This window comes from Sardina pilchardus, chromosome 1 (genome assembly GCF_963854185.1).
Source record: "Sardina pilchardus chromosome 1, fSarPil1.1, whole genome shotgun sequence".
In the NCBI taxonomy this organism is placed as follows: Eukaryota; Metazoa; Chordata; class Actinopteri; order Clupeiformes; family Clupeidae; genus Sardina; species Sardina pilchardus.
In genome coordinates, this window is record NC_084994.1 from 51,042,743 (window position 1) to 51,184,464 (window position 141,722).

The following is a 141,722-nucleotide window of genomic DNA, read 5'->3' on the forward strand; positions in this document are numbered from 1 at the left end:
TGTGTGTGTGTGTGTGTGTGTGTGTGTGTGTGTGTGTGTGTGTGTGTGTGTGTGTGTGTGTGTGTGTGTGTGTGTGTGTGTGTGTGTGTGTGTGTGTGTGTGTATAAACACAAAATAAACACAGGACTAAATAGAAGATGTTAATAGAAGAGTTATAAATAATGCCTATGTAAAGTGAGTAAGTAGATCAAATGTATTGCATTGTAAATGTCTGGTGTTGTTTTAGTGTGTTTTATGGCACCACCACTGAGGAGACTGTGCAGCGGCAAATTCAGCTGCTGTGGGAGTCACTTGGGGAGATGGAGAATGTCCATCGCCACAACTACATGGTAGCAACCTACGAGAATCCAGGGGTTCCTGGACGCAGAAATGAGATCTGGTTTATCCGTACAGATCAATAAGAGACCCCTCCAGTTGTACTGCAATCATTTTGTGGACCCCACGCATTTGTAAGATGTCCTACAACGAGTACCCTTCCCTACTCTCTGCCCATGCCAGTTCCTCAGAGACAGCATGAATGCATCAGGTGTGTTGTGGTTGGTCAGGCGTGTTAGTTGCTTTGAAGTGTACATAGTTATTGTGTGCTAAATATTTATTTTAATGAATGGCCCACACAACCTTCAAAGCACGACTTAATTGTAAGATAAGACCATAAGCCCAATCCTTCTGTGAGAGCATGATTCTCTTTTAACTGTGTTTGCTACATGATGCCTGCACTTTGGTAATGTTTTTATCTTTGTCCCAATTCCTGGGATGACTCAGTGGCTACGAGTAATACTTCTGACAAACGAGACTGCAGATATTATTATTGTTATTATTATTAATAATTAGTATTGTTATTATTTTCAAACCTGATAATTATCATTTCCTCTCTTTATTCTTCTGTCCAAGAACATTTCTTACCGGTGTCCCCAGCAGTAAGACAGTTGTTCTCCTTGTGGAATCTCACTTCTTTTTATACCTATATTGTTTAAAGTAATCCTGGCACCGTCTCTACAGTTTGTCCTGACCAGTTAAAGGCCCTTCAGACCAAACCACTTTTCAACTGCAGACAGTAAGAGTGACTGCCCATTCTCAATTCACACTACACAGATGGAGTCATTTACAGGATTGAATACCTAGCTAATGATTGTTTTTACTATACAAGAGATGCACTTGTGGTGCTCTCCCCAGTACTTCAACTAGTACTGTCTGCGACTGAAAAGTTATGTACTAAATTACAATGCTGGCCACTAGGTGGCAGAATGGCCATAATAGTAAACCTCTGCCTTAATGGTAAATGTTACATTTTTTCAAAGAGCAAAGACTAATTTTTGAGCTGTCGAGCTGCGAGTTATCTGCGGGGGATGTCAATTTCTTATACAGGGGGAGCTGGGGGCTCTCATATCTGCTTCTTTGTGTCATGTTGTGTTTGCATTTGCATTTTGTCATAGTACCTTTTCCATGTTGTAATAGTGTTTTTACAATGATATGGTTCTGTGTCACACCCTTTTGCTAGGTTGCTTGCTTTTTTAATGTTGCATCTGCTGTTCAGTGATTGTATGGTCTAACTGACTTTGCAGGGCAATTACTGTAATTATTACAGCTGGTAATGTAAACTGTGGCATTATGCATTGTACTATTTGAGATATGAAATTGAAACAGGGAGCTGTTCATATTTTGTATTTTTCTTTTGAAAAACAATTATGATAATTAAAAAAAAAACCTCTTATGAAACTGAATATGCTCTGTCATTTATTTCTAGATTAGGGATCCAGTGACCATTGTAGTGTAAGGGCTGCTATGGCTACCTTTGAATGTGAGTTTTAATTTTAACTTTAACCATATATGATATTGCCAACTTCATATATCACCCAAAGACACCATTCAGCATGCTATTGATCAGTGCTGAGTTTGGTGTTGATACATTGAGGATGTTGGTGTCAGTGAGGTTTTGGATGCTGTGAGGGTAATTAGCTTACCAGTCGAACCTTGCTGCTTCTGTAAATGAACCTCAAAAACAAACAGTAGGATTTTAGTATTTTATATCTTATTGATTGGCCTTATTACATTGTTATATACCATAAGAGTGACTGTTTGGTATATCTTGAACATTTTATTCCACTGCTCCTTGCAAAAATATCTAGATCCATCAAATTATAACAGTCCTCTTCAGATCACCAAAGATTTGGGGTCTAGCTCTGTCAGGGTCATCCCCACACTCATCTCTTGTGAAGCCTCTCCTTTGAAGATTGTGGGTGTCTGATCTTGGAAACTGATAAACCACTTTCCCTCATGGTGGGGATAGTGTTCTTTTGAGGATGCCCTGTGTTGTTGATATATCCACACCTTAGTTATAGATAAAACATATCACACTTTCTCCTGTCAATCCACAGATTCGTACACATGTTGGAAGCTTAGATGGATCCGTTTACTTCCATCCACTGATTTAGCTTGGAGTGTTTCCCCCCCCCCCTCAGGCATGTTTTCCGTCTTGCCACATAGCCCCGTGGTCCAAACAAACAAGAGGTTATTGTCACATGTAGGGAGCTACGGATACTCACCATAAATTCCTGTAGCTCTGTTAATGTGGCAGTAGCCGTTTCACAGCCTCCATGCCCGGTCTTGTCTTGCTCTTGTCATCTGCACCAATGGAATGTCCTATTTGTGGTGAAGCCACCATTGTGCCATGTTTCTCCTTGTATTGAACATTGTCTTCTTTTTTTCTGCTGTAAATGTAATACTAGAAAAATGGTTTTGGACCTCTCCATTACGTGTCACCCATGAGCACTCGTGAGCAATGGTCCTGCTAGAACGTAGCTTTAGACCTGGGTTTTACTGTACAATAGACAACCCAGAATATAATATATAATAATGGGAAGATCTAGATAAGCTACTGCTGAACTTTATTTGGGTTTAATCAGTCATCTCAGATGATGCTTTAAATAGGAAATCTGTGCTTCCCCATGATTGTGAAACGAGGTGTGCACCTAGGCCTACTTGTATTATTTTTGTTAAATAAATAATAATAATACGAAGAAGAAAGACTAAAACATTTATTTTATGATATATGTATTTAGTATATATAAAAAATATAATATATATTTGTGTTTTACAGACTGCCCACATCAAGATAAAGTTCTGACATGATCTTTACATTTTTTTATGTGATTTTTTCTTCACAAAATGTATCCCCTCTGATGTGCACTAAAGAGACTTCTGATGATGACCTCAGTGTGTGTGTCATCACCTAGGCCTAGGCTAAGCTTTTAATGTGGATAGTGGAGTCATGCAACGAAATGGACACCTTAGAAGTGTTGCTACTATTTCTTTCCAGCATCAATGGCATCTTTTTTTAAGTATAATTGTTCACTCTTTTTTAAGGCCTATATTTCTTGCTTTGATTCATGTCTACAGCCTATCCCCACTTCGTTATTTGTTGTGCTGTTGCAGAGCAGTTATAGTCTACATTGCAAAAGTGAAGTCTCCTTTAACACGTTTTGCATCATTGGATAATTGCCCTATATCTTGGGCTCACTGTCGGGAGAATCCACCTACTGCCTGGTCTACCTATTGCCCCTCACCAAAACCGGAAACTGCTCATCAGAGGGGCGCGGAGTGAGGGAAACGCGATGCTGGAGAAGGGGACGAACTTTCCTGCTCTCACAACAGCCACCCGCAAAGAAGAAGAAAAAATCCTTGTTTCAGTTGGCAACTCTACCCAAGTTATGGTGAAACATCATAGACTTGTGGCCACATGCGCTTTCTGAGAGTTATACTGGACTGTTCGCTTATGAATGGTTGCAGGAACAAGTGGGAATATTCAAGGATTTAGCCAACTGCACACCAGTAGATTTCTTTTAACTCTTTCATATCCCATAGCCTATCTGAAACTATTTTGTCCGATCGACTATTTCTTTACGCGCAAACATGAGTTTATCGCATGGAGATAAGGGCCAGTCTCGCCGACGACAATTGGTGTTGAATAGACTACCTTATGTACGGGTGCCGCTGTCGACAAAGGGAGCCACTGTTTTCGCGATCCTGGCGTTGCTCAGTGAAGGTAAGATAACTAGAAGTGTTACTTTACATCATCTAACTATCGTAACCATTTTGAAGACAACAGAAACATGGTAACAATTTGAACTCTATGAACGAGTGCATGTCTGTTAACAATCACATTGTAGCGGATGTCCAGTGTTAGTTGGCAATTGCATTGTGCGCTGGCAAGTTTATAGGACTACATTGATTTGTGTAATTTACATTTTCTGTTTAATTGTTTTTCATTGGAAAACTGATTCCCAGGATTTAGTGTAGCGTACAATGAGTCTGTGTGCGCCAAGCGAAGCCTTCAGGGGCCGCGGAGTCTCAAAGACGTGGAGGGGGAGGAAACAATAGCGCATCAGTTACCAAATTCTAAACTGATTTTATTGTCTATTGACAGAATCGTAAACTGTCGAACTTGGCCAGACTACAGCGCAGTGAAGAGACGTGATTTGCTTCTTAATGACGCACAGACATAGAATTTATAGCATAATAGCTGTGTTTAAATGCTGTCTTATTTGTGTAGGAACTTTTCTACGAAAAAAAACGTGTTAGGCTAACCAAAACCTTAATCAGTGCGTTTCCGCATTTTGGATAATGTAACATAGATGGGCCTACAGGTAACAGTCGATGAAATATCTCGACATACCCATACTAGTTAGCCTAGTAGACTTACTGGCTAGGTCGCTGCTGTTTGATTCAGCGTGCTGTTTCTTGAATTGAAACCGGCTGGGATGCTGTTGCCTTTAGTGTGTGTGTGTGTGTGTGTGTGTGTGTGTGGTGAAGGAGGGTGGGGGTGAAGTTGCCGAATTTGATTCTCGGAGGTAGGCCTGGGTCGTGGATCGTATAGATCGCCTAGATCAAGCGGATCAAGACTGAAATTGCACTGTCTCGGTGTTTTGATTTCCGCCTTCTAGTCCTATCAGTCACAACCAACATTCTGCTGGTTATGTTTCTTGGTCGGATAGGCTAGTTTTGTCCAGGTTCTCTCATGTACAACCAGGTCGTGGAGACAGGTAAACTCGCTTCAAAAGGAATACTTGGGGGTTGGGAATAATTGTGTGTATTGTCTGTAGCTCTACCTACTCTCTGGGGGTTTTGGTTCCTTCAGGGTTTTTGCAGGAAATTGCGGGATATTTGCATAGTGGTTTGGAAGATAAAAGGCCAAGGCCAGGGCTGATTCACAGGTACTTGAGGGCTCTGCTTGATCTTTAGAACCTAGGGGAGCCATCTCCCCTTTTTGTCATGGTAATTAGAGCTGGCATGGGTGAGGGGCCCCTCAGCAATAGTCATGGAGAAATGCCATGCGCAGGGGGGAATTAAACTGGTATGATCTTAAACCATTTTCACCAAGTGGAGTATAGACTGGGGCTGAGACAGAATGTCCAACATAGTTGATGTGCTGTAGCATTAAACACACATGTTTTATTAAAACATGCATGTGCTCTACATGGATATCCATTTATGGATCCAACAAATCTGGCATAAACTAGTCACATGACTTGTGGTGGTGTATATCAGTTGAGGATAAACTTGCAGTGAGGGAAAAAGCTGACAGGGAGAACATGTTGGACAGTGCAGAAACACAGTTACACTTGACATATTTTGTATATCAAATTACTTAAATGACAAAAAAACAAACATTTTGGCCTCTTTAGGGGTATTTTTCCTCTTTAGTTCCACGATGTGATGAATCATAGATGAGTATCTATCACAGAGTCTCTGCATCATGATGTTATCATTATTGTGGCCCAAGTTTTATGACCGCATCAATTTGAGTCGCTCTGTGTCTGCCAGCCCTAGTAGTGCACCATAATGGAAAAGGTGAACATGATAGAGCAGTGGCCTGCTGCTGTAGCAGCCTAGATGAAAGTTGAAAGTCCTATGAAACATGCTTACTGTTGGCACATGCAAGGCCCTGAAAGCCTGAGAGAGCTGTTAAGGAGTAAAATGTACTCATTGTCTGTACTCGGTCAGTGTCCAGGAAGTGGATTTGAAATGTCCATATGCTGACTTGTGGAAGTTAAAGGAATTTGCATCCAACAAGAGCGTAGATTGTGTCAGTTAACATGCTTCCAAGTGAATTGATCTAATTATATAATGGGAAAGAGAGATCAAAGCCATGATGCTAATGATAGTAACACACAGCCTCAAGTGTTTTATTACTTCTCTACAACTATTGTAGTAAATGTAGCAAGATAAGGCAGACACCTTGAACAGTAGATCACTTCCACAACAGACATTTCAAAAGGACACTGGAGCCGCATAAAGTCCTTCTAAAATGACAGTGGTGAATGGAGATGGGAGTAGGTAGCAGTACACTTTTTGGGCTCATTTGTTTCCAATGGTGCCTAAAAGGAACTATATGGATTTTTGTGGAGAAACATGGTCAAATTGTGATGGGTGAGAATGTTATTTTGTGTCCTGAAGTGATTCTGAAGGCTACTTGCAGTGAATGAGATCACAGATATCCGGCAGAATAGTTTGTTGCCAATTTTTTTTACTTGCAGAATGCACTATGTCTACATTTTGTATGGATTGTATGGCTGGTGACCGGACTTGAAAATTGAGAGTGAGAGAGAGAGAGAGAGAGAGAGTGAGAGAGAGAGAGAGAATGAGAGAATGAGATAAAGACCCTTCTTAACATTTCCAGATTAAAGCCATTTGGCCACATCATGTCCCATTGGCAGTGTGAGTACAGACTTGCACAGTGCACACTGAAGAGGTTAGTGGGGAATGTCTTCAGCATGTGCATGTTTGCAGTCCCTGGTGGTCTTCCCTCTTGATGAGGACCTTAAAGCCCAGTGCATGCCCAGCCGATGCTTGGATGTCTGATAACATTGTGGGCCGGTCGGTTGGCGTCCATGGCCCAACACATGGCCATGTGCGTTCTATTGGCTCTGTGGGCTTGTTTGTTGCTGAATCAACATGTGGAATTGGGTGTCACAGCCAATGGGAAACAGGTTGCTCTGAATGGCTGTTTAGCTCGCCTATCTTTTCCCAAAAGATGCCGTAGCTATTCCCTTTTAAGGAGAGGCAATTCGGGTTGATATAGAGTTTTGGCTCTGGGATGAGTGGATCTAAAAGTATGCTTTCTCCTTATTTCACGTCTTCTCGTCCAGCTCACGCCTTTTGGAGTCGGCTTAGTGTGCGCTTAGCGTAAGATCCACACAATAGTGAATAAGAGCTTGATTTACACTGTGTGGGCACACCACTCCTGCCACAGCATGGCTGCATCCTGGCCAGGGCTCTATGATGGGAGCAGCATGAGGAACAGAGAGGTGGAGAGGGTGACCAGAGTCTTGTGGGAGATACACAAAAGTGCTGTGCTGTCATGTTTCAGTTTGACTGGATTTCACAAAAGTGCTGTGCTGTCATGTTTCAGTTTGACTGGATTTCAGAGCAAGTCTGAGTTTTGAGGCCTCCTCTGAGAACAAGTGGTTCTTGTTTAGTTATGACATCAGAATGAGGTTGTGATTAAATTGAGGTACATATGTTTGTCATTTGCCCTTTTCTCTTGCTGAATTTAGTAGCACTGCAGCATTCTCTTCCTAAACAGCCAAGACGTTCCTTCAGCACAACATGAAAATGGTTATCTACAAAGTGTTTTATTTAAGTGTTTCATAACAGGAAAGAACCCTCAGGATACCTATATGTGTACGCATATAATGTATCACACATGAGTGGTTTGTTTGCTAGATAAGTCTGTCTTGAGGACATGACCTCAGTATACTCTCTTCTTGTGGCTTATTCTGGTGGCATACGACACCTTCTATTACATCTGATATTGCATATTATATTACATTTATAATACATCTGATCTCTACATGGGTGAAATTAATATTATGTATTTGTGTTTTGTTATGCACTGTCTTTAGAAAGCAGCACAATTGTAAAAGGTTGCTGTTTTACAATTTTGCCTTGATATAAAAATCTGCAGAAGTGATAGCCTAAATAGTACAGAACATAGAAAGAAATCAAGCCCATCTGCCAGAGTATTCACCCCTTAATTTGGATGTCCATTGAGGTTCCCTCATTCTTGTTTCTAATGTGTTAATTCTAAGTAGATTTTTGGGGACCTTTTTGCTTTTATTATGATAGGACTGTGAAGAGATTGATAGGAAGTGAGTAGGAGAGAGAGATGGGGCGCGATGGGGAAATGACCATGGGTCAGACTCAAACCCGGGTCCCCGTGGGTACAAGTGTGGTGTGGACACTGCAGCCAGTTTCACCACGGTGTCCCCCTGATCTCTCATGTTTGCACATACAAAAGGCTTATCAGCGTCAGAAATGGTCATGGAACCTTATTGCAGAGTTGAGTTGTAGGTCCTCATGTCTTGGTTGAATAGGCTGAATTGGCAAAACACTGGCCCCAAGTTGTTGTAGATCCTATATTACATGACCCTAACAGAAACAAGCAGATTTGAGACAAAAGGGTTTGAAATTGGATGATGCCACAAGTGCCTAAAACTTTAGGTGTGGTCTACTCAGCAGGCGAGGGGTTAATCTCGACCAAGTCTACACTACACTAATACTACTATGTTTTACTATGTTTTACAGTATATATTTAGATATAAAGACTTTCTTTTGGATTATTTTCTTGTGTTCTCTCCCCATTTCCACCTCAACAGACACTCACAGGTCACAGAGGTCACTGCTCTCCTCTCCCCTGTGATGCCCTTTATGTGCCTTCCTATGTGAATACTCTGGCTTTGGTGTTGTGGGCCTCTATGGTCCATGCATTAATGTCTTCCCATGAATAGAGCCCATGTTGGTCTGTGCGGTCTTGTAAGGAGGGGAGTCACTCACAGGATCTGTAGAGGTTGGTGGTGGAATGGGGGTTTATGGAACTCTGTATTACTAATTTTCTTGTGTGAATTAATCTTCTTGAATTTGTCATAAGTCATGGCATATTGGTTGTAGTGGTAGACGAATTGATTAAGTTGGAGATAAGCCTGGTTCTTCTATAGTTTTTAAAAAAATCAAAAATCAAAGATAAAAATGGAATGAGCAAAGGAGCTTGGGGATTGTGCAGTATGAACACAACAAATGATTGGCCTGAGAGAACACGTGCCATCGTATGTGTGATGACACACTGAGAAGCACAGCTGCAACAGAGATTTTATTTGGGCTGCCAAACAGACATTGTGGCTGCTGGGTGATGTGTTGTAGTCCAACACACAGTATGTAGACTAGCCCACCTTCTTTTCACTGTTTCTGCACCATTCTGGGCAGAGAGCTCTATTCATAGCTCTCAAAACTCTCGTCACTCATATCCACCCTCTTCATCCAGCTAATGCATTTCAGCATGGAAACACTCTAAGGCCTGTGAGCATCCAGTGCGACAGAGATAATCCCAAAGTATGGCTATCAGGTCACTTGAGCCAGCTATGTCCATAGCGCACAAGCCTGGATAATTTCAGTTCATGGCCAGTTCTAATGTTCCCTCCATGTTGGTACCTAATATTGTGGCTGACCAACTGTTCTTTAATTGTCAGGGATTTGCACAAGTTTTCCAACTAACGGTCCCATTACCCATCCACCTCCTGCCCCTGCAACCTAGAACCTGTGTGGGATGGACCGTGATATGCCAACTCCCACACATCGTTTTGATTTACGCAGGAAAGACATATAGGGACACCTGTTGGGCCATGTCCTCTGGAAGGCTGTTTCGTGATGGTGGTGGGTGTAGCAGCTGCAAAAACAGCCAACCTCCCTCCTCCACACCCTAGACTAGGCCACGGTGTCTCCTTAACAATGTCTCCAATGGCTGCACTGCTATATTATCTAGTGGATTGGGTTACCACAAGCACAACAGCAGCTGAATGTGATAAGAGGACCAGTGTAGGGCCTAAGCCTGTGAGGGTGGCATGGGCTGAAAACCTCTCTCATTAACATGCCAGGTTATCCTATATCAGCGTGAAAAATCAATTTAAAAGAAGTTGTAGAGGTATCGGTGCTCCATAGGCAACCATTTCTCCATTGCCACAAATAAAAAAGATTGATGGAATGTTGTTTATCGAGTATTAAAACATTGCCATCTTTATTCTGACCGGAACATAATGCTGTAATGTTCAGCAGATACACCAAATGAGTAATGATGACTTTGATCTGAACTGCATGCCACTTCTCAACATCACCATGGTCCTTTGGGGATTGATTCTCCTAAGTAATATGACTAAGCTCCGATGTCTTGAGAAATCTTTTGTGCTGGCTTGTTTATGAATGGCCCACTGGTTCTCACATGCTCGGTGGCTCTAGTGAAGCTACTCATAACCTCAGTATGTGTGAATTAGGCCCCAATGCCTTGTTCACTGGGTAGGTGGACATGTTCTACACAAGACATCACATTTGGGAAACCAAAGAATAAAATACCAGCTAATTGTTGTTCAGTTATGAAATGACATTAATGGATATTAGAATATAGTAATAGATTTTGTATTTTATCACAAACATCATCATGTTCAAAGTGCAATTTAAGTTTTCAACTTCAGATTGCTAAGTAGTAACATTTAGAATTTGCGTGAGCCGACACTCATTACAAAGCATGCATCAAATTGTAGGCAGAGGACAAGATGGCTGAAGCTGTGCTCTTTTTTTTAACAGGGAGTGGGAGTGTTCATGAAGGCTGTCTTAATTCAATGAAGCCTAATGTCCTACAAATTAAATTAGGTCTTCTTGTTGAATAGAATAGTCAATTAGTTTGAGTCACAGATACTTGGGAAGCTGACAATGATATGGCACTAGGTGCTATTGTGGTTCATTACTCTTTCATTGTGTAGTAGAACTGTGTTCATATACAGTATGTATTCATATCGCTTTTGAGTATTAGCTAGCTTGTTGCAAAATGCTCATCAAATCTGCGGATAGGATAGTAAACAGCAATCGTTGAAGTTTAGAATTTGCAGAAGGAGCGCGACCTGTGTGACTTGTACACATGTTTGTCAAGGCAGCAGACACATGTGTAATCCCCTGCTGACACTGTGACCCTGCTCATCTCATGTGCTCTTCCATCCCAGCCGTGTGCCAGCAGAATATGTAGATATAGGTATCTTTTCATCTGCTATGATCCAGAACATTCCTTGCTTTCCCATGTAGAGCATAAGATGCAGCGCACCATGAATGCCACCTTTGTCCCGCGCTCTGTAAATTCCTCCTCAAGAATCCAGAGAGAGGTTTGGGATCCTGCCTAGAACAGGTATTTACGGAGAACTGGCTTTAAAATATTGCGTCCACGAACAGCTGTCTAACTTTTGACTGATTAAAGCTGAACTGAAACAGACAGCATTCTATGTCATATGGAGTGAATCAGTCTCGTCGTCTCAGACTCTGAATCCTCTCAGTATTGAAACCAGTTCTGTCGTTATTTCTTGCGTTGTCTCTATTGGATCCAGATCCACTCTGGTCAGTTCAAAAATCCAGTGGTCAGTGAAGTTGGAATTCTGGTCTCATGCATCACCGGTCAGTGGGCTCACTAAATATGAATGATGTTTTGTTATAGCAGTGCCTGGGGATTTCCATTGTTGTTTTACGCTGTCCTGTTATTCTTCACATCTTTGAAATTGTAGAGAGCAAACACAGTCTCTGTGGGCTAATATTACCTCGCACTGAACATCAGCAAAGAGCTCTGTGTTCCTGTAGTCGACAGGAGGAAAGATGTTGTGAAATTCTCCCCCGCACATCTCCCTATCTGGCTATAGAGCACACATGGAGGGATCATTTGCATACCCCGTGGTGTGTAGTTAGTTGTCTTTGAGACAGCGGCATATGTTTGAGGCTCTTGCATGCATTTATGTGGGAACCTAGAATTCCCTGTTCTGGTTGAAGTTTAAAAGTGTTTTAAAGCCTGCCGTTGTTGTGGCCCAGAGCTGAGAGCAGTTGCTCCTGGAGGGCGGTCATTTGGTGCTCATTTGGTGCTCATTAGGTCCGTTTCCCTGCTCGGAGAGAGACAGCCTTCAACGTCTGCTGCAGGAGCCTCATAGAAGGCCTCCCTTTGGGACACAGAGCGGCTTTCATCTTAATCAGGGTCACGCTGGTCAGCATCGGTGAGGATGGAGATCTGTCCAGTCGGGAGGAGGGCACTCCAGTAGCATTTCCTCTTCTCAGATGTTTAGTGTAAAGGCTCTTCGCTTTGTCAACATGGTGGAGGACAGAGGCGTGGGTTCTGTTGCAGTTCTACAGTAGGCATGACGCCATGTTCTAAGACAGACCGTGAGAGTGCTGTGAGAGTTCTCCAGCTGGTCCAGGAGTCTTGAAAGTGGACATTCTAATGATACCGAACGATGCATCATTTGTCCGGTAGTAAAAAAAAACAAAACAGATCAGCCATGATCTCTCAGACTGACCATGCCCAGCTTTTCGCCAGAGCTCTTGCTCTGAGAGTGCTAAAAGAAATCAGATGATTTCTGGTGTGCCCCTAGCCACCACCCTTTCTATTTTCTGTAGCGCGGCGTTGCCATTGTCTCTGCGGGAGAGACTGCATTCATTTCCCCTCCTCAGCATGGACAGTCCTCTCCCTGCGAGGGCTCAATTGAGGCCCAAGAGGACTTTGTGTGTGTGTGAGGGGGGAGGGGGAGCGCTCTGTCGCTGTCCTGTCTGGCTCTGGGGGAGTGCTGGAGCTGCTGCTGGAGAGCTGGCAACACAGGACATTTTTCTGATAGTGCAGGAAAACAAAGTCTGAACTAAAAAAACAGTTGAAGCTTGTGCATCTGTTCTCTCATTAGAAAGACTTCTTGTTAAGACGTACTCCTTAACGGTCAGTATAGAACGGTCCCATCAGGTCAGTAGTGGAGTGGAGAATACAGCGGAGCATCACTCAACAAGCAGGCGTTAAAGAATGCCAAGTGATGTGAAGGTGCAAGGCCCTGTCTGCAGCACACCTGCAAGAGGACGAGGGCTGCATGAGTAGTGCTCTGAGTGAGCTCATGTGTGTGTGTGTGTGTGTGTGTGTGTGTGTGTGTGTGTGTGTGAGGGGGGGGGGGGGGGGGGGTCATGGGGCAGCACGGCCCAGTACATCTGCTGATGAGCTGCTTACGACTGTATCACTCTATCTCTTCATCATTCTATACCTCCATCATCCTATACCTCCATCTCTCTATCACTGTATCATTCTATCTCTTCATCATTCTATACCTCCATCATCCTATACCTCCATCTCTCTATCACTGTATCATTCTATCTCTTCATCATTCTATACCTCCATCATCCTATACCTCCATCTCTCTATCACTGTATCATTCTATCTCTTCATCATTCTATACCTCCATCATCCTATACCTCCATCTCTCTATCACTGTATCATTCTATCTCTTCATCATTCTATACCTCCATCATCCTATACCTCCATCTCTCTATCACTGTATCATTCTATCTCTTCATCATTCTATACCTCCATCATCCTATACCTCCATCTCTCTATCACTGTATCATTCTATCTCTTCATCATTCTATACCTTGATCACTCTATAACTCTATACCTCCATCACTCTATCCATTCATCATTCTGTACCGCTATCATACTATCCCTCCATCATTCTCTACACCTCCATCACTCTATCATTATATCCCTCCATCATTCTATACCTCCATCACTCTATCCAGGAATGACTATGAAGGCAGTCGGTGCAAGCCTGCAAGTGGGCAGGGTGAATGTGAATTCTACTCTATTGTGTACAGCTATACTGGATACTTGATAATGGTCCCACTTCCCTCTTCTGTGTTTTGTTCCAGTACTCTGTGCACATGCTGCCCTCCAGTTTAGTGAGGAGCCAAAGTCCCAGGATGCATTGCACGGGCGCAGTGCCATGCTGCGTTGTGAGGTCAGCAGTCTGGAGGAGGTGGCGTACACCTGGGTGCAGAACGGAGCGCCCGTGACCAACACGGACAGGCGCTACCAGGAGGGCGGGAACCTGAAGTTCACCGCCGTGGATCGAACCCTGGACTCCGGAAACTTCCAGTGTGTGGCCCTCATCAATGCCACAGGAGAAGAATCCCGCTCCAACAACGCCTCCTTCAATATCAAATGTGAGTGGGCCGCTCTCTGTGGGGAAGTTCCCTGTTGAACTCGCCGCTCAGTTGACCAGCATGTCCCTCCCCACGCTCTGCCCCAGACCCTGGTGCTCATAAACACACACATGCAAGCCATCAGCTTTGATTGTGCCCCTCAGCACTCTACACACAACTACACAACATTAAACATCAGCCGCTTGAGAGAAAGTTATTTTGGGCCAGCTCGAGGCCCAGACAAAGGTCTCATTCATTGGCCTTGCCAAGATGAATTGCCTGAGATGCAGTGTCCAGCTGCCTATGGCAAATAAAAAGGTGAGTGAGTGGGCTTAAAGGAGGCCCCTGTTCCCGCGGCCTGTTCTAAAGACACGCTGCAGAAGGGTTCCCGCGGCCGGTTCTAAAGACACGCTGCAAAAGTGTTCCCGCAGCCTGTTCTAAAGACGCGCTGCAGAAGTGGAGGGATTTGTTTTTTGGTCATCAGAACACGGTTTTCCACACCAACAGACACATCTCAGGAATAGCCATTTTATTCGTTTGGTCTCTCATTCTTGTCTTTTTCTCTGTATCTGTTTCTCTCCTCTGATCTCCTCAGGGCTGGAGAGCGGTGCAGTCACACTTCAGGAACCGGCTTCAGAGGCAGACATCGAGAGCTCCTCCCTTGTGACGTTGCGCTGCAATATTGATGGGCATCCACGGTGAGCATCCCCCCCTTTTCCTCGCTCTCTGGCCTTTGGCTGTTTTATTAAAGTCAATACGGCACCCTCTGGGCCCTGTGCACATACACGGTTTAGCAAATAGAAGAGGAGGTATGACCGTTTATCTGTTATGATAACAACGTTAGTTGTAAACATAGCCATCTATGTTCAGACATTTCATTCTTCCATTCCAACATAACAATATACTGTACATTCAGGCAGTACGTAGCATAAAGGCACCACTAACATAGGTACAAACAAACCCAACTGACGAGGAATGTTAATGCATCACCTTATTTACAGTGTTAAACTATATCTCAATATGCTGAATAACATTCACTTGTTGTGCATACATCATCTATACATGACATAATTATTATCACATTTTCTCATTTTGAATGAGATTGGTCTTTGTTGGAATTCTTTATAATAATTAATAATCTGATTTAATGCTACTTCCATTAGCAAGTCTGCTATTGAAATTGTTAACATACAGACGTATCTCTAGCAAATAATGGACCCCATAATATTTACTATCCGGCCCTGTATTTTAAGGCTCAAACTGCAACAAATTTCAAAGCTCGTAGGCGTAGCTTGGTATTTACAGAGGATTATACTGTAAACTTGAAAGCATAATCATGTAGCTGTGGAAATGTGCCAACATATCAAGAAGAGAGTGGTAGACAACATGAACTTTTACACTCTCCCTTTGTCAATTACAGGCCGACATGCCGCTGGTTCAAAGATGGCGATCATCTCACAGAGCGGGATAAGATCCATCGCATCAACAACAAAGAGCGAACGCTCACGCTAGCTAGTGCCACACCAGACAACAACGGCGTCTACTACTGCTGCGGCAAGAACCCTGCTGGACACACCTGCAGCGGCCTCAACTTCACCCTCAACATCATTGGTGAGTGTGCAGGAGAGACTCGCTTTTGTTCATTTCACTGATTGAGTTTAGAAGTAGACTTAATACTGAGTTAGAAGTTAGACTGTATAATTACAGTCAGTGTAGAGTTTAGTGCCATCTAGTTTAGCAACCAATTGAATACCTTCCATTTTTCAAAAGTCTTGGAGAAATATGGAGGCCGTCAAGGGCCATGCAAATGTGATGGGGCCCAGTGGTTTGGTTGTCTATACCCGGTATAATGGATATAAATAGCGAGTGAGACTATTCATCAAACCCTTTTTAAATTTAAAGTTACCTCACTTTGAATTTTGATGTGTAGACTTTCCATGAATGATTTACTGCTTGACGTCATGGCCGCTTGTTGTTGCTGCAGATAAAAGTTATCCTCAGCCGGTGGTGAGGCCAGAGGACCTGGTGGTGCTCAAGAACGAGGAGGCCATGTTCCACTGCCAGTTCAGCGCTGAGCCTCCACCCACAGTGGTCTGGTATCACGAGGATGAACCCGTCGCCAACAAGTCTCGGTATGCCCCTGAATGCTTCATTTACGCCCTTTTGTTTTATCTGAATTTGACACACTATGTGTGCACAAAGGGGAAACCCTCTGGTGTGCGTGTATAGTCCTGTCTATGAGAACAACAATGGGAAACATACATAATGTATTAGAGTCCCAATCCAGCCAATCAGCATGCTGCTGCAGGAGCACAGAATGAAGGGCTGTCATTTGATTGGCTTTTGAGCTCAAGGATCTCGCACCAGAATCTCCCCTTACATTCATCTTAACACCTCTGCAGCTGATCATCCCTCTTGGACTTACTTATGGAGCACTTTGGGCCAACTCCTGAGGTGTCACTTGTGGTGAACATGTTTTCTATGAACAGTTCAATTTGAACGATTTGGTGTTAACATTCCATTCTAACAGTAATTGCATTGTTGCCTTCGTCCAGTTCTGTATAGTCAACGTCCACCTGTATGCGAATTTGAATGCAGGATGTTGTTTTTAATTGTGCTATATAACTAAAGTGACTTGACCTGACTGAACTGGACTCTTCCTCTCTCTCCATAGGGTGTTCCTGATGGGAAACGGCTCACTGTTCATCACCCAGGTGAAGCCACGGAACACGGGGACGTACAAGTGTGTGGGCAAAGGACCAAAGGGGCAATCAGTGGCTCTAGAGGCGTCCTTGCGACTGGCCGGTAAAACATCCCAAACCTCCATTTGCTTTTAGTTCTAATGACCATACACAGCCCTGTCTCCAAACAAGTTACAGTATGACACTCTGTAACAGGTATATAAAAACAGAATGGCATCATTTTTAAATCATCAATTGTTGGACTAGAAAAATATGTTACCTTAGAATTTGATGCCAGCAAGGCATGTTAAAATTGTTGGGACATGGGAATGTTCAGCACTGTGTTGCTTCACCTTCTCTTTTAACCACAGTCTGTACATGTTTGGGAACTAAGACCAGATACTGGAGTTTTTAAGAATGAAATGTTGTCCCATTCTTGCACAATACATAGTGTAGGATTTCAGTCTGGGATCTATTTGTGTTTTGCGTTCCATGATGCACCCAGTGTGACAGGTCTAAACTGCATGCGGACCAATGGAGCACCTTTAGCATGGAGCCGTACTCTACTGTGTGCAAAATGCAGTTTGGCACTGTTTTCCTGAAATATTCAAGGTCGTCTCTGAAAAAGACGGTGACTGGATGACCATATGTGTTGCTCAAAACATATATATATACAGTATTATACTGTAGATATATATATTGTATATATCATTCTGCTATCATTCTGAGGCTGGCTTTTGAACTGTGCAATAATAACAAGTGGGTTGGTCCCTCTCCGCTTTAGCCTGGAGGACGCAGCGTTTTTGATTCCCAAAAAGAGTTACACGTTTTGACTGGTCTCACCACAAGACAGTATTCCACATTGCCTCAGTCCATCTTAAATGGGTGCAGGCCTAGATTAGATGGCGGCATTTCTAGGTCATGTCTAAATATGGTTTCTTCTTTGCGTGGTGGAGTTTTAACCATCGTTTGTGGATGGAGCATCAAACTGTGTTCAGCACCAATGGGGATCTGAAGTTTTCCAGCCCTTGTGATGTTCTTCACAGAAACGGGTCCATTTTTTAATGCAGGTCCAGCTCCAGCTCCAATATCACAGCACTCCGATATTTTTTCAGCCGTCCCTTGTTTAGATTTCTCTGGACTCCCTGACTAGTTTAATGATTGTACTATAGATAATGTCATTCTGAAATCTTTCACAATTTTACATTGAGGAGCAATATTCTTCTATTTGGCCGCACGTTTTCACAGTCCCAATTTTTAAAGTGTTGGTGCTGGCATCAAATTTAAAATGGGCGTATATTTGTCATGAAATGGTCAAATGTGTCAGTTTCAAAATGTTATGTTCTCCATGTCCTTTTTGTGGCTATGTATGAGTTTTTGAGAATTACAGATGATCACATTCAGTTTTATATACATTTAAACAGTGTCCCAACTTTTTTTGGAAATAGAGTTGCAGTTGATCAGATCTTGTATGTATGAAATACCTGTAAATTCACGCAACTATTTTTGTGACTGTTTTTGTACGCACTACACATTGGGAGCTGTTTGATCAGGAGATGAGACTATCATCAGATCCCTCTCCCTAAAGTGCTGTCCTCCTCTCCCGTGTGTGCAGAGCTCGAGGACATGGTGAACAGCGTGTCGCGCGTCTTCGCCGCCGACTCCATGGAGCGGGTGTCGTGCCGCGCCCCTCGAGGGCACCCCGAGCCTGAGGTGTGGTGGGAGCGGGAGGGCACCAGGCTGCCTAAGGAGGGCCGTGTGCACCAGGAGGGCCTGGACCTGATCTTCAGCCCCACACAAGGAGACGACACCGGAGACTACGTCTGTGTGGCCCAGAACAAGGCTGGAGTGAAGATGCAGGTGTTGACCGTGACTGTGGCCAGTAAGTATGACTGACTATCTCACTTTTAAATGGCCATGTTAAGTGTGCGAACCAGTAACAGTTCTATAGCTTGGGACGCCATGCCAATGTCAAATATTGTACTGAAGGCTAATTGTTTTACTTAACAGCAATGCTCTTCTTGAGATATTTTTGTGGCGATATTTAAAATGTATTTCCGTCATATTTCCAGCACCACCAGTTTGGGTTCAGAAGCCACCAGAGAAGAGTGACCTGCGAGAGGGTCAGGCAGGGTACCTGCACTGCCATGCTAAAGCTAATCCTGAGCCAGAGGTCATTTGGTACAGAAACCACGCCCCTATTGAAAACGAGGTAGGCCAGAATCTTTTAGTGATTGTTTGCCTCAGATGTGTTTTGCATTGAGATATCACTGTTGATCTACATTGATATCACTGTTGATCTATATTGACATATCACTGTTGACTTACATTGAGATATTGATCTACATTGAGATATCACTGTTGATCTACATTGATATATCACTGTTGACTTACATTGAGATATCACTGTTGACTTACTTACATTGAGATATTGATCTACATTGAGATATCACTGTTGATCTACCATACATTGAGATATCACTGTTGATCTACATTGAGATAGCACTGTTGATCTACATTGAGATAGCACTGTTCTGACTGATGTGTTACTGTCACTGTTCCTCACCTCACCTGTGTCCTTGTCACCTGTAGGATGTGCGCTTCAAGCAGTTTCCTAATGGGACTCTGCGCATTAACACTGTGGAGGTCTATGACAAGCTCATACAGTACGGCTGTATGGTCAGGAATGAAGCTGGGAGGCTGACTGCATACGCCAGTGTGTTTGTACTAGGTAAGGCTGAACGTATACGCCAGTGTGTATGTACTGTATAGGCAAGGCCATTTGGCTTTATCCATCAGCATCCTGTGTGTGTATTCTGGTTCAGGAGATGCATCACTCCTGTTTGCGCTAGTGTTGTGCTCTTAAGTAAGCAATGCAGCTCTTGGTCTTCTAATGTGTGTGTGTGTGTGTGTGTGTGTGTGTGTGTGTGTGTGTGTCTCCGTGTCCCACAGAGCGTCTCAAGTTCACGCCCACCCCCCAGTCGTCCCAGTGCCTGGAGCTGGAGAAGGAGGGCAGTGTGCAGTGCTCTGCGCGGGGGCAAGAAGCCCCCCTCATCCAGTGGATCAAATCTGGTGATTATGAGAGCCTCATGTGTGGCCCTGCTTTACCTACAGAAGATACTGTGGACCTTAGACTTGCACAGTGTTTGAATAGAATGGTGCAGCTACTTGACCGTTCGGACTGCTAGCATAGTAGACAGCAGAAAGTAGTTATGATGAATATTTGAATCATATTTTCATGTGAATATACGGAAATATGTAATCAGACTAGATTGAGGCATTGATAGACTGATAGATTGATAGATTGATAGATTGATGTTAATGTGAGAAAATGTAATATGGAGTCGGTAACAGTGAAGGTGGGGATTGATGATGATGGTGTATTGCTGTCTGTTACCCATAGATGGCAGCGAGATCCCACCGTGGGTGACACAAACAGGGGGTACGCTTCAGTTCTCTAAGGTGATGCAGGCGGACGCTGGGAACTACACCTGTGTGGCCTCCAACAGCCTGCAGGGGGAGATCCGAGCAGAGGTGGAGCTCACTGTGGCAGGTAGGAAGAGGAGCACTGACACCAACCACAAAGCACACATGCACAACCACATTACCACACTAATATAGTAACACACTAATACTGAACCACATTACCACACTAATATAGTAATACATTAATACTAAAACCACATTACCACACTTATACTGTAACACACTAATACTAAAACCACATTACCACGCTAATACGGTAACACACTAATACTAAAACCACATCACCACACTAATACAGTAACAAGCTAATACTAATGTATGCATGTATGCTCTCTTGGCCTTTCCCATCCGTAGAGTATGTTTCCTTCAAGCTGGAGCCGGAGAACACCACGGTGTACCAGGGCCACACGGCCGTCCTGCACTGCCAGGCCAGTGGAGACCCGACGCCCTACATCCAGTGGAAGAAGAAGGACGCCAGGGCCATTAGGAGCAGGTCAGACTCCAGATCAAGTTGTGATTGGATCTGTAGCATGTAGAATTTCTATTTTAGTTCTACAGGGAATGCTCTTTTATTTGTTTTCACAGAGCATTTCTTTTGTGTTGAGGACTGAGGAAAATTAGATTTCTTTGGGTTTTTCACTGAGTTCAACATAATTGTTTATCACATTGTGTTCACTCGGCAGGCACCAAACCATGCCCAATGGGTCTCTGGTCATTCACGATGTGAGCATGGAGGACACAGGCAGCTACATCTGCATCGCTGGGAATAAGTGCAACATTGGCCACACCTCTGCAGAGCTCTATGTCGTGGGTAAGGAATAGCATTAACGACCAGTGGTGTGGAGAGCAAAACGATGGGATTGATGTGATGCCATACTGAAACAGAGAGAGTATTATTTAAGATGTACCATTAGCAAAGACAAGCTGCACACATGAAAGTGAATAGCTGACTGAAGCTGCCTGTTGTTTGTGAATGTGTGATACAGAGAAGCCTGTGCAACACGCACTGGAAGTGGAGAGAACCCCGTATAAGATGATTCAGACCATTGGCCTGTCGGTGGGAGCAGCTGTAGCTTACATCATTATTGTGCTGGGCCTCATGCTTTACTGCAAGAGGAGGCGCAATGCAAAGCGGCTGCAGAAGGGCCCTGCCGAGGGGGAGGAGCCAGAGATGGAGTGCCTTAACGGTGAGACTGAGCTCCTGAGCTCCTGGGTTCTTTTATTGGATCAGAAGACCTTTGGGACACACTTTCCGTTTGAAGTACAGATACTCTTCTGGATTCAAAAGTGGTAGAACATGCTCATTCCTTGGCCATAGTGTTGTGATTGTAAGAATGTTACTTGTTCCAACATCTGTAGGGGGTGCCACTGTTCAGCAGAATGGCCAGACCACAGCACAGATCCAGGAGGCGGTCGCCCTGACCAACATGGCTGCCACAGGAAATGCCAACAAACGCCACAGTACCCACGACAAGCTTCACTTCCCCCGAGCCAACCTAAACAATATCACAACACTAGGTACAGTGCCTGCTTTGAGCTGTACAGAGAACTGAATGCCTATTTTTAAGACTAGATATCTCAACACATTTTCTTAGAATTAAAAGGAAATTCTATGGAATTGGGTCAGATTTTTAACATACTTGATTTTACCAGTTCATTTCCTGCAAGTAACCACAAAGATATGCAAAATGATTGTTGATTTGATAGTATCAATATAAAAATCATAGGTAACAAGGCTGGCAGAGAGTAACAGGGTGGACAGAATGTGATAGTAATGGGATGAATGGGTGGGGATTAGAGAGATATTTACTCAGGTACTTTCCATCTGAAAATGTATCCTACTTCATAAGAGTCAGGTGACTAAAGGAACAATCAAAGGGTGTGTCCAAAAGGATTTTCATCAGAGTAAGTGGCAGTGTTGTAATATTCAATACATAAATACATAAACATTAAAACATTTTTATTACTTATATACAACTAAAGTTGAATCATTATAGTTGCAATTATTTTACAGTCAATAAGCCCTGAGGACATAAACCTTGTTTTATGTAGTAGATGTGCTTCATTTTGTAAACAGGCCTAAAAGTATAAGTTTCAACCCAAGTAGACCAATACAAGATAATCACTTATTATGTCTTGGGGACACAAATGACACCGTTTGTTAAGAGTGACTCATGTACAGTAGAGAGTATTTCCTTGTTTAGTAAAGAAAGATGTGATTTGATGGGCTGCACCAACAAGATCAAAGTTAACGCAAAGACTACGCCCGTTACACCCGTTCCTGAAACTCTTCAGGAAGTAAAAATATTGAGTCTGGAGACCAGGCTACATTTGTATACCTCCTTTTTACCTTTACTTCTATTACTCTTTTTAAACTTGACCAGTGTCAAGGTGGAGGGCTCAGTTTACATAGGATAACTCACAAATCTGTAGTGCAGTTTGAACAATAAAACGAAAAGAGGCACTATTTTTAAGATAATGAATTTTATTACAAAATATTCTGTTTATTATTAAGCCTAAATTGGCCTACTGAGGAGACAGGGGATATAGTGGACCCAGGTGATGAGGTTGTGATGTTTCTGAGGTTGTGATGCTACTCAGGTGAAGGCAGCAGTGAGCAAAGGAGCCAGCCAGCAAAATGGACAGACCATAGCTGGAGTGAAACATGGGTCATTCCCCGGAGTCGGTGCAGGCTAGGGCTGAGCTCTGTTGTCCTCACGGGGTCCTGCTGGTCTTCCATGAAGGGCTCTTCTAGAACTTCACATCAGGGGATCAGGCTCCTCAGGACACTTCAGGCGATGACTTGGGAGTTCAGCTCTGGAGTCTTCACTTGATGACCAGGAACTCCAGAGCTTTAACTAGTTCATCTAGTCCCCAGTCTGCCTCTACACAGGCCTGGGTCCCGCTAGCCTCCCACTCCATCGGCTCCTCCTCATCAATCTCCAATCCTGTGGGCACAGAATTTAGGTCCAACAGAGACTGAGCCATGCTGACCGCCAACTCCATCGGCTCCTCCTCGTCAAGTTGCAATCCTGCACGCGCAGAATTTAAGTCCAACAGAGGCCAAGCCATGCTGGCCTCCCATCCCACTGGTTCCATTGGTCCTCAGGTTTAAAAATGGCAAAAAACTAAATCGGTAAAAAACAAAATTGCTGTGCAGTAGTCTTCAAACAGAAGTAGAGTTTAGAGTGGTAGAATCTTGCCAGTTTTCTGACAAAAGGTGGCCATCATAGACATATACATGGTGGCCATTGTGAAGATGTCATAATCACTAGTTGATGATGTCATAAAGACATCCTTTTCTTCAAAATTCTCTGACCTAACCATACAATCTAATGAACCTAACAATAACAAAGATTATGGTTATGGTTATTTAGCAGACGCCTTTGTCCAAAGCGACATACAAATAAATAACAATACAAATTAAATTAACAGTGAACAATTACAAAATAGGGAGAATAGCAATATTATCAATAAAACAATCATTTTAACCGCTAACCTAATGAGAAATAAAACAATGAAATGAGAATTATTTATATGAGATTATACTGTAAATGGTGGAGCAAGGTAGTGATAATATGGTTATGGTTATTGCTCTTTGGCAGAAACCTTTGTCCGAAGCAACATACAAATAAAAATAATACAATAATGAATTTAACAATTTTTAAAAAATTGGTCAGACTACTATAGGGATAATAGCAATATGAACAATAAACAATGTCAATTCAAGCAATAACCTAATGAAAATAAACAATGAATATATAGGAGAATAGCAATAATAAAACAATAATGTCAATTCAGTCAATGGCCTAATGAAAACAAAAACAATACTATATTATACAAACCATAATAATAATAATGATGATAATAATAATAATAGTAGTAATAGTAATACATTTTATTTAAAGCACCTTTCATGATACCCACGGTCACTTCACCAACAAAAAAGATTGTTAAAATTATAGTCATTTCATAAAAAATAAAAATGAAAATAAAAGTCAGTCAGTCCATAAGCTATCTTGGCATTTGTAATCTTTCACAACAATCTTCTTTCAGCATCATCAGGTTTATGTCCCTTGGGGGTTTGTTGATGCAATGCAGGCTATACTTTGATTTTAATTGGCTGATTAGAATGAGATCCCTGATCTTAATTCAGGTGTGAATAGCGATGGCTGCAACTTGTGTGTAAACATACAAGCTTTGTAATGTATGAAACCTTTTCAGTGTGGCAGAATAGATTTTTATCTACACATGAATAACGCAAAATCCACTGACATTAAAATCAGAGGTGTGTTAATATTGTGATGTTTGTGTATAACGCTTGGGTTTCTGCTGTGCTGTAGGGAAGGGGGAGTTCGGTGAGGTGTTCCTGGCCAAGGCAAAGCTTTGTGAGGATGAAGACGAGGCCGTAGTTCTGGTGAAAAGTCTGCAGACGCGGGACGAGCAGCTTCAACAGGAGTTTCGTCGAGAGGCCGACATGTTTTCCAAGCTCTGCCATGCAAACATTACACGCATTCTGGGCATGTGCAGGGAAGTGGATCCACATTACATGATCCTGGAATATGCTGACATGGTGAGTATGGAGGCCAGAGTGGATTGAAAAAGACACAACATTTGTGCCGAACATGTTATTTCCATTTGTCAAGTATTGTTGTAAGTGTTAAGAATCAAATGTTTTTTTCCCATGATATTTTTCCTTCAGGGAGATCTGAAACAGTTCTTGAGAAACTCCAAAAGTAAAGATGAAAAAGTCAAAGTACTCAGCACGAAGCAAAAAGTGAGTATAGTTCAGCTATCACAACACAGAGGAACAAACATTCACAGACATCCTCCTGACCTTTTCTTGTTTACTCCACAGGTGTCAGTTTGCCTGCAGGTCGCTAAAGGGATGGAACACCTGTCTAACCAACGTTTTGTGCACAAAGACTTGGCTGCTAGGAACTGTCTCATCAGCTCCAAACGCCATGTCAAAATATCCGCACTATGTCTGAGTAAAGATGTGTACCACAGGTACAGCACCATTCTCTTACCTCTGAAATCACACAGGGGGCACTTGGATGATGCTTAATATGGCCGTTTTCTGAATGAATGGAACTGTCATGTCATTCAATACAAAATGCTGAGTGATTACTAGCATCTGAGTGATTGCCACTCGTGGAATATCTCTTGCCCAATCAGATATTAATAAATAGTTCAAACGGACCCAACTGTTCTATAATTAAACAACATATGGCACAAGTGAAAGTATAGTTTCTGGTACCATCGTCAAATTAGTTTTGATGGCATATGGTAACATGAAGAAGAGATGAACCCATGTGCCATTCTCACTAGCCTTCCAGGATATGCACTTGGCTGTATATTTAGTTTTGTGTTCCAGACTCGACCTGACAGCTTTGCCATCTATGATGCCAAAAGACACTAGTCAGTGTTGGCGAGTGTTTGTTTTTATCAGTGCCAAGTTAGCTTTTGAAACAAAACTCCTTACTGCTGCTTGAGCTGACTTCTTCTGGTCACAGATCACACAGACTTGAGAAGTGCTGCCACCAAGTGATCAGAGGGTGTAATACACATGCACACTGAAAAGACGTGAATAAAGACTATTCTCAGAAGTAAACTTATGTGGTGTTATGGAGAAACTTTAAGGAGTGGATGAATTGCCCAAAATCTACTTGATATAAAAGATATAAAGGAGAATATGAGGTTCCTTCGACTGTTGACATTTCTGTGTTCTGGGGTCTTTTCCACGCAGTGAGTACCATCACTACCGACAAGCTTGGATTCCCCTGCGCTGGCTCCCTGCTGAAGCTGTCTTTGAGGATGACTTCTCCACCAAGACAGATGTTTGGGCATTTGCCGTGCTTGTGTGGGAGATCTTCAGTTTCGGAGAGCTTCCGTATGCTCCTTTGGCTGATGACAAGGTCATAGAGGGTGAGACATGTACATCATCTCATTTTAGCAGTGCTCAGGGGCCACGGCTCATTTATTCTAAATCGACTGTGATTCAGTTTGATTTTAAGGAGACTTCTTGCCTTCATGTTTAATACGAAACTCATTTTTCCCCTGGTTTACTGTTTCATTTGTTGGGTTCAATGAGGCTATCTTGAGACAAAAATGTTCAAAGTTTGTGTTGAGATGATATATAAGTTAATTTTTCTGTTAAAACAATCTTGCAGTGTTGCACTCTTGAGTCTCAAATATGGTCACTTAATTGGTCTTTCAGGTCTTCAGGAAGGGAAGCTGAAGTTGCCTCCTCCACACGGTTGTCCGTCTCGGGTTTACAAGCTGATGATGCGTTGCTGGGCCCCAAGCCCCAAAGACCGTGTATCATTCAGTGACATTGTTACTGCCCTCAGTGAGCTGCCCTCAGAAAGCAAAGTCTAAAATGGCCATGGTGCCTCTCTCTCTCCCTCTCTCTGTTTGTGTGTGTCTGTGTGTGTTTTACTGTATGTGACAAGACACATAACTGAAATACTCTATTTTTCCACCATGGAAGACTCCCCAAAACCTATTTTATATTATGGGGTGATGCAAATGTACTGGCCAACAAGATGCCATTTACAAAGGTGTTTCACTTGTTGATGTTCAGTGAAATTATTCTCTTATAGCTTATCAGTGGTTCAAGGTTTCTCTTGCTTGAACATAGTGTGTGAAACACAATGTAAAGGCCATGCACTGATTTTTTGTTTATTTTAAATCACAGTTTTGTTTATTTTATATAGCTGGATTTTTTCATGCCTATGTCCTCAAGGTCTTTTTAAATGTCATTGTATTGTACATAAAGGTACTGTTTATGTTTATGTGTCTTTATATTGTTCAAATGTATTTTTGTATGCATTGAATAATTCCCCAGGAAAGATTTGTAAATAAAAAAGGTGTAGTTATGACCGAACTTCACTTAAATCCTAAGTGCCTGTTTCAATGAAGGATTTTTTCTATAGTAGCATATGTTATTAACTTTCAAAATGATTTGTACATTTATGCATTTTGTATTTTCATTCTGATGTTTTATACTGTAGTGTTTTTACATTTATTTTAACATGTATAAAAACGTATATCCTATGTTTGACTGAGTCCACTAATATAACCGTTAAGCTTATAGGCTACCTACCATCTCAAAGAACTCTGTCATGACATCCATTCTGCAAACACAATTAAACGACATAGTCCAATGAGCACTTTGTATTCTTTCTTTTTTACGTAACTGCATGATTGCAGGTGCATAGAGTGGCTCTAAAGTTTGAGTGCGTGGGCCACTTGGAAACTAAATCAATTTCGAGAAGGTGTGCAAAGGGATCCAATTTCTGGCTACAAAATCCTGTAGGCCTAATATTGTCAAAATACGTGATCTTGGGTAAGTTTAGAATGATGGTCAAAGGTTGGTCGCTCGTGATGCAGGCTACGTACATCCCATTCTATTTATGTGAATAGCGCGTAATGCGTAATAAAAACCCCAAACCAATAGATGGTGATGTCGCGCTACCAGAGATGCAGCATAGGCTTCACAAAATTCAGATTTAACAGATAAACACAGATTACCCTTGCTGTATTTTAGGTAACAAATATAATTTAAGGTGGATTTGGCATACTGACGACCCACAATTTTAATTAGGCTATTTCGAACAATTCAAAAGAAAGAAAACATCTTGATCATATAGCCGAAACTGGATTTTTTTTCTCACTTTGCACCGCTCAGCCCGACCAAAAACAACATCAACAAACCAAACAAACGTTGCATTCGATCAACAGAGCTGAGGTTGGGTGAATTTCACAGACGGCTTCAAATAAGAATGCCCCCCTCCTAGCCGTGTCTGCCGGGTGGATCAATGCTTAGCGCACTGTTCATTTCAAACTCATCTTACGCGGAGTCCGCTATTCGCTTCCTCTGAGTACCTGGGTCGCATCTATCAGGCAAGGCCCACAGTAGCCCACTGCGAGGGGTACCAGAAGATGGATATGTAGTTTGGACTATTGCCGATCAGTCGGTCTGGTTGGAATGTTGGTGGTCTAGCAACTGGAGTAGGAGAAATATCATCCTTCCTAGTAGCTTACTGCTGTTCTCTACGCTGCCTTGTTCGGTGTTTTTTGAAGAGGCCCGAAAGCACAAAATGTCGACCAGAACGCCATTGCCCACTGTGAATGAACGCGATACCGAAAATGTAAGTGCTGGAATGTTACTCTTTTTCTCGTTTGAATGACCAGGATATAATATGCACAAAGAAAAAACGTTTGGTTACATTTTAGCCAGTGGCAATTGAAGTGATGTCGCTGCACCGTAATGTTAATTGTAGCAATCTGGGGGTTTGCTTTCAATATCGCCTGGCCAACTAGCTAGCCTGCCAGCTGATGATTTAGCCGCCGATACCTGCGACCCTTTGGGTTTTGCCGATTTCGAATGAATCAACGTTATTTTAGATTGGTGCATAGATAGTCTAACCTGAACCTCACGCACAATTTGTAGAGTTTGGCAGTCGAAAAACTCCTAGACGTGTTTGTGCAAGTTCTTGATCATCATCTTCGAAGATATCAAATCTTGATCTGGGCTATTTTCTGATGATGATGGGGCTGGTTGGCCTCAACATGGAAACATTACGACTAATGAACAGTGTTCTGTTTGCGCAGTTGGTTTGAACTTTTAAATTCACTATGCACATGACTATGCTTTTTGACATAGGCCTAAGTTTTTAGTGAACCTCATTGTTTCTGCTCGGTACACAACGTTAGCCTACTCCCCCAATATTAATGCTGAGGTCTAATGTGCAACTGTTCCCTTTGTGGCACTTTTGTCAGAATGTGATCCATTAGGCCTGCAGTTCCACAAATGTATCAACCAGAATGAAAGTAGCAGCTCTGCCTCATCTAATTCGATGATATTGTAATCACGTCGCGTAATCGCACTGATCACTGTTTACTGATGCACGCGCCCATCACTGGGATCCAGTGCATGAATTGAAATAGAATTTAAATTCCGACTACTGGTTTTGTCCGGTGAAGTAGTCCATTCAATGTCTTGTGGTAATGCCTGAAATGTACACAGCATTTACTCTAGAAGGCTATCCCAGTGTTGAGAATTGATTGTAGTTTTTTCCTGTTCACTGGAACTATTCACTGAAGGCAGTGCGCTGACAGAACTGGGGCTTGTGTGATAGTGTGCTGATGTGGGCCTGTTTCAGAACTCGGGCTTGAGTGTAGTGTGCTGAAGTGGACCTGTTTCTGAGATAGACCCTTCCCCTATGTCCCATAATGTTGTACACTGTGCACAGAATGAGAATTCGGAACGATGTGGGCTGTAGGTCTGGGCTTCCTGACCTGGGATCGACATGATTTTTGAAGAAGGATTGAAGCACATTTTTATTTAATGTGGCTAGTCCTTCAAGTCAGTGTAGATGTAAATGTTTGCTTATACCTTGGTATTTGTGTTATTTCGGTTCCTTTTAACTCATACTACAGATTTGTCAATGTTTGTTTGATATCTGCTTTTAAAATTTGTTGACCTACGTCTTCGATTGGGGCATAGAGGGCTGGGCTGATATCAGTATACCTGCTTATTCCATTGGATCAATACTGTGGATAAACTGAAATGTTTTGTTTCAAATTTCCTACCTCAGCAGAGCAGTATGGCAATATCCTCTGTGTACACTAAACAGACTTATCCATTATAAATGGGATCATGTTTGTGAAGTATTGTATTGTTAACATTTAAATGCCAAGGGTATCTGTTTTGGCTGTTGTAAGTCCATGACTGTGCACTTTTCTGTCCTTTATGCAAAGACAGGTCCTACGTGAGGCTGCATGGATCAATGAAACGCTGTCTCGGAAATCTCTATCGGAAAGATTTAGCCACCCAGTCACCTTTTGCAGAAAGCCATCACCACTCGCTCTGAGGTCACACTGCAAACCTTAGACAGTTAGACAGAGTAAGACGTGACTCACTGGACAGTAGGGCATATGTGTACTTCTTTGGGTGTTCAAGAGTGTTTGTGAGAGCGAGTGAGTCACTGTGTGTGGTGAGGCAGGGAGACACTATAAGGAAAGTTCACTGAAGCTTGGCATATCATTGGCAAGGCTTTCTGACACAATTGCATAAGACTAGCTGGAGTTGAGGAGATTGTGGGGCTTTTAAAGACGGCACTGGTGGGGGCAGAGGTGGGGGTGGTTGGCTGGAAGGTTGGAGGATAGGGGGGTTGGCTAATGTGCCGTTCTGGAATGCTGTGTCCAGGCAATGCGCTCATTGTCATGCTAACACCGGAATGCTGCTGGTGTGTCAGCGCCCTTCAGAAAGGCTGGGAGAAGTGCCTCTGGTGCCCTTCCAGGAAAGGATGCTAAGTCCCTTCTGTAGTTATTATCCCACACACACTTTCACTAAGTAGCGCTCCGTCTCCAGCCACAGTCTCACACTCTCTGTGTCAGGCTGGGGACCAACGCACACTAGTGACGTCTGGTAAACAAGTGGTCCGAGTTGTTGGTCTTTCCTTCTTTTGAGCCCAGAAACAGACTATGGAAAATACAATACTTGTTGTATTTTCTTTGAAATTGAGTGGCACGGTAATCTGTGTATGAAAGGCTGTACGTCCATAGATTAAGTTAGGCATTTATCAGATTGTTCTCTTCAAAACACCATCAGGGGCCCAGATGCTTTCTAAAACAAGGTTCTGCTCTCTCTTGGCAATCAGAAATATAGTGTCCTTTGTTCGGAGGGGACAGTAAATAATTTAAAGGTGCATAATTGGCAGTTGCATCAATAAATAATATGGTGCACATTACATTAACATTATCATAAATTAAATTAAATTCTGCCAATGAGGTCTGACCCCAGTAGTTGTTCACAGCTATAACCTTATGGTACTTGTATGTCTTGCTCTTGATACAAGGCATAGTAGCCTCGTGGGCCAAGTGGACCAAACTACTTTTGAATGTATGGCTGCTTCAGCTGTTTATTGAGCGTGACTTGCAGAATTCTTCGTGTTCACATTGGAAGTGTAGTACGAGGCACAATTGCATTTGAAATGCAAAATTGCGTTCTATAAATGTCATTAACTTCTGAAAATGTTGGGTAGCACTTATCTGGCAAGCATCAATGCATTAATGCATGAATATTCCAGAAGAGTATTGATGCTTTTTTTCCGTCGAGTATGTTATGAAGAGGACAGTTTCACTCCAGGATATATCTCACTGTAGTCTGATGTTATACTAAGGCCTCTAAATTGGACTCATTATCTGGGTTACCATACCAATGTAAGAAGCATCCTATCTAATAGGATTCACACATACAGCCTTGAGCAAGGGGGACAGACATAAACATATAAAACATATTTTACAATGACTCATGGACAGTTTATTTTAAAGGCATCCTTAAGAGTTTTTTTACCTTAACGTAACATTTCCAAAATAATTTTGATGGTACTTAACGTCATAACATGACTAACGGTGCTTCTGCCATGGTCTTAGCGGCCCTCTATAGGCGATTACCCACATAGCAACTCTGTGTTTGGATAGGACGGTCACTTAGACTAAAAGAAAACTTGAAAACATTTCAGTCGGAGATTAATCTCTGGCCCCGAGTGGACATTCATCAGGGGGAGATCAGACCCAGGAAAAAGTAACTCTTTGCTTTGGTGAAGTAGTTCTCAGATTGAAACAACTATGACTACAGAGTACAGATTAAGGAATACTTTTTGACAGAATTAAAAGCTCATTTTTAAACATGCTATCCTCAGTAATTGCTTTAGCTCAGAGCAAACTTTTGCAAACGTGTGATGTCTTCTAGTAGAGACACTGGAATTGTGCTTGGCAGGGTGCGTCCCTCTGCCTGTGCTGACTCAACTTCATGATGACCGTTGACAGTTGTCCGTGACGATGGATGATGATCTTGTCCATAAGCCAAACGCTAGTTTTGATGAACTCGTTGTAAATCACAGCTGTAAATCATTAGTTCTCATCATGAATACTAGCTAACGTGTTTTAAGAGACTCATGATTTTGTCAGTCAGGACTAGGCCTGTGGGTTAGGACCAGGGGTGGGGCAGAAACATGGTCTGTGTGCATCAAATCCACCTCAAGGGATTGTCAGTTGCTCAGTGAAGTATTAGTTGTTATCAATCCTACATACCAATACTTGCGCTCCAATTTGATATTGATCTCATCCAATGATCTAGTAGGGAGCTGAGTCACGACTACACTGCGTGTGTGTGTGTGAGTGTGTGTACACGTGAAGCCCCACCCAGTGCTGCTCCTGTTGCTAGCACTGAAAGGACACACAGAAGATCATGCCACTCACTGTGGTGCTTGTCCTCAAAGGCCTAGATGCCTGTGTGTGTTATTGACTTGAGGAAATTCTGTTACCATGTCAGTAAGTGCCTACACATTCCAAGTGCTTTGCTTAAGCATGGATATCTTTGTCATGTGTATTTGACCTTATCATTCACAAAAACACTAAATAAAGCAATCTGTCTGTAAAAAGTGTCCATAAAGTGTGTGTATTCATGTCAGGAGGATGATGGCACAGAGCTGTACAGCGTGTAGGTATGTGTGATATACGCGGTCCGTCGTGCCCTTAGACTCACCTCCAGCTCTCTGCTGCAGAATGGCCCGTGTGGAGTCTGGATGAGGAGACTGATGAGGGAGGGAGGGAGGGGAGGGGAGGGGTTGATGGGGCGCTATTGGGTTCAAACTGTGACAGAGATGGGGCCATGTACAACTAATGGCACCGAAGCTCATTTGTAGGCTACTTCACCGACATCCTATTCTTCTTAGTGGCAACATAGACAAGCCAGTGTTGAGTCGTGTCTATAACAGAGAACTAAGGGTTATTGCTGTCTGATAAGCTCCCAATGGAGGAATTATTTGGCAGGATGTCATCATTATGTTTACCTCATGGGCTTCTAGTGAAAAAGGGTGTAAAGTAGCTTCAAAATACACATGGCACAGTGGTGTAAACAGTCATCAGTTTTGTGTAAATGATGGAAGCTCTTAAATCTTTATAGGATCTATTATCTATCTGTTAGAAGAAGAGAAATGGTGCAAAGAGGTTTTGTAAAATGTTCCCACCCTCTTGGATGGTCTGTGTGTAGATGCAGATCTGTTGGGGCGTGGCCCCAAAACCACACCCATCTGCCAGAAATGTGACTCCTCATCTGCAGTGTGGTTCCCTCATTTTTATTTTAAAATGTTTTGGTCTTCAATGAATAAGCTGCATATGCTGAATCCTGAGAGCACTACGATCACCATTAAATATCCAAAGCCAATTAGTGGAAGAGCACCCATTGACTATTGTTGACTCTTCTTATTTGACCACTAGGCCTTCTGTTCTTGTCTTGGAAACGTGACCTGCTATTGAGATGGTAGCCTTCCACCAGTGGGCTCCTAAAGATGAATTGGGTCTTTAAGAGTGACTCTCATATCTCTATTTAGCCAGCATTGTGCTGCTCCCATCTCAGCTTTCATAACATGAGTTGCTAGATGATTCAACAACTCTCACTCTAATCTGGATCAGTGCTCATTAGCGCCGCCCCAGTGCTTCTATGCTGCTGATCTAATGGTACAGTGGCGTGGCAGACTACAGTGCACGCCAACGCTCTGTTGCTTTGGCATAGCCAGGCTACGTAATACATTACCCCCCACCCCCCCCCACACACACACACACACACAATTAATATACTTTTTATTACTACTATTTAATTTATTTTCTAAAGTTGAGCTGGCTCTTGCGCACAAGAGATTTCATTACTGATAAATCCTTTTATGAGTACATGACCATGAACTTGAACTTGAGCAGAAGTGAGAAGGCCATTCACATAGATGTGGCCAGTAACAGTGCCCACTACTCTTTCTCTTTGAATCCTGTTACTTCCAGTGTCCTATGATTCAGACAATGACACATTAATGCTCCCTAAGGTGCTTTGTGCAGCCCAGCACCTGAATCATCTGCCAGTAAGAAGAGCAGTGTGTGTGAGCTGGGTGCTCATGGTCCTTGATGTTGCAGGCACCACTGGTGGTAGAGACCCTGAGTGGATGCGCTGTGCTGTGCAGTATCCACTGCTCTTGGTGGTGTTTTGTGGACAGAGCAGGTCCTGGATCAGACTGTGATACAGTGTGTCAACACTCTCTCGCCAGTGTACCTTTAGTGGTGAAGGTGCCAGCGTCCATGGCAAAATGGAGACAAAGTGACTAGAGAGGTCCTCATTTAGGTGCACACCAAGGAGCCTGAAGCCTCTGACTATTTCAACCTCTACATGGATCAACATGGAGGGGGAGGTGTCCACACCTTTGCTATCCATCTCATGAAGTGAATAACCGTGTCTTAAGTTTCACTCCTGTTGAGAGAGAGGTCACTGACCTGGGACCAGCTGATTGGTGGCGTCACCTCCTCTGTAGCCATCTCATTGGTGGAGGTGATGAGGGTCAGGAGGGCTGTGTCATCTGCACATTTGGTGATGATATTGGAACTATGCTTAGCAGCAGCACAGGAGGGGGCTTAGTGCTCAGCCTGTGTTAGAGTTGAATCATCGTTAGATTTAGAAATACCGGTACGTAGCACGCAAGTGTTTGCTTTCCCTACACACAACAACCATAGAAACAAGACAGTAGAGCTCGGGATCGTGGCGTGAAAACTTCGCTGGCAGCCATATTGGCAGCCTCACTCCTTAGTTTAGCCTACTATGGATTACTATGGATTTACTCCAGCCTTTTAGCATGTTCCTGTTACTTAGTTTTTGCCTTCTTGGTCGTATGTTGCTATGTAGTGGGGTGTAACAGCGCAACCCACGATCACAAGAGGAAAAGCTTCTTGTCTTCTGCATCTTTGACCAAGTTTCTGTTCTGTGTTTCAGTCCTTTCTTTTTAAAGTTCTTCCTAGAATTGTTGAAAAACGTGTAATGTACTGTAATGTTTAAACCCTGCCTCTCAATCCTGCTGAACTGCTCAGATTCCCTTGCTCTGGGGTGGAGGGTGTTTCTCCAATGTGTCTAAGAGATGGTCTCATTGATGTACCTCGTATCATATTGGCGTCTACCTCACATCAGTCTACACTGATACTGCACTATTCCCACCCTCTCTTCAATTGTATATTGCATCCTGCGTCTGGCCTGTGCGTGTTGGGGTGTCCACGACCATGGTATACCTTGACAAGGCCACCCATAGCATCTATTTAAAAGTAAATGTACATACTGTATTTATTCCTTTATTCTTATACATCGCTTACTGCCCTTCTTTTTTTTTTACTGTTTTTTTATGTTATTGTTGAGTGTTGTACTTGAGTGCAAAGATTAACCGGAGTCAAATTCCTTGTTTGTTAATGCAAAGCTGGCCAATAAAGCTGACTCTGATTGTGATTGTGATTGTGGTGTCCACAGCACACGTCTGTGGATGGAGGCCCGGAGCCGGCCGCCCCGCCCACCAAGTCTGGCAGCCGGCAGAGTCTACCGCGCTGCAGGAACTCGGTGACCTCCATCACAGATGAGCAGCCTCACATTGGCAACTATCGACTGATGAAGACTATTGGCAAGGGCAACTTTGCCAAAGTGAAACTGGCACGCCACGTGCTGACCGGGAGAGAGGTAAGTCCGGGAAGTGGTCCGATTTATGCTAGACATCCATATCCTGGGTCCATTAATGCCAACGGTGATTTAATATGGTGCCTCGTATTCAGTGGGCTGAATCATGTCAAGGAGTCGGCACGCTAGCACACCTGCCCTCTGCACTCGAGTAGCAGCATTAGCGCACGTGACGTGTAGGAGCTGAGAGGCCAGGCCGCCGCTCTCTACTGCAGAGATCTGACTGTATTATTGATGCTGTGGAGTGGACGTCACGTCAGTGTGGTCAGAGTGCTGGAGAGAGCGGCTCTTGCGTAAGCCACTCAGACGCTCCATCACGTGGCTGCGCTGCTCAGGATGCCGCCGTGTCCTTGCAGCTCTTCTGTGGGCTAGCGTAGCGTAGCGTAGACCCCCGGGGCCAATGAAAGGAAGCAGCATTCTTTTTTCACTGTTAAATGCAGTGGAAGTCAGAAGCTATGGACATGTATAGATATTTGAAATGAAAGCTCTCATATATGGACTGTGTTAAATGAGAAATTGCAATACTTTATATGAAGAGTGTTGTATTTAAGCTATTTTAAATGTTTGTGTGTCTGTATTGTTAGAGATTTGCTCCTTGAAATTCCCTCCTTGTGTCCACCCCACAGGTAGCCGTAAAGATAATTGACAAGACACAGTTAAACCCAACTAGTCTACAGAAGGTGAGTCAAAAGGTAGTGTCTTCTTTCCCCACATCTGGAACCTTAATGTGCAGCTACAACAAACCTGGTGTTTACAGCAGCGCCAACTCTGCAGTACAGTTCCCTGCACTGTACCATGTTTTACAAAGCACTGTTCAGGCCCGGACACCACGAGTGTTATCTGGTTTCTCCCTCGAGGCCATTTTTCCTGGGATAGAGCCATTAGAATGGGTGCTTACATCCAGGATAGCCTCTGGTTTTGTGACCTTGAATCTGTAAGTCATACGCCATCCGAGTTGGCAGTGGTTGCCATGTTGTACACACCTTACCACTCTGTGACTGTCATGGCTTCCTGCGCCTGTCCCGAGGGACATTTACTAGACTGGTGGGAGTGTAGTGTTGATAGTGGTTTGGTGTCTGTGCTTATGATTATAAGTAGCCAGGTTTGACACTGTATTCAAGCAGTTCATTTATTTTTGTTCATCTGGTTAATTTTCTCACAGCTGCATCTGCCTACAAAGCTCTCATAATCTACTGTAGGGTTTAGTGCAAGGTGTTATACAATGCTTGCCTTGTAATGCATTTTGCTGAATAGCCTCAAGACTTGCAGAGGTGAAGCATCTGTTAAGAAACGTCCTGAAAGGTGTGGCGAGGATACCTGAGAGTCTGTGTCATTTGAGCGTTTTGATCAGAATCATGAGGAACTGTGCCATGAGCCACCAGCATTTACTGAACAACAAGAATAACTGACACTGTGCACGTCATGAACCGGAGAATCTTGAGTATCACTGACTTGATGGTCAGGAGTGTTTAAATGGGCCAGAGATCCCCGGGAGCGCTCCTCTCCCATATGGCTCATCATATGTGGAATTTGCCGGCGTGGAGCTCCGCGCTGGGATGAGTCAGGAGGTCTCCGTGCCACCTCTCCCACTGCCTCCAGGTGAGGCCCGTCTGGGATGTTGACACAGTAATTGGAGTGAGTGCAGGACGGGGGGAGTCCGATGTCAGATGCCAGACCCAGTGGGGACATGTGGGGAGAGTTGAGCATGCTTTGGTAATTGCTTCTTCCAGCAACTGGGAAGTGAGGTTTTGGGTGTGTGTGTGACTTTCCACTTCTCAGTTAAGAATGTTCACATTTCAACACTTCTGGCTGCTGGCAGATAGGTTGTTAGGCAGCAACGTACTGTAGTGAAGAATAAAATGTACATGTTGATAAGTTAGCAAGATGATTGTTTACAGTCATTTCTCCTGAAATTCCTTTTAAGACTATGCCATGTTGTCAAGGGTTTCAGTATGGAATTTTGGCTTGGCCCATGGCAGTCCTTTCATGATATTACAGCTATATTAAGTGCTTGAATTTAGTGTTTGTTTCAGCCTCTAGATCTCCCCAGCAGTGTGTTTTGTGTACGTAGGGATCAAACAGACTTTTAAATGAGGGGGATTCTGAGCAATACACCTGTCATCCCTGGCTGTGCTGTTAATTACTTAGTCATATGTAGTTGTATGTTGATACCCTAGAAGAATGGTCAATGTTACTGTTACAGTTACACTTGGAAACAAAGGTTATGCCTAAACCCTTTGCATTAATCTTTATACATTTGCTTCAGTTCCTTGCGTCATTCAGTCACCTGGTGCACATGTTCTCTAAAGCTGCATTGTTCCGTAGTGATGAATAAGATGAGGAACTCCCTTGTGCTTATGTTTGTGCTGAGAAGAGCCAAAGAATGCTCACTGAGTGAGTCAAGGAATGCAAAAGCATGTGTGTATGTCTCCGAAAATGTTTGCTCACAGACACACAGACACACAGACACACAGACACACAGACACACAGACACACAGACACACAGACACACAGACACACAGACACACAGACACACAGACACACAGACACACAGACACACAGACACGCGTCATTGTTGGAGAAAGAGAAGAACTTGTGAATGTCGAATGCTATTTGATTTCCTAAATATCCTAACATCAGGCTGCTTTATTTCTCCCAAGCTGAGTGCACCACTCCAGATATCTAGGCAGAAAATGCCTTTATCACTCCATCACGTTTTGAGTCTGCACATCTCTCCTCACAAAGACCCTTCTGACAAGAGGGCAGACTCCGGCAGAGGGCAGTCTGATTACTGTAGAAGAGGGTATACAGGATATTGCTGGCTACGAGCCAAGTTGCTTAGATGAAAGTCTCATTTTGTTTTTCAAAAAGGTACAGATGCACAACAGAAATGAATGCAAGTGTAATACATTACAGTACATATGATTATGTTATATAAGGAAACATTCTATTATCATACAAATACTAAATTAAATTATATTTTGTCAGTGGTTTGTGAGTCTCCATGTACTGTAGCCTTGATGACTTTGTACTACCATGGTATATTTTAGTGCTAGTTTTGTTTAGTTATGTTCTTCATTGCTGTTCAATGACCAAACATACTGGTTGGATAATCTGCTGATTATACTGCCTGTGTCATTACCTCAGTGTATTCCTCACAGTTCACTTTATTCAGCTTTCTCACATATCACATAGCACAGCTTTCCCACATATCACATAGCATAGCTTTCTCACATATCACTTTATACAGCTTTCACATATCACATAACACAGATTGATGGCACTATATCGTCATTTTTTTGTGAGGAATTACGGATGAGTGAGTGAAAATGATTTTACTTTGTCTATGAAGGATCCCACTTTCAATTACACTGACCAGTTATTTGTTAGTTAAAACATGTCCCTGCCATTTGCTCTTTTTCTGCCTTTGTAAGATTTCTTATGCTACATAAACAAACTTCTCACCAACACCCCAGTACTGTTGCACGCTCACTGTCCTCTAACAACTGCATCAGTCATAGCATATTCATCATGGCTACATTTTCTGAAACCCCCACATCTGTGTAAGCATTAAGTGTACATTCTACAAAGCACTGCTTTTAGAGGTCTTCACGTGTGTTTTTGTCAAAGTTACTGTGTTTTTTTTTTCTATTTTGGAGTAGGCCTGCTACACCAGAGTGAGGGCTGTCCGTATCCATAGCCACAATGAGAGCAAAACAATCCGTTAGCCTAGCCATAGCCTCTATTCAAAGCTTCAGTAGAAAAGTCTGTGACGAGAGCTGTATCTTCTTCATAATAGCATTAGCGCCCAGCTCATCTCTGTAGGACCAAGCTCCCCCAGAACTCCTCCAGCTCTATGGTGGTGTGTTGCCTTAGGGGATGGCTTTGTTGTCATGTGATAAATGAACATGTCTCTACATTGTCCTCAGTCCTTGTTCCTGGTCCTTCTCCCTGCTGTTGCAAAGCACATTCACTTCCTTTAGTGTCCCCAGAATGTGTAGAACCTTTTATATAATGCTGAAATGGGAGCCTTAAATAATTGATGTTAATGGCAAACATGCTTTTCCTTCATTAGTATGATCACTCACTGCTGTTTTCTCTTGCAATTCTTAAACAGCTTTGCACATATCCAGTCAATTACAATATCAAAACGGCATCTGTTCTGGGTTCTTTCAGAGCTCTTCTCAAAGGGCATTTTTCAAACCAGAGTTGTGGCTGGGTTTGGTGTATTTGTATTGATGGGAAAGTGCCCTCCTTATGACCTGTGGAGGTCTGAACATCCATTGCTTAGGTCTCTTTGTGACTCAGCCAGTTAGGCCATTGGTGGATGTGAAAGGGGTGGGAATAGTTGTAGTGTTGGCAGTGAAATGGTACTACAGTCCATGGTTGCTGGTGGATTTTGCCTGTCGCTCTCATTGAATGGCAGGATACAATTTGGGATGATTGAGATGTTATTAACGATGGACAGTTGAGTGTGGCTGTGGTTTGGGTTGCCAATGACACCAGACTTTTTTTTTTTTACTGCAGCAGCTACTCTTGACAACTCTGTGTTCTTTGTTCCACAGCTCTTTCGTGAAGTAAGGATTATGAAGATCTTGAATCACCCTAATATTGGTAAGACCTTTCCCATTTTGTTGTTGTTTCTCTTCTCCCCTTGTTCATTAGCTGGACCTGATTATGATGGCCATTGCGTAGAGACTGTCCATCCATATGCATCTCCCTAAAACATTTGGGCAATGGGAGACTTGCCTCTCTGAAGCGACCAGTCATACCAAATGAAACAATGACGTGACCTATGATGCCAAATGAGATATTCATGTGAGAAAGTTAAACAAATTGAGGGATGATAAACTGATTCTAACAGGTGACTGCGATATCAATGATGTACTGCAGTTGCTTCTTCCCATTAGGAAATCCTACAGCTACAGCAAGATGTCCAAGACTGTAATCAAGCAGTTATTGTACTTTTGGTCTTGTACACAAGTAATTATATGTCTGAAATCCACACATCATTCATTGAATTGTACAGCACATAAAGTCATTTCAGATCATAAGTGACTGGACTGAGATGATTGCGTTTTTAATTTGTTTACTCAATACTGGTATACTGTATATTCAGGGGTCTGTAGGGCATCCCTGTGGTCCAAAGCGGTGTAGTGCTTTAGTTGATACAGTTTGTTGTCGGCATGTGAGTATCTTGGAGGAATGACCCGAGCATTAGATTGTCTCTCTGAGTGCTGGGATGGATAATTCAGGTTGAGAGCTGTGATTGTCCACTCCAGAGTGGATAGACAACGAGGCCTGTCTGTTGCTTTTCTCTCCAAAGGCTTACCCCTACATTGGAGGAGACACTAATTCAATTCCAGCAAGCTGAAAACAGTGCTGAGAGGCTTAGCCATTCCTACTGTCTGGTACACACACACACACACACACACACACACACACACACACACACACACACACACACACACACACACACACACACGCAGCCTTTCTCTCATCACTCACTCACTCACTCACTCACTCACACACACACTTACTCTTACTTACTTTAGCCCATGGTCTCGCTCTCTCGTTGTGTCCTCGAGGTAGTCCTTAAATAAAGTCTTGGTAATTGACTGCAGTTTCCCAGGCCTTTATCTCCGTAATGTCTCCTGTCTCTTTGTAATGAAGTGAATGTGATGGGAGACGTTCAGTAGTTTGCCACTACAGAACAGAGTTCTGTGTGTGAATGTGTGTGTGTGTGTGTGTACGTATGCACACCTTAGGAAGAAATAGAACTACTTAAAGCATCTTAACCCATTGTTATTTTGTGTCAACTTGCAAAAAAATAAAATGTTGTGTCAACATTTTATTTTCCTTTGTTTATTTCCTTGAAATGATTTTACAAAGGTGATTTATTTGAAACCTGCATGTATTATAATCTTTCTATTATTGTAAGCGTTGCAGTATGTCCTGTAAAAGGGAATATTCTCATAACTCAGCACTGCTGCATTGTACACCTCATTCTGAAAATGGCCTTCACCAGAACATGGACCATAATCAGATTATGTTGTATGAATGTATTTATAAATGTTACTTTAATGTCTCCTGTGATAGTCTACCTCAGTAATGTAATGCCTGTGTATCAGCATTAATCCATCCTCCATTGTGTCCTTCTGTGTCCCTAGTTAAATTATTTGAAGTGATTGAGACGGAGAAGACCCTTTATTTAATAATGGAGTATGCCAGTGGAGGTAAGGGCGCGGACTGTGTGTTTCATTGTGTATTGCATTGGGTGGTAATGTGTAGAAACGCCACAGCTGATTTCTGTGTCTGAACTCTGTCTCCACTCCAGGAGAAGTATTTGACTACTTGGTTGCACATGGGAGAATGAAGGAAAAAGAAGCCAGAGCAAAGTTCCGTCAGGTAAATGTGTACACACACACACACACACACACACACACACACACACACATACACACACACCACAACATTCAGCATCTTGGGCTTTAAGATATGGAACTATCCCACTTCCCAAACCCAACATTATAGTTTTGTAACAATATCACAAATACACAATAGACATTGGGATTTTCCATTACTCTGTGTAGCTCCATGGATCTTATCGTAATGTACATATTCAGTGTGAATGAGTGCTTGAAGAACTGCTGTCTTCCCCAGATTGTATCAGCTGTGGAATATTGTCATCAAAAGAGAATAGTTCATAGAGACCTCAAGGTGAGTGTGCTCCCCCCTGTCAGGTACTGCCACCTGTCTCCTCCTCACACAGGACATGGACAAACTCATTTGTTTTGCCATATATTTTCTATACGTGTGTGTGTGTGTGTGTTCTCACTCGGTCTCTCTCTCGGTCTCTCTCTCTCTCTCTCTCTCTCTCTCTCTCTCTCTCTCTCTCTCTCTCTCTCTCTCTCTCTCTCCTGTTCCAATTTCTCCCCCACTCTGCTCTCCCAGGCTGAGAACCTACTCCTGGACGCAGACATGAATATTAAAATAGCAGACTTTGGCTTTAGTAATGAGTTCACCATTGGCAGCAAGCTGGACACCTTCTGTGGCTCCCCGCCCTACGCTGCCCCTGAGCTCTTTCAAGGCAAAAAATATGACGGGCCCGAAGTGGACGTGTGGAGCCTGGGGGTCATCCTGTATACGCTGGTCAGCGGCTCGCTGCCTTTTGATGGACAAAACCTCAAGGTCAGTAGCACTTAAGAAATTGTGCTGCCCTGGCAACTGGACTGGGCACTTCTTACTACAGGGAACATCAGTGATCCTACCTACTGCATACTTGTTTAGTGTGCTGTGAACAGAAACAGTTACAACTTGTGACTCTAAACAATTAAACGTGTGTGTCTGTGTGTGTCTGTGTGTGTCTGTGTGTCTGTGTGTGTGTGTGTTTTACAGGAGCTGAGAGAGAGGGTGCTACGGGGAAAGTACCGTATTCCCTTCTACATGTCTACAGACTGTGAGAACCTGCTGAAGAAGCTCCTGGTCCTCAACCCTGGCAAGAGGGGCAGCCTGGAGGTATGTTCTATGTTTACTATTTGTATTGCTCAATTATTTGTATCACCGTGTTTAAGGTGGAACTGAAGTGGAGGCGTGTTTGTATTTTGTGTATTTCAGGCATATCATTCACATAGGCAAACATTAGGGTGCATATTCCTCATTGTTGATATGACCGACACTCGCTTGTAACCATCTTCTTTATGAATGTGTGAACATTAAGGGTGTCATTTTATGACTCTTTCAGCAAATCATGAAAGACCGCTGGATGAACGTGGGCCATGAGGAGGAGGAGCTCACGCCCTACACAGAACCAGAGCCGGACTTCAATGATCCCGACAGAATAGGTCTGCGCTAGTCTTGCTCTTCCTCTCTCTGTTCCCTGCCTTGGTCTCTCAACCCATCCGTTATCTTAACATTGTCTTGACGTTACATGACGCATATCTCATTTTCTGTCTCTGTCTCTGGCACTGTTGCCCTGTCACTCTGTTGACCACTCTGTTTATCTCCCTGGTTGCCGGTCCCGCTCACACAGAGCTGATGGTCACTATGGGCTTCCCAAAGGATGAGGTCACGGACTCCCTGGTGGGCCAGAAGTATGATGAGGTCATGGCCACATACCTGCTGCTGGGAAGGAAAAACGCTGAGGTCAGTGGAAAGTGCTGCTGCTGGGCGGTCGCTGGGCCGCGGCTGTAAACCACATTGATACTCTGTTGTACGCTGTGTGGTGGTTGACTGTCCATCTTTTGTATCCAGTTTGAGGGGAGTGAATCGCTGTCCAACCTCAATTTGTGCCAGAGGACTCGGCCCAGCAGTGACCTCAATAACAGCTCCGGCCAATCACCTGCCCACACCTCAAAAGTCCAGCGCAGCACATCGGCCAGTCAGAAGCAGCGGCGCTATAGTGATTATGGTGAGCATGACCATATTTGGCATAAAGCACAATGTCGCTACAGTGATTATGGTGAGCATTGACCATATTTGCTATAAAGCACAACAGCACTATAGTGATTATTGTGAGCATTGACCATATTTGGCATAATGCACAACAGCACTATAATGATTATTGTGAGCATTGACCGTATTTGGCATAAAACATAATGTCGCTATAGTGATTATGGTGAGCATGACCATATTTGGCATAAAGCACAACGTCGCTATAGTGATTATTGTGGGCATTGACCATATTTGCCATAAAGCACAATGGTAACTAGAGCACATAGAGATGTCTGGTGTCAGTCATGATTTCTGTCTGTTAACTGCGGTGGCTCTTGTCTTGCAGTGGCGCCCTCTATCCCCCCAGCCGTGTCCTACACCAAGCGCGCGCAGGCCAACAGTGTGGAGGGGGAGAAGAAGGAAGAGTGGGACAACACGCGCAAGCTGCCCACCTCCAGCTCCAAAGGAGAGATGGCCGCCTCTCCACTGGTCACCCAGGAGCACCGGAGGTCCACCACAGCCTCAGGGGTGGGTGCTCCGGCCACCTGGCCCACATCAGGGAGGGGTGGTGGTGTGTGGCTGGTGGTGTTGTGCCACATCAGGGGTGGTGTTGTGTGGCTGGATCTAAATTTGTTCCTTTGTGTGTGTGTGTGTGTGTGTGTGTGTGAACAGACCAGTACAGCCGGAGCGATGACACGGAGGAACACGTACGTGTGTGAACGCTCCAGCACCGAACGCTACTCGGCCATCCCCAACGGCAAGGACAGCAGGTGCGCTGATGTCCACTCACTCACTCACTCTACAGAATTAGAAGAAGAACAGTGTAGCCGTTTGTGTACGCGTGTGCATGTGATTGCACTTGTGGGAATTGTTAAACTGAGGGAGATCAGCAGTATGATGCATGGCTATCATATCCTGCTTGTTATTATCATTTGCAACAATACACCTGAATTTAGCCAAGTAAGCTGAGGGTTAAATAGTGTAAATATGAAGGTCCTATAAAGTAGGCCTACAGTAAGACTCTAGGGCCCCTGGACGAGGCTGTCCATTAGCTCTTGTGTGGCAGGGTGGCATAGGAGCAGTCAACTGTGCCAGGAGGGAGGGTGGCACCAGCTGTAGTGATCATGACAGCTAGTGTTACCAGGGGGATTGGACCTCACTACAGGGCACAGGGAGGACATGTATTGGCTGCCTTCCTAACAGAGTTTCTTTCTTTCTCTCTCTCTCTCTCTCTCTCTCTCTTTCTTTCTTTCTCTCTCTCTCTCTCTCTCTCTCTCTCTCTCAGTTTAAGTGAGATGTCTGCCTCAGCTAGTGGCACGTCCCCATCCGCAGGCATGGCCTCCACTCGGTCACGTCACATGAAGTCCATGTCCGCCTCAGGGCACCCTGTGAAGTCCCCTCTGCCTCCCATTGAGGACAACGCCGAGTACAAAGGGTGAGGCCACACTGGACCAGACAATCCTACATCAGCACCTCCTCCTTCATCAGCACCTCCTACTATATCAGCACCTCCTCCTATATCACTACCTCCTCCTACATCAGTACCTCCTCCTATATCACTACCTCCTCCTACATCAGTACCTCCTATATCACTACTTCCTCTTACATCAGTACCTCCTCCTATATCACTACCTCCTCCTACATCAGTACCTCCTCCTATATCACTACCTCCTCCTACATCAGTACCTCCTCCTATATCACTACCTCCTCTATCAGCAGAATGTAATTCCATGATCATATTTGTTCACGGTCATCTTCATCTCTCTCTCTCTCTCTCCCCGTCTCTCTCTAGCTCGAGCACACGTGCCCCCACGGCCTCCCCCTCGGCCCACAGCATCAGCAGCAGCACTCCTGACCGCACACGGTTTCCGCGGGGCACGTCCAGTCGCAGCACTTTCCACGGCGGGCAGCTCCGGGACCGGCGCAGTGCCACCTACAACGGGCCGCCCGCCTCGCCCTCCCTCTCCCACGACACGGGGGCTCTCGCCCAGGCACGCCGCGGCACCTCCTCGGGCATCATCAGCAAGATCACCTCCAAGTTTGTGCGCAGGTCAGTTGAGAGCCCACATATCATCAACATTGTAAACATTGCTCTTACAGGCAATAGAGACGTGCAACAGTCACTGTGACTAGTGGCATTGTGTTCCCAGTGGGTCTGGAATGTTCTCCTGACCATTGTGTTGAGTTTGATTTACAATACAAGCAGAAGGCCTGAGGGTGGCTATCAGCAGCTAGAGTAGAGTGCTGCCCGACTGCTCTATACTGTGGGCCACCCCACCCCCATTTCCAGCCTCCCAGATCAGGCAGGCAGACAGGCAGGCAGACACACATACAGTATACATGTATACAGCTCTAGAAAAAATGAAGAGACCACTGCACAGTTTTTTGATGTCATCCTACGGTTGCTGAGTGACATTTGAATGAGTTGACGGTCGTATTCAAAAAGAAGAGACCAGTGCACATTTGAGTATGATCATCAGCTCATTCGAATGTCACTCGAACGTTGAGTGGTCTCTTCATTTTTTTTCTCCAGAGCTGTATGTGCATGTGTGCGTGAATTAATTCCTTTCAGTCAACATCCAGCTCCTGAGATCAACACTGAGATGCTGCTGTTAGGGTGTTGTTCCCTCTAGTCTGCCTTTCAGCCGTTCTACTTTTTCTCCTTTCATTTGATTTTGTTATCTATACAAATCGAAGGCCTTTTGTTTATGTATGCAATGCATCACCCACATCTGAGACCGATTAAACCCAATAATGCTATCTAGTAATGACTTGACATTTATTGTGTTGATCCTGAGATAACTATGACACACATTAATGGAGAGTATAGAAAGCTGTCTATTACTAATTATTTCACAAGGATCAAGAGTTCTAGGATTGCAGCATCATTTGGATTTGGCTGTAAATTAGGCGGCACATTTCTTTGATGCAACACATTGAAATATTTAAGCACAACCCTGTTTCTGGAAAATCCCCCTTTTCAGACAAAATATTTACTGACTGAACCTTCCTAAGCATTGTATGTGTAGCTTCCCATGGCTTTAAGGATGCCTTCTTCTCTCTTTTGTTCTAGAACTCTCTCTTTCAGGGTGACTCAGAGGTAGGACAGTACCACACCCATGCCCCCCCATCATTCCTGCCCCCCCCTCCCCTGCTCATTTAATGACCTCCTCTGACTCTGTTGCCCTGCAGTACTTCTTAACCTGCATTATACCAGCCTGCATATCCCATGCCTGCCTGCCTGTGCGTGCGTGCGTGTGTGTGTTAGTGTGTGTGTGTGTGTGTGTGTGTGTGTGTGTGCGTGAGCGTGTGTGAGGTGTTTGGTCATGAGATGGAGATCTATTGCAAACAATGGGCTATGGGTTCATATGGAGTTTGTTTTGCTGGATGGATGAAAACTGTTTAGACATCATAGAGCCAGCAGCTGAATACTGCAAAGTAGAAACCAAATTGCTATCCAAAATGTAGTTTGATAAAAAAATGAGTTTGACAAGTGAAACAATAGGAATTAGGAGTAACAAAAAAATAACAAAGCAAGAACATTTCACTAGTAAGGTAAACAGAGGTGTAGTCATCACCACTCACCAATCAACGTGCTCCAGAGTGCTGGCTTATGAGCACAAGGAATCTCTTTACTGATAAACACCTTTAATGAGTCCATGACGATAAACTTGAACTTGGAATGCAAATGACTTCTTTTAATCTATTTTGCACACATTTCTCAAAGGTCTTTTCTCTGGGACATAAACTGGCACAGAAAATATCTAAATGTCTAAACATAAAGTCCATGGCAAATGACCACTTACCACTTACACTTACCACACAGTAGGTTACAAGGAGCAGGAATGAGTTGGACAAATCAAAATCTTTTAAAGCAGTAATGAGATATTCACATATCAAACAGGCAAACAAATATGAAGAAATCATTCGTACTATACACTACATTCATCACTGTATATTTCAAACTAACCAATCCTCCCCACAGGTGTTGGCTTTTCTAAACGACTTACAGTATGTAGGTGTCCAATGCATGTGTATACCTTGTGCTGCTTGTCTGTCTGTGGAATTGACCTCTGATTGGTTGCTTCCAAGGGTTCCCAGTGAGGGTGAGACCAGAGCCAGGACTGACAGTCTGAGGTGAGCGTTGGGTCCTGTGTGTGCGTACAGCCACCTGTGAGCCCCAGCACCTGGCCCAAATCTCCCCATCAAAGCTCCTCTTCTCCCTCTCCACAAGTGACCAGTACCTTAGCACTCAGAACAAGTCTTACTGACTCCTATTGCACACCACTTTAGACGTGTGGGGAGCAAAAGAACAAGGGCTGCTGCTGTTTTCATTCGCCCTTTATTTTGAAATGTATAAGTGTTAAATATCCTAATTGATGTAGTTGTCCATAGTGCTGGTTCGCTGAGGGTGAGGAGATGAGAAGTCTTGTTGGGTATTTGGTGTAGAACTGGGGCATGTTGGGCTAATGTGGGTGTGGGGATTTCTCTTGCTCTGAAGTGCTATCTTTGATTGATGTTTGCAGAAGATGTCTGGACATGTGCATTTGTTTAGCAATTGTCTGTCACTTTTTGTGTGTGTGCGTGCGTGGGTGCGTGGGGCTTTGGATTGTCCTTCTAATTATTCAGCCTTTCTGTCCCTGTTCCTCCAGTTCTGTATGCATTTGTATATGAGTGTGTTTGTGTGTAAAAGAGTCACATATGCCCTGTTGTGTGTATATGAGTATGTGTTTGTGTGTAAGAGAGTCACATATGCCCTGTTGTGAGTGTGTGTGTGTAAGAGAGTCACATATGCCCTGTTGTGTGTATATGAGTATGTGTGTGTGTGTAAGAGAGTCACATATGCCCTGTTGTGTGTATATGAGTATGTGTTTGTGTGTAAGAGAGTCACATATGCCCTGTTGTGAGTGTGTGTGTAAGAGAGTCACATATGCCCTGTTGTGTGTGTGTGTGTAAGAGAGTCACATATGCCCTGTTGTGTGTGCCTGGTGTGTGTGTGTGTAGGAGCACGTCTGGGGAGCCCAAGGAGGACGGCCGTGACTCTAAGCCGCGCTCGCTGCGCTTCACCTGGAGCATGAAGACCACGTCCTCCATGGAGCCGTCAGACATGATGCGTGAGATCCGCAAGGTGCTGGACGCCAACAACTGTGACTACGAGCAGCGCGAGCGCTTCCTGCTCTTCTGCGTCCACGGCGACGCCCGGCAGGACTGCCTGGTCCAATGGGAGATGGAGGTGTGCAAGCTGCCCCGCCTCTCGCTCAACGGCGTGCGCTTCAAGAGAATATCGGGCACCTCCATCGCCTTCAAAAACATTGCCTCCAAAATAGCCAACGAGCTGAAGCTCTGAAGAGAGAGAGTGACCCAGTAGAACATGGAAGAAGAAGAAGAAGAAGAAGAAGAAGAAGAAGAAGAGCTATGGAGTTAGACATGGGAGATGAGGGGGTGCAACATGCCCTGCTTCCTCAGTTGTTTTCCATCCCCGCTGGTAGCAGAGGACTTGAATGCCATTTTCAATTTACTGCTTTTTTCAGGCTACTGGTGTGTGGGTTGGTAAGTGGGAAAAAAAGGTTCTTAGTACTTTTCGCTCCCTCCAGAATCTGATCCTTGATCTCCACTAAGGCTGTTCCTTTGGGCATGTCAATCCCCAGTCCAGTGAAGTCGGGATGTACCAGGAGCTCAGTTGAGAATCATCGTTCTGATCGAATTTGAATCCAACTGAATTCCTGGTCGTGTCCCGAGTTTCCTGAACGGCCCTTAGTTCGCCCTTCGTCCTAGAGCCTTGCTTATTACTTTTGAGGCTAACGCAACCATCATTGCAATAATAAACCGTATTGATGGCCTGCTACTCTTAGTTCTCTCGCTTGAACTACCTTTTGTAGGGGGGGCAACCACCACAGACTTCTACAGATACTTTTTTCCATTATGTACAGGTTATTTAGAGAATGTTTTTGTCAACCTTGACTGTTTATAGAGTTGTATAATACAAGGTGCTTTCAGCATTATGTCTGAAAGTGTTTGTATAGTCTTTGGGTTGTGTACAGAAAAAAAGAACTGTATGTTTTAACGTCATACTGTTATTTTTTATTTTGATTCTGTTCATGACATGATTAGCATCTTTTTAGTGCGTTGTTTTAATGTTTTTCACAAGAAAAAAAATACTTTTTACTTTCAAATATGGAGCCTAGTCCTCAAAAATAACAGTTGAATAGCAGTATTTTTGAAAACGTTAGCATGTCACATTCAAACACCAGTTACATCCACCCATAATGCATCTGTAGTAAGTTTTTGGTTCTACAAAACAAAGGAGAATGTTTTCTGTTGACATGGCATTGAACATGAATGGCACTCCTCCTCTTCCCCTTTTATGTGGGACCATCTTGATTTGAATATTTAATGTTTTCTGAATATTTAATGAACACTGAAGACTACTCTATAAATGGTACTGTATTGTAGGCATACTATAGTAGGACTGGCCTCTGATTTGACCTTAAGCTGTGCTCACACTACTCACTGCTGGGTTTGTCTTTAACGCTGCCCTGGAGTCTACAGCTCAAAACTGTTGGCTGAGAACGCCTTGGATTTTCTTTCCTCCCCCCCCCCCCCCCCCGCCATACATCATGCCTTCTCTTTTGCTGCTCTGCCTGTCTTTGCACCCTGACCCCCTGTGATGTTAGAACCCAAACCATGTTCCCCATGTAGGAGGTGTCATTTCAATGAGTTTGGTCTCCATGGTTTTGGACTGAGTGACGGAGAGAAGCCGGCGGAAGAGTTGCCGTAAAACCACTAGAGCTGCGTGTATGGTGTATTGTGCTAAGTGAAAAGGGTGAAATGTGCAATGAGCGTCTGTATTGTGGCGATCACCAACTGTTCTGAGGCAGTGCTGAGCAGGAGGGAAAAGAGATGCTCAAGCCACACACCGTAAGGGACAGGAAGGGAAGGTGAGGAATACAATACAGTCCATTTATTATTTGAAGCGCTTTTTCTCTGTTTAGAGAAAACATATGTAAAGGTTTTAAACTGTGAGTACCCCCAACTTCTCCCTACTCGTAGCTGTGTGTGGATAATGTATGTATGTGACTGAACATGTGTGTGTGTGTGTGTGTGTGTGTGTGTGTGTGTGTGTGTGCGGGTTTGAAGGGTGATGTTGGGATGGCACTGATTTATTTTTTATTGTGATGGTACTTTTGTCACCTGGAGAACACGTGTTCTGTTTCTGTTGCCTTACCAGATGGCAGTGCTCTGTGCTCAAGAGTCATTCATAAGTTACTAGCTCCCCTGTCCCCCAGATCTTGTTTTGTTCCCTGCTCCCCTCACTACCATCCTGAAAAAAAAAAACATCCATGAAAAAGTTGACTGGTTGTCTGAACTCACTGATGCACACTATTAAAAGAGACTTGAAAGGAACCTCTGAAGTGTTTGTTCGTCTTTTAGTTTAATTAGTGCTGGTCACGTGCAGTGGTTATTTTCAGTCCATAGACAACAACATTAGGCTGGTGAGAAAGGTCATTTATTTTGGGAATTTGAGGTATGCGTATTGTAATTCACCACTTGCTGTTCCACTACAAGGCCCCCGTTGTTTTTAAAACACATATGAAGACCACTTTCACATGACCGGCATCAACTTTGTTGTCATCACAGGACTCCTAGTGTATCTTGTCCATTTAAACGTGTAGCTGTGTGTCTGTGTAGCCACTGAGTTTGTGTGCAGGTACGAGGTCGTCTATTCCACCGTGGTTCTCCAGCCTCTTCTCCATGCGGATGAGCAGCTTCACGCCATCCGCCACCAGCTGGACCACACCCACTTCCGTGAAGCCAATGGTCGGCGTGTTGGTCACTATGTACAGCCCAGGTTTGTCTATAGAGGAGACAAGGCATGCTGTTCAAAGTAATGTATGATCTCAAAAGGGACATTTAATGTGACTAACAGAATATGAACAAAAAGACATGCAATTGTCTAGTAAAACAATGCAAGAATTCCCATTTGCGTCTATTTTCAACGTACTGAGTAGCATCCACCCACCATTCATCCAGAAGCAAAGAAAAGGCTCATGCTCCTCACATGACCAGTCACATGGTGCACTACCAGGTGTTTCCAGCACACATGGGCAGAGAGACTCTATTTTCTCTTTTAAGTCAGCGTAGCATCAATATGAGTCTGAAGCCATTATTGTAAGATAGAATAACTACACTGCGTACTTGTTTACATTTTAAAGATCTTTGCTAAAGGATCGGGTGATACTGGATGTGCCAAATTTCCAAATAAGGCCTTGATTTGACTTAATTTGACACATCACTGGAAGACCTACCTGCTGATTATGACCAATGATGCAACTTTAAGTTTGTGACCCCTGTGACCCATGTATGAAAACACAAGCACAAAAATATTGTTTGCTTATTGTACAGCAATTTTGCACATTGGAACTGACCCTAGGTCTGCACTTAGTTTCACTCCCATCCATGTCTGTGCCTCAGTCTTTGCCCCTTGTCCTGGGAGGACAGATTGCTCTTGCTTGGCTTTATAGCTGCACAATTGTTAACTGATATGTGTGTCTCAGATGTAAGGGACACTGAATGAGATCACATTGGATGCTGTCCCTCCCACAGTTCATTAGTCAGCCTGAGACAGCAGAATTGCCAAGACCCCTACTGCATATACACCTGTCATAGAGACGTGTTGTCATGGGGAGGATTTTGAGAAGACCGTATCATACTCCTAGTTTTAGTGATATGTATAGATGATCTACATGCATGCAGAGTTCAGGGTTTAGCAACTAATATCTACACATACATGTACATGTGTCTGGGATAAACTGTAAAGATTTTTTTAGTCTGTAACTGAGTTGTAGATTTGATGAGCTTACTCTATAACTACCAACAGTTTCACAGACGTATTAGTGCTGCCCATCAGATAGCTCTATTTCTATACCATGACACACAGTGAAAGAGAATGGATGTGGCTGCAGTACCAGAAGGAGTCACTTGGAGGCGCAGTCTGTCCAGGACATTCTCCAGGCGCTTGTGGCCGGGCAGGTGCTGCAGCTTGACGGTGACGCTGGCCTTTAAGGCCGTGCCCACCTCGCCAGGAGAGCTCACCACCCAGCCCAGGTGCTCCTTCCACACAAACGTGCGCCGGAGGCTTTTGTACAGCTTCTCCAGCTGGAGAGATGGAATAACAGAGTCAAATACAGAGCACAAGTTGTTTAAGCGGTCAAGTTGCTCCAGACAATAAAATAGCAAAAAGATCTCCCCATACCCTCAGCAGGTTGGCACAGATGCAGTCAAATGCCAGCTGGAGATTGGCATCTGTCCTGGCACACTCAAGTTTGAGATGGTCCTCAAAGTTGACCCATATGACCAGTTGTCCGTCCTCACTCACCCTGGGGAGTATTACACATATAGAATTACTTATAGCAGACACGTTTTTGTCCAAAGTGACTTACATATATCAATTATATTACAAGGGATTACAATTGTCCCCAGAGCAACTTGGGATTAAGTGCCTTGCTCAAGGGCACAACGGTGGAAGCCGGGAATTGAACCAACAGCTTTGAGGCTACTGCACGCTAGCCCAGCTCCTCAACTACTACACTATCACCACCCTTCATGTCTCTATTCAAAATCCCCACATGAATCTCTCATCACTGTTGATGAACAGTGTTGGTGTACAATACAGACACAATTTCTAATCCTACAATGCTAACAAGGTTCCGTTGTTGTGACCTACCACACAGCCCTGGCACTGGGCCAGTCGCGGGCCACTCCAATCTTGCACATGGCAGGGGAGGGGCTCATCATGGCCAGGCCCTTTCCGTCGCCATCTTGGCTCAGCTGCTCCATGGAGTACAGCTTGCCTGGGAACTCCTCAGATAACTTGGTCAGAGCTGAATAATGAGCCATACAAAAGCCACGCATGAAATCTCATATCTACCATGCAGCCATATTGGCTCCTCTCTTTGAAGCTCTATGGCATACAGTATTAAAACTACTTTCTGTCAGCATAATCTATAGACGATTCATCACAAGTCTTGTTGTTTTGTATAGATAAAATAGATTCAATGTATACCTCTAAAAGAAGGATTTGTTTTTACCCCACTTGAAATACAATAAAATATACAAATATGTTTATCATAGGAATAAGCTCATTGTGTTGTTCACTATTCTTGGCAGCACAGAATATTTGTTATCACAAGCAATCCCCCCCCCCCCTCCCAAATCAGGGGATTAATATAACTTGTAGTAACGTGTAGTATTTCCCACTCTTTAACCAATACAAAGTACTCTCACAATGTACAGTACTGCAAGATTTGTAATATCTCCTCTGAGGACATTGCTGCTGTGTTAGACAGTGCTGGGGTGAAATGTTTAACCAGTACAGTGTCGTACAAAACTAAATTGAGACTTGATGGCCTCTTTGCAATACTGGGTTGTACCCCTTATTCATTAACTCTCTCTATAAACTTACAGCAGGCCCTTATGTTTGGTATGGTCATAGGAAAAAGGGTTATTTAAGGGAATGAAATTCTGTGTCCCCACCCAGCTTCAAGATGTGGTTGAATGATTTGGCATCCTGTGTTGTACAGTACCTGGAAGAGCTGCGTTACACCTTGTCAAACACCCAGTGCAGATTTCGTAAGATCTGGGGGCCTTTCACTGACCATATTAAGAGACAACAGGATGAGTCTTAGAATCAAGTCTAATGGGTTTGGGTTGTACTGTGTGCCGCATATTATTTTCCTATTTGCATTATGTGCTTTCATTTAAAGTGCTGAGACTCTGCCCTTGACTTTGGGCTTCCTTGACCTCACTTCTTCCCAATACCGTGGAACCCTGACTCTTCAAAACCTGTGGACATTCTTTTCAGTTCTCGGACTGGATTAGATACATGCTGGAATCTTTTACATCAACTGGCAGACCAAACAAAACAAAACAAAACAAAAACAATAACTTCATTGCTTTTGTTTTGTTTTGTTTTGTATTGTTGCGTCCTGTCTTGTTGGTTTGTGTTTGTCTGTGACTGTTATGCAGAAAACCTTTAAAATAAAATTACCCCCCCCCCCCCCAAAAAAAAAGAGAAAAAAAGACAGTGCTGGACTGGTGTCGAGAGTGTGTGTGTGTGTGGTACCTTTCTCTGCCAGTGCGAGCAGTGCCCGGCGCTCTGCCCTGCTGCAGTGCATTGGGAAGCAGAAGTCCTCCACACAACGAGACGCTCGGATCTCACAGCTCACAGCGTAGGCAGCGTCCAAGTCATCGCCCCCCTACACACACACACACACACACACCTCACTACACAGTAAACACATACAGCTCACAGCATAGGCAGCGTCCAGTCATCGCCCCCCTACACACACACACACACACACACACCTCACTACACAGTAAACACATACAGCTCACAGCATAGGCAGCGTCCAGTCATCGCCCCCCTACACACACACACACACACACACACCTCACTACACAGTAAACACATACAGCTCACAGCATAGGCAGCGTCCAGTCATCGCCCCCCTACACACACACACACACACACACACCTCACTACACAGTAAACACATACAGCTCACAGCATAGGCAGCGTCCAGTCATCGCCCCCCTACACACACACACACACACACACACCTCACTACACAGTAAACACATACAGCTCACAGCATAGGCAGCGTCCAGTCATCGCAACCACTACACACACACACCTCGTGACACATACAGTAGGAGGGACACACACACACACACAAACAACTCACTACACAGTAAACATGTATAGTAGGAAGCGCACACACACACACACACACACACACACACACACACACACACACACACTACACAGCACACACATACAGTAGAAGGGATAAGTCAGCATGTCGTATGCAGTCGGACTCGGTAGGACCAAACCTTTAGGTTGCCGCTGTTGAAGTCACTCTCCTGCGTACTGGTCATTTTGTAGTCATGATATGCCTCAATGATGCGGTCAAAGAAGTCACAGAAGAGGATGTAGGACTGGGCATCGCCTGCCAAACAGCCCACTGACTTGGGCTCTGTGGGCTTACCTGATGATGGCAGGCAACATGGTCTCAGACACAATACTTCACTTCTGGCTATGCAGTTTACACATGGTATACTAGCATTAATACATGGCGTGAGATAAACAGAAATGCATTATACTTTCATTTTTCACACATAGCGTTGTTGAGTTCTTACAAACATATAGCCATATTATGTGATTGTGCACTAAAAAGTTAATTGTATTGTTTTGGATAATTTCCCAGTGCACCTGTCTGCTCATGGAATGATTGGTAGTAAGGTGTAGTATTTCAGCCCATACTCACACACAAACCCAAGCCCTCCCCCAGCTCTACGGGGACTCACAGAAGGGTTTTGACATTTTAGACACTATGAGCCCAACAGTGGTGCTTCAGACCTGCTGGGTCCCATCAAAATCTTGCTAATGGCAAATAGGGCTGAGGAGACAGGGCAGAGGGCATGTAAACATGCAGCTTTATACTCTTCACCTTGGACTTTTAGGACACACAGATACACGGGAGTGAACACACACACACACACACACACACACACAAACACACACACTAACACATCTCACCAGGTTCTTCCAAGCCAGGTCGAATGATATCGTCGAAGATGACTCCACTTTCTGTGGCACGGTTGAACTGTCGTGTGTACAGGTGCAGGGTGAGGATTTCAGCCATTAGAGTGTGGTTGTCCCTCAGGTAGGGGAACTCCTCCTGTGGGGAACCCCTCCTCAGGTTGAACCTGCTCATGGGGTCTATGGGGAAAGTGCTCTGGACAAGCCACAAAGCATGCTGTGTCAATATGAGTGGTAGTGCATGGGCAAATAGCAACACTGTTTTTCCATAGCTTTATGGAATACCATAGACTATAAAGCAGATACAGTGAATAGCACATACAGTAGATACATAAAGTGGTACATACAGTTATGAGCCATTTTAATCAACACTTACTGTATATAGTAAGAGAAAGTGGAATAGAGCATTACCATCAATAGTGATGACTTAAACTAGTATCAGAGGTGCCAGCTATCTTGCTAAACTGAAACCCTTTGAAAACCAAACCACCAATTTGAATAGCAAATTGCTGCTCATGGCGTTGCAAACCCTCCCAAGAATGTCAAGGTTGTTTAGGGAGCGGTGATAACTCAATCAATATAATCACACTAGAGGCCAGTGCAGGCGCAATGCAGAGCTATTGCAATGTGTATGTATGTGTGTAACCTGCTTTACAGAAAACAAAACTGTGCGGGTACCTCAAGAATAGGCCTGTACTTGGCCTCCAAAGGAAATTCAAGTGGGGCTGAAAGAGAAGGCTGCTGTTAACTTTCGCTCTCAGAAAGAGAACTGTTCAGTCTACAACAGCACTATTGTTTCATCTCCTAATGCTTCATTTGTTCTTCACTAGAACTATACACACACATCTGCTAACAGAAGAAGAGCACACTGCAAACATCTACTGGCACGCCACAAAAGGACAACAATGCAGCACAGCGCAGTAAGGACAGTAGGGCTGCACAGCTTTTCTTACATGGGCTAACAAGTTGTTACTGCACATGTTCACACATACATTTGAACTTACATTTGTACTTCCTCCATTTCCTCTGACTTGACCACATTTTTAAGTAGTAGGGGAGGCCTGCCTAAGTGCACCAAGATCAGAGAGTCTAGAAGCTCCACAGCCAGCTACAGACCAAGCAGCAAAGCAGCAGCAGGAGATATGTGTTACGGATGACTGTTGTCCTTCCTCAACAAAAGAGCTATGAATAGCCAGCAGAGGCCTCGTCACAGCTATCTCCGTTGTCCCCCACCTGCTTGGCTTTCATCCCCCACAAAGCCCTGCATTACACTTGAGGTATCATGTTGCTTTTGGCTTCAATTTTGTATCTATTTTTGCAGCTGGGTTACACAGTAATGCCGGCGCTGTGTGTCTGTGGGCTTCGTATGGGGTGAGATGTGCAGTGCAGGCGTGCAGGTTATGAAACGGTTTCGGAAGTTTCAGGTGAGGGCTGTATCGAGAGGGAGAGCGCACAGAGGTGAAGCCGTGTCTGGTAGCTGTGCTCAAGTTGCCATATGAATCTGATGGTGTGAAAGAGGCCATGGCCCTGAGTCATTTCACACTACGACATCCTGTTAATACCACCAGGAGAAACGGTACACACACACACACACACTTCACCTCGCCCCCGCCCCCTCCCCCTCTCCGGTGACACACACTCTCCTGGTTGGGTACGTTCCTGCGTGCATAGATGAGCAAGCTAGCATACCCACGGATATGATAACACACAGATGAGCAAGTTCACATACCCACGGATACGCTTTATACCATGAAAGAATGGGAACAGAAACGACAATGTCGCAGTGAGGAATTTTCAAAGATGTATTTGTAAGACGCTTAAGTTTAGCTTTGTTTACAAAAAACATATAGGCTGCCTGTTGAATTCACATTGCAGGGGACTTTTAAGTTAATTATTAACACAATAACTTCAGACATCTATAACTTACAACTTTATGAAAATTGAATGGATGAAAATTGTGAATATGACCTGTCTACACATACTGTAAATGATTTGATTTAATTTCCTCTGAAAAAATTTTTTGTGTGATTTTGGTCACATAATTCTCAGTTTGCCAGTGCAAAGTTTTTCTAAGAAAATATCTTGAGGCTCTTTGTCTTTATGCAGATAGGACAGTGAAGAATGACCGAAAGCGGGATGAGTGGGAGAGAGAGAGAGAGGGTGGGATGAGTGGAAGAGAGAGAGAGGGTGGGAGGAGTGGAAGAGAGAGAGAGGGTGGGAGGAGTGGAAGAGAGAGAGATGGTGGGAGAGAGAGATGGGGTGGGAGGAGTGGAAGAGAGAGAGTCAGGGTGGGATGAGGAAATGACCGCTGGCCAGACTCAAACCCGGGTCCCCAAGGGCTCTTGGCCTGGACGCTGGCGTGGACGCTGAAGCCTCTTGCGCCACAGTGTCCCAACATCTAGAGCACTGCCCAGAGGTGAAGTGTCTCTCAGCTGAGAGGATGCTAAAGGTCCTCCAGTCCCACCGTGTCCACCTGCACCTTGATGAACAGGGTGTCGTCCCGCACATACACGCCATTCTTCGGCGCCTCCAGGTTGCCGTGGGAGACGAACTGGTGGTAGCCGGCGGCCTTGTTGGCGTCGCCGCGGGGACGGTGGAAGCTGTCGTTGTCGGCGTCCGGGGTGAAGCCCATGGTGATGTGGCTCCTCGCTCCGCTCTGGTCCAGCACCGAGAACGCCACCGGCTGGCGGAACGGCCACGGCAGCAGGGAGTCGAAGTCGCCGCGCATCACCATCAGGTACAGGGACAGGTGTGTGTCGCGGCCGGGCCCGTCGCCGCCCAGGTAGACGCGGGCGCTCAGCTTGTAGCCGCTGCGGCTGGTGTAGAAGGGCGGCGCGCTGAGCGGGGCGCCCGACTCCTTCCTGCGCCGGTACTCGCGGATCTTCCAGATGAGCTTGCCGTCGTACGAGGTGGACTCCAGGTGGCGGAAGCGCTCCTCGTTGCTCTGCAGCTGCTCCACGTGGATGGACAGCAGGCGGGTGTGGCGCTGGCACGTCTGCTCCAGAACACCTGCGGGGGCACAAGGCACACACACACACACTCACACTCACACACGGCCCAGGTGGAGTCAAATTCAACACAAAGTGGCCAACGTTCGTGCTGAACATGTTTTCTTTGAACAGTTACATTTGAGCGATTTGGTGTTAACATTCCATTCTAACGGTAGTGGCACTGTTGCCTTTGTCCAGTTCCACTATATGTTCGCACAAACAGCCACACACTGTATGTATGCAGAGCAGGCCTTAAACCATGTCCTAACCGTTTAATTACAATGATTTCAATTGGAGGGTCCTGATTGCAAGTGACGAGAGCAGTGCGATGTAACGCAATGTTTTGAGAGAACTTTTGTCGGACACCAGGTTTCTATTTTCTTTTTGTCGCTCGCTTTGCTCTGCTATTTTGAATGAGAAATACGACGCAATAGAAGGGCATATTTAACCGATTCAGTGTAGACAGATAATATTGTCGCTTGCTCAGACCCTGTCAGGCTACATTCAGGTGTTCATCAGTCTGAGATGACCAGCTTATCAATGGGAATTGCAGAATGCATCGACGACGCTGCTGAAACGTTCCAGCATGTTCTGGCTGTTCTCATGTCCTCTCACCCAGGTGTTCCCGGAGGACCTCTGCTGCGTCCACCCGCTGTCTGAGAGAGTCCAGCGAGGCTTTCAGGCTCTGCAGCTGCTCTTGGCCAAAGTCTGCTCCCAGCACACACCTTAGGGCCTGCAGCTGCTGCTGCACACTGGACACACACTCTCTCTGCTTCTCCAGAGAGCACTGACACACACACACACACACACACACACACACACACACACAGGCACAACATCAGAGGTCAAAGGTGAGCTAAACTGCATCAAAGATTTCACTTCATTTCAGAATACTTCAGGGATGTTCAGGTTCAACAGCTCTAAGAAGACAATTAGCGCAAACTTCTAGTGTCACATCATTCCAGAAATAAAAGTCAGTTTTTATTCAGCTTTCTTACAAAAACTAGACAATTTGTATTTGGTTTTTTTTAGTCACAGATGTTGCTGGTGCTCCAAGGTCCATCTTACATTGAGGGCCGAGAGGGTGCGGTCAGTTTTGGACACCTCCCTGTCCAGCGTGTCCAGCAGCAGACAGTTGTTCTGCAGCACACTGTGCCTGTGCACCAGGTCCTGCTGCAGCTCTTCCACCTGCAGATGTCAAGCCATGAAGAAAGAATAGAATAGAATAGAATATATTTTTTTTTGATCCTGTGAGGGAAATTCAGTTATCTGCATTTAACCCAATTTAACCGAATTAGTGAACACACACAGCACACACACAGTGAACACACATACCCCCTTTCCACCGCCACGAACCAGGTGCTGGTTCCGGGCTGGTGCTAGTGCCAGTTCGGTGCTGGTGCTACCTGCCGATTATTCAAGAACCAGCTCGCTTTTCCACAGACTGAGTTCCAGAGTAGTGCTGCGTCGCTACGTCACTGTTTACGTGCGCTTTTGTATCCCAAAACAACCAGCAGAAATGGAGATGTGGAGGAAAAACTTATTACGATTAACTTTGAGCACAAAAAGCTCAAATGTCGAGAGAGTTCAGCTGTATCACTGTATCCATTTGTGGAATAAAACCGGACGTGCCCTATGTTGCATGTGTATTTATTGCAGTCGCTAGAAAAGCATGTTAGCCAACATTAGCACTTGATTAGCACCCGTTGTTATGGTTATGACCATACTACGCTGCTTTTTTTGCTGCTAACGTTAGCCTGACCAGAAACACCACGGTAGTTATATCAGCATGCTAGGTTGCTATGTTTTGGTCAACAAGCTAACAAGCTAACTTTACCGTTCGGGAGCTTACAGCAACCTGCAATGATCTGTGTGTCCGGGACACATTTGTGTTGCATATAAACAATAAACCGTATCAAAATTAGCCATTAAAAGTGGTCAAGAAACCTTTATTCACATTGAATATTTCCAGTTAGACCCCTGGAGCTGCCGCCATTGTTTTCAGATTTTTTTTGTTACTCCCGCCTCTGTGGACAACACAAGCTTCTGATTTGCTGACGTAACTGGTTCTTATCTCTGGTCCAGCTCAAAGTTGGTGCTGAGTTGGAACCAGTTTTCCTGGCCCAGAGCCAGGTTATTTTGTGTGGAAAAGCAAAGAACCGGTTCCAGACTTGGCACTGGCTCCGAACCAGCACCAGAACCGTGTCGGTGGAAAAGGGGTAACAGTGAACACACAGTGAACACACAGTGAGGTGAATCACACATTAACCCGGAGCAGTGAGCTGCCTGCCCAACCAGCGGCGCTCGGGGAGCAGTGAGGGGTTAGGTGCCTTGCTCAAGGGCACTTCAGCCGTGGACTGGTCGGGGATCGAACCGGCAACCCTCAGGTTACAAGCCAGAAGCCCTAACCAGTAGGCCACGGCTGCCCCAAAGAGGGACCCACAGAGGAGTGGAGTGCATGTGAGGGTGCTGAAGGAAACCTGATTGGTATACTTTGTGACTTGTTTGGTACTCTTTAATGTTCTTACCTTTTTCTCCAGCATACTATTGCTTTCCAAAACCAGCAGAACATGGTGATTAAACTCTGTACTTTCATGGACTTGAACTTGAGCTCTCTTTGCCTGTGAAGGAGCCGGGTGGTTAGTCTGTATCATTTACAAGACATCAACAGTCCGTGAAGGTGAAATGAGAATTGTGAAATGTTTCTTCCTACAATAAGACTGAGAGACATAAGCAGATCATGAAGCGTCTGAACGGACCTACCCTGGTGCTGCAGCCATATTTGCGGTAGGAGCAGTCGATCTCTTCTTCAGGACACTCGTCGGCGTGCTCATGGAGCTGGTGGATGAACAAGAGACACATTTAAAATCGGACTCAGCGCGGTGGAGCCAGGTGGAGTGAAGCAAACTGAAGGTGAAATCTCACTTTATTTCTTTTTATCCTTTGAACACATTTGTTGGGACACTCCACTTCACCCTCAGGACAAATGGCTTGTTCATGTTTCTGATGACATAAATGCAGGTTTATGTGTTTAACATTAACACCACCACTTTTGTATTATTTGTTGTTGTTGATTCATTGTAGGTGACTGAAACAGGACACTTCCAACCTTGAGCTGGGCCAGTGGGAAGGGTTTTCTACAGTGAGCACACAGCTCAAGACGGAACACACAGCCGTTCTTCTGATGCTCCTGCAGCTCTTTGCGCTGCATTACTTCTGTGCAGCCGTAGTTAGTGCACTGGACAGACTCATACTCACAACACTTCAGGTGTTCCTATAAAACACAGAGAGAGAGAGAGGCAAGCAGAGTGAGATATTCACACAATACTTATGATTTATGAATATTTTTTTAGTTACTTTATTATATATATATTTTTTATTATATTTCATTCTAGTCTTTCTGCTTTATATTTGATCAAATCCTTGTTGTATTTCCTGAGCTTAAATATGTTGAAAATGGGTTTTTCCGTCATGAGTGAGTTTAAGGAACATCAAAAAACCATCAAGAAACATCCAAAAAAGATAAGACCAACATTCATAAAGGTGAATTGGGCCAACAAAGGTGACAGGTGTAAAGCCAACCTGTAAATGACTTAGAATGATCTTGTGTGAGCAGGCTGAAGCATTGGTGCAGTACACTTCCAGGTTTAGCAGTTCTCTTCGACGGCAGTTGTCCTGAAACACCTGCCATGACAATTAAATATTGTGAAAGTGTTGTCCTCTGTCTTTTGACCATTTTAAACAGTACCGTATGCTTTTACCTCATCTGACTTGATAAGCACGTTGTCTAATGGGCACTTTGGACTCGTTTTGCTGTCCCTGGAAAGAAGAAACATTCAAGCATTTGTTAAAATGTCTATGAAAGACTACCAATGACCAATGTGATGAGTCTAGCCTCCCATCAAAGGCAACTTACAACATGACACGGATGCACTGGTAGCAGAATATATGTCCACACCCTGCTTGGTGGGGATTCAGCACGACACTGCTGCAGATTGGACACATGTACTGCTCCCCAATACGCTCCACGAAGTGCAGAGTCCGAGCAGAGAGAGACTCCAGCTCCCATGACTTCACACCACCAGCACCAGCACCAGCACCACCACACTGTCTTGATTGCTCTGTCGACCATACGCATTCATTCTCCTCTGCGGACATGAGTATTTGATAGCCTGTAGATATAAATAAAAAACGTCATACAATATTCACAAGCAACATGTTGAAAATGGTAGGCTAAATATGTTGCAAAGGTAGACTTCTTCCACATAGGTCAATAAACTTAATCTAGTGCCACAAACCAGTAGGCTACACTACACTCCACACTTTAAAAACAGAAATCCCCTTCCGAAGCGGTGTGCTCGTAGACTGTTAGACAACATGACTTCCCTCCTCATATCCATCAGAGCGCAGTACAAACTCATTAATAGAAACTTTTCATTGCAACACAACAAATGTGACATGAAGGACGAGCATGACAACAGTCTTCAGTGAGGTCGTTTACATGTTGCTCTTGTGCACCTTTACTGTGCTGATGGTGCGCGTAATGCCAGCACCAATACACTGTTACAACAGCGTTCTCAGCGCTTGTGGGAAATCCCCAGCTCATGCTACATAAAGACCAGTAGTTATGGCTCTTAGTTGAACAACATGAACAGGACTTCCATGCAAGAAACCTGGTGTTTTATCACATGTCAAAGATGGAATACTATTTTATGTACAGCGTGTTATAGAATTAAAATAAATGCCATTTGAACTTGCTTTCGTTTTCACCAGTGCTGTTATTAAGGCAATGCATGGTTTTAAAACACACCATATGCAGACATACCTCACAATTGAAGTCAAATGTGCGTAGATGTTAAGGTCTGGGTAGTCAGTTGTCCCACCTGTTCAGTTGACAGTTCTTACAGGAATATAGCCTATGTCTGCACGGGCTTCTTGTGGTAGTCGCTCAAACCTCACAGCCTACTACGTCAGAACTGAACATGGCGCGTTGCCACTCAATAAGAGCGGAAAAAGATATTACAGGAACTGTAGTTCATGCTGAAGAGAGAGCGAGAAAAAAAACTTCCAATGCGTAAGGTCTAATGTCATCGTAGATCTCAAAGGATAGCCTTTCAATAGGTGCACTAATTAAGACAAAGCTTAGTAGGCACTTTACAGTTTGAGGCACAGAGTACCTGTTTAATAGTATAAGTATAACATTATACAATAAACTACTCAATGTAATGCAAGACAGTTTAGGCTTCAGCATGCAGACATACTGTACATTGTTTTGGGATAACGATGTATGTGCATACAAGTGCCTGAACAAGTCAGTAGAAAAGTCTTTACAAAGTGAGGTCTCCACAGCATGTGCAATTTCCTACCAGGGGCAAAGGAGCATGACAGTAGGCTACCGCAAGAGGGAAGACTACAGTGATAAGTGAGGTCTAAAGGGCAAACATCCAACATCCTCATACTGTAGAAAGTTTAGCTCAGCAGCCTTCCTAGAAGTGTACAATATCTGGGATATTTAAAAAGAGCTTCTTACTTTTCCATTTTATTCAGCTTGTTACATACAAATACAATGCAATTCCACAAGAACTTAACAATCAGCCTTTTTTCATTTCAGTGCATGCCACGTAATTCATCCATTTAAGCTGTGACTTAACAAAATTAACAAAAGAAAAAAATGGCATAGTCCATTTACAGCTTCTACGGTTTCCTTTAAATCGAATAGATCTATAGTTGAGATTTAGTAAACATGCCAAATACCATAGTTTTGGTGTAAAAATGCTTATTGTTCAGTGATATTCAGCTGTGAACAATTAAAGAGCATTAAAAACCCAAGACAAAGTCAGAGGGCAATAGAAAACAACAGACTAAAACACATGGAAATAAATAAACAAAATGTATGTTTTCAATACAATGTCAATCGAACAAAACAGCTGCAAAAATGCTGAACAATGTGGAGTCAGTTCCATAACAAAAATACATTGATTTGTTTTTCTGTTTAAAAAAAGACGAGAAGTCTTTACTTCACAACCCTTGGCTTACATCTTCTGATGCAACACCAGAGTGTGTCATTTACTAGATAGCTTCATTGGCAGGATGAGTTTGCCTTGCATGTCCTTGCACCATAACTGGAGACAAATGACAACCAGTGGTTCTTTAGTGTGGTACACTAAGCACAGGGGTGTTATATCAATGGGTTCATCAAGAATGCCATTTCCCTTCAGAATAACCAATATCAATACATGTGCCAATGTGAAGGCAAAAGTACAAATATATTGAGATGTAACTGTTGTGATTTAAAATAAGTCATTTTCCATCCACATATCGGAACAGTGACCTTCAACACAAATTTGTACGAAGTTTTAAAAAGCAATTTGAAAAAAAGAGACACAGTTGAGTTCATCCTCATTTTATCTTCCAGTTTTTAAGAACTATTTTCTCTTAGTCTTATAAGAGCACTTTGAAGGTTTAAGTTATGCCAGAGTTTGGACAAAACAAAACAAGAGTCCATAGCACCAAGTACAAAAATAAATAAATGCTTCTATATACAAATCACAAATGCGTATTTTAACAAATCTAAAATCACTGAGCATAAATTTTGAACATTACTAGGAACGACAAAAACACTCACAAAAACAGTTCTGCCTGCCATGATATTTTGGAGTCTAGTGTTGACGCTCTGTGATTTTAAGGTTGTGCCAACATAACCTCAGGTGAAATTTCAATAACGTTTTTTTTAAGCAAGTTAAAAACACTAGGACATCTACACATGAATGATCATTATAAGTTATGATTACATAATTCTAAAGGAAATGTTACATACAAATCTTTAAATAAATACAAAACTACAGGTTTACACGTTTTCCTCCTTTTTACAGACTGCTGGCTCTACAAAGAGCTCTTGTGATTTGGCTGGTATTGCCCCCGGAACCATAAAAAGAATAAAGGCAGACACTTTAAAGAGAGAATGCAAAACAATATGTGCTCAGCTTGAGTTCTTAAAGGAGAAGCGTGTGCTCAGTGCAGGGAAGGGGACGGTGTTTCAGGCTGGACGCCCATGAGTGTGGGGGGCTGCTGGGCAGCTGGAGCACCCGTGCCGGACGCTGAGGGAGCACTGGGTGCAGTGGGCCGTGGGTTGAGGCGCGGAGGCAGGGGATTGGATGGCCTGATGAGGGGCGGAGGCTGGTTGAGGGTGGGCCGCGGCTGCAGGAAGCGGGCCTGCTGCTGCAGAGGTGGGGGGTGGCGGTGCAGCGCGGGGGTGGCGGGCAGGGATGGGCGCAGCAGAGGTGGAGGCTGGTTGAGTGAGGTGGTGCAGCTGGCTGCTGTTTGACCTGAAGATGCCTGCGAAACTGGAGACGGACCTGAGGCCGGAGTCACCTGAACAGAGAGAGAGAGAGAGAGATTGTTCTGTGAGCATAACTCGAGTAAGCATTAATACGTGGTTAGCATCTATTTTAGGAAGAAACAGAGGAACATTCCCCTACCTCCTCCTCTTCTTCGTCTGTACTTTTCCCTGAAGGGGTATTGGAGTTGTTCTTCGTGTCCTCGCCAGAGGTGGCACTGTCCCCGTTGGGTGCACGTGTGCCTTGCTCTGCTTCCCACTCTTGCAACACCTCCTCCAGATTAAACCGGCGACGATAGTTCACAAAGAAGTTCTTGACCTGTCCCACTGTCTTATTACCGATAACATCGGCAATGGCCTGGAAGTCTTTACCATACTTCCTGACACCTGAAAGAGACACATTTGAAAGAAAATGGGTTGTATCAGAAAAGATCATGATAATAATGTTGAAAAAAGAAGTCAAACAAATAGACTTCTATTTGCAAACATTCAAGAACCTTTTGAGTCCTACCTTGTACAGCAAGCAGCTGTTCATCAGTGGTCCACCGCGCATTGACTTTTTGGTTACCCTGAAATTAAATTGAACAAGAAAGCCATGATGAAAAACATTGGACTCTCTTTTAAAGAAAACATTTCTGAAGTTACTAAAAAGTTAGAAATCTGTGTTCTGTTCACCCATCCTACCTCGGCTAGACGGAGGTCATCAATACCAGTCTCCATCTTCTGTTTAAGACTGCTGTTCAGCTGTTTGGCATTCTGGACCTAAACAGCAGTATGAAAAGAACAACATGCGGTGAACTAGTAAGCACTACTAATAAGAACATTTTTTATATATATTTGGAAAAATATTTTGTAATTGTTTTGTGGCTTCCGCTGAGAAAACAAATAGTTCACCACACAAATAGAACTTGAAAGTTCCAGGTGTTGGGTGCAACTTATTACTTCTTGACGTCCACTTTACATTCCGATAAGTGAACCAACTACTCGCGGAATTACATGAAAGACATGAATAAGAGGCACAAAACCAATATTCCTTGACTGTGGTCTGTTATACATAGCAATGGTCTGCTATACAAAATGATCAGACCTCCGAACGTTAGGAAGGCCCATTCAAGTGAATGGAGCATTCTACAGAATTATGAACAGCCCTTGTAGTAATAAATGGTAACACACACATTTCATTCAAATGTGTAATGCCACACACCACACCGGCATTAAATAATTCACTTTGAACATTTCTGAAGCGGCAGAAGTAAGAATCCCGATGCGTTTGGAGCCATACCTGTCTTTTGAGGGAGACGAGCTCCATGTCCAGCTGGCGGAGGACCGTGTTGGCAGCACTGTTGCTACAGGAGACGGCCACCACGTCGTCCTGCGTCAGGTACATGCCTTTAGGGGGGCGGCACTTGGAGCGCTGGGAGTGGTGCCGGTGCTGCAGCGTCTGGTGCTCCCGCCGCCCCAACCCGATCTTAGAGCTCATCATCTGGGTCTCCGCGTGGCTCTGAGGAGGACAGCATGGGGAGAGGGACCGTGAGAATGGGTCACTTTTACATGCAGTGTTTGAGTCGCACACATTAGATTCAACATCAGTGAATGAGAATCATTCAAGTCAGAGTTCCAGAATGCGCAGTTCCAGTACCTCTCTCTTGGTCTCCTTAGTTGGGTCATAATCACTATCATTCGCTTCAATGGGGTTAGCCTCATCCATTTCTTCATCACTAAGGTGTGAAAATAATGTCTCAGTTCAACATCTCAAAGATCAACCGGACCATTCTCTTATTCACACTTGACAAAAAATGTCAACACACAACAAAGCCCTCTCAAAACACAAAACCATTAATAAATAAAAGAATAATAATAATAAAAACAGAAAAATCAAACATGCCTTTCTTCCTGATTGTTTCTATTGGCCAACTTCCTGGCTTGCCGATCCATCAAACTTGTCCGGGATCGGGTCTTCTTCCAAGAATAGTAGTACTTCACAAGACTGGATATTGATTTATCTGGCAACTACAGCAAACAGCATATTACTTACGATCTAATGGTGGAATGCACATTTTTGACATTTCAGGAGGTTCACAATTGTCACCCGTCACCTTGTACAAACCAGTACTAAGTAATAATAAGCTGTAAGATAATCATATTATTGACTGTGATAGTGCCACCTAGTGGTCCAATAATACACATTTTATCCCCTTAGGACAGAAGCCCTATCAAGTGTAAGGTATTCCCAATCTTCCTTAAGAATTTGTCTGAACCTTATGAGCTGGCTCACAGAACATTGATTATATCTAGTCTTTAAAAGAAAAAAAAACCAATGATTATCTCAATTGTTTTATTTTTAGTCCCTGGACTAGATGTTACAAACTACACATAATTTAGTTAAGTCTACACAAAAATATGCAATGTGAAGAAACAAGCTCTTGCAAATCCAGTAATGTAGCCATTGGCATCATGTGGTGCACTGGACCCAATAAATAAGTTGAAAGCATCTAAATCCATTTTCTACAGATCAACATGTAGTGAGTTTGGTGCTGCCTCACAGGGATTGAGTGTGTCCAAATTTGCATATAACTTTAACTTAATTTTAACAATTATGTTACATACAATTCTATGAGCTACAGCTACCTCCCATTTTAAAAGGTAAACTAAATGTTTGCACTCTCAGTACGTGAATAAATAATATTTACCATTTGCTGTATCCTGTGGAAACTCTTGCCATGGAAGCTGAAAGCTTGTTCGAACAGGACTTTGTCCTCCACAGTCCACTCGTCGGGGAAGGGAGTAAAGTTGGGTAGGTCCGCTAGAGATTTCTCTATGTTGTGCTTATGCCAGAAAAGCATGCCCAAAGCCTATGATACGAATAGACACAACACAGAGGAAACAGTTATCGCTACAAATAAAGTAGGCTACACAAAGATAAACTTGACTTGAGTTTGTCAACCAACCTGCTCAACATTGTATCCATGTTTCTCTTTCGCAATGGCAATGTATTCATCCACTGTAAACAATGCAAATGTTAGTCAATATTGGATAAGTCAAAATTCAGTGGCTCAAAAAATAAAAATAAACAAAACCACGTGTTCAATTTTGAATTGGTTACACTTACATTTCGTGTCCAAAATGGTATGATACGGAGACCACACTAACATTCCACCAATGTCTTTGTCGGTGTATTTTGTCGCACCTGCACAATGTCGTAAGTGTGTTAGTATTTTTCCCTCTCAGTCTTTACTTTCATATATTGTTACAAACTAGAGCTATAGCAGGCTAGATCCGAGATGAATCTTGCCACAAAATCAACAGGGGTATGACGTTAGCAGATACTGTGCGACCAGGTAGCCTAGGAGCTGCTAGCATATGTAGCACGAAAAGACAAAGTCCATTATAACGTACAGGTAAGTGTACGGATAAAAAGAATAAACAGCATGACCTCGACAAGGTGATAAGTCACTTAACTGAGAGTTTGCACAAAAATTATGTATATTTTCCTTGCTATCCTGTTTTCAAAACACACCGAGGCTACCAACCCAGGTAGCATTAGCCTTTTTGCTAATCACTTTCAGTGCAGCCAACGTAAACTGAGAAAGGCAAGTTAGCCTTACCCGGGTCGTAATCGGGAATGCTTGCTTGATAGTCAGATCCCACACGCATACCCACATCTGCAAATGATTATAAATACGTGTTATAGCATCAGTATATACACCTTTATTACACTGAAATGAATTACCATCGTTCAGAAAAAAACATATGTAATGCATTCGTATTGGAAATAAGTGTTCGAGGCTATACCGTGCTCGTCGTCACTGCCACTCTCATCAGAAAAATGTCCATTCGAAGCATTTGAGGGACTTTTTGTTCCATTAGATCTACCTTTCCCAAGATATTCGGAACCTTTATCCATCATTCCCGGCATTATAAATATGAGCGCTAAATAATATTTCTAAAAGAAATGATAGTTAAATGCATTCAATGCACAAATTATTCAGCTTGTCTCCCTCAATAACCCCCCTGCTACGCAACTGTGACACTGTGCCACTGTAAAGTATTAATCCTCCATCGCTGTGCAGAATGATGTTACACTTCTTCCCATAAAATCACGTTATTATACATAGGTGTAAAAATATATTGTTGTGTAAATAAAATAAATGTAGTTTATTGAATTATTTGCACCTTTGTCTTAATCAAATTTTCAATGTTTTGGGGAACTATTTCTTCTGGCGGAAGGCTCTGTAATGTATCCCGATTAAGATGCAAGACTTTTGGTTTCTCTGACATGGTGGAAATTCAGCAAGGGACATGTGTGTTCAGGGGTGGTAAAAAACATTGTGACAAAATAAGCTGAATTATTCTGTTTTCCGTTATTGCTGTTGTTAAACGAAAGCATTTTGACCGGTCTGCGCAGTGGTTAGGTATGTTTAATTAACTGCCACTAGGTGGAGCTATACCCATGCATTTTGTTATGCCTGTTAAATAAGATTGGCCTGCACTTTTACTGGAGAAGGACCTTTCATAGAATGCAGGCCACAGAATCAGAAGACTAGGGCCTACATGATCTGTGTAGGCTTGTCTCGGATGTATCAGTGTACATGCCAGTATGGTTCAGTGGTCCAGACCCAAGATTTACATCTAGTTGTATGCCCTAGTCTGGCTATCCCCGTAAAATCAATCATTTAAAATTGAACATTAGTCTGGGGAGTCTGCACTTTATTTCTGCACAAGAGGCATAGCTCAAATGACTCCAAATGACAAAATAGCTTTTGGATAGTCCTTCAACCAATCAGACCAACAATCCGGGTGCGTCTTTTGGATAAGCTAGTTTGTGATTGGACCCAAAAGATGTGGACAGGAAGCAGGAGAGATAAATTGCCAGCAGATCAGGCAGGGTTCACCCAGCCTAATCCCATCCCATCTTTCCAGTCATTTTGAATGTGTTTTATTGCATTTGCAATAAGGCCCTGAAAAATATTGGTCAACATCAAGGACATCAAGTCTAAAGAAGGGTATAACGTATATCAACTATTTCTGTGTTCAACTATAGGATAACAGGCTACAGCTACCTGTGTGGCATATCAGAAGATGCTAATTTACAAGGACACTATTTCTTCACACAACAGTGATACACAGGTTTGCATCTGGCATGTTAAGTCCACCAGAGATGTTGCTCATCAACTGAATTTAGGCTAAGGCCAAGTGTTCACCAGTATGGGTTTAACCAATTTTCTTTTCAGAATTTGAGGCACACAAACTTTAAGTAGCCTAGGTTATGTATGGACATGATCGAATAGCCTATCTTTTACTTAAACTAATGAAAAACGAATGTGTTCTATTTACACATTTGTTTATAGTGGCTTTTCAAAATACGTGTTAGCCACATTTACCTAATTAGGCCTAGGCTACATCCTGTATTACAATAATAAAAATGGGTAATACTTTGGATGTACAAAACGCATGCTCTTTATTGCGGATTTAGCATAGGCCTACCAGAAATACTGCAATGCTTTCAAGGTCAAATGAGAAACAGATGTTTTCAGTTAACAGTTGTGTTTGGTTCAACTTTATTTTTCTAACATTTACTAGGCTAGGAAACATAGTCTATTCAATTATTTCCTGGTTTGACTGTCACTAACCAATTTCTTTCATCAATGTACCGCCGACCTCTTGTGTCTGCAACATCTTCAACATTTCATTTGATTCCCCACGTTTTGTAGATGTAGTCGTGAAGTGTCCAGTGACCGGTTTTCGCCGACAGGTGGAGATCACTTGCATTGCATTGCATTGTCGTGTGGGCGGTAAGGGGTCTACCCACCTCTGCCCATCGATTCTATTCGACTGTTTTGCATGGAGCCGTGCAAGGGGAGTTCCGTAAGAGAGCGAGCCGGCGCGTAATGAGAAAAGCTCGCACATCTTCCCAGTAGCCCATAGGCCTACCAAGAGATAGCCCAATGAGGGTGGCAGCAAACAGAAGCTCTTGTCCGACGGATACTTACACTAGCCCACTCTGAGCGTAAGCTCACGGAATCTGCAGCCGGGATGGCTGGTGGTCGAAGAGGTCTCGTGGCCCCACAGAATACTTTTCTAGAAAATATTGTTAGGCGATCAAACGGTAAGAAAAGCTTATGTTTCTACATTAAAATATTGACGACTATTGAAATGATTCACGGGATGTATAATATGCACAGTTACGACTGCTACAATTAAGATATTGTTTTATTTCCTTTACTTTTACCTTTAAATTATAGCATAATGACCACAATAGGCATGTTACAGCCAACTGTAAACATCCCAATGCCGCAGTGGGCAGTTGCCCTTGAAAGCGCAATGGCACAAGAGTTATCCCAGTTATTGTAGTGGTAGGTTATCGTAAAAAGTGGGGTTATAGCCTACTGTTGTATTTATTACAAATGCATGACAGTTGAGCTGACAGCACAGTTATAGTAATCTGGAATCGTTCTGAAATTAGCTAATGAGTAGCGTTATTGATGAACGTCCAAAGGCTATCCATTTTTGGGTAGGTACAGATTACGCGTGTCGCGTTTAGTACGCGTTTGTATCCTGATTTCATCAACGTGATTTAACCATATTTCTTTTCAACTTTTCAGTTTGGACATTATCTCATAGACAGACAGGTATAATTTCTTGTTTTGAAGTGGTGTCATTATATGTTGTTTCTGTGCACCCTCCATTTATTTGTGAGATCTTCTGTTTGCTTTCCCTCGTTTCCCAGTAGATCTGTTTTGTACATTTAGCTCATCCTGCCGGCTCATTCTTTCCCGTAGGCTACCCCTCTCCCTTCATTACCTAGCCTTCATTTTTACGTTTGATTTTATAGGTGAGCAAAGTGTGGACCCTATCAGAAGCTCGTTCACAAAACGTTTGGTCATGGTAGTTAAAGGACAGCATTGGCTGGATTTCTATACTGCCCAGATCTGCTGTGCCAGTGTCCCGTTCAGCATGTTTTTTTGACATCTTCACATTACGTAGTTTGATCCAGTTTGTAGAGATATTTTAAGATGCTCTCAGTTTCTAGGTCAGGTCTAGGTCAGACCTTTTGTGGCTGTTCTACACCGATTTAGGCCAATTTGTGACTTCTCATCAAGCCACATCATTGTAGCCTAACTCCTAAATACCTTACAGAGTTCAAGCAAATTCCTTTTAGTTTCTCACATTCTGAATGAGTGGCCCTTGTTGGACTGAAAGAGAATACAACATTACTGTTGCATCAATTGTTTGTTGCCATATCTCTCTGTAACTTACTTTCCCAACAGACACAAATTTTGTACTGGGCAATGCTCAGATTGTGGACTGGCCGATCGTGTACAGTAATGATGGATTTTGCAAACTATCTGGTTATCATCGTGCTGAGGTTATGCAGAAGAGCAGCACCTGCAGGTATTTGTGTTCTTTGGATTCTTACATTAGAAAAATGATCAACTAACAGATCATAGACCATGTGTCTGCTCGTACCATTCTAAAGCTGTATTTAATATTAGTATTAGTATTTATACTAGTATTTAAATGAACCCATATTTCTATTCTTTACTCTCCCTGCTATATGCAGGACACTAGAATATCTACCGATCTAGTAATGCCCATTCAGGTGTTTAGGTCCTCTAGTGACTGCACTGTAGGCCTACACAAACGTATATTACACCAATGATGAGCTGATGTAAGCTAACACAATGATACATGTCAATAATACACCTTACTTCCTGTGTTCATACCCAATTAGGTGAAGTTATCAAAGAGACACAACTCTGTAACCTCTGTGTTTTGTTCTTCCTATAGCTTCATGTATGGAGAGCTCACAGATAAAGACACATGTGAGAAAGTTCGACAGACATTTGAGAGCTATGAAATTAACTCCTTTGAAATTCTTATGTACAAGAAGAACAGTGAGTGGCATTTGTATTTACACACTTTATATTTTGTAAAGTGCAATAGGTCTAAAAAGATAAAGATGCCTTGGTACAGAAAATGATTAATGATTCCAGGGATGCCAGTGTGGTTCTTTGTGAAGATTGCACCGATTCGGAATGAACAAGACAAAGTGGTGCTGTTTCTATGTACTTTCAATGACATTACAGCCTTCAAGCAACCTATTGAAGATGATTCATCAAAAGGTTTGTGAATGTACCCAGATATGTTAATTTCTTCATAAGCAGGATTTATTTGGTAATGTTCTGTCGACGCTAATAAGGGACAGTCAGGTGGAGGGGCAAGGTGTTTGTTTCATTTGTCAGTCCTTGCTTTCATCTGTTTTCTCTGATTTATTTACTCTGATTTTAAGGTTGGGGGAAGTTTGCTCGTCTGACGCGAGCGTTGACAAGCAGCCGTGGGGTCATCCAGCAGCTGGCTCCCACTGTCCATAAAGGCGAGAATGTCCATAAGCACTCCCGTCTGGCAGAGGTAGCGTTTGTCAACCCAAATCATGTCAAGTCAGACCAAGTTTGTTTACAGAGGGGTGACATGTCGGCACTTCAGTTCTATGGTACAATGGTATAACTCATGGCTCACACAGTTCAGGCATGGTGAGAGTGCAGGTAGAATAAGGGTATTAGTATGTCAATTTTTTGGTATTTTACGGAACATTGAAAAACAATCAAATGAGCAATTATCTGTTATGTCCTCACATGCAGACAGGCCTGCTAGAATAACATTTTGATAGTCTAGTCTAGATACAGTATGTCCAGGGCCTTGAAGAAGGAAGTGTGTAGGATGTTGTGTGAGATAGGGTCTGATGTTATGTTCAATGTTATGAACTGACAAAAACCTGAGACAGAAGCCACAGAGCTCAAGCTACATTGGTCATTGAACAAATAGTCCAGGTTTGTGGAATGTGGGGAGCTTAACTGAGCTGAAGATGAGTTACTCAATCTCAACTGCCCCTGTGCCTGTAGACAGAAAACAGGAGGGTTTGAAACATTCAGCCCTGTGGCACACCACTGGAGGAGTATACAACCGAATAAACAAATGCTATGCAAATACAAGTATACACTGCTTTTTCAGAGAAATGTGTTATAATAGTATAGGACCTTGACAGTAAGCATCAAATATTTGGCAGGGCAAAATGAGGCTGCAGTGCGAAGTGTAGGAGCAGATTGAGATATCTGTGCGGGTAAAATAAGGGTACAGTTCAATAAGTGAGCTGGGACTCAGTCTGACTTTAAAGGCAAATTCCTTGATGACCAATAAGCTCATCTGTCTTTTCCACATTCAGAAACAGATTGTTGTTTTGGCACATTAACACATACTGCAGCCTTAGGGGATGCCAGTGCCAAGTATGGTGAGACTAGAGGAGGTGTGTGTGTGTGCGTGTGTGTGCGTGTGTGTGTGTGTGTGTGTGTGTGTGTGTGTGTGTGTGTGTGTGTGTGTGTGTGTGTGTGTGTGTGTGTGTGTGTGTGTGTGTTAATGGCACAAACAAACTGTCACAAACTGTCTCCTCAGGTGTTGCAGCTGGGCTCTGATATTCTTCCCCAGTATAAGCAAGAGACTCCCAAGACCCCCCCTCACATCATCCTGCACTACTGTGCCTTCAAGACCACGTGGGACTGGGTCATCCTCATCCTCACCTTCTACACGGCCATCATGGTGCCCTACAACGTCTCCTTCAAGACCAAGCAGAACAACGTCACCTGGCTGGTGGTGGACAGTATAGTGGACGTCATCTTCCTGGTGGACATCGTGCTGAACTTCCACACAACGTTTGTGGGACCAGGAGGGGAGGTGATCTCTGACCCCAAGCTCATCCGCATGAACTATGTGAAGACCTGGTTTGTCATTGACCTGCTGTCCTGTTTACCTTACGATGTCATCAATGCCTTTGAGAATGTAGACGAGGTGGGTATGTTTTTTTTTTTCTTGAAGTATTTTGAAATAAATATAATGTGTGATAGTGTATGAACATCTAAATAGTAGAGTCTCACTTTACATGCAACTTTGTAGTTTTCCATAGATTTGCATTTCTGAGTGAAAGAGGTTAATGAAAAATCTGACACAGTTATAATTCTTGACATGGAATAAGTGTTACCGGTAGTTCTAATGTAATACTTGAATTTCACTGTGATCCCCAAACGAATGACAACCCAATATTCATAATCAATGCAAACAAATGCAATACTCTCAGTCCAAATCTTATATCAATACAGTAAACCTCCATTACAAGGGTATACATTCATGCATATACTGTATCTACCCCTATTTTTACTGTCTGGACCAACAACTTAATTTACATCAGCATTAACTTAAATAGTGATTATTTACGGGTGAATTGAAGTGAAAATACTGTATATAGTTTTGTAGGATTGAAGTCACAGTAAACTGAGCTGAAAGTCACCAAGACCTTTGTTGAATGGAGGCTTGTTTTAAACAGTGTCTGTTTTTCAAATTCAAGGATTCTTGTTTGGTAGAACTGAACCCTGCCGAGTCAAATCCTTCAAAGACGAGGCAAGACTTCCTCTTAGCAATCAGAAAACACACAATGAAACAGACTAGTGAGTGTGCAGGAACTGCAGGTGTGCCATTCTCCCACTTCAATAAATTCAATTATACATGTTTGATTTGTTTTCTAAAATAAACCACAGAGCAGCAACCATCAAGCAAAATGGTCAAGAGAAAAAAGCACTAATGAGCTCGCTACTGCTCTCACTGGTAAAGGTTTAAATACCATTCCTAAATGCCTTCTTATACGCCATTACGGTGTGAGTGAGTTCAAAATGGTAAAAATGACCTGAGCCCATAGTTCATTTAGGCTACTTTACATAGAGACAATAAGATGATGTTTACATTTAAATGCATAGTGAACTTGTTTTGTACGGATTTGAAATCCTCCATAAATATGTGCACAGGATTGTGGGTGTTTCGAGCACGCTGAGGATACATACATGCATCCTCGAAAAATTGAGAAAACGAAGGACTTCGTCCTTGGTAGAATTTGGTAGACTTTGATGGATGCTTGACATTGGAACTGTACTACAGCGGGACTTGATGACGTAACAGCCTTCAAATAGCAGGCTTGAAGGATCCCACCTTGACTTTGAGAAACAGCCTTGAGTCTTATGTCTCAAGGGTGGGTATGAAAGAACATGAGCAGCAAGAAATTGTCCAGATTTTCTATAACTGTGAAGACCCAACGGCATCCAAGTCAGCAGCATTCCTTTGAGAGCTCAAGCTCATCTTTTGCTCCACTTTAAAACTTCTGTATGCCGGTACAGTTAGCCAGTACAGTAATTTAAAGTTTATGTAAAGTGCCCATTATGTAATTCCTTATTCTCTTAAGCTATTCTCCCAGCTCAATAGGAATCCAGTGGAACTGTTTCGGACCACAATGAACACTCTGAATATGGATTTGACAGGCTAACAGTAACCAGTTGACTCCCTGCTAATAGGAATTGTATTTTCATTAAATCTGGAACTTTTCAAAGGCTGACGATAAGTGTTGGTCCAGTGAGGATGGCAAGATTTCACCGCCAAACTGTTATAGGAGATAATGGAAGTGATAGCTCAGACTCTAACAGACTGAATGAGAAATTCAAAAAGAGAGGTTATCTTTCTCGCCTTCTTGCATTTGCAAATACACATTAAAAAACACTTTTAAAAAGCCCATTTACAGTAAGATGTAATGGATTACACATTTGGCTACATATTGCACAGTAGTAACTGTACTAGAACACAATTTGCACAAGCCATTGAAAGAGTGTATTACAGTTTGAGGGGGAATTGTAGAAACTGTCACTGTACTTCATTTTGCTTAAATCATACATGATTAATTTTCCCATTCCCATCCCTCTACTACAATGTTAAATTGTACGTCCATCACCAAAGGCAGGCTTGAATTGCACAATGAGAAATGAGCCCCCTCAAATGTATGAATACATGTAGGAAAATGTCAACTCCATCCACCCATTTTAATGATGTCATATAAATGGAAATCAGCATGTGATGGATTTTTAATTTGCACTTCAGGAGTCAATCATGGCGTCTACTCTCCTCTATTCTAAATAATGGGATAAACATGAGCAGAACAGAGCGGTCTCGGCCGGCTAGTCTTACATGTTTCTTCTGCTGCTTTGCTCTCTTTCTGTCTCGCGGGTTCTGTTGTGCCAATGCAAAGAGGGGAAAGGGAGTTGATTTGAACACATTGTTGCCTCAGAGGGCCTAACATGTCAACATGCGTTATCCAGCTCCCTGAGTTTTTGTTTGTGTGCTTGTGTCTGTGTGGCCATGCAGCAGAAGCTATGCCCTCGTAGTGTTGACAAAGCGCTACTGTCACATTTTGCTGCATTTCAGCAGAAATAACAAGCTGTGCTGAACATACCTTGTGATTTGTTTTGGATTCATGGAACATTGTTACGGTGCCCAATAAGATACAGTGATGTTGAAATCTGTAGGTGTAGTGAAGACAGGCTTTGTTTCACATGTCGAACAAAAAGGAATTCAAACATTCATTTTCAGACATTCAGAAATGGTCCAAGGAACCTACTCTCAGAGGTATTACAATTTCGAACCTTACCGTTCAACTTAGAAAGGACACTGCTGGATTTAATGTACATGATTGTGAAGAACAATTATACTGGTGTGTTTAACAGTTAAGTATGGTTATGGTTATTGCTATTTGGAAGACACCTTTGTCCAAAGCAACATAAAAATAAAAACAATACTATAGAATTAATTTAGCGGTGAACAATTTCAAAAGTTGGTCAGACTACAGTAGGGAGAATAGCAACATAAACTATACACTATCAATTCAAGCAGTAACCTAATGAAATATATGAATAGAGTACATAGGAGTATATAGCAAGTCAACAATAAAGTAATTTAATCAATCAAATAGATCAAGTAGATCATAGTCAGACAAATCACTTCCTACCTCATATTTCTCCTCTGTGTGTATGACGTGTCTTCTTTAGGATTTAAAAGTCGCTCTTTCTCTCCCCGTGCTGCTCCTCCACGCGGCGGCCGTGTGCAGGGCATCAGCAGTCTCTTCAGCTCGCTGAAGGTGGTGCGCTTGCTGCGTCTGGGCCGCGTGGCCCGTAAGCTGGACCACTACATCGAGTACGGCGCGGCCGTGCTGGTGCTGCTGGTCTGTGTGTTCGGCCTGGCCTCCCATTGGCTGGCCTGCATCTGGTACAGCATCGGAGACTACGAGGTCATCGACGAGGACGCCAACGTGGTGCGCACGGACAGCTGGTTGTACCTGCTGAGCGAGACGATGGGCACGCCGTACCGCTTCAATGCCACGGGCACCGGGAGGTGGGAGGGCGGGCCCAGCAAGGACTCGGTGTACATCACCTCCCTCTACTTCACCATGACCAGCCTCACCAGCATCGGCTTTGGGAACATCGCCCCTACAACAGACGGGGAGAAGACCTTTGCTGTAGCCATGATGATGATTGGATGTAAGTTCTGTTTTAAAGCATATTTTGGGGCTTTTTTGACTCTATTGTGACAGGACAGTGAAGAGAGAGACAGAAATGCAGAAATGTTGTGCACCAGTAGACGCTGACTGGGCACATGTTTGTCCAGTGTCAAGGCTGATCCAGAAAGCTGTGTTTTGGGCCTGAGGGACATGCACTGGTTAGATGATGCTCCAGCAGAGTACATGTACCCACTTCCCCCCCCTCTGCACAGAGGAAAGCGGCTACATTTGATTTTAGTCTATACATAACCTAGGATGTACTGTAGCTAAAGATGAACCATTCCCTAAGTACATTGTCTCTAGATAAGCCAAGGATGATAGGATCAGTTTATCCACATAATATAACAGTGACTTGCCTTCCAAATGATCCCTGCAATATCTGTATTAACTAATAATAATTTAAGTGAATGTAATTTCTAGTAGTTCTCCCCCCTTTTCTGTGAAGACCTGAAGACCCTGAATCTGACCCTGTCCCTGTTGTGGAGAAATGTGTGTTATGTGTTGTGTGCTGTTACACCTAAAGGAAAACATCAAGTGCACCAGGGCAACCAATGCAGTTAGTTAGTCTGGAGCCTTGAAGTTAGATTTGCCATTCCACCAAAGAATGACCACAAATGACAGAAAAGCCTGAACCAGTGCCAGTTAAAAGTAGTAACAGACATGACTGATAGAGGTAGGTAGGTGCCAGTTAAAAGTACAGTAGTAACAGACATGACTGATAGAGGTAGGTAGGTGCCAGTTAAAAGTACAGTAGTAACAGACATGACTGATAGAGGTAGGTAGGTGCCAGTTAAAAGTACAGTAGTAACAGACATGACTGATAGAGGTAGGTAGGTGCCAGTTAAAAGTACAGTAGTAACAGACATGACTGATAGAGGTAGGTAGGTGCCAGTTAAAAGTACAGTAGTAACAGACATGACTGATAGAGGTAGGTAGGTGCCAGTTAGAAGTACAGTAGTAACAGACATGACTGATAGAGGTAGGTAGGTGCCAGTTAAAAGTACAGTAGTAACAGACATGACTGATAGAGGTAGGTAGGTGCCAGTTAGAAGTAGTAACAGACATGTAACAGTTTAATTTGAACAGCCACGGGGAGCCAGTGGAGAGTAATGTTTGTTAAGCACAAATAATACATGTAATGTAAAGATGAAGTGTGAAAAAGAAATGTTGGTGGAATGATTTACCCTGTGCTCTCCGTTCCTGTGCTAGTTTGGGTCTTTCAAGAGGGTCTAAAGGCATATCTGTTCAGCATGTATTTAGTCAATGAAGCATTTCTTATGAGTTATGGTTTGTATATATTATATTATACAATATTCGACAGTATTGTTTATTATTGCTATTCTCCTTAGTGTAGTCTTACAGGGAAGCTACACCAGGCGCGTACAGTAACTGAAGCTACACCGGGCTCATCACCATAGCATCTGGTATAGCTACTTCCATTGGTTATAGTGGAAGCTAATTGTTGCAGCAGACACAACACAAACAGAACGCTTCAGTTACGTGCCTGATGTAGCATCCCTTTTACCAACTTTTTAAAACTGTTCACTGTTAATTTAACTGTTAAATTGTATTGTTTGTATTTGTAAGTTGCTTTGGACAAAAGCATCTGCCAAATCCCATACATGTTCTAGATAAGGTTTAGTTTCTTCTTCTGATTGGAAATTAATTGATTTCCAACTACAGTATATTGTAATAGTACAATATGAAGCTGGAAGTCCAACCAAAGCCATGTATTTGTGTGTGTGTGTGTTGTGAGTGAGCTGTATTGAGTTCATCTTGTCATGTGATGTGGCCTTGTTTGGCCTCAGGGTGATTTGTATGTTCACTGCTGGATGAAGCTGATGTGTGTTGGCAGGGCAAGTAAGGCTTGCAAGAAGCAAGGCTATGACCAGAAGTCTTTTGTGCAAGTGTCTGAGTTTCTGGACATTGAAGTTAAGATAGGTGTATATGTGTGTGTGTCGGGGGCGTGTGAGTGTGTGTGTGTGGGGGGTGGGGTAGGGGGCAAAGTGGGCAGATGTGTATGATGTGTGTGTATGTGTGTGTGAGTGTATGTTAGTGATTGGCAGAGGACAAAATGATAACGATGGGTTGAGTAAGTATATCTATACAAGTGTGCACATGTAACGGTAGCTAACTGGGTGGTATGTTGGTAAAGCTCCTTCCTGGCGCCTCAAGAGTAGTGCTGGCAAGAGAGCTAGTAGCCTGGGCTCCCAATCCGAGTTTGTGGGTTCAAGTCCGGGTGTGTGCAACACACACACACACACACACACACACACACACACACACACACACACACACACACACACACACACACACACACACACACACACACACATTTGAAGAGTTCTTTTCCAAAACGCTATATCCACCATTTTAATACATTTTCACAAATATTTTTTTTTAATTTTGTTTTTCAAGTGATTTCATTGAAACTGTATTGGATTATGTTTAGTTGATTTATCTTTACTACATCAAAACAAAACATCTGCAGTTTTATTGAAATTGAGTGAAATACACCATTAAATAATATGACTTTTTAATATTTTCAAAAATGGATTTATAGCGTTTTGGAAAAGAGCTCTTCATTTACAAAGTACCAATGGACTTTCATCAGCAATAATAGTATTTTGGTGTCCCTGGTATCGTTGACCGAAAATGTCTGAAAAAAGGAAGGGGAAAAAAAGCAAAAGAAAAAAGTGAACAACTTCTATATGACTGTGCTGCACTAGCAGGAACTGAAAGCTTTAGGCTACATAAAACATTGAAAGACATCAAAGTGAAATGAGTTCATAGGAAGTGTTGTTGCAAAGAGAAGCAGTCCCCGCAGAGCTGTATGGCACCCCTGTGGAGAGGCGGTGTGATAGTCTGAGTGGAGACACAGTCCCCTCATATTCATGAGTTTTCATCAGGTCCCTTCCCACAGGTGTATTAATCAAGCACCATGCAGTCTGCATTCATAATCGAGGGGCTTGATTTTATACACCTGTGGTAAGGGACCTGATGAAACCCATGAATTTTGATGTCTGCTATGACTGAACTGCAGTATGTAAGCAAATGTCGTAGAATAGCCTAATCTAACAAATGCATGTGGAGATTCTGACAACAGAAGTTGAATCTGTCAGTTGTGCAAACTACATCTGTCAGTTGTACAAACTACATCTGTCAGTTATTGTAGGCCTACAAACGTTCATGTTTTGTTTGTGGGAATGGTGTCTAGGTTTGAGTTGAGGTACAGAGATAGAGAACGTTCCTTGCAACTCCAAACTCCTACAGTTCATTAATTTCACTAACATTAACATTAACAGTGTTGGTCACATTTGTTTTGGTGGTTTGGTGCTAATCCGATCTTCTGTCTTCTTTCCCCCTCAGCCCTTCTGTATGCCACCATCTTTGGTAACGTCACCACCATCTTCCAGCAGATGTACGCCAACACCAACAGATACCACGAGATGCTCAACAGTGTGCGCGACTTCCTGAAGCTCTACCAGGTCCCTAAGGGCCTGAGTGAGAGAGTGATGGACTACATCGTGTCCACCTGGTCCATGTCCAGGGGCATTGATACTGATAAGGCATGTCGCAAGATGTGTTTCATACAGTACTGGCTACTTCCTATTTGTACAATTCAGATTACACTATGCCTAATAAAAAATAATAACTCCACTGTTGACATTATTCATCATGATGGAACTCTGTCATGAGCTGAATTTTCTGCGTGTTTGACCTATAGGTGCTGCAGATCTGTCCCAAGGACATGCGTGCAGACATCTGTGTTCACTTGAACCGGAAGGTTTTTAAAGAGCACCCGGCCTTCCGACTGGCCAGTGATGGATGTCTCCGTGCTCTGGCCATGGAGTTCCAGACGGTCCACAGTGCCCCTGGTGACCTGATCTTCCACGCAGGCGAGAGTGTGGACAGCCTCTGCTTTGTGGTGTCGGGGTCACTAGAGGTCATCCAAGATGATGAGGTCGTTGCCATCTTGGGTGAGTTTTATGTGCTTTAGGAGAGTCAGTATGTTGGCAGAAATGTTCATAAGATGTTTCTAAAGCTAGGAAAAAAGTGCATATTTGAAACAGTTTAACTTGCACATTTTAAACTGAAAGTTGCACATTTCTACTTCCCCAGAAGTGTTTTCCCCAGAAATGTCTGATATTATGAAACTAGAAATGAACAAAAAGATCAATATAATAAGTTATGTAACACATATAAAGTTGAAGTTCACACCTACAGCTTTATTTTTGGACACCTGATTTATAATACCCTCCACAATTATTGGCACCCTCGGTACAGAAAAGGGCTATTTTTGGTGAATCTCTCACTCAAATAAATAAATAAATAAAGTCCAACCTTTTGCAGTAAATTTATTTTGATGAAATTGTTATTTTGTTATCAAAATCACATTTGCCACAATTATTGTCACCCCTGTTACTGAAGCATTTTGAAGCACCAGTAATTCATGACTTCCTGGGGTATAACATGTGGTGACACAGAGTTCAAATGCCCTAGTCATTCTTCAGTATGGGAAGACGAAGACTAAGCAATTCAGGACATCTTGCTAATAATATCATACACATGTGTACTGCAACATACAACACATGTAGATATTGTAACAGACCTGAAATGTCAAGTGCATTTTACTCTGGATGAAGTCTTGCAGTCTTGCGATGAATAGGGTTTGGAAAATTGCCAAACAATGTTGTGGTTAACACAACTGGTTATGCTTCATTTCTTTTATCATCAGAACAACAGTGCTATATAAAAACATGGAGATAGAGCAGAGTTGTGGAGGAGGATGAAGAGGAGGAGGAGGAGGATGATGATGGTGGAAGAGATAAATGAGTAAGATAGCCCAGAGTGATTTACTGTATAATACTGATGCGTACTTCCCCTAGTGAGCTTATCTGTCTGATGTTCAGGTTCATAAAGACATGAGGGGTTGGGTGAGAATCAAATATTTATGCTGTCCTGTTCCTCAGTTTATGTGCAACACCGCTAAAGGCCTTTCAAAGAAATGGTCTTTGGCAGGCATTTGTTTGTGACTGGAAACTGACTGTATTAATATTTAATGCCGTATTAGGGACTGGATTTAGAAGTTTCATGTTTTAATGATTTGAGAAACAAATTGTTTTTCCCTCCTGCACAATGCACATCTATTCATTCAAACATGCACCATTTTCAGGATCTGTGAGAGAATCTGGCTAATGAATTTGTTAATAGTCACATTTTCCAGCATGAACCGGATCTGTGAGGAGTAAATGCAGGTCAATTACATCATCATATGTAAAAGGTTTAGGCTGCTGGTGATCAGCTTCAGCAGTGGTCATTTCTTGCTAGAGAAGTTCATATGGAACAGTGTAGCACAGGAAAAGCTAATGTAATGCTTTTATACAGTATACAAAATGGAAATGAAAAACAACCAGGGCAATGTCTTGCCTGAGTTCTGTGAAAAGCTGTCTGTTATAATCACCATTATCGCAAGTTATTGTTATTGAAAATGCATGAATGGAGTATTCCGTCTTTCACTCAGGACATTGTTTATCTTTTAGGAAAAGGGGATGTGTTTGGGGATGTGTTTTGGAAGGAGCTGAATCTGGCCCAGTCCTGTGCCAATGTCCGTGCGCTCACCTACTGTGACCTCCACATCATAAAGCGCGACGCGCTGCAGAAGGTCCTGGAGTTCTACACATCTTTTTCAAACCACTTTGCACGCAATCTACATCTGACATACAACCTAAGGAAGAGGGTGAGCGTTCAGTATTGTCCTTTTGTTGTGCCTTTGGAATTCTGTAGGACATACATTGTGTGGTCGTCAAGTTTACAGTGACATTCATGTGCTTATTTCATGACACTGATGATTCAAAGCATTATTTTAAATACCACATATGAAAATAGAGTGTTGCTCCATAACAGATCATACAAAAAAAGGCTGAGTCTAATGACTCTCTTACTTACAACCACAGTGGCCTCCGTGGTGTGGTGAGAGGATAGTGACAGTTGAGTTCATTATCAGACAGAAGACGAATGCCTCAGCGTCTCTGAATGGAGCTCTGGGTTACTGTAAGCAGGTGGGGAGAGAAACAGACAGGGAGTTTGACAGAACCAAAGATCTGATGGACGCTGGTAAACAAGAAAGTACACAGAGGCGGCAGAAGCTTTCATCCGAGTGTTTATCTTTATTTCTGCCACTTGTAAGATAAGGTGTAGCATTTATACCAGACGATTTGTGATTGCAAATCTACTGGCATGAATACCAAGTATAAAATAACATTAAGAAACAAACAAAATGATATAACAGAGCAAATAACTGTCACAGCCGATAGACTAGGGAAGTTCATCTGAAACCCAGAGGCAAACCCATGGGGATAATGAAAACAGATTTAAATCAGCTGTCAACCAAGAAGTCACCAGGCAAAGCTCTGTGGCCAAAACAGTCTGTTGGTTAGTATCACTGTGCAACTTTAGAATTTCACAAGAACCCAGCTAGAATTCAGCCAGAAGATCTAAACTGGACTCAGTCGTAATGTTTATGGTTATGGGATTTGGCAGACGCTTCTGTCCAAAGCAGCGTACAAATAAAAACAATACAGTAGTTAAATTGAACAGTTTGATTTGATTTGATTTGATTTATTTTTGGATTAAGACAAAATAAGACAAGACAAATCCAAAGGATGACATGCAAAAGTACAATACTTATTTCCAGCATGGTCCTTGACAGTAGGTGTGAACAGTTCACATTCTGTTGTGCTTTTCTGCAGATTGTTTTCCGTAAAATCAGCGACGTGAAGCGTGAGGAAGAGGAGCGACTGAGGAGAAAGGACGAGGCCCCGCTGAACCTCCCCCCGGACCACCCCGTGCGGCGTCTGTTCCGGCGTTTCCGGGAGCAGCGGGAGGCGCGTCTGGCGGCGGAGCGGGCGAGGCTGGCCCTTCTGGAGGGGAAGGACATCGAGAAGGGCTCCGTCCACGCCGAGCACGCCACGCTGGTCTGTGAGCTCCGTCCAGCCACGAGCATCGTCACGGTCACCGAGAGTCCCTCGGCTCCTGTTACATCAGCCTCCTCCTCCTCCTCCTCCTCCGCCGCCAAGCTCGCCGGACGTGCCAAGCTCGACGCCCCCTACGGCACGCCAGATGGCACAAAAACAGCGGAGCTGCCAAAGGGCCGTGGGTGGGGCCGCTTTAAGGAGGCGCCAGGTAAGCGCGACCACACCCACCACGCCTGGGTGACGGTCGCCAAGGCCGAGTCCATGGAGACGCTGCCAGACCGGACAAAGTCGCACGACGAGGTCATCTTGCTGAAGAAGACGGACTCGTGCGACAGCGGCATCACCAAGAGTGACCTCCGGCTGGACAGTCCGGTGCAGGCGGCGCCGGGCGGGGTGGTGGTGGCGGCGGGGGGGGAGGGGGAGGGCAGGCGGGTGTTCCAGATGAGCGCGGAGCAGCTGGACGTGCAGGGCGCGCTGCTGGAGCTGCGGCAGGAGCTGCGGGGGGAGATGCGGGCGCTCAGCGGGCGCATCACGGCCCTGGAGGCACAGCTGGCCGAGATGCTGCGGCTCCTGCGGCGCAAGAGCAGGTCGGCGTCCACCGCCGCGCACCACGAGCCCTCGCAAGGCTCCGCCGACGACGACGACACGCTCTCGTGAGTCCGGAGGACGGACCTCTACTCAGGACTCCCCTGCACAGCCAGGGAGGGCCAGTGTGCTGGACGAGACCCATGAGTGGCCAGTCAAGTGACCAGTCAAGTGTCCAGTCAAGTGCTCATGTGAGAGTCTTGATGTTCACTTTGTGATTCACCGTGATGTCTTGATCTTCAGTGGTCATAACCTGCAAAAGCATCCGTGTGTGCGTGTGTGGCTGTGTGAGTCTGTGTGTGTGTGTGTGTGTGTGTGGCTGTGGGTGTTTATGGGGGGGGGGGGGGTGAATACCATAGTATAATGTGAAAAATGATGTAAGTGGCATCATACAGGTTTTAAAGTGTGGTGGATGTTTCAGTGAGGGAGGGATGAACACACCCAATGAGCGAGGCTTTTCCCTACAGCAGACTTGTACTCCCACTTGGTCTTGGACACCCTGTGAAACAGCTCGAACAACACAACGTCCCTAGTTATATTGTCCAAATAAATCAGTTAGCATGCCAACTGACTTTTATCAGTGCCTGTTGTGTTTACAAGGTGTGTTTGCTGGCTGTTAGCAAGCTAGACCACTATATTATGACAAAAATGTATCTTAAATCTTTAAAATGCTGTGCCCTACAGAGTGAGTTTTCAGACGGCATTCTGAAATAATACAAACGACTAACTGCCAGTGAAAGGTGCTCTGACATCATTAGTGTATCCAATGGAACCCACGGTTTATGACTTTCTAATTACAAGGTTCCATCCATGTTAACCTTTCAGCCTTAGGCTTGAAAACTCTCATCATGTCTCAAGGTAAACTAGGCCTTGGGGACACAATATCATGAGGAAATTGTGGGAAGAAAATTAGATTCTGCTGTAAGCATATGCACATAATGCATTTGACAACAGTGTTATTATTGGATTTGGCCTGCAGTGCCACCGTCTCAGATTATTAGCCTAGCTAGGCCCATGGGTTTCTGTCCTGCCACTTTCCCCACTGATTAGCAGGCTGGTCGCGAGGGAGATTACTGATGTGAGCTAATGTTTCCCAATCTGAAACTGGTGCTATTACCAAGCCACACATCTCGGTAGGATTCTGAAAGTTGTCCAGTGTACTGGCTGCCAATGACTGATCTATTCTTCGATATATTGACAGCGGCGTCTGTGGCTTGGCTGAGTAGCAAAGGCATGTCCCATAATGGATGTGAGGGTTTTCATTAACATTGTAAGAGTAGTGGGGATCAGATAATGAATAATTGTTATGCTCCCACCCCATCACCCTGCCCCATCTGTAGCCTCATTTGAGCCCTGCTATAATGTGAGCTGCTCTGTGTCTTTAAGTGGACAGCTTTTATGCATATCAAGGACAAACAGGAGAGTTTCAGTATATTTGTTAAATATCTGAGTCTTGTTTTTTATGTATCACTCAACTGAAACACTTTGTCAGTTATCCCATCAAACTAACTTGCATGCTATGGGAATGTGTAGTTTCAGGTACCCAAGCGTTTAGATGGTAATGGAGTGGTTTGCACTTTAACTGATTGATAAATGGTAGTTTGATTTATGATGAGATGCCTTGCAGTACTGAAACAATGAGGTCATGTCTAATAAATAATAATAGTAATAATGATAAAAACATGGAAGAGACTGTCATAGAATGGCAGAGTGGCAATAAATGACACAAAACTGTGAGGATCCTAATCAGTTGTGTTTGGGTATCTGTCTGTAATACATTTTTTTGTGTGGTAATATGTACTAATCGTCAGGGGGAGAACAGGGGGTTGATCATGTGAGTTGTTTCACTTTTGAAAGTATAACATATTAAATCCAAAGAATATTTATTTGTGCTTAAACTAGTTCAAATGATGCATGGTCTCTTTTTATGATGGTGACCACCAGTGTTTGCTCAATGATTATAACATGTTGAATGAAAGGGAGGAGGGCATGTCAGTCAACTTAATACTAATGTGTTATGTGCGACATATCAGCATTATTAACTGAAATATTTATCTGTTTATTCCATTTTGCTATGCAAGAGTAAATATGGCTTAACTGGACTCCTTGTTAAGATGGGCGAATTGAGATGACATTTATTTTCATGAGTTGAAATATTTTGCACAGTAAAATCTCATTTCCTTGACGTATGCTTTTATAGCAAACAGTAGAGTGAAGTACGGGGACATGGAGAAACAGGAGTCCTGTGATAATCCATTCAACACAGGAAATGAGAACATTACAGGATTAACATAAGAACCTTTCTTTTTTATTATCTATTTTATTATCATGGTTAATTATTATTTATTATTATTGTTATTATTATTGTGTAAAATTAAATCATACTTACTTTAAGCACAAAGTCTTTGTATGAAATATACATGTACCAACTGTCAACTGTTACTCATTAAATATTTTTATACTTTTCTCTGAACCAATCATTTATTTCATGGGTGGCAACATTACATTAATTAATGAGCATTAAGCCCCAAGTCCTTTATGCATACCCACATACACCTGCTAATGTATCTCCTAATTATGTCCCTTCAGTCAAATGTCCTTTAGAATGCCAGTTAAATGATGACCATGAAGTACTGCTGTTTTTCTTCTTTTCTTTTGGCCAATGGTATTTCACTTGGATGACAGTAGTGGGATGACCACTTTTTCTTGAGTGATTCACTGCAGCTTTGTTGTTGATGTGGTGGGAGGCAATCAGCCTGAGCCCTGGCATACATGTTGTTCCTTTGTTGCAGCAGATGTCAAAGGCTCGTTGCTTCAACAATGAATTTGCCAAGTTCTTGTATTGGCATTAGAAGTTCCATGTTGGCTGTTGTGCTGTCCATCAGTGAAGTTAGTCTCGGTTCAGTTTTTTGACATGACAGTGAATGAGTTGTACACTCAGGTGTCCCAGCTCATTAAATGAATCATCATTTCAAATGATGATATTCACACAACATCAATTCTGAAGTCTAAATGAGCTGCATCTTTTGTAACAGAGATACATAGCATATTGCACACATCTGAAATAACTAGTGGCACAATTACTAGATGAAGCCTGCAAAGATTTTGCAAGCAAGACTTTAATTAGTATATTCTGCGAACTTAATGCTGTTGTTCAGTATCCCTTACACATTATGTCAGCTGGCAAATGCATGACTGTTTTTTTTTCCATATTTATAAACAAGGTTGTTGAAGGGGATTTTTATTGTAATGTATGATGTTGTTCCTTATTTGTAATTATGTTGAAGAGGAAACCTTTAGTATTTGAGAGGTATTTATTACACCACACAAAAAGGATAAAAAGTCCGCACACCAGTATAGCTCCCAGTGTTAGTTTATTGAAGCAACGTTTCGAGCAGTACGCTCTTCCTCAGGCTTAAAACACAATGCATTTTCGCCATCTTAAAATCCCCACTTCGTTATCACCCACACGTGTGGATACACCTGGATACTCAGTGCCACAATCAAAAACATCTGGTCATTCATTACAACATGATTAGGTATAATGATCGGAATACAGCTTTTTTAAAAAACACAATATAAAAATACAGCATTTTACATATTGCATCAAATTCCATTTCAGACACAGATGGCAGTGTAAATATGAAAATATTAACATTAATATTTACAAGAGTATTTACAAATATCTCTAGAAATATATATCAAAGGGCATGTTCAACACTTACATTTATACATTTTTTAATATTTATTATGAAACCCCTTTTTGTAGTAAATGTATTGTTGAATAATGGTGTATGGAACATATTGAGATGTTAATGTTGTTACGTGGGATTGTTTGTGTGGATAGTCTTTCTCTAAATTTAAAATTTAAAATGTTTCTACACTGATCCGTTATTCTACCTTGACAAGATAAGTTTCCCGTGGCCCTCCACCTTGTATTTAGACTTATCTTTATCCTCTAGATATTTACAATACTTAAATTTATGTTTAAAAAAAGGGGTTTCATAATAAATATTAAAAAATGTATAAATGTAAGTGTTGAACATGCCCTTTGATATATATTTCTAGAGATATTTGTAAATACTCTTGTAAATATTAATGTTAATATTTTCATATTTACACTGCCATCTGTGTCTGAAATGGAATTTGATGCAATATGTAAAATGCTGTATTTTTATATTGTGTTTTTAAAAAAAGCTGTATTCCGATCATTATACCTAATCATGTTGTAATGAATGACCAGATGTTTTTGATTGTGGCACTGAGTATCCAGGTGTATCCACACGTGTGGGTGATAACGAAGTGGGGATTTTAAGATGGCGAAAATGCATTGTGTTTTAAGCCTGAGGAAGAGCGTACTGCTCGAAACGTTGCTTCAATAAACTAACACTGGGAGCTATACTGGTGTGCGGACTTTTTATCCTTTTTGTGTGGCCTTTTCTGAAGTTCCGGCACCCAGGTTGAATAGGATGTGCGTGGATTGTCTACTTTTTATTTATTACACCACAATCTTGCATGTGTGTGGGGACCTACACTACATTTTGTGTTGTGGCTGTGGAACTACAACACACTGGAACAATTGACAACACTTATCTAGGTTTAAGTTAGTGCGCAGCATGGTTCAATATTCTTGCCAGATTTCTGACGAACAAACCAAACAAAAGGAGTGACTGACTCATACCTGATCCAAGGTGTCACACATACAGTAGCAGTTCTGTGTGCTGATGGGTTTAGGTTAGATTCTGCCCACCATACGCATCTTCCTCTTTAACAGAGAAGGCTTCTGCTTTATTAGGGATTCCCTTTGCGAACCACTCTGCACCTCCCCTTAACACTTCAGGCTCCCTCCTGCAATGCAGTGCTGGGCTCCCTCTTCTCCTCCCCCTCCCTCCCCTACTCCTCCTACTCCCCTCCCCTCCCCTCCCCTCCCCTCCCCTCCCTCACTCTTCAGTTCCCCCTCTATCTCTTCTCCCCCAGATCACTTCTGCAGTGCGTGTGCAGGGCAAAAGAGTGCTTTCTCTCCCCCTCCTCTCATTACAAATGGATTTCCCCTGTTCTGTTTTGACACATTAATCCCATTTCACTGATTTCAGAGGGCTGTGGCTCCCCCATCAGAACACGCTCTCAGTCTCTCCTCCCAATGCGGCCACGCCGAACACAAAACACGGCTTTGCTGAACTCTCTTCAAAGACCACACAGAAATGGAGGATAAGAGAATGCAAATATAGACACTGCTGACTGACATTTCATCTGAAATATAGTGGAATGTGTTTGAGAATGAGGGATACTACATGTATTTGAGTGGTGGAAGGCTTCACACAGAGGGAGTGGGCATCAGGGAGCTGTTTGTGTGTGTTTGGGAGCTTTAGCCTGTTTTCCTAGATCTGTGCCAGAAATACTTGACTGACCTCTACTTGTATTGTTCAAGTGCAGGGACCTTTTTATATATGTGATGTGCCGGATGTCATAGAAACCACATCACCAGCCGCTGGGATTGGCCAGGCAGACAGGATCATCCGTTGCCCTGGTCAGTGAGAAGTGCTGAGTGGACCCTCCTTTTAAAAAGCCCCCCCTCTCCCTGTGTGCCCCCTCCCCTTCCCCCACACGCCCGCCCAGGGAGTTCACGGCCTCCTATTATTTAACAGATTTGTTTTTGCATCCTGGTTGAACTTTCTAGTGCGGGGCGTAAAAAACTCTGTTAAGGCATCATATATGTACCTTTGCGGGGAAGCGGGGGGCATAACCTGACAAATGTGCGGGGTCAATTGGTAAGGCCTGATCTCTCTTCTGTAAAGATAAGTGCTTCAATAACTCTGGGACATGAGTCTTTCTTTTTTTGGAAAAAGTTTATATTTTGAGTGTGTATTTGAGTTGTATCATGTGCAGGGTTGTTTTGTATGCTATTTAACAAATATTAAATGTGTTTTGTGGAATGAATGCTACAGAAATGTTTAGGGCTCTGGAGTTGTGGCGAAATGCCAAGAATGCCTTTTAGAAGTCAAACGTGTTTGTATTTTAATTGTACAAAGGTTTTTGGAAACTAAGCTAATTGGAAACTCATCAAGACGAGAGAGAATGGAGTGGAGGTATCGGAACTATTTATTTCAGTGAAGCCACCAGTCTTTGTCCTTTTGAATGTAAAACCAGCTATCTGTTGCCAACAGTATGATAAGACACTAATGCTTTGCTATGGTTATTGTGCATTAAATGCCTGCTGGTCAGACCGTTTTTAGAGTGATGGTCTTTGGCTAGCAGGCCACATGATCACCCATCTTTGACCAGTCATTCCAAGCCGGCTACAGAGGGGAATACTTAAGGGACCGCGACAACCTGTGGAATTCCTGACTTTTGAGGGTCATTGGGAAGCCTGGACATGCACTGATGTTGTATATGGATGGATAGGATTTGATCCATGCTTAATGGGGGCCAAAGGAGCTCACTTTTGGATCGGCAGATTGAACTAAATCAACTGAAGATTAACATTGAAATCTTGTGGTGTCCTCACAACTGGATGATTTAATGATAATAAAATGGGTTGGGGTGGAGAGCCCAATAAACACTGAATTGTTCTTAATTCCATCCTGATCCGTGATGAAGACAAGACTAAGGGCAGAATAAAGCCAGTGAGGGTCTCATTGAACCCCACCAGCAATTATTTTTTTCAACTGGATAAGAAAAAAATAGCACTTGAGGATGGATTGAATTTTCCATGAAATACCATCAAGGAAATATTAGGCTAACTTCGATCTGACCTTATTTGGTCCTCCACTGACACTCATGAAAGGCAGCACAGAGCGAGAGAAGAAAAAAAGAAAAACTGAAAAAAGAAAACAGGCAGCAAAACAAACAATGTTGCTTTCGGTACATTTCACATCAAGCCCCTGCAGGGACAACAATGGCCTCAGCAAGGTCCTAGCACATCTAAACATTGCTAGATCTCTCTCCGGCCAGTAGGGCAGTGCTCGGCAAGCAGAAGTCGAACAATTGAGAGGTGTTATATTTTCCATGGTGCTCAGCAGTCAGAACGCAGTGGCGCTATGAGACCGCGGACGTGTATAAAAACGCCAGTGGCGGCTCCAGGGCTGCAGACGGATGGCCCATCTGCCCGCGGCGCGAACCCATAGGCCTAGAATGTGAACTCTGTGTCTGAAGGTGTCGCTTTTCCAGAGGCTAAATCTGTTGCTATGGTGCTTCGGTGAGGAGTGTTACTGGTTGAGGTACAGTTCTGATTTCTGTTTTTGTTGGATGGGTGGGGATTTCATTTCACCAGATAAGGGGCCCTTTGAGTGTCATTTGCGTATGTTGGCGTGAGGTGATCTGCTTGTAAAGAGTTTCCTGGTTAGCAAGTCTATGAAGATGGTTGTCATCTTCATACAAAGAGTCATTTGGAGAGGAAAAAATGTCAGTTGGGTGAAAAAGCTGATGAGAGGGTGTGGAAATTTTTGTTTCAAAATGGCGACATCCATTTCAATAGGGTTAACATCTCTGTGATCTCTGATCAGAAACATGTCTGTTGGTCGCACTTTTATCAGGCTGTGTGAATACACTTTGAGTCATATCTGGTGACAATTGAATGGACGATTAAGTTAAAAATGAATAGACTATCATTTTGCCTATGGCTGTAAGTAAAAGTATAATCAGCTACTGTTGTGGATCTTCACCTTCCCTCAAGAGTAGAGTGAGATCATGATAGGTTGAAGTCTGTATTGTGTAGGACAGCACATTCCAGGCTCATCTGCTCAGAACACTGACAGACAGATGGTATTATTTGAACTTAATGACATCAACTTGGAGTGTGTGGGGCATGTTGAGATTTTCAGATATGAATGACAACCCTAGCATGTGTATTAATGGTATGAGTAATGATTTCTTATTGCAGAGACATAGTATGTTCATTTTTGAGTGATGACAGATCTAATTCAACATTAAATAACCAGGCAATGTCAATGGCTGTAGTGTGCAATGGTTAAATGCGTAAAAACAGGAAGGAGAAAGAGAGGTGAAAGATGCTATTGTCCCCAATTTGACACCAAGTCACCAACCAGATTCCAGTTACTAGTAATTATCAACTGAGCACAAACTCTGCACAAGTGATTGGCAGGTTATTTGGGAAACATTTGTAGGCAAGAAGTCAAAGATACTTTTAACTTACCTAGACATCTGTGCATTCAAGCAAGTCCAACAAGAATGGTTTGTACTGCTCACAAGAGCTTGCTCATATTGTTTTCATTGTTTGTATCTCATTGACTATATATCTCTTCAGCAAGATGAAACATAAACACACTTATTGAACATAAAATTTAGTATTTGTTAGGTTAGGATAGTTTCTAGAGATATTTTTGTTTTTGTTAGATTTAAAATATTGCCTTGTATAAACCATGCTTAAGAGATGATGTTTGTTGGCTATAAACAACCAGTATGTCACGCTACTTGCACATGAACAAAATGAATGACCTTTGCTGACCTATCCTGCACAAATATGAGTAGCATCTCATGCTTGCCCCCCTGTGCCCTGTTAAGGTTTCCTAAGGGCACGCTACTGAGAAGCTGGCTCACCAAGTCCCGGCCCAGACTGCTGCTGCTCATCGCGGGCTTGAAGAGGCCTCAGGTGACGCTCATGCGGAGGAAAAGGATGAAGCGTACCAAAGTAGCAAAGGCCACGTAAGCGGTAAATATGGCTACATGTTGCATGTGAGACTCCCAAACTATTACACCAAAGTGGCGGTGCTGTGACTTCAGAAGAGGGATACTGCACAAAGTCCACAAATCTGAGAAGCAAACTGCACAACTGTAAAAGCAATTGGGAGTTAATTAGATTAGAACGTAGGTGGCCTGAGTCCTGAAATGGAACTGCAGTATGTATTTGTATTTTGAACACCCTAAGCTGAAAAATGGGTGGCCTGGCCAGTGATCAGTTCCTGTATAACAACAAAACAACAAATTAATCTCTTAGAAAAATTAGCAAACTTTAATTTGTCTTGCAGAACCTGCAATCGAATGCCACATTTCACTTGAGATCTTGGCCTGGAGACTGACCCTGCCTGGATTTAACATGGAAGACAACACGGAAGAGCTAAGATTTCAAACTCTGCAGACTCAACGAACTAAAAGCAAAAGTCAACAGAGGGCAGTGAAACATGTGAAAACAAGGGATCGACCACAGAAATCCAAACCTCCTGATTAATGGAGATGGACTTTCCCAAACTCTAATCCTTTCTAAAGGCCATCTGTACACCTCCTTTCTTTAAAATACACATCTGTTATGGTTCATTATCCTTCCATGAGTGTGTCTGTACATTATTTACATTTCAAGTGACATTTGAGCACTTGAAATTGTTTATCCAAATGACTTCTATGCCTGTGTTCTCTGGTCCATAGTTTTTCTGGCCAGAGCATTTCTCTTTTTTTCTGATTTGTTCAAAGTGACTGTGTTTGAGTGCATGGAGGAAAAAAAATATCAAAACAGCTGAAAAAAAACCAGCGCTCATCCATGGGGCTAGTAGCAAGTAAACATGCAAGTCAACTAAGCTGTCAACCAAAACAATTACGACACATGGATCTGGCAAAGTAAACACAAAGCAGAGCGATAACTGAACATTAAAGCATTACACCATCAATGCAGAATTATGCTTGACACTTAGTAGTGCGCAGACACTATGATCAAAGTCATGGTAGAAATTTAAATTGAACTGTTATCATTGGAATTGGAATGTGTAAGACAAATTGTGACATTTACCCGATAATTAGATCTAAGTGTTATTGTGTAGGTGACAGAAATGATAATAAGGTTAATTTGACATCGTTCATTTGATTTCAGTTGAATTTGACGGAAAGAAAAGAGGTTTATGCTATAACGCCCCGTATGGACAAGTGCTCAGAGTGTTGTGCTAATGAGCACCAAGAATTGAAAAGCTTGCACAGGTTGAAAGTTTACACATGAGAAATTTTATACCATAAAAAGATTGTTTTTTGTGTTCACTGTGTCTTCATCTTTTATTTTGAGCTACCATGTGATGGCAGGTGCAAAGTCATTTAAACTTCCAGTAGTACTTCTCTGAATTTACATTTTTAGACATTATTTACAACATTACATTAAATAAACTTGGTAACACTTTATATTAATTTGTCCTTTTGTCCTTTGTGATCCATATCACAGCATAGGTGAAATAGACCACAAAGATTTTAGTGATTTGACCAAATGGTTTAAACAGCCTGGTACTACACCTACAAATCTAAGTGAATTGACCACTGCTTAAACAGCTTGGTATTACAACTAAAAGAAACTGCAAAAGTAAGCTGTAGTGCATTTTAAACAGGCATGATGAAGTACACTTCATAAGCAGATTCACTTCTTTTTGAAACCTGCCAAAATTTACCTGCCACTAGTTAACGAATGTGCTTAATATAAAGTGTGACCAAATAACATATACAGAAAAAAGTCTGAAAACAAATATTTGTATACATGACGCAAGCATGTTTACAAACTCTTTGGTCGTTGAAATGTCTAATTACATTGACTTGATGTGTATGCAGTAATATGATTGAGGTTATGGCCGCAGTATGAAGTTCAATGTGATGGCACTGTGTAAATACATGTATGTGTGTGATTTGTGTGAGCTGTGGGTTATTTTCTGGGAATGAAGTGCCTAAGTTGGATGCTGTAAGAAGAGCCCAAGTGTAGTTGGTGCTGGGGTTACTTTGCAGTGAGCTTCTGCTGGAGAAGTTTGTACTTGAGTAGCTCCTGTTCAGAGACGGACGGCTGTGCGTTGCATAACGCCTGCTGGAAATCCTCCGCTGACAGCAACAGGTCTCCATCCTCGGCCTCCAGGCCTGGAGGGATCAGAGAGCATGGGAGAGACAAGAGGTAATGATGAGAAACAAACTGAACAAGGGAAGACAGAGAGGACCTTACTCCATCATTCTCTGAAAGTCTCCTGTAGAAGACATGGAATAGATGTTGTGTTTGTTGTTGTGTGCTACAGTCAGAAGTTCCACCTGAGCCCTTCAACAGAGGAGCGCTGTGATTAAACTACTCCCTCTCGCACCACTGGGACTTCTGAGGTCTTTTGCAGCTTTATGGCAGGGGTTGGGATTTACAATGGCAGAATTTATTAGATCATTAATCAATTGAAATTATTATTAAATTAATCAATCAATAAATAAGCATAAAAGAGACCTATGGGCCCTAAATACAAAACACTGGTTTTGCAGTTATTTCACCTGAAAAAAATATTTCTGTAAGCATACCATCACATTATATTTTATTTACATGAAGATGAACAGAATACAGTGCCTATAGAAAGTCGTCATACCCCTTTGAAATAGTTACTTTTTTTTGTCTTACAGCCTGAAATCAAAACCCATTTTAAAAAAAAAATCTTTTTCCAGTTTTATTTACAAATGTAGCTGTACAACATCAAAATAATGAAAAAAAGACAACAGTTCTGAAAATTAATAAAAAGCTTTAGCTTAAGCTTTGATGACTTTTCCAACCCTATCATTCTAGTTTTTCATTTTTTTTAATTAATTTTCAGAACTGTTGTCTTTTTTTCATCATTTATTTTGATGTTGTACCGCTAAATTTGTAAATAAAACTGGAAAAAGATTTTTTTTTTAAATTGATTTCAGGCTGTAAGACAAAAAAAGTAACAATTTCAAAGTAATTCAGAGTAATTCAGCACTGTAATTCAGAGTCTAAGTATAAGCACATTTACCACAACGGTCCCCTGCTCTCACACCAGACAAGAAACGCACCTTCACTGATGCCCTGAATCTTCCTCTTCACAGCGGCCATCATGGCATCAGAGCAGAGTGCATAGAGGTCAGCGCCGGTCATCTGAGGGGGACAACGTGCCACCACGTCCGCAAGGCTCACTCCAGGCTCCAGGCTGAACCTGACCACACACCAGGAAGGCCATGTTGTTTTAGACAGGTACCCACAGCAGCAGAGATCATACACATAACTTCACACACTTACTTTCTTGTGATGGCTTTCAGCACTTGCAACTGGGAGTCCTTGTTGTCATTGATCCCAACATATACGAGTTTATCAAATCTAAAGAATTAGAAAACAATAGAACAAGATGAGAGCGGACACTAGATAACCAGATCAGCTACCACAAAGGATCAGAAAACAAGAGTGGACAAGCAACATGGATTTTCTGAATGAAACAGCAGTGCTTACAAAACAGCTACATTTTAAGTCAAAGCTAACAGAGCTATGGCCTTGCATATTTCCCTCCTCCTTGTACACATTATTGGCTAAATACTGATCATTTTTTATTCATTTCATAACTTTTATTTGTTATGTGTTAGCTAATATGTTATCAATATGTTATTAATATGTGTGCCAGATACATTTATTTCCATTTTGCATTTTTATAGATCACACATGGGTCAATGACGTGACATGCAGTGTCTATGTCCGAGTCCATTACTTTGGTTTAAGATCATTTTAAATGATTCATACTTATATGTTTTTATATATAAAACTTGTATAATAACATATTCTTATCATAAAAATGATATTTATTTTATATTTTGTCATCTTTATGTTTTGTCAAACCTTCAAAATGTCAGGTTGGCAACCGTCTGAGCAAATTAACACTGTGAAAACTGAAAAGTATTAAATATAGAATTTAAAAGGTAAGGGAATTAAAAATAAATATGGGGGCATCATTTTATTGTTTAATTTTATCTACTAGTTTACTAGCTCTTAAATTGTTTCTGAAAAAAACCCTTTTGTTTTGGATATCTGCATATCTGAAATGTATATTCTGATTTGAAGAGGGAAAAGCGTAAACAAGATATTGCTTCATCAAGAAGACCCCAAGTGACCTTTACTGATGAGTGAAAAGTTTGAAAATCTCACTCAAATATTAAATAAAAAAAAAAAAAACAGCTACTTTCTCTTCACAGTTGGACTTGTACAGTTCAGGTGGTACAACCATTGTAAAATTTAACTTGCTAGCAAAGTTAAAAGATTATATAGGTGTCCAAGAAGATGGCTGTGCAATTTGAAATTAGTAGCAAAAGTTAGGTGGCGCAACCACATTGTCAGGTGGTGCTTTACTCTGGAAGGTCAAAGGTCTAAGTATGGTCTGGCATGGAGGGACAATTGGTACAACGTTAATAGTCTTCATGAAGCGCTAACCTTCCAGGTCTGAGCAGGGACTGGTCGAGTAAGTCTGGACGATTGGTTGCTCCAATCACAAAAACATCACCAGTGGAATGTAGGCCATCAAGCTCTGCTAGCAACTGAGACACAACCCTGTCAAAACAAACAAACAAACAAACAAACGCAGTTGAAAGTGTGAAGGGTAATTCATCCTACTGTAGACCCTTGGCTGGGTTTACACTGGCTTGGTTGGGTTTATTCAAACCGAAGTGATACAGACCAGATCGGTCATGCAGTGTACTCAGAACAAAAGTGCATGGACTTGGATTCATTTTGCATCAAATTAGTGTTTCGCTTCCATGTGGCAATAATTCAGATATAGATCCAATATATATGCAACTACCATTGTAGTATCAATGAGATAGTACAAAGTGAGAGTTACACACAGTTCCAATGTAATTTAAGCCACAGTCATATGACGTACAGTATGCCACGTCTCTATTTTCTTTCAGATACTTGCACTGTTCAGCTATTTTGATCGAGAAATATGACGCAATAGAAGAATAGAAGGCCCTATTTAGCGGATTCAGTGTGGACAGAGAGCATTCACTCCTACACAACACTGGCTGCACGGCATGCACTTCTTCCACGCTTCTGCTTTGCATTTCACAACTCCTACATCCTATAGAGGTCATGACCTCTGAAGCATACATTATGCACCTCAGGTGCTGCTCGCAGGTCTCCAGAACGAGTTCTGGTAGTTATTAATACACAGGTCTGGATTTGACCCAACATTAAAATCACAGCTACCTGTCCATCACACCTCCTGAGTCTCCACTTCTGCCTCTGTTGGGAGCCAATGAGTCCAACTCATCAAAGAAAATGATGCAAGGAGCTGCATTACGGGCTGAAGCAAACACTGAGAGGATGAGGAGATGAGATGAGAGGAGGGGAGAGAAAGAGAGAGACAGAGAGATAGAGAGATTCATGTCATGTTTTATAATCACATTTGTTGTCCAGCATTTGAAATGGATATATCAATCTAATTTGTCAAAATGAAAACTTTGGGACATGTTTCTCATGCCAAACCATCATTATTTCTGTCCAAGATAAGATGCTATTCTCAGGACTGGCCACTAGAGCCACACTTACCCTCTCTGACATTCTCCTCACTCTGGCCCACATACATGTTGAGCAGCTCAGGTCCCTTTACACTAGAGGAGCAAAGTCAGACATCAAATCAAAACAAGAGCAAGTTCATGTCAGATACATGTCTGCATCTAAGATGAAATCAATGTTTAAGTGCTTCAGATGAATATGGTCTCTGGCCTCTCTCATAGTACCCCTTACTAAGTTAAGTTAAGTTAAGTTAAGTTAAGTTAAATTAAGTAAGTTAAGTTAAGTACTTTTTATTGTCTCTCTTACGAGAGAAATTCATCTTGGGCAACAGGAGCCTCGGCGGTACAAGGTTTTAACATGACATACATACAACATAAAACATTAAAACATACAGTATGGTACCCCCCTCCCCAACACCATTATAAAAAACAACTAGCACTATAGTAAACACACCCACCCCATACCCCCCCACCACCCCACACACACAACACAAGCACAGCTCATCAGATAAGATAGTATAAAAAGAAGCTGCTAGCCACTAGCTATTGCACAAATGCCCCTTCAGTTATTGCACTATTGCCCTGCTCCATCATTGAGTAGCTTAATTGATAATGGCACTAGGGAGAACTTGAATCGATTAAGCCTACAGAATGGGAGTCGGTACCTTTTGCCCAGAGGCAACAGCTCATACTCCATATTTAGGACATGGGTTGGGTCTGTGGCTATCTTGAGACCTAACTTCCTGACTGAGTCCTCAAAGATCTCCTTTAAGGAGGATGGGGGCTTAATCCCCATTATTTTCCCTGCCCTCTTCACAAGGTTCTGGAGTTGTGCTTTGTTTTTAACGGTCAGGTTGCAGAACCATGTTGTGATGCCATAGCGTATTATGGACTCAATGGTAGCTCTATAAAACAACAACATAATGAACCTATCCACACCATGGACCCTCAGTCTACGCAGAAAATGAAGCCGTTGACAGATGCGTGAGCAAACATACTCCACATGAGAGCCCCACTGTAGCTTACAATCCAAAGTGATACCCAAGTATTTAAATTGAGTGACTTGCTCTACTGCCTGTCCTTTGATGGACACAGGCTTATGATCACCCACACCCCTGGGATCAAAGATCATCTCTTTTGTTTTTTTCGCATTTAAAATAAGGTTGTGACCCTCACACCATGACACTATGCGCTGTACCTCTGTTTGATACACAGTTGTGTCTGAGTTAGTATACAGAAGGCTCAATAGTGCCGTATCATCAGAAAACTTAATGACATAATGCCCACTGCTCTCACTTCTACAGCTATTGGTGTATAATGTGAAGAGAATTGGAGAACTTACACACCCCTGTGGTGCTCCCATATTGATGTCTTTTATGCTGGAGAGAGTAGAGTTGACCCTCACCTGTTGCTGCCTTCCAGTGAGGAAAGCAAAGTACCATTTAATAACAAAGGGGTTCACCTCCATTCGTTTGAGCTTTTTTAAAAGTATCTGGGGTAGAATCGTGTTAAAAGCTGAACTAAAATCCATGAACAATAGTCTGGCATAAGCCTTTGGGTTTTCAGTATGTTTAAGTACCAAATGAGTTGTTGTATTGAGAGCATCCTCAGTACCCCTGTTGTTCTGATACGCAAATTGGTACGGATCTAGAAGGTGCTTTACCTCCTGTTTTAAAATGCCCACCATTATACGCTCAAAAACTTTCATTATTACCGAGGTCAGGGCCACAGGTCTAAAGTCATTATTATGTTTTGCACTGTAAAAATTAGAACTTGCCTTTTGTCCTGCAAACTAAGGTTTGTAAGTAAATATAACTAAAAAAATCAGGAAGACATGGTAAACTAGAAAAAAACAATTGATCCAACTTTTTTTGTAATTGCATCTTGCAAACTTGCAAAATTAAGTTGACTCAACTTAAATATTTAATTATATGTATCAGTGCAGTCTTCCCTGAAGTTATTTCAACTTATGAAATAAGCAAATGTATGTCTACTCAGTTTCATGAGTTAACACAACATAAAAAAAGAAGTCCAAGTTGTCCAAGTTATTTGTTTTTCACTGGGTTTTTAAGTTGGTTCAACTTGAAATATAAAAGTCAACTGATTTCACTAACTTTTCAAGTTGACAGTGAAGAACTAAACTAATCAAGTTAACTTAAAATTGTAAGTTATGGTCCTAACTAAAAAAATTGTTAGTTAGTTTAACTCAAATTTTCAAGGCAACCGGCTGCCTTGAATTTTTGAGTTGAAGGCATTGACTTATCTTTTTAAGAACTACAATGTTTTTCAAGTTCTGCCAACTAAGTATTTTTAATTCAAGTTACCGGAATTTTCAAGTCTGTAAAACTTACTATTTTGAGTTCAGATACCATCCCCTTAGGAATTATGGGCAAATGTTATTTTCTTGTTTATAATGTCTATTTTTTCTCATTACTGTTTATTGTGGCTTTTTTGGATGTGTATAACACAAATCAACTATTGAACAAAATGACTATGTGACAGATTTTCAGAGTTTTGTCAGGGTTACCATTGAGGAGAAGACCATTATCAAAATATAATGTCATTTTAGAAAGTAGACATATATTAATTGGGGTGCAATGCGAAATTGACTGCTTTCTCAATTTGCATTAATCTGGCTCCTTCACGGCATCACAAAGTCGGCCACTCAATGCTTTCTTGCATTATGTGTCTGCAGGTATGCTGCTAGAGAATGTATGCCCTATGACGGACAGACATTCTGGGTTCCTCCAATAATACTGTCTATAGTGTTATTGGGGGCAAGGCTCTCTGAGGGCCCTCTGTCATTTCTGGGCCCTTGGAATCTTCCTAAACACCCACCCACTGGTGTTCCTGTATTCTTCCTGGGGTGGATTTCATTTTCTCCTTGTAGGGTTCTCTCTCTCTCTCCTTGTAGGGTTTTCTCCTTGAGTAGTTCTTAACCCTAACAAATTTATCATGAATTAATGTAAAAGCAGCAACTGCACTAGTTGCAATCAGGAAGTTCATAGTCACAATGATACCACTAAGAATGTGAATATCTGTTTGTGCCGCTAGCATATTCATTACTCTAAGTACTATGCACAAGATTAAGTCATTGTGGATGGTCATCTACATGATGGTTTGTAGCAACAACAAACAATTACATGACAACATGACCAAAACAGTATGGCCTTTAGTGTCACGGTTACTTAGTTTTAGCTTTGCTTAGAATCTTATTTCAAGATTACATTTCAGTTGGAAACTATTTGTGATTTCTTTCAGAATATGTTGAATGGTGCTGTTGCATTCTGGGAACAAACACGTTATTAGGGGATGGTAATCTGAACTCAAAATAGTAAGTTTTTACAACTTTCCAGTAAATTTCCAGTAACTTGAATTAAAAAAAATCAGTTGGCAGAACTTGAAAAACTTAGCTTACACAACTTAATAATTGTAGTTCTTCAAAACGTGCTAAGTTTAAGTTGATTGAACTCAAAAATTCTAGGCAGCCGGTTGCCTTGAAAATTTGAGTTGAACGAACTTTTTTTTTTTACAGTGTGGACAAGGTTTTTTAGGGACAGGAATAATAATAGCTTTCTTCCAGATTTTTGGAATTGTGTAAGTGTCTATAGAAAGTTGGAAAAGAGGGCTCCAAGCTGGAGTTAATTCCTGGGAAAAAGATTTAAGGAGGGAGGCCGAGATGCCATCTGGCCCACTGGCCTTTTTTATATGTAGCCCCCTACAACCTCAATAGGCAACAGCAAGGCACTGTATTGAAAAGGACATGGGTGCAGTGATGGGCATACGGCCAAACTGTCAGGAATGCTGTTAATAACCACTAACATCCTGTCAGGAATGCTACCAAGACTACTAAAGCTGGTTTTGATGCCTACTCCCCAACTAGTTTGGAATGATCAATTAAAGCCTAAATTATAACGATCAATCACATCAATTATACCTATCAACAAAGCTCGTTTTGATGCCTATTCCTTAACTAGTTTGGATAGTCTAGTACTAGTAACCGTGATGTCTGTATTTGCCCTCTTCTTTCTAGACTGATCTATTGATATGGCATGATCAACAGTCTTCCAATGGTCAGTCAGTGTCCCGTGTGGTAGTTCACCTGAGGAAGGTCAAAGAGCACTCTGTGGCCACTGCCTTGGCCAGTAGAGTCTTGCCCGTGCCAGGAGGCCCATAGAGCAGCAGTCCAGATCTCTTGAGGCCCATGGCTGCCAGCTCAGGGTGCTCCAGAGGGAGCTGAATGGTGTCCATGATGTCCTTCTTCACCTGCTGAAGGCCTCCAACGTCCTGCCATCTTACAGACGGGATCTGAGAGCAGGGAGAAGACAGAGAACTAGATTGTACCCACCAATGCTAGACTGCATTGAGCTTTTTTCAGTGCACTTATGGAGGCCAATGTGCAAAAGGCCCAAATCTGTCCCCGTTCTGAAGGCTCACCTTTGGGGCCCCGAGGGCCTGTGAGTGCATCTCCTGCAGAGTGTCCAGAGCCACGCTGAGGTCCTCAGCCAGCAGCAGCACTCCTGATGCACACAGGTCCTCCTCCTGTGGCACACTCAGGCCTCCAGGGAAGCTGCAGCACAGCCAGTCAACCACCAAGTGGAATGATGCACAATTACAGCAATAACAATTATATTCAGACTAAATACAAGTCCTGTGTCCATACTACAGAATTCTGCATAAGGCATTATAACAGCACAAGAAATCTGATGAACGTTCAGTTAAAACATGTCGAAATCAGAAATGGGGTGGCAGGCCAAAGGAAAGTAAACTGAACTCAAACCTTGTTTTCAGAATCCTTTTGTGTGCAACTTTTCCAGCCAGAGTCAGTAGCGCACATAGGTCTCCCAGGACAAACCCCTAGGAGGGGGATAGAGTACCTATCAGCTGATTTCATTTACACACCTCTTGAACTCTGTGCAGTGAATGTCTCACATTCAGACACTCAGATACATACAGTACTCACACAGACACTCATATACATACAGTACCATCACACAGACACTCATATACATACAGTTCTATCATACAGACACTCATATACATACAGTACTCACACAGACACTCATACTGTATACATACTATCAAACAGGCAGTAGGCAGCACTTGTGCGGAGTTCCCGGCTCACATAACTACTGCGGTTGAACTTTGAACCACTAATTCCCATAGGAAAATGTAGTCTCGGATATGTCTCTTCTTTGTCTCACAAGAAATAATAAATTGTAATTCTACATCCTGCTTTTGACATCAATTCAATTCAATTCTGAATTTTGCACAAGCCTGATCACAACTTGGGCTATTTTCCTGCTGAGAAATTAAGAACACAACATACTCTGTTTTTCTTTTAATTCTTAGGAGAAAACAATATCTTCTTACTTATTGCTTTCCTATGGGGGATTAAATAAGCCTCAAGAGGAGTTATGTGACACTTCATATGAAATTAAAAAAATAAATCAAGAATGTTGCTAATAGCCTTTAGGCAAATCAGTGACTGATAGAAGGTACTGCAATAAAAATGAATCGGTCTCACCACAGTCTGCCTGGCCAGCTTGCTCAGGTTGACATTCTTCCCCAAGGGAAGGTCCTCACTGAGCATGCTCAGCAGGGCTCGTCTCTGCTCCTCTGTTGGGCGCTCTATCACTACCTGGTGGACAAACACTGCCAGCATACTTGAGGAGAGCTCCTTTGCATTGCTCACAGTGGCCACCACAATGACCCTGTCATTGAGGCGAGAGGCAGACATGTCAATAATTAAAGCAAGGCAGCGCAAGGCACATTTATTTATAAGCCCAATTCAGACACATCTACAATTTAAAGTGCCTCACCAATGAACAAATAAAAGAACTACGAAAAACAAAACATTCAAAATGTAGAGTGCATTAAATTAGTCAACACATTGTTCTTGAGAAGAGAATAGGTATTCTGGTCCTGTTGCTTTTTGCTAACTGAATAAACAAGCAGCAGTATTGAAATGTGGTTAGTATTCAAGTTGTAGCAGGTTGTTGGTGTTTTCAAGTAGCTTTTGAAAAGATCACTCTTCTAATGTTTTTACATAACCCCAATAAATGTGGCAGTGTGTTTGAGATTTTCTTTATGAATACAAGGTTTTTGCATGTTAGTGTACTAGAATTGCCATGACAACCAGTTTTTTTTCCTTTCAGTAAAAGTCTAAAATGGGGCGGTGCCCGTGCTGGTGGCAGAGCTGCAGTGCGTACTGTACCTGGAGGGAGCCTTCTCTATTAACTGGCACAGTGCAGCGAGCACTCTGGCATCCATTTCTGTCCCGTCGCGTGGTTGTCCCAGCAGCTGGGCGTTCCTCAGCAGAAGGATGCATGGCTGATGGACTTCCGCCTTCTGAAATGCAGATCTCATCTTGGCTTCGCAGGCAGCTGCAGTGTCAGCACAGAGCGTGACACAGTCGTACTGCACAAGGGCAATGGAAGAGACCGGAACATGGAGCCATGTTTGTGTTGTTCCATGTCAAGCATTGGAGAAGAGGTAGAAAGAAATAAAAACATGATTTATCACAGATATGACACAATTATGATAAAACACAATATGAAACTATCTGCCCAGATGTAAACAGAGCATCAATACCCTCATAACACTACAGCTCTTTACTCATACAAGAGAACTAGTTTCATCTGACTGCAGGGCTGAGTCTTGTGTCACCTTCAGCAGATGCAGGTGCAACCTCCGGCATGCTGCCTGGACTGCAGTGACTTTGCCACAGCCATTTGGTCCTTTGAGCAAGATGGTGCCCCTTCCTTGGAACACGGGTGAGCTTTGGGGTTTTAAGGAAAGGCCGTTTTTAATCACAAGGTCATGAAAAAACTATTTAACAAAATGTCAAAACTAAATATCTATTATATTGTAGGCTTTTTCAATTTTATTTTTAACTATTATCTGCCAGTCTGCCAAACACCTTTACCATAACAATATTCCGTTCAGATCTACGTTTTTTATTGAATTGCAGATAAGTACCGTAAAACTCCAAACAATAGCCCGGGCTTTTATTTTGCCAAATCGCCAAAATGCACCGGCGTGTATTTGAGACAGGCGTCTATATGAGACAGGCGTTTAATTTAGTGTGGTTAGTTGGGTGTAGGTTTATTGTAGGATTAGAAATAACTACCCAATAGCATAAGCTGACGGAAAGCATGACAACAGGAGGTTACCACATTATATTACGGTAGGCTACTTTATTTCGCCTATGATTCGAATGTGTTTCACAAATCAGATAATATTATAATTAGCCTATACTATAATAGGCTATGTCTTAAGTTAATGGCAGCTTAAAATAACGAAACGATGTGGCAGCGGGCTGAACAATTCAAGTTACCATCGAGCCTGTGAACTTGCCCCTGATAACACATCAACAATAAAGAATGAATGCTACCCTATAAAACCACTGCAATCGTGTGATTACAAATGATCCTATTAATCGCTATCACCGTGATCCTCAACTAGGCTACAAGTTGATTAGCAAATTCCTCCTCCTCGTCGCTCTCCTCCACTTGCCTGCCTTGCTTGCGCAGCTCCTGACCAGATACGCAGGGCTCTCCCTCTTTGGAGACAGACGTTACAGCTCAGCCTTTACGCACCCTCTTTGGATCAACCGTGAAATATCTTGCCGCTGCTTCTCCCGAATTTTGTTAGGCAAATTTGACAACTGTCATCTTAAATGTCATTTAAATCAAGTCTTTTTCTTTTCCGCCATAGTATTGAGAGAAACGCGGAGAAACGCGGAGAAACGAGAGAAAGTGAAACTAAACAAAGAAAGTTTGTGATAAAATATGTTGTCTAGTGCGCAAATTTAACAAAATGGCATTAATTAAATAATGCAGGACATAGGCTAAGCCAAAGTCGAAAAAAGTTAAGAATTTGGAACTCTGCAACCTGCACCATGCTGGCTTAAACAGACGATCTGACGGGTATAAGAAGAATAAATACAACCCGAAACTAAAAAAACAGACCAGGCTTCTGTTGGAGACCGGCCTATAACCCAAATCTGTAGCCACACCGGGCGTTTAAAAGAGACATGCGTCTATTTGGGACTCGGCTATTGTTTGAAGTTTTACGGTATATGCATATAAAGATCTATAACTAAATTATAAATACCTTACTCTATAACTAAATTGTAATTAACTTAATCTATATAATACTAACCTTTCATTGACATAGGGATGAATGATGGTCACTAGTTGCTCTACAGTGTTTGATAGCCCAGCAGGTGACAAATGTGTCCAAAATGATGGTGCCTCATTTGAGCCAGACCATGGAGCTGGGCTATTGGTGCTGCCCTCCTGTGCAGATAGAACAACAATACTCACTAATACTAAATACAAGGACAAACATTCACATCACTTGCACTACCAAATCCCCAACATGGGGGAGGAGATTGTCCTCACCAAGTACAGACGGGAATGTGTTGTGTCTGCCAGGTAGGGTCCGGAGTCTGCTGTGCCACAGACGCTCTTCACTTTAAAGCTCAAGACTGGCCACCTGCAGGTGTCAGATGTGTCAAAGAGGCTGACAAAAATACAGTCCTTATTACTGAATGTGAGTGGAAAAAAAGAGGATTACCTTGTTATTCCCTCATAGTAGGTCTCAATAACCTCAGGATGTCCAGCTGTAGGGACACTTAAGACAGCCCCCTGCCACACCAGCCTTAACAAGAACAATAAAAAATATATATAAACATTGTTCAACAGATTACCTTGATCGGTCATGATCATTCATGATATGATACACTCATATTCTGGTGAACAGTGTGTTAGCTTGATTGAGGACTAGGCTGGGCTACAAGGGAAGCACATGACTACCAACCTTGGCGTACTGAAATATTGGTGGAGAAGTGCGTCCCAGAGCCTGTGTAGGCTTACGCCTGGTGATCTGATTGCCTCGATGTGGAGCTCTGTGGCAAATGGTGGTGAAGCTGATCGGGAGGAGCTCTCTGACAGCTGATGTCCTGGTAGGGTAGACACAGGATTCCACCTCTATAGGAATAGAATGCAATGCAATGTGATAACTGAACATCTTAAATAGCTTGTAATGGACATAATTGTAATTCAAATAGTAAGACGACATATGCCCCTACATGATTTCCTAATATGGCTCTAGGACACATATTAATTACATATGTTTAATGTTTGTGTCAGAGGACAAACAGAATACGGTTTTCATTTCATTTAATTGCATGACAGTGTAACCATTTATCTTAATAAAAACTCACCTTGATTTTCACAGTCTTGCTGCCCCGAGGAAGCGGTTCTCCACTGGTCAGATTAAACCAATGAACTAAGGAGATGACACCAACGTTGTCACTGAGAGCTGTGCTGGAACTCTCGGCAAAGTCTATCACCACTACGGAGGCAAGGTGTTTATCTACTCTGGCTTTGGATGCTCTCTTGTTTTCAGTTTCAGGACTTTGAGTTGGCTCCAAATTCGCTGATGCCTTGGTCCTTTCAGAGGGTGCACACAATGTAGACACCACAACCCATTCACCATTAAACAACCCAAGTTTAAGTAGCAAATTCTTGCTGAGAAAGATTGTGTTGTCCATGTCCAATTCAGCATGTTGTCCTTCTCTAAAAACGATTCCACCTTTCTGACAGAGGTTAAGAATATCAGCAACTCTGATTTCAACCCTGCATTCCAGTGCCTGCACAAAACCAGAGAACCCAGAGCTAACCAATGCTGTATTGTCCAACAAGGAGTTGCCACTGCCCAGGCTATTGGCATAATGGGCAAAGTCCGAAGCGATCAAAGACATCAAATTACGAGTGGAATTGTGGTTCAACTGTTCATTCAAGGTCTGATATGGACTGATGTCTCGACAGTCAGTGACCACCAAACTTGTATTGACGGTGATGATTCCCTGCGTCACAGGGCTGGACTCCAGCACGACCAAGTCAGACAGATGTTGGCGACACTGCGTGGTATCAAAGACTAGAGGGTGAAAAGGTAACGACAGTGGATCTCCTTGCCTGGCCAAAAGTACCTGGTCCTGACAAGTTGCAAGAACGTGCAAGCCATTTGAGAACTTGTCGGAGGTCGCCCACTTGAAACTTTGTCTACTACGCACGCCTACAACAACTTTACTTAACACCAGTGGCTGAAAGAGACGCACGACACCATTCGACGCCTTCGAAAGTCCGTAGTGTTTGGAGAACAATTTACTTGCAAATACTCTTAGTGCAAGTTTGTTACCGTTATGCAACAGCACAGGTGACTCGCACCTCGGCGTTTCTTCCTCTGATACAAAACAAGCACATAACAGAATACCCGGCTTTGACCTGCAATATGAGTACAACAACGTCAGCGACGATTCCTTACAATCTGGAAAGAAATTATTGAACTCCTGCCTATTGATAACAACGTGCAAAGCAGGTATATGACATGGGAATGTCTCAGGAAAAACTAATCTGACAGGCGCCGCCATGTTTTCTATTCGCACATGCGCAAACTGTTGTCAAGTCCAAAGTAAACAGGACGCTGTCGATGCCGCGTTCAAGATAACTCGGAGCATGCTTTTCAAACGTCTTGCTATGAAACTGTAATTCGAGATAATCTAAAGACAAAACGTTAGTTCGAGCACATCTAACCAAATATTTTTGGACGAATAACATGTGTGGCATGTTTCCTGGCATAATGTCTCTGGTATGTAGGCTAGCCTACTTTGCCATGACATTAGACCCACTTATTAGTTTGCCTAAATGAGGCTCTATGACATTTTGCTATGGTTTGAATATCAAGAAATCATACTTTCATGCAGTTTAGTCGGATGTCTTTAATGGTTGCACATATAACATTGCAGATTGAAAAGCAAAATATGAATATCAAATTTAGAGCTGAAACAAATAGGCCTATTTCCTTTGGATGAGGAGATGAAACTCCATGAGATGCAACAGGAATTTCTTAAAATAATAATAATAATAATAATAATAATAATAATAATAATAATAAAAAATCATAATTGGGTTAAAGAGCAACATTACTACAACAATTCCCCCTTTATTTGGAGGAACCGCTTTGCATCTCACTCATTTCTGTAGCCTGGCTCCTGGGGGCACATCTGTGCCTGAGATTAAGTGATAGGGAGATAGATACAGAGAGAGAAAGGGGGAGTAGGACAATAAAAGAGAGGTTATAAGAGTAGGCTAAGACTAAATGTATAGGCTATCACAACCAACTAGAGATGTTTTGTGCTTTATTTACCCACATAATCATAGTGCTATGACATGACATGCTAAAAGGGATTGTATCAAGAGTTCAAACTATCTGCTAGCAATGTAAACAAATCATGAAAAAAAAAACACTTAGGATACATCTAAAGTGATGACTATACTGAAATCTTACCTTCCCTCTTCTACATCCAGTATGTTTTCAGGTAAACGCTCATTCAGAGTCTCAGGCAGTAGGAACACCACACTCCCACAGATGACGGCAGTAAGAGCAAAAAGCAGTGGTGGTGCCAACACCCAAAAGTCCTCCAGCAGCATCACCAGGGGAGCTAGGGAACCCCCAATGCGACCGACGAAGGATGTGTAGCCCAGACCACACTGCCTAGTGGAGGGGAACCTCTATGAGACTAGGGTGACTGACCATGTGAAGATGGACATCACTTGATGATGGACATAGCTACCCAATTGTTATTATCTTACCTGATAAGAGTAGGGTATAATTCAGCAGTATAAAGAAATGCGGTTGTGAAGGCAGCTTCTGAGAAGCCTTTACCGGTGACAGCTATGCATGTGCGCACAACTGTATACTCTGAAGACATGAAATACAAATAACATTTTCCATTAGATGGTAACTAGAAAAAGGACCAACTTAATGACTGATTCTTAAATCATAAATAGGAATATGAAAACAATCAATACTACAGCTGTCAAATTAACTGATTAATTTAGATTAATTAATTTTAGAAAAATTAAATGATTAAAAAAATACCGCAGATTAATCAATTGTGACCTTTGACCCAGAACCAGTAACCATTAGACTATAAAATGAAGGATAGAGAAGAGAATGTGCTGCCTAGATCATTGATTGGAACATTTACTTTTTTAAAAATGGCCTGGTGATGCTGATAAAAATAAAGTGTTGATTAAAAATAAAGTCCTCTACAATGCAGCAAGGAATTTGCATATGACCAGGTACCAAATCAATGCAAAGAAACAGTGTTGACATTGAGGCCCCTAGGTACAGTATGTGAAAAAGCTTTTGAATTTATTTCCTCAGCATATTAGTTAAAATACAGATGTGTGAATTATATCTTTGGGTGAAAGTCCCATCGTGGCGTAGTCAGCAACATACCAAACTACCACTTGCCACATTAGCAAAAAATATGTATGCGATTAATTTAGATTAATTAATCACAGAGTATGTAATTAATTAGATTAATTTTCTTAATCGATTGACAGCCCTAATCAATACACAGCTTTAGTAAGAATGATACACAGTATGCATATAGCCTAAATGATTACATGCATGCAGAGTGCTTTTTTTGCTTTATGAAGATCTTGAAATTACACCTTTTGGTATGACCGCATTGATGCCCAATAGTCCCCCAACAGTAATGAGGGAGTACGCCTGGACATTTCTCCGGCCAATCCGATCCAGGGCAAAGTATGTGCCCACTTTAGCTGGGACCTCAATGGCAGCGTACACGAAATGGGTGAGGTACATATTGAGACCAAAGCCTGTGATGTTGAGGCTGATGCCATAGTAGGTGAAGGCTACAGCAAACCTGACAGATCCAATAGAGGAAAGGAAAGACACTAAGATACAAGTTGGTGCATCAGGAATATTGTTGACCACTTGATGGCACTGAGTTTGAAAAGGTATAGGCCTACCAGAGCAATCCAGAACAAATTGTTATCTTTCTTATCTTCTGTGTTCTCAAAAGATCCAAATACGTGTAGTCCTTGTTGGTAGCCTCAGTAACAGTGACCTTGCTGAGAGTCTAGTGAAGACATTGACACAGCAGCACTATTTTAAATCTGTATAGATTTATGCAGATTCTCTTTGGATTAATTCTATGTATTCTCCTGACCTCTGAATCTAGTTTGGCTGAAGGCTTGCTGTTCATCCTGGCACACTGTTCCAGATATGTCTTGGCTTCCTCTACCTTGCCATTGGCTAGAAGCCATCTGGCAGACTCTGGGATCCACCTGCAAAGCAAAGACCACAGTAAAAATGTTAGAATGTCAGACATGATGCCAGCACATTCCAGACATTTTTCTGTTCCTCATATCTGACTTTGGGCGCCTCTCATTCGTCTTCTTATATATCCTCCCTTCCCTCCTCGGTCCTCGTTCCCACTGATCTAGATAAAGAATGATGGGGCGGCAACAATGGGATAGTCTATCCAGTGTTAGTTATAGATCAGTGGGAACGAGCCTGGAGGACCGAGCATCGAGTAGAGAGGTTGAGAAGGGGCCTTTGACTTAAAGGGACACTTCACCGATTAGCATTAAGCTTTGTAATCTTTAGAAAACCAGTCATGTTTTTGAATGGTCGTGCGTCATTCCCTCAGTTTACCTTGAGAAGAAATACAGATTTCAATGAAACCCATGAATAGGACTTCCTGCTTTCAATTATGTCAAATGATGATTTTTACATCATTGAAAGCAGGAAGTCCAACAATGAAATCCGTATTTCTCCCACCTCAAGACAAACTGAGGGAATGATGCACGACCATTCAAAAACATGACTGGTTTTCTAAAGATACAAAGCTTAATGCTAATTGGTGAAGTGTCCCTTTAAGGAATGGGTATCCCTCTGTGACTCCTGACCCGGAAGAGAATCTCACCACCAAGAGATGATGGCAACCAGGCAGGGGGAAGTGACCGCCAGCACCAGATGCCTCCAGTCTCTTAAGCAGTAAGCCAGGAGACTAAGGAGCATGTTCCCCACGCTCCAGCCAAGACTGATGATAGTGCCAGTAAATGTGCGGTGCTCTGTGTCGATCCACTCAATACCTGTGTGAGGAGCAGCATGGGAAGCACAGTTCTGATAGAATGTATGTTACATGGAGAGCAAACTAGGTTAACACTGTCCACATCTAATGTGCCATGCTAGGAAATGAAAATCACATTTTAAAAACATCTGCAGTTTATCACAAGCAAGTCTTCAGTGATTTATTTATGATTTATTATTTTTTGATATTAAGAAATTTGCCCTTTGAGTGAAATAAAACCCATAGAAAAGGGTATGAAACCATAAATGAATGAGGAAAGTGGTGGATCATTGTACTCTTATCTCCCACAGTGTCAGAGAAGTGGAAGAATATTACTGAGGGCCATCGTGGTGAGGGACATCCCGGTCAGCGAGACTCCGCAGAGGGTCCGAATCACAGCAAACATCACGTACGAGCTTGAGAAAGCAGATGCTGTGCCAAACACAGCGCTTGCTAAAAAGGACACCAGGATCAGTGGCCTTCGTCCAAACCTAAGCAAAGATCAGTGACCACAAAACTACATATGATTATGTGTCAAAAACATTCAACACGAATGTATCTTATCTACAATGAATTTAACATTAACTGTATGAAAACGTACCTATCTGACAAGTAACCGAATATCACTGCACCAATGGTAACCCCAATGAAGAAGAAAGTTGCTAAGAGCTGGTTATATTTTTTGTTGTCACAGACCAAATCCCACTGTTGATAAATTAGTTGAAATAATGATAATGTACATCTGCAATATCCATTTCTTCATTCATTTGTGAGGATGTGTAAAACTCTTATGAGCCAATCTCATCTGTAACATGTTTGACACTTTATGAAAGTTGATTATCTCAGAATTAATCAAAAAGCCAAGGCGTACTAATACTTTGAGTTAAGTGATGCTGTCAATATGGTCATTCAGGAAAAGAAAACACTTTTATTTATTATTGGCAGATGCTTTGATCCAAAGCAACTTGCAAGTGAGGGACAACAATCATAGCAGGAGACATACTGACGATAGCTTGGTTGCTGTACATCTCACTCAAAATAAAGTGTCTTTAGTGAGATTAGTCATTTTAGTCATTTGAAATAGTTAAATGTGACCATTTTGAATAATATTTGACACTACCTGAGTAGCGGTGGTGGAGTGAAACTGTGTTCGGTTATAGACCCATCCATTTGGGCAAGCCAGTCTCACTGTCACGTTTGACCTGTTGTTGAGTGCCAGGTCAGGATCACCATATACTTGACAGGAGCTAAAAGATCCATCGGGGTCCAGTGGTAGATTCAGGGCCAGAGCATCGTGGTCAGCAAGACCCATCAATCCGTCACTGACCTCATCACCCAGGTGTGGCAGGGCACAGCGGTGTGGTGGCACGCCGGAGATGAAACTGTGTAGGAGGAAGTTTAACGGCAGGATGACACGTGGCAAACATAACAAGTGCAGAACTAGGAACTGGAACTTGGAGAAGCTGCCAACTTCCTCAAGGACCTCTTCAAACCTCATTCTTTAGATGGTGGAAAGTAGTTGATGTAATTGTTTGTGGTTGTGGCTTCAGAGAGTTGATTTTCCTCTTTCTTTCTTCGAGTCCACAAAAATCATGAAGGGAAAGAGGACAAAATGTTGTCGAATCCTTTTTGTGTGTTCAGCACAGTGGCAGAGATCTTCTGTTGCTAGACACAGACACTCTGACGTTCTCACCAGCAGCTCAATTCATTTACTCATGCTTGTATCACACTGGTTCGCAAAGAGAAGAGACTCACAAATAGCTCTTTGTTTGAAAGATAGTCATTTAGTCACAACTCTATTCACCTGACCACAACATCTTCACAGAGGCATGGATACATTACAGTACTCTCTACAGTTGTAGTGTTGTGCACTTTTGGTATGATATAAAAATATATAGAATAATAACTACAATATCTACAGCATACTGTATGAGAGAAAGAGTATGACAGCACAGTACTGACATGCAGTTTGTTTTTGCATAACGTTTACAAAACATTATTGTTTTTGCAAAAGCATTAGGAAAAGAAAATATGTAAGTCCCATAAACTATTTTGAAACAGCTTTAGTTTGCCCTGGCATATTATTCTCTGGTTGAATATTCTGGATTGTACTGGAAAATCATCTTGTCAAATCTTCAGTTTGTTCTTAGAGTAATTTCTTGTATCACATATTCATTACAGTTATCTGCTTCAGGTGAGTCACTGGTCAATTGCACGTGAACAAGGAAACATAAAATCTACCATGCTAAAACATGGCCATTCTTTAGAATATAAAGGAATATATATAATATATACTGTATATATAACATGGAGATAAAGCAAATAGAATACACTTAGAGCTGTTCAAAATGCAGACCTACAAATGTGTGATGAATATGCCAAAGAAGCTGCAAAAAATGGTCACAGAGAGGTAATTGAAAAAGTTGTAGGCCTACTAGTTTCATAATGATCAGTGTTGAAACAACAACAAATTCTTCTGGTGGTGGTGTGCGTGGTGGGGGTGTCATTAGGTGTTTTCTAAGCATCTTTTGAGATGTCATTTTTGTAGACGTCAAATGATTTCATCTTTCCATCTGAGTGGTATTCTTTCACTCAAGGAGTGAAATGAACTTGATACATAGCCTACATATTATTGTAGATTGTAGTGATATCTATAAGCTCTCCGTCTAAGGACAAATTGTGGGCTTTTCTTTTTTTTCACCTCTTCTACGCATGTCCATGAATACCTCCTTTGACGTCATGGTCTGTGGCCTCAGCACCATGAAACTGGGACCACCTGACTTTCAAACCCTTGACACGCACTTCTGTTCCACTGCATTTTGGGACTGTGGAAGAATGCTATGTCAGACAGGGTATTCTATTCAGATTGTATAGAAGTATGTAAACACTCTCCCTAATAACTTCTCAAACTTGAATAGGTTATTTGCAGAAATGAGGCCTAAGTCACTCACATAAAATCAGTGCAGTGGGCATTATGGGAATAACTGGTTAAGCATGCTCGCTTGAAAAAAAAACAAAAACAATTAACTAATCTGAGTCCGCAATAATTAAACTGTTGATTTTTTGAGAGCGTAGATGTATTAATGAAAGGCAGACATACCTTTGTTATTTTCTGCAGTACGTTTCTATGACCAAATAATGGAAAAATTATAATAATAAAACAAGAAGATAAAATATCCAGTGTAAAACCATGGAAAAGGTAATCTAACATCTCTGATAAGTCATTATTTACATCACATGGAAAAATACAAAAATCTCTTCACAAAATGATTGCAGTTGCAATTAAATATAGTTATGTATGTGAAATACAACCAATATATATTCATACACATTGAATCAGGAGTACAAGGAGGGCAAAATTGTATTGTTGATTTTCAGAAAGCGATTATAAGGTATCCATCAAACAGCTGTGTGTGAAAATGAATACTGAGCATGTATTTTATGTTTGTGCTAACTGAAGATGTACTGTGGATTGATCCACTTCATTAAAAGAGTGACTGTAAAAACTGGAACAGGGTTTGACAGGATTTAACTTTTGGTAAAAAAAAAGGTCAAGTTTTAAAGGTGCAAGTTTGGCATCATAGTTAGCAGGCAGGCTTCTGACCACCTTAGACCTGAAGAAAAAGAAGAAGAGATACCAAAGAGATCTTCATCTTCATAAATGATAAATCACATCAGCATTATAGGGGACAGTTTACAGATAGCACCATATTGGCATAATATAATACAACCTCTAGTGCTAATATTATTCTGGAAGCTCTTGTTAAAGAAAATATAGCCGCAAATCACTGTTTGGTAACATAGCAACAAATAATGAAAGTCACATACAGCCAAGGATGATATTTGACTGATTTGTCCAAAGACTATGCCTGTCCTGTCAATTTCAGGCCATTTCTGGCTAATAATGTATTTATCACATGTCCTCAGTCCATCAAATGAGACACTTTATATCATCTATCAGCTGCTGCACTCTCTATTTTTCTGTCTCTCACAGCAGCTGGAGCTTTGGGTGTTTTTCTGGAAGGCAGAGTCGCTGATGGCTGTGCTGCTGCCCCTTCCTTAGACCTCCTTCTCTGCTGGAGGGGCACCGCGGTGCTGGGTGGCTTTGGCGCTTTCTGTCTCTGGCCGGTGCTGTTGGGGCTGCTGTGAGGAAGGGTGTGGAGTTTCCCACCAGCTTTTGATGGCTGTGCTTTTGGGGCTCTGGGCTCTTTCTGCTCAGGCACACAGATGGGTGCCATTTTGTTCACTGGAGAGCTGAAATAAGAAATAACTTGGTCATAAAATAGGCCATCATAAAACATGCATGAATGTGTATTGACCTGGCAACATTTTGCAGGGTTTTGTACCCAGCAAACGTAAGAATATGAATATCCTGTCACATCCTGAACATTGCTGTCAAGGATCCTTCTGCTAACATGCTAATGCATGATCAAATGTGAACTAGTGAACTCTGCTGAAAAGCAATAGAAGCCAATTTGGAAATGTTAATGTTCTCAGTTATTAGTTTTAAATGGACACTATAATAGTTAGTCTCTCTTGGTAATTTAAATTCATATATGACAATAAACATTTCATACGTTGTTGATGTTGTTTAAATTAATTGAAACATACAAACCGTTAAATCTAATGAAATGTTCCAAACACTAGCACAAATGATGGAAACCATAAGCTAATGAGTCTGTGATGGCTTCTATTAGATTTTCTCATTCTTAGTTGTAAAGTTAAAAGCTAGTTAACCCACTGGATGTCACTGGATGTTGGTGCTCTCCTGGATAAGCTGGAGCTTCCTGAAGTCACAGGACCAACTGCCACCTTCGGGAGCACAGGAATCCTGCTCCGCCTGGGCCTCTCTCCCTTCTCCTCTATGGTGGCTGGACTTTCCTCTGAGCCCATGGTGGACAGGGTCAGAGACCATGACGAGGACTTAGTTCTGAAGGCCTGCTTCTTCAACTGGCCTTTCCTCTTCAGCACAGTTAGCTGAGCCGGATCTGTTTGGCTCCCCTTGATGCGATCGTTCTGTGAGCTCAAGATGGGTATCCGACTTGTGCTCTTAGCGCGCTGTTTTGATACTACCTTGTGCACTATCTGTTCCTGAAGTGCATCTTCTTTGGGATTATTCAGATCCACCATTTCAGAAGACACTGCTTCTTCCAGATTAACTGGGATTAGAAGTGGAGGCTCATCAGGCAGAAGAACAGTCTTCATTAGAGACCCACTGGCTGCTGGGAGAGGCTCCTCTGTAGCTTCTCCCCCCTCAGCAGAAGGGTCATTCTCAGGATGCCTCCCGATTCCGCTCGGCTCCTGGTGGACATCTTTAGTCTGGGGAGGACTGGAGGACATGACGTTCATGTGGGTCGTTTCTGCAATATGGACAAACGTTTGCTCCACTTTGGTGAAAGTGGGTGATGGAATTGAAGCAGGACCAATGGATGCTAGAGTGTGTGGTCCAGTGGATGTGGTGGCCACAGGTTTGGAAGTGTGAAGGGTGGTAGTGCAGTGTGAAGCTCCGATCTCTAAAACACCTTGGTGTCCTCCCTCTGCTGCCGTCTGGGCATGCTCTGTCAGAGGAACAATTCCAAACGCTCCTTGATCTGCCTCTAGAACCATCTCCCTGTTGTTGTGGGACTTCCTTATGTCTCCAGGAGAGATCAGGACCAGAGTTTTCGAGATGTCCTCTGCGTCTGGGTCTGGGTCCACATCCGCCTCAGCCATAGACGAGGACTCCCCGGGGCCCTCCTCCGGGTCATCAGCCATGAGGGTGGAGGGGGCGCCGTCTTGGCTCTGCTCAGTGCTCCGGTCACTCGCTTTGCTGCTGGACTCACTCTTGGTGACGTCGTCGTCTTGGGGCCCGCTGTGCTGGGTGTCTGGAGGGGTGGCGGCGTACGTGCGCCGCTGGTGCAGAGAGCCGGTCAGCATGACGGTCAGGAAGTCGGCCCTCTTGGCCTGCAGCTGCGGCAGAATGTAGAGGAGCTCTTTCTCCGAAGACTGAGCCTTAGTGCGGTACTCAGTTGGGGACAGCAGAGGGGTGTCATTTGACTCCATCGCTTTAGGTGATAAAACCTACAGGGAAACAAAAATGATCTTACATATGCTTAATATTTATCATGTGTTGTAAAGCACAAAAACAAGGCAGACAGAGAGATGAACAAGTTTGTTGCCGTGTCTGTTGTTACACAATGCAATCATGAAAAACTGTGTAAACTAAACCATAATATAGCAAGATGTCTTGAAAATTGAGTCTGACAAACTAGAGAGTTGAAAGAGATGACAAAAGTTCATCAAAAGACAGATTCTTTGTGTATTAGTAAACTTGCCTTACACACTAAAAGTTCTGTATTATTTTATATGAGCAATGTCATAAAAGAACACCACGCAAATTATTTATTCCCCATACCAAATTATTTTATTGTAGTTTGGTTGTATACAAGCTTTTCAAGATTGTCTACAATACATACATGAATACAAAAAGGCACAAAAATGCTTTGTGGTTTTCCCTTTTTTGAAAGCACGCAATCCGAGTGGTTCCCCATTTGATTAACCACACTATCCATATGGACTCCACCGACATTATAACATGCTTCATTGATAAATAACTATATTTTATTTTTCATATCTATCTATTTACACCATATTTATCAAAATCTTTAAAATACATGCGTAACCTGTAAATATTACAAGCATCCTGTACAGTGATATGTGATACAAAAGAAATTCGCTTTAATGCTTACAGTATATGTTGATCATACATTGAAATCTGATAGATCATGAAGCTAGTCATTCATCTGCCAAAGGGTGTTCTGGAAGTTTCAACAGAAGTAAAATGCAAAAGCCAACAGTATTAGGCTAGTCAATAATCATAATAATAATAATAATAATAAAAAAAAAACATTGGTTCGTGATGCCTGTGCTGACGTATGACTGTTGTGGCTCTGCTCATTCATTTTTTATAATGGATACAAAACTGATGGAAAAGGAGATGGATAAAACATCGCTCTTCTGTGCCTGGACTACAGCATTAGATATGTTATCTTTGGTCGGTGACCCAATTCACAAATATAGAATTACCTTCGTCATGCACAGTGAAAAATATGCCCAATGGAAATTCACCACATATAAATCTCACTTGCAATTTTATCAGTCAATCTTTGTTTAAGATTCTGTAAATGAAACCATACCAATGTGGGACAGTATCAACATGATTTCCTTCTACCTCTATTCTACTTCCATTTCCTCCTCTCATGTCAATGAGAATGTGTAACACTACACCTCTCTCTTGGATGCATTTATGACACAAAAATCATTTCAAATACTAAAAGAAACTGGATAATAGAGGTTCAGCAATAACAGACAACTACAGTTTTGGAAATTAAGAAATAAGTCAAATGAAGAAGAAAAACATTGGATACATCTGTTCGATTTGAATTCCATAGCTTGGAATGAAATGAATAGTGCAGCAAATTGTAATGGTTTGAAACAGAAACATTTTTTTCACAAGGCATCCAATATTTCTGAACATCCCTCAAAACATAACACATTCATACATAAGCTGTCTTGAGAGCTTACCATGTTTCTGCAGAATATAACATGCAAATAAGATCATGTAAGACAACATACTTTTTTTCTTTCCATTATTGGCTTTTGTTGAAATGGGAAACCGCATATTTACACGAGGTAACACAACCTCCAAGAGAAAAAAAACATGTTAACAAGTATACTCACATTGCCTTTATCCTGTGACCAGTTATTGAGTCTTACACAGATGTGCAAAAGAAGTGCAAAGATTTAGCAGCTTGACCTTGCGCATTACAAAGTACATTCACTTAGTAAGAACCAAGGCAATGACTTACAGTAATCAAAACAGTAGCGTCAGCAGATTTCACTACAGTGACATGGTATGAGAAACAGTCATTATTGGAAACACTCTTTTATCCTATTGGACACTCAAGAGCCTGTATACAATCAAAACAAAAGGCTATGTAACTAACTAAAAGAAAGCATCAGCCTAGTCTGAGTGAAATGCAAGACCTGCATGTAGTGACTGTATTTTTGTTTTTATTTGTCTTTACATGATTACATTACCTTATGTTACCTACTCAGCAATCTTATGTGTGGAATCCCTCTAGTGCAAAAAAGGACACTTTGGTACCAGTGAGACCCTCCTCTTGACATTTCATACATTATTTTCATGCAGAAATCTATTGTGTTTTAACTTTTAGATATACTGTAAACAAATCAATATTTGCTTTTAATAAATCATGAAAATCCCTTTTTTTGTGATAAATATATGTGCAAACAGGAAGCTAATGTGAAAGGCAAAATGTTCAAAATGAAGTTAGTGTTGCATGCCTCTTCCACGGTAGCCCTTGACACATGATTCTAATGCAAGTCTTCAGGTTCACTTGACTCACAATGTACTTCCGCTGTGTCAGAAAGCAGCAGCATGAAGCACAACTAACACCATCAACTCAACGTATCCACTAGAGACCTCATGACACTAACATATTCTCAAGCACCACGGCGCTGCAACCCCCGTGTCACTGGAACACCTTTGCAATGTAAGAGCTTCATCAAAACCCGAGCATGTATTCTCCTATATCATGCCCTGACATGTTACACTCTATTATGTAGCATTTGTTTGTAAATTGCAAAAAACAAAAACAATCGACTCCATCTACAGCTGGAGAAGCCCTCGGTGCACAGTCCAACTGCCCCTGTGGCCAGTGCTAATAGATCCCTTTTCATTATTGCCTTACTGATCTGTTGCATCACTGTTACTGTAGGCCATGGCTAGGACTACAACTCCTCGCCTCACTCCTGTGGGTAAAGTGCAACAGTGAGGTAAAGTACGTACTCGACATGACAACTGACAACACCACATGGAGCCAAAATCTTTTGACTCATTGGCCAAACACACTGTATTCAACCATCCACTGCTACAGGACATTTTGTCTACTCACGGTTACACACAAAAACAACTGTGTGACCAAAGGTTTTAGCTTGACGCTCAATCTATAGCCCTAGTCTAGGTCAAATACTCTCTACCTGGACACTATGTTAGAAAACATCAATGGGAACGCAGGATAAAGAAAAATCCAACGCTCACACACACATATCAAGAGATATGACCACCCATCGACAACAAACCCCATCAGCTCTCCTGGAAAAAAGTGGTATACATTACCTCATGCCCAACTAGACCCCTTCTTGAAGAGATGATCAACTGAATCTTAACATTCGACACCAGCAGTTAGCACTAGATGCAGATAGAACTCCAGTCCTCTTAGTGAGCTCACTCATTATATTTCACGTGTGGTATAGACACATCTCTTAAATCAATTGTGAAGTCAGTATTTGGAAGACATGCCCACAAGTATAAAACGCAGCACATACAAACTCCAACATAGATCTGTTGCCTGCCTTCATATTCCATATGTTGATATGCTTCATATTCCATACATTGATATGCTTCTTCAAATGGTTGGCTCAGGTAACAGGTGCTTGGGTACAGTTTTTCCACTTCAAATCTGCAGTAATATATCATTTTTAACATTATTATTAGCAAAGAATGCGCCATGGCTTACTCAACCCTCTTACACAAGAGGTAACTACCTACAAGATTCCGTCATTCAAAGAATTATATTATTTTAGTCTCAGAGGCAAAAATATCTTCCACGCAGCCCTAAGTCAATCTGTGACTTTTACCTGACTCACCGGTTCACACTAAACTAAAATAAATATCTGGCTAATAAGACACCAGTGTGCAGCTATAGTCAATGAAGGAGAAGGTGCACTGTACACATGACTTGATACAAATGATGTGTTATTTTTAGCAATAGCTGATGGGCATTTAGCTTGCATTTTCATTTCCATGTAAGGTGCTTATGAACACCAATAAATCAAGTGGTATTTGTCTGGTACTGATACTTGTCTGTTATTCTACTGTCATGATTCTTGAAATAATGATTAAAAAATTACTGAGCTAAGAAATAAAGGTACACAAGTTCCCCCAGTTTGAAAGAGCCAAGATCATTTGATGTAAATGTTGGAATTATTTGTGTACACGTGTGCATGAGTGAACTCCTTGCATAAGCATCCAGCCAACAAAGCAACACCTTCTGGACTCAGTATTCACCTTCTCTAGCTTGAACTGTCTCGAATCAGCCTTGCAAAAGAGAAATACAGTTTATTGCATTATAACACCATTTGTTGTGTCTTGGTGGGATTAACATTTCAGTCTGTTGTTGTAGCCGTATGTATTATTTTTTTTTAAGTATATATTTGCAGGTGTACAGGTCTCCGTCTGTGTGTGCGCATGTGTCTATGAAAGTGTGTGTGTGTGTGTGTGTGTGTGTGTGTGTGTGTGTGTGTGAGTTGGGGGGTTGGGTGTATGCGCTTGTATATGTGCAAGTATAGGGAAGTGGTGAACAGTATGAGGAGCTCCAGGAGGCGCGGCGGGGGGCAGGTGCCTCTAGCTGGCGTTCTTGTTCATGAGCTTGGCCAGCATCTGCTGGATCTGCGAGCGCGACACGTTGAGCATGGAGTGGCGGCTGCGCGGGCTGCCGGGCGTCTGGAGCGGGGCGTGGCGCCGCGAGCTCCAGCGGCCTTGTGCGTGGGCGGGGCTGCTCTCGGCCGAGCGGCTGCGCTGGATGAAGGAGGCGTTGGAGGCGTGCGGGTACTGTTCCGTCTCCAGCGTGGACGACGAGAAGACGTAGGACGCCAGCCGCCGCAGCTGATTGGGCCTCGGGCCGTGCAGCCTCTCCTCATCCAGCTGGAGAGATAGCATAGATGTGACAGAGGGAGAGGGAGAGAGAGAGAGAGAGAGAGAGAGAGAAAAAGGGAGAGAGAGAGATAGATAGAAAGAGGGAGAATACACAGTGCATTAGTGTTGTGGCGAACGTTTACCATCCTGTATAGCCTACACCATTCTATCCATGCAGTACAGGGGAGGAGAAACACTTTGAGAAAGGACGGCATCAGCAGCCCACCCAGACTCAACAGGCCCTAGAGCCAGACTAGACCAGACTAGACCAGACTAGGAGCTTGGCTAGAGACAAAGGGAGGGTGCTTTATGGTGCTTCATACTGGATGGAGGAGGAACAGTTGAAAATGGGGAGGCTCTCTGTTGCCTAGGAGACCCTACTACACAGTCTACACAGGTCTTTCAACACTGACATTGTGTCACCACTGGGGAAGACAATAGTGTGGCTGCTCCATATAGAGGATGCAAGAGATGACAGTATTGATGCTTTGCTCTGATGCTGCTCAGAAACCATTGCAAATGCAAACAGTCTGGAGAGAACAAAAAGCAGGACATCAGGCACACAGACACAAACACACAAACCAAGAGATGGGGTTATGATGGAAACGAAACCAAACCAAACTCATGAGATATTAAGAAAAAATACAAAAAGTTCATCTTTTTAAAAACAGACAGAGGAGGGACTGTCCTAGACTGTGCTTACCGCAAATACATCTCTCTCTCTTCTGTTGCCGCTCCCTTGGTATTTTCTCCTTGGGTGAAATCAACTTGTCATACTTTTGAGCGACACAGTAGGTCAGACAAAGGCAGCAGTTATGTGAGGAGCACAGACATAATGGTGGGAAACGCAGGAGTCCTTGGCTCTCTCTGACTGTAACAGTGGAGCCGCATGACTAGAACAAGTGCATGAGGAGAAAATGCTGTGAAATGGTGCGAATCAAGAAGTATACTGGAATGTTTTCTGTGAATTTTGCATCTTCATTCATGTGGTTGATGCTTTGCTTCCAAGGGGGTGGTAAATACAGACAACCGACAATCGATTAACGCAAGAGGAATTGGGAAAGTTGTCATCAACCCTTAATCTTTAAGCAGTGACTGTGGCTTTCAAGCTACACACAAAACTATTTTTTTATTTTAAGAAAATGGCCACAATGGCATTGATTGGTCTCAGAGAAAAGATAAATACAGTAGGTGTGTTTTGATTGGGCACTGAGTTAGGACACGCCCCAGGGGCCAGATGATTGTGACCTTCAGTGTCCTTCACTATTAGTTGTTAAAGAATTTTCTTTATCCTTTATTCTGGCAAATTGTTGTTATTAGCAGCCAATCAAAGAACACCCTTTCTTTCAATACTCCAATACTGAAGTAATGTTCTAAATGGCTGAAAAAGTATACGCCTTGGGCTGTTGATTGGCTAGAATGTTGTACAGTATGTCTCAGGCTCGTGCTACACAAGTAAAACACTCGGTTCGGGGAGAGTAAAAATAGTTTTAAAAGACCGGTCAAATTTAATGTACCCGCGGCTATCACATCTGGTGTAACCAGTTCCATTGATTACAGCGGAAGCTAATTCTTGCTGCAGACGCTCAGTGAACGCAGCGTTTCAGTTAAGTGCCCAGTGTAAGCCTCCCTGACAGCACACACAGTCACATCACTAGAGGATCGTGAGGAGAACCTGGCTGAATTGGACAAAACTGTAATGGATTATAGGTGTAACGGATACAGCTTGAATCCACCATTTCCATATTTGTAAGGGCTATAACGAGGACATCTTGCAGACCTATTAGTCCACTGACCTCTGCTCTATACTGTTATCTAACAAGACAGACTTCAAGATTAATATTGCCAAGATTGACTATGGTCTTCACACCTAAACCTTTGCTAATGAGATATGTATTTGTGTCATTGCTATGCTGCAAGGCAAACACCTGGAACATGGGACGAGGACGCTGAGATCCTTGGGCTCTGACAAAATGCCGACTGAATGTGAGCACAGGAGCCTCCGAATAATCCTCTCTATCAAGGCTGAAGTCGTGTCAGTCGTATGACTGGCATCCATGGGAAACGGACACTCCTGTGGGGCGGCTTTGTGGACGCTTGCAGTGCTTGGCCCTTTCAAGCCTTGCATCTCCCATTTCGTTTTGTTTTAATCCATCGCAACTGTCATTTGGGAAGGATGCACAATGTGCCATTTGGGAAGGACTCTTTCTGTTGTGTTTTTAAGGAGGTACTTTTGTAGTATCAAGGGAAATACATCTAATGCTCCTTTGCAATATCAGAGTGTAAATGTTATAACAGATAAACAAGCTAAACATTCAGAAAAGTCTATTTTGATTTTACAGGATTTTATGATGGCCTAATACAAATGTGTTATTTTCTTTGGTGGTGGAGATCACAAAAATAATTAAAATGGGATACTGAAGGCTAGAGAACATTTCCCCCATTTTAAGAAGATTTTTCCCATATTCAGAGTATTTCATTTTAGTAAGAGTGGTGAGAAACCGTTATCTCTAATGGGAGTGTGCCTCACAGTATCACAGAGTTTACATATTTAACGACACAAAATACCAAATAAAATGTTACTTAAAATTGGGATTCACAGCCTTAAATATGCACAATTGTTGGAATGACAAAATAACCTTAAAATTCTTGTTACACCTAAGTATCTTATACAATGGCATTCACATCACTGGTGACTGAAAAGACAGCACAAAGCACAAAGTGTTTTCACTATAAAAAAAACCATTCCTCCGACTGACGGGCAGAACATTTGCATGCTAACAAGATATTTGCAGAACAAGAAAAAACGCAGTGAAAAATATGTGCTGTCGGTGTGTATGAAAAAAAAAGATTCTAGATGAGTAATACCTCCAATATGCTTATCTACCGGTACATACTGTAACTTGTAAACTTTTAAAGTCTTAATATAAGGCTTTCATTCTTTCATTCAATTTACACTTCTCTCTCTATATAAGTACATTACTTTTTCAGCATTTATTATTGCCTCCATACAAATGTTAAAAAATGTCATACCATAAAAAAAATGGAAATTAGGTGGAATCCAGATCTAAATCAAACACATGTCTAAACACCTTTAGGCCCCGAGTATGATTGATGAAAATTATTCTAAATCCTGGCCATATTTTAAAAAAAAGTAGGAACTCTGTCTTCTTAAACATGTGCAAACCCAGCGTGGAGTGCTATGTGGTTCCACAATGATTGTGTAGCAAGGCCATCTCTATCCAGGGCTATGCCAAGCTGGCTGGAAACAACATATTCTCTTACCGGTCTGTGAGGTCCTGTTGGGTCCGACTCCCTCCTTCGTGGTAATGAGTTGCACGGTGACTGAGCAGGACTCTCCGCGCCCGACTGACCAGCCCGCGCCCCAGCGATGCGCTTGGACACCTCCTCCTCGGTGACGGGCAGCATGGCCCGGGCCCTGTCCCCGCCTCCTGCCCAACTGGTTTTGGGCCGCACCGTCTGGTCCATGCCCATGGCTCCCCTCAGCCTCCGGCGCTCGTCCTGCTCCTCCAGGGGCCGCAGCTCCTCGGGGTCCTCGTCGGTGGTGCCGGACGTGGTGGGCTCTGCTCCTGGGTGGAAGTCCCTGAGCTCCGTCTCTTTGTCAATGATCACCCACTCCTTGCTGTCAAAATCCTCCTCTTCGGCCAGCGGCACGGAGCCAATGAAGGCGTTACTGTGGGCCTCCTGGTCCACTGATGCAGAGGCTTCCTGTCGACCGCTGGCGAGAGGGTTGCCACGGCAACCATCCAGCGAGAGCATCTGCGCCGGCTGGGAGGAGTACAGATGGCGTGAGGGCGAGCCCAGGATGTCCATGCGTGACCTAGATAGTCATTCACAAAACATGACACACACAAACACTTCCTTCAGTTTTGACTCCTCGTGCTGTGAGGGGAACTAGAACATGTTCTGTGTGGAACACACAATTCAGCTCAAGGGTAGCGTGCACCTTCTCATAATTAGACTGAAGCCCGGCGCCCACCGGACGCGTACGCGGCGCGCCGCGACAAGAAAAGAATCAGAACTCCGTTGTTTTCAATGGAGCAAAGCCCACTGGAAACGTCTGCCGTGCAGCAGCCGCACAGAGATAGAAAACTATTCTAAAATCCTGCGCGTCAAGCCCAGACCGCCGAACACCGCTGAACGGCGTGTCCGGTGGGCGCCGGGCTTTAGAAACCCTTCATGTCCAAGAGAGGCCATTTGTGTCTGCTCTAGACAGATGTTTTGCCTGGCGCTCAAAATCTAAAACACTAGACATGGTGAAGGGTCAAGGAGTATTGGACTACAACAACCATAGGGCTACTGGATTAAAGCCCTTCTTCTGTGGCACCTCTAAAAGCACACAACAAGAGGTCATCTGCATATGATAACTGCAGATGACTTCTGAGCCTCTTTTGAGTCTCTGAGAGGGCAATACTATTTATGTCAAGAAATGTAACGATCACATCAGCCATCAATCTGGAAACATTGGACACCTTGTGAACAATTTGGGCATGTATCGCTGTTCCACCCACCTCTGTCCATACCCTTCTCTCCCTTCAGCGGCAGACAGGCGGTCAGACTCTGGGCTGTTGATCCGGCGGTATCGGAGTGAGCGCACCTGGCCACTGGGGGATTCAGGACACACCCCACGATTACACTCGTCCTCCAGCCCAGCCTGAGGGCAACACAGGAAAAGAGAAGCTGCAGTTCAAATACAGACAGGCAGGGTCACATACACCCTAGAGTTGTTTTTTAAGATGTTTTTTTGTATTCCTCTCACAGATTATCAAAACCACCATTAACCAGTTTCCAGTGGGAAAATATCTGGTAGTGACTAGCCAATATGAAAAATGTTCCATACTGGTATTCTTATAGAGTTTATAGTATGAAAGGCTTATGAAACTATCCCAGTAAAAGTTCTTCATGCACAATTATGTAAATCTCAGGTTTTCCTTGGATAGTGCTTGGTATGGAGAAGGATAACTGCAGATGAGCATTCCTGCCTTTACATCAAACCCCACCCGCTCCTCAGTTTTATTTCAGCATCTCCTTCACTTTTCACAAACATACAATTCTCTCATAAAAAAGGACGTATTGTAGAGACATAAACCTTGCCAAGGTTTATCCTGAGTTTATTGCGGTTGAAGTCTGTATCTTCCCAATCTCCATCAGTGGCTGTGTTCCGTGAGGGAAGAACAGGAGGGGCGTTCTCCTGGTCACTCAGGTGCTCATCCTGCAGCACATCGTCTGTGTTCTCACGCTGCATATCACTAGGACCCGGAGTGATGTTTACCACCCTATAGACACAAAAGAAACATATCACTAGGACCCGGAGTGATGTTTACCACCCTATAGACACAATAGAAACATATCACTAGGACCCGGAGTGATGTTTACCACCCTATAGACACAATAGAAACATATCACTAGGACCCGGAGTGATGTTTACCACCCTATAGACACAATAGAAACATATGACTAGGACCCGGAGTGATGTTTACCACCCTATAGACACAATAGAAATGATAGCATTGGTGGGTTTAGGGACTTTGAATAAAAGTGTTGCATAAAAAAAATGCTGGTACGAAGGCAGATTTCAAACTGTGTTATTGGCATAATCACAACGTAAGGTATTTATGCATAGCCACTGGGAGACATGACCATGTGTTAGTCTGATGTGTCGCTGATGTGGCATGGCCTCCCAACCCCCCGCCTCACCCCATCATGGCCGCCGTCTGCCGCGTGTTGTGCTGGGGTGCTGTGGACGTGCTGTTGGTGGAGACCAGCGTCTCGCTCCCCCCTTTCTCCCAATCGTACGGCTCATTCTCTGTGATGATCCTGTCCTTCATACTGTTGTCAAACACTGACATCAGGAGCTGCAACAACATGAAATCCGCGCAATCAGTACAAAACCATGAGTTTGTGAAGTTGAGTTACTTTATTTGTCTTTACAGTTTTTTCCAATCGTTTACACACAATTTTGAAAACGGGGCTCTTTTTGTCTAAACATATCACACAATTAACCAAACACAACACCCAATCAGCAGAACATAACAGATTGTTAGCAAAATGAAATATTTCTGTCAAAACAATAAACACATTGATAAAACCTTATACTGTTCTCATATCACTAACACATTCTTTGAATGATTCCACACTGTCGCTATCTTATACACACCAACACAATAAATTCAAAACACATCTGTAAAAACCCTCTTCCAATATATGGATCTTATTCAGACATATTGTTTGAGAGCATTAGGATAATTTAGATGACAAAAATATTTTGATGAACCCTCATCAAGCAATGCACAAAACTGATGCTGCAGACAATATTTCTTTCTTTCACTGAACCATATGTTCAGTTACAGTGACAAGTCAATCAACAGAAAATGCCAAAATTATAGTTCTTGCTACTGTAAAGTGTAGAAAAATAAAAATCTGTACACAAACAAAAAGTACTGTACACTTACAGTCACTGAAGTAAAACTAAAGCAACAATACAAACAAGTAACAACAATACATAATACTCTAATCATCTCTCTGTCTAGCTGGATCAGGCCATAAGAGTTCACCACATCACAGGCTATGGGTGCCATTTGGGCTTTTATACGTCCTCCCTAGCTCCTCTGGCCTCGATCCTCACTGATCGACATAAAAAATGATGGGGCGAAAACAATGGGATAGTCCAGGGGTCTTCAACCTTTTTCAGCCCAAGGACCCCTTGGCTGTGAGAGAGACTGAGCACGGACCCCCACACCTGGCACACCTCAAATCATGCCTATCATTTGAACCGTCAGTAGTGCCTACATGCATGCACGTACGCGCACGCGCACGCACACACACAAACGCACACATTCTAAACATAAGTTATTATTAACAGGGGGGTAACTGATACAACTCGTTTCTGATAATTCTTTACATAGTGTTGCATAAACTCGCCCTATAATAGAATGAATGTCACAAGGGTCAACTAAGGTAGATATGTAAGGGATAATCAACGACGCGCCGTGCGTTTCTAGGAAAATAATGCACGTCCGAAGTGTTAATAAGCTCCCGACGCCGCAGGCATTATTGCAGTGCATTATTTTTCCTATAAACGCACGGCGCGGAGTTGATTATCCCGTTTATACCACTGCTACTATCATTCTCGTTTATATTGCCGCTGTCTTAGATACAACGTTGCTGTGTTTACCGTTACATTCACATTGGCGAATTAAGATTCAAGTGTGAGAAGCTCCGGTTTAGCCCTCTCTGGTGGTATAAATTCAGCTAAATTCAGGCAAAGCTTCATTTGCTCAACCTGATACAGACATAGAGCCTCTTCATCTTGTGTAAATATAACTTGTCTTTCACAATCAAACACAAACACACAAGATTATCGTTATCGTTTCATTTTTGATGGTAGGCCTATGACATCGCAGAGAACGTTGGATTAATGAATTCACGCAGAACAGAACGCCTTGACGTGCAGACAGCAGACTCTCATTTAAAAAAACAAAGCAAAACATCACACAGAACAAATAGGCTACCCCGCAAAGTTCAGGTCCTCTCAGAATGAAAAGAACGAGTTCGTTAATGGTCAGATCAGATGCCGCTGAAAACGAAGCTATTTAACTAAAACGCACGGGGGGGAAGTGTTCCATTGGGTAACACAATGTTACAGGGATCACATTATCACACGCATGATTCATGGGTAGCCTACAATGTGTTATTTAAAAACGAATATGAAGCGATGTTCATTGAACATTATGTTAACTTTGACAAATGTTATTTTTTGGAAGAGAAAAAAATGCTTCAGACGAAATATTTTCGCGGACCCCCTGCAGTACCTCCGCGGACCCCCTAGGGGTCGCGGACCCCCGGTTGAAGACCCATGGGATAGTCTATCCAGTGTTAGTTATAGATCAGTGGGAACGCCCCTCGAGGATCGAGCATAACACACCTGAGTGCTGCGTTTTCAATTTTGCACATGTGTGCTTACACACCTGGTGGATGTGATTATTCAATTTGTTCATTGGTGTGGTCATTGGCAAGTCAGGGCTTTATAATGACAAGGAAGTACCTAACAATCTTTATCTGTGTCTAAGGTGTGAAATTGTGTTTTACGTTTTGACATTCACTGTGTGTAATGTTTCGCAAAAAGTGTGAAGCTGAATTTGTGCTTACTGTTGTACTACTCTGCGCAGGCGTTTTGCTTCTTAAGTGTTAAGTATTGTTAACTGTCTGTTAATCTTGATTTTAGTGTGTAAACGATTGGAAAAAACTGTAAAGGAAATGTGTCCTCACACACACACACACACACACACACACACACACACTAGACACCCACACTAGGAGCGATGAGCTCACCAGGCTTACCATTGTAACTACTGGCTAGTGAAAGGAAAATGCGCTGTGTTACTAGGCCTATAGCCTAATTAAGCTCACTGAAGCAGCTTTCATCTGACCAAGCTCTCTCAGCTACAGGAACTACAAGGTTTTCTTTGAGTAGGGGAGGAGGGCGGGACAAGTGATGGTGATTGGCTAAGGTACAGTAAAATGTCATGATAAGCCAACTGGAGGCAGAGTTGGCTTATCACACACACACACACACACACACACACACACACACACACACACACACACACACACACACACTAACATACAACACACACACACACACACACACACACACACACACACACACACACACACACACACACACACACACACACACACACACACACACACACACACACTTTTCACTTTTTCCTTGTTGAGATAAAAGGGAAGAATGTAACATTAGGCTAACGTTAGTGAAATATAGGCTAGGAAGAAGCGTAAGCATAAACACTATGGAACGGCTCTGAGGATAGAAGTCAAGCATTCCATTGAACCCCTTTCATATTGGCGTCACTTTGACATCAAATAATAACGTTATTACATCTGAAGCGTTCTAAGCCTTTATATGAACTGTTTCTATTACATTGTATGACTGGCGTCATAACCTTCAGTTTACGCATGAGCAATAAACTAAGTAACCGTATTCTCCGGTTAAGAAACTCGAAGGCAGTCTGGGGGAAAGTTCTTGGGTACCTCATTTGGCCAGTCATGTTTTTCAGTAATAGGAACCCGCTTTTGGAACGACTTACCAATAGAACTAAAAACACAAACTGAACTGAAAACATTTAGCATTTAAGGTAAAACACTGGCTGAAAGTAAATCAAGGTTGCGAACACTAGGACGCACATGCACACACACACACGCAAGCACACACACTCTATTGTCTATGTTTTATTGTACTGTCTGTTGATGCCTGGCTGTTCGCATAGGTGAGAGTTTGCAGGCGGTTGGGGATCTGGGGACTGTGTCTTACGTGATGTGATGTTTTGTTGTCTGGGTTGTGGTGTGTGAGTGTGACTGGCTGTTCGCATAGGTGAGAGTTTACGGGCGGCTAGGTATATCTTGGGGTTGTATCGTATGTGATTTGTTGTCTGTGTTATTGTATTGGTGTATGTTGTGACTGGCTGTCCATATAAGTGAGAGTATGTGGGCGGCTGGGTGTCTGGGGGTTGTGTTATGTGACTTACTGGTTGTGGTGCTCCTATGTATGTTGTGGTTATTCTGTTGTGTATGGTCAGGGTATGAACACTAAAATTACCCTTGATGTTTTGTTGGTCTCTATGTGTATAGAGAGGTGTTTGCACATGTATAGCCCACTACACTTTTTAGAATACTTTTAGACAACAATACGTTTTTTAGAAAGGTCTGACCAGGGACTGGGGTTGCAAATTAGCCAACTGGCTAGAAACCTTCTATGTAACATATCTACAGACATTGTTATGCCATTGATTGTGATAGCAATGCATGTAATAATGTGCGCTGCATTGTCCCTGACAAATAAACTAATTGGAAAAACAATGAAGTGCTTTTTTGATGAGTTTGACTACCTTAGAACAAATCCCCACCAAAAGCTGCACTTGTACCCGCAGCACTCTGCAGGATATCAATTTTCTCAGCATGGCTACCAGACGAGATGTTTTTACGGTGGCTATATTGCAATGCAATGCATTTTGGACATATATTTTGGGCACAACTGCGCATGGGCAAGGCTCACAACACCAACCTTACTCCAGTTGCAGGGGTGTATAATTTCTATCCTAGTTTTGAATGACAATGTCATGAATTATAAACCAAATATGAAAATTGTCTTAATAAATTTGCATTTTAACAGCAAAATACAAAATGTGTGCAAAACGGGTGTTCTGCCCCATACTAACTCAGTTAAGCCTACTTTTAACTATTTAACTAAATACTTTTTTTAAAGCAACATGCTCAACACTGGTCATTACTTATGTTTCAGTTGTGGCAAGCAATGAAAAAATAAGGACCATCCCCTAGTATACATTTCTGTAAAAAAGCCACGCTAGAATGGATTGACAATTCTTAAGAGTGAAGCTATCTTACCTGATAGTCTGGCTTGGTGTAGTAGTCAAGGCCTAAGACGTGCTCTAAGAAGACATTGAATTCAGAAGGCATGTGTTTCAGCAGCATCCGGTGGTCATAGCGGTCCTTAATCTGTCCAACTTGTTCCTATGAGCAGCAGAAACAGGCCAATGAATTTAGAAACGCCAGATGTAAGAGACACATCGATGCATTATAGTGTCAAAAGATAAAGGTGCCAAGCATTTAGAGTTCACTGTACAGTACCTTGTCCTTGATTTTTCTCCAAGGTAACTGCCCGACAGCGAACTCCACCAACATGTAAAATAAAGACCAAAGATCATCGTGGCGACCCATTTCCTGAAAGAAAAAGTACAGATAAAACAAACATACACAGTAACTGCTATGCTATTCCATTGTTGTAAGCAATTTCATGTTGTAGATTTGCATGGAAGTGTCTGCTAAACACCACAACCATACTGTAGCCCACTAGTAGTGCCCAAGTGCATGACCAAATGCTGAGCTATTTGATTGGACATGCACACTACCCACCACATAAGGGTTACCCTGCTGCTTAGAAAGTCACAATTCAACCCATTGCTTGTGGAGGAATACAGATGAGTCTTCTTGCTTTTCTGACAAACACGCAGCACAGTCTTCAAATAAACACATCACCTGAATTGTATTTACAAAATGCCCCTTTTCTTCTGTATCTGACACTTGTATCCCACAAAGGGAAAGTCTACATTTCAATGTCTAGTTAATGCCTCCGTTATCCGTTTGCTTGCATTGTCTCACTTGTAAGCTGTATTGGATATAACTAATACAATTTTACATGAAGGCGAGGAGCATTTTCAAAATATTAAAAGTGATTAGAGTAGTGCAGAGCTGTTGACCCAAATAATATTAGCTATGGTAGCCCAAAATATTACCCTCATGAAAGTTAGCTGCATTCTTGCTGACTTTCTTGTGGTGTTAACTTGGTAGCTTGATTGAAACAGTAGCACGGCAGTCTAATTTGTGCACACTCTACTCTAACTGGTCAATAGCTGACTTAATCACTTTACATTTAGCAAAAGTAAAGGTATGGTCACTGAATAAATAATGTTACAAAAAACAACCCGGGGTGGACCCGAAGTTGACCCAAACTAAGCTGATCGGGTCTGAGAAAGGGCTTATTGCCTAACTAAAGTACTTACTTTGTTTTTATGCGCATTGACTGATGCATATCGTACAGTTCCTCTGAAACCTGCAACTGTTCTTGGCTATAAAGGGGGGGAAAGATAAGCAGCAATGAGTCATCACTGCCAGCTCCACAAAGAAAATATACCTAAACTGTATTCAATTCATGGGAATTAACAAAGAAAATAAAATAATACATAGCACACGGTGAATTGATGGAGGAGAAAGCAACTGTATGTCAAACTGAAAGTCAGGGATCTCATTGTTCATGTTGATGTTATTAAATTCTTGTCAGTGAGACATTGATCAGTTGTGTAAATCTGATGCTATGATAAAACAGACGACAAATAGGAGAAAATAAATTATGTTTCTTATGGTTTCATAATAGTTCAATCAATTTGGAACAATAAACACAGACCTCTATGTCATTTGCATTGAAAAGAAACTACCGTACACCATTCATTGTAAGTGGTAGTAAATCATAGTTGGTGTCTATACTGTATGTGTGGTGATGTACAGATGCACTATGTACGTGTATGCTCGTGTGCTTGCCATTAAGGATTAGCATATTAGCCAGCTCAAAAGCTTGAGTGCTTTATGAAGACCTAGACATCTATTTGCCGCCAAGTTAATGTAACACATCTGTCAATGTCAACGGAGACACTGATGGTTGCCTAGATATTTTTCAATCAATCAAATAAATGCTTTCATGCTACAAGTAGCCATTGACCTTCTCAATCTTGGCGGTCACTTCTCTGAAGGGGTGGAGAAAAACAGCTATGCATTTTTTACGAGGTGTTTTTTCTCCGCTGGCGCACCAGGGCCGTTTTACCACATTGAATGTGCATTTCCGCCATGTCATCCATTATCCATCCATTCATTTGAAATACTCTAAATTTAGGACATAATGTATGCATTTTTCTTCCAGATGTGTTTCTTTGTGCACAGTGTGTAATGTCAGTTGGAAGATGAGAGCCCTGCCGGGTGGACCAGAGGTGGAGGGGCGGTGAGGGCACTCACACACAACAGAAGTGGGGGGTCAGAGATCTGATGGAGAAACAGGTTCACACATGCACTTCAAATCAAAATCCAAAAGGAACTGCAACACAACATAAAACAGTGTCAAACTAAAAAAGTTAACATTCATAAAGATGGACAAAACATATACTGCTAGCTAACAGATTTATGTCAACACTGAGACTAACAGTATGGATAAACTGAAATGATAACAGGCAAATATAAAATGAAGAAAAATCAGAAATGATAACAGCCAAATATAAAATGAAGAACATGACAGACAAAAACTGGTGATTCAAGCAAATACATTGACTTAGTTTGTTAGAAAGCAACTGTTACCCCTGCCTATGGTGCTTTGCCTATTGTGTTCCCACAAAGAAAATATTGTGTTGATCAGGTGCAAAAAAGTGCTTTTTGCCTACCCTAATTCTCAGAGGGACATATGCACACAGGAATGAAAACCTACAACTACTCACCAGACAGGAAGGGCTATATTCAAGCTTCAATATTCAATATTTCTAATAATTTAAACATTTACAATCACTGCTTAATCATCCTAAGACAACACATCAGTTACCTCTTACTACTTACATGCCCTTTTCATTCTAGGATCAAGGACAATGTAGGAATTTGAACAGGGCCCATTTGTATCCTTGAACAGGGCATATTTTTATAATTGAAAACGGCCTATTTATATTCTTGAACAGGGCCTATTTGTATCCTTGAGCTCCACAATAGCTACTTATAAACACAAAGCCAACAGGAAGAGTTCACTGATACCAAGGGACTTCAACATAATGATGAAGACCAGTCACAGGGTTGGAAACATCTAATGAATTGAGAGGAAAAGGATTTAAAATGACCGAGTAGAAAAAAAGCTGTGGTGTGTGAATGTGAAATCATTGCAGAAAAAAGTAATACATCTATTCCCCTAGGTACCTCCAAACTACAACTTCTTCCCACATGGTTTCAATGACCAATTCATATCATGATCACAAGGTCACAAACTTGACACCTGTTCCAGATAAAGGCATAGGACACCGATCCAATTTGCACTATCCAGTGTTAGCTAATGGTTTGTACGCAGATAACACCTTATTATATGGATAACCTGAATTAGTTACAGTCAGCTGTATAGAGGGAGTTGAGATTCATACACTACTCTCAATGCAACTATATCTTATTTTATTATCAGTCTCAAAATATTTCACCAACATTGTTCAGGCTACATTAAAAAGGCATATTGAGACGTGGTTGAAGGGCATTTCAATTGTTACAGTATATAGACTACCTCCAGATTTGTTGGACTACATAAAATACCGGACTTCTCACTACACTGCAATAAACCATCTGTATATTTGCAACTAAAACAGCAGAGACTTGCATTCAATTCAAATCAATAAACTAGAAAAGCACTCCGAGAGCGCAGACCTCCGGCATCCGAAAATAACCACTTCCTGGCTCCAGAGGGTAATACAAATCACTCCCAAAAGTTAATTGTTTGCTCATTTCAGACCTTCCCTGAAAATTTTGTCGAAATCCATCCATCATTTTTTGAGTAATCTTGCGAACAAACAAACAAACAGACAAACAGACAGACAGACAGACAGACAGGCAGACAAACAGACAGACAGACAGACAGACAGACAGACAGACAGACAGACCGACCAACAAACCCCGATGAAAACATAACCTCCTTTGCGGAAAATGGTTGTGCTAGCCATGCTCATGTCTGAAGGTACACCATGAAGCTCAAATTTACTTAGACACAAGATAAATTCTGGACTAGAAAATAAAATAAACTTACTGGTCGAACTTCTCCATTAGTGTTTGTGTACTGTCGTGCAAGCCCGAAGTCCAGCATAAAGCATTTTCTAGTTGTTGAAGGCAATCTTCCCATGGCAAAATTTGACTGAAAAGGGGTAGTAAGTAAATAACCACAATCAACAGTTTTATCAACAGTAGCCATATCTTTCAGTAAACAGTATCTACTCAGTGTATGATGATACATCAATGTCAACAGCTGCCTAAATGATAAAACTGGATTGAGCAGTGCCCACATATCG

At 42.5% G+C, this 141,722-nt stretch overlaps 10 protein-coding genes across 12 annotated transcripts in view; 4 read left to right on the forward strand and 6 right to left on the reverse strand.

Moving 5' to 3' along the window:
- Nucleotides 1-1,721, forward strand: part of soul4 (heme-binding protein soul4) — a 5,618-nt gene extending 3,897 nt beyond the window's left edge. For both annotated transcript variants that reach the window (XM_062549030.1, XM_062549021.1), the window contains exon 6: nt 227-1,721. In XM_062549030.1, the coding sequence (XP_062405014.1) occupies nt 227-401 (175 nt within the window). In that variant the 3' untranslated portion in view covers nt 402-1,721. The remainder of the gene's footprint in view (nt 1-226) is intronic.
- A 1,886-nt stretch (nt 1,722-3,607) lies between these two features.
- On the forward strand, nt 3,608-27,353 carry ptk7a (protein tyrosine kinase 7a). The gene is made up of 20 exons (XM_062536589.1): nt 3,608-4,042; nt 13,753-14,046; nt 14,621-14,723; nt 15,446-15,636; nt 16,010-16,157; nt 16,700-16,830; nt 18,322-18,588; nt 18,779-18,918; nt 19,299-19,437; nt 19,659-19,778; nt 20,110-20,259; nt 20,547-20,685; nt 20,876-21,003; nt 21,179-21,379; nt 21,552-21,710; nt 24,536-24,765; nt 24,895-24,969; nt 25,051-25,202; nt 25,942-26,120; nt 26,413-27,353. Exons 1-20 carry the CDS (start codon nt 3,910-3,912, stop codon nt 26,571-26,573), a joined length of 3,240 nt encoding a protein of 1,079 aa, XP_062392573.1. The 5' UTR covers nt 3,608-3,909; the 3' UTR covers nt 26,574-27,353.
- A 381-nt stretch (nt 27,354-27,734) lies between these two features.
- On the forward strand, nt 27,735-51,572 carry mark1 (MAP/microtubule affinity-regulating kinase 1). 2 transcript variants are annotated; one of them, XM_062549070.1, is made up of 18 exons: nt 27,735-28,348; nt 35,539-35,742; nt 36,366-36,431; nt 40,305-40,353; nt 41,910-41,975; nt 42,077-42,147; nt 42,403-42,459; nt 42,694-42,930; nt 43,138-43,257; nt 43,484-43,583; nt 43,772-43,884; nt 43,993-44,149; nt 44,519-44,700; nt 44,845-44,942; nt 45,458-45,607; nt 45,965-46,222; nt 48,265-48,309; nt 49,177-51,572. In XM_062549070.1, the coding sequence occupies exons 1-18, from the start codon at nt 28,298-28,300 to the stop codon at nt 49,517-49,519; spliced, it is 2,367 nt and encodes a 788-aa protein (XP_062405054.1). In that variant the 5' UTR covers nt 27,735-28,297; the 3' UTR covers nt 49,520-51,572. The 2 variants fall into 2 exon arrangements, with proteins under 2 accessions (XP_062405054.1, XP_062405062.1); XM_062549078.1 differs by having other exon boundaries at nt 36,366-36,419.
- A 91-nt stretch (nt 51,573-51,663) lies between these two features.
- zgc:172076 lies at nt 51,664-57,948 on the reverse strand. Its single transcript, XM_062549090.1, has 9 exons — nt 57,778-57,948; nt 57,452-57,498; nt 56,771-56,969; nt 56,065-56,219; nt 55,295-55,427; nt 53,897-54,053; nt 53,426-53,549; nt 53,139-53,328; nt 51,664-52,027 (listed from the first exon to the last, which is right to left on the reverse strand). Exons 1-9 carry the CDS (start codon nt 57,812-57,814, stop codon nt 51,834-51,836), a joined length of 1,236 nt encoding a protein of 411 aa, XP_062405074.1. The 5' UTR covers nt 57,815-57,948; the 3' UTR covers nt 51,664-51,833.
- Nucleotides 57,949-58,561: 613 nt separating this feature from the next.
- On the reverse strand, nt 58,562-64,727 carry traf5 (Tnf receptor-associated factor 5). Its single transcript, XM_062549043.1, has 11 exons — nt 64,589-64,727; nt 63,680-63,935; nt 63,525-63,582; nt 63,346-63,447; nt 62,873-63,037; nt 62,689-62,766; nt 62,527-62,601; nt 62,292-62,384; nt 60,832-60,951; nt 60,379-60,550; nt 58,562-59,782 (listed from the first exon to the last, which is right to left on the reverse strand). Exons 2-11 carry the CDS (start codon nt 63,919-63,921, stop codon nt 59,217-59,219), a joined length of 1,671 nt encoding a protein of 556 aa, XP_062405027.1. The 5' UTR covers nt 63,922-63,935; nt 64,589-64,727; the 3' UTR covers nt 58,562-59,216.
- Nucleotides 64,728-66,162: 1,435 nt separating this feature from the next.
- On the reverse strand, nt 66,163-71,118 carry rcor3 (REST corepressor 3). The gene is made up of 12 exons (XM_062549057.1): nt 70,892-71,118; nt 70,705-70,761; nt 70,209-70,286; nt 70,048-70,100; nt 69,790-69,951; nt 68,985-69,109; nt 68,739-68,817; nt 68,382-68,600; nt 67,784-67,861; nt 67,611-67,668; nt 67,242-67,486; nt 66,163-67,134 (listed from the first exon to the last, which is right to left on the reverse strand). Exons 1-12 carry the CDS (start codon nt 71,013-71,015, stop codon nt 66,775-66,777), a joined length of 1,638 nt encoding a protein of 545 aa, XP_062405041.1. The 5' UTR covers nt 71,016-71,118; the 3' UTR covers nt 66,163-66,774.
- A 1,835-nt stretch (nt 71,119-72,953) lies between these two features.
- kcnh1b (potassium voltage-gated channel, subfamily H (eag-related), member 1b) lies at nt 72,954-88,391 on the forward strand. The gene is made up of 11 exons (XM_062549103.1): nt 72,954-73,205; nt 74,368-74,491; nt 74,888-74,994; nt 75,094-75,222; nt 75,390-75,508; nt 76,547-76,939; nt 80,067-80,496; nt 83,886-84,085; nt 84,244-84,496; nt 86,060-86,256; nt 87,269-88,391. The coding sequence occupies exons 1-11, from the start codon at nt 73,133-73,135 to the stop codon at nt 88,148-88,150; spliced, it is 2,907 nt and encodes a 968-aa protein (XP_062405087.1). The 5' UTR covers nt 72,954-73,132; the 3' UTR covers nt 88,151-88,391.
- Nucleotides 88,392-98,026: 9,635 nt separating this feature from the next.
- Nucleotides 98,027-112,754, reverse strand: pex6 (peroxisomal biogenesis factor 6). Its single transcript, XM_062549116.1, has 17 exons — nt 111,546-112,754; nt 111,140-111,309; nt 110,897-110,980; nt 110,722-110,815; nt 110,480-110,616; nt 108,983-109,094; nt 108,531-108,733; nt 107,841-108,027; nt 107,094-107,170; nt 106,751-106,883; nt 106,416-106,621; nt 102,348-102,409; nt 102,006-102,114; nt 101,232-101,348; nt 100,056-100,133; nt 99,833-99,972; nt 98,027-98,908 (listed from the first exon to the last, which is right to left on the reverse strand). The coding sequence occupies exons 1-17, from the start codon at nt 112,752-112,754 to the stop codon at nt 98,772-98,774; spliced, it is 3,255 nt and encodes a 1,084-aa protein (XP_062405100.1). The 3' UTR covers nt 98,027-98,771.
- Nucleotides 112,755-113,667: 913 nt separating this feature from the next.
- Nucleotides 113,668-117,771, reverse strand: slc22a7a (solute carrier family 22 member 7a). Its single transcript, XM_062536602.1, has 9 exons — nt 117,394-117,771; nt 116,875-116,978; nt 116,610-116,764; nt 116,127-116,295; nt 115,368-115,485; nt 115,168-115,277; nt 114,847-115,061; nt 113,977-114,085; nt 113,668-113,878 (listed from the first exon to the last, which is right to left on the reverse strand). Exons 1-9 carry the CDS (start codon nt 117,769-117,771, stop codon nt 113,668-113,670), a joined length of 1,569 nt encoding a protein of 522 aa, XP_062392586.1.
- An 8,970-nt stretch (nt 117,772-126,741) lies between these two features.
- Nucleotides 126,742-141,722, reverse strand: part of ttbk1a (tau tubulin kinase 1a) — a 21,064-nt gene continuing 6,083 nt past the window's right edge. The window contains exons 6-15 of the mRNA XM_062535804.1: nt 141,464-141,568; nt 139,660-139,686; nt 138,657-138,722; nt 137,725-137,817; nt 137,482-137,607; nt 132,751-132,908; nt 132,143-132,329; nt 131,565-131,707; nt 130,318-130,873; nt 126,742-127,041 (exon numbers count right to left, since the gene is read on the reverse strand). Coding sequence (XP_062391788.1) covers nt 126,742-127,041; nt 130,318-130,873; nt 131,565-131,707; nt 132,143-132,329; nt 132,751-132,908; nt 137,482-137,607; nt 137,725-137,817; nt 138,657-138,722; nt 139,660-139,686; nt 141,464-141,568 — 1,761 coding nt within the window. The remainder of the gene's footprint in view (nt 127,042-130,317; nt 130,874-131,564; nt 131,708-132,142; nt 132,330-132,750; nt 132,909-137,481; nt 137,608-137,724; nt 137,818-138,656; nt 138,723-139,659; nt 139,687-141,463; nt 141,569-141,722) is intronic.

What these genes read in the sequence shown, in the direction of transcription:
- ptk7a (XM_062536589.1), top strand. Translation starts at nt 3,910, where the DNA reads ATGAGTTTATCGCATGGAGATAAGGGCCAGTCTCGCCGACGACAATTG. An exon ending in CGCCAGTGTGTTTGTACTAG is followed by an intron (nt 19,438 to 19,658) that starts GTAAGGCTGAAC and finishes CGTGTCCCACAG; the next exon opens with AGCGTCTCAAGTTCACGCCC. An exon ending in AGTAAAGATGTGTACCACAG is followed by an intron (nt 25,203 to 25,941) that starts GTACAGCACCAT and finishes TTTTCCACGCAG; the next exon opens with TGAGTACCATCACTACCGAC.
- mark1 (XM_062549070.1), top strand. Translation starts at nt 28,298, where the DNA reads ATGTCGACCAGAACGCCATTGCCCACTGTGAATGAACGCGATACCGAA. An exon ending in ACGTGCTGACCGGGAGAGAG is followed by an intron (nt 35,743 to 36,365) that starts GTAAGTCCGGGA and finishes TCCACCCCACAG; the next exon opens with GTAGCCGTAAAGATAATTGA. An exon ending in ACCTCCAAGTTTGTGCGCAG is followed by an intron (nt 46,223 to 48,264) that starts GTCAGTTGAGAG and finishes GTTGCTTCCAAG; the next exon opens with GGTTCCCAGTGAGGGTGAGA.
- zgc:172076 (XM_062549090.1), bottom strand. Translation starts at nt 57,814, where the DNA reads ATGTGGTCAAGTCAGAGGAAATGGAGGAAGTACAAAT. An exon ending in ACCTGGCTTGGAAGAACCTG is followed by an intron (nt 56,220 to 56,770) that starts GTGAGATGTGTT and finishes TGCCATCATCAG; the next exon opens with GTAAGCCCACAGAGCCCAAG. An exon ending in TCAACAGCGGCAACCTAAAG is followed by an intron (nt 55,428 to 56,064) that starts GTTTGGTCCTAC and finishes GTGTGTGTGTAG; the next exon opens with GGGGGCGATGACTTGGACGC.
- traf5 (XM_062549043.1), bottom strand. Translation starts at nt 63,921, where the DNA reads ATGTCCGCAGAGGAGAATGAATGCGTATGGTCGACAGAGCAATCAAGA. An exon ending in AAAGGATAAAAAGAAATAAA is followed by an intron (nt 62,602 to 62,688) that starts GTGAGATTTCAC and finishes TTCATCCACCAG; the next exon opens with CTCCATGAGCACGCCGACGA. An exon ending in AATATGGCTGCAGCACCAGG is followed by an intron (nt 62,385 to 62,526) that starts GTAGGTCCGTTC and finishes GCTCCTTCACAG; the next exon opens with GCAAAGAGAGCTCAAGTTCA.
- rcor3 (XM_062549057.1), bottom strand. Translation starts at nt 71,015, where the DNA reads ATGCCGGGAATGATGGATAAAGGTTCCGAATATCTTGGGAAAGGTAGA. An exon ending in TACCATTTTGGACACGAAAT is followed by an intron (nt 70,101 to 70,208) that starts GTAAGTGTAACC and finishes CATTGTTTACAG; the next exon opens with TGGATGAATACATTGCCATT. An exon ending in ATGGATACAATGTTGAGCAG is followed by an intron (nt 69,952 to 70,047) that starts GTTGGTTGACAA and finishes TTCGTATCATAG; the next exon opens with GCTTTGGGCATGCTTTTCTG.
- kcnh1b (XM_062549103.1), top strand. Translation starts at nt 73,133, where the DNA reads ATGGCTGGTGGTCGAAGAGGTCTCGTGGCCCCACAGAATACTTTTCTA. An exon ending in CAGAAGAGCAGCACCTGCAG is followed by an intron (nt 74,492 to 74,887) that starts GTATTTGTGTTC and finishes TTCTTCCTATAG; the next exon opens with CTTCATGTATGGAGAGCTCA. An exon ending in TGAAGATGATTCATCAAAAG is followed by an intron (nt 75,223 to 75,389) that starts GTTTGTGAATGT and finishes TCTGATTTTAAG; the next exon opens with GTTGGGGGAAGTTTGCTCGT.
- pex6 (XM_062549116.1), bottom strand. Translation starts at nt 112,754, where the DNA reads ATGGCGGCGCCTGTCAGATTAGTTTTTCCTGAGACATTCCCATGTCAT. An exon ending in AAAAGGATTCTGAAAACAAG is followed by an intron (nt 106,884 to 107,093) that starts GTTTGAGTTCAG and finishes GCTGTGCTGCAG; the next exon opens with CTTCCCTGGAGGCCTGAGTG. An exon ending in GATTCAGGGCATCAGTGAAG is followed by an intron (nt 98,909 to 99,832) that starts GTGCGTTTCTTG and finishes TGATCCCTCCAG; the next exon opens with GCCTGGAGGCCGAGGATGGA.
- slc22a7a (XM_062536602.1), bottom strand. Translation starts at nt 117,771, where the DNA reads ATGAGGTTTGAAGAGGTCCTTGAGGAAGTTGGCAGCTTCTCCAAGTTC. An exon ending in CAATGCGGTCATACCAAAAG is followed by an intron (nt 114,086 to 114,846) that starts GTGTAATTTCAA and finishes TCATGTCTTCAG; the next exon opens with AGTATACAGTTGTGCGCACA. An exon ending in TTATACCCTACTCTTATCAG is followed by an intron (nt 113,879 to 113,976) that starts GTAAGATAATAA and finishes CCCCTCCACTAG; the next exon opens with GCAGTGTGGTCTGGGCTACA.